Consider the following 144179-nt stretch of genomic DNA (forward strand, 5'->3'; position numbering starts at 1 on the left):
TCTATTCTTCGAAACTTTCTTGTAGTCTTAGACTTTATGCACTTAGTTTTTTCGTCATTTTTCATTTTACATAATTTAACAAGATACTTTAATATAATAAAAATCCCCTATTATTAGTAAAGCGGTAGTATTCAACCAAATTTTATTTTGTACTTGTATTTGTGTTCTTTCATAAAGTCGAAAAACTTAAAAAATGCAAAATGCAGAGCATGTTCCTAAAATTAGAATTTTTTGTTGAAAACGAAAAAAAAACACTTTTTTGATTGTTACTCTCCCATCTTCAATCATAGTGCAATAAAGTACATCAGTTGTATGTTACAGCATATTAGAAAAAAAATATAAGCCCTTCTGGAGAAAATTGATATTTTCAAGATATAAGGAAAAGTTGTTTTTTCTCTGTGTATACATTTTCCACACAGGTTTAATCATTATTTGAAACATTAGTTAAAGCTCCTAATCAATCACGAAATGAATAAAAATACACAAGTTAATTTATTAAAAAAAAATTGGTCATTTTCTAGTCCATAGCGAACATGTCACTTTTAGGTGGATCGAATATTTTTTCATACGTTATCAAGATGGAAATATATTCAAATACCTCAAATTATTAAAAAAATCATCCAGCTGACGTTTATCGACGTATTTATGATTTTTGAACTTTTGTATGGAAAGGCATCACTGTGCGCTGTTTCTTTCCGTTTGTTAGATTTCGTTTAATTGGTTTAATCGAAATAGAGAATGAGATAGTAAGTATAGGTTTAACTACGTTCAAAACTGTTCCAATTTGTAAGTCATATTTGTTGGTAGCAAATGAACCAACTTCGGCTATTCCGTTCATCTGAATCCAGTTTCGGAAGAATTGGAAATAGTGATTAAAAACTGCAAAAAGGATCTCACTTACTTTTCTTGGAGATGGCCAAATCGGCTTTCACAAACTTATAGGTTCAAAAGAAAGGTCTTACAGTTTCATACGGAATTCCTTAATTTGTTGTGGATACTACTTTCGGTTCCGGAACTACAGGGTAAACAGGTTTTATAGAGTTTGTGAGATTAGATCTGAACAAATTATCCTATTTTTATTCAATAAACAGTTGTTTTTGCGAAATTTATGATGTAATGAGTAATATGAGAAAGGCATCATTACACCACTAGGTGGATTAAAATAGGTTTTTTCTCAATATTCCTCCTTACTAAAAATCGGGCTAGACTAAACTCCGTCGATTATTCGGGGATATATTTCTTCGGGTTAAACGCTAAGCTTAAGACGCGCGCGTGAGGTTCATAACCGTGCAGATATTTCTTACCACCGTGCTTAACAAGGTTGTATGTAAATAAAGTTTAGACAGCGAGGAGGATCCATTTGGTATTTTATTATTTTGGTTAGCGAGTAGGTATCGACAGTACTTCGCATCGCGGTAGGCGTTGTTGTTCGATTGATGATGTTCGAGTGATATCTTGCCAATATGACGGCAATGTATTGAAAAAAAAAAAAAACAGAACACAATGAATTAAATGTATGAATTGATATCGAACCTCCTGACAGTCGGAGTTTTACGAGTTTCAGAAGAAATTTCGTATTTTAGTAGGAAGAACATATTAATGCAAAACTCGATAAAATTGCATCGTATTCTCGGTAGCCGGCTACCCAGAGTAATAAACACATGATAATATTATTCGAAAATTTACTATCAAACAACTCCTTCCTGTGATGAATGTGGAAATGCAGGAGATTTCTCAGTTTTTAGTAGCAACATGCATTGAACTAACAATCCTTCCTTCCCAAGTAGATCTGAATTCGGACGTGGCCGGTGTCGGTATTGATCAGTATGCAGAGTTCAATGCAGTTTACACAATGTGAAACTATGTGCTATTCCCAAGCAAGTTGTTTCAGAAAAACGTCTCAAGCTTAATTGGTTTTCATCAATAACGGAGCAGCAACACACGGACGGTCTCTAATTGTAATGCTATAGTTATTTGAAATAAAATTAGTTAAAAGAAGTTTGACCTATGACTGAATATAACAAAGTGAAATACGTCAAATATTAAGGACAAACAGCATACATCGAACCCCTTGAAATACCTTCGGAACGATTCAATCTTGCCAATATCTGGAGAATTTCCGAACTAAACGGATATAATTAGTCGCGCCTTGGAAAGCCAGCCCAGTGGGCTCGCAGCCAGTTCGATTTTCCCACCCGTAAGAAGGTAAACGTGTGCCATCGGAACACTAATTGAGGAGGGTTCACACCGACAGTATAAATACTTTGGGTACAATGGGTAAAAACGTCCAGCTGCAGTGGAACTGTCGCGTTTTTATTACCGATGCACCAGTAAGTGAATTGCGTTTTCTCCCATTCTACTCTGGCAACCTTCGGTGAGCAGGAGGAGGTAAAGTAAATGTTTAAATTGCTCGATTTCTCACTCGCAGGGTAGCACACGGGTAATAGTGCGACATGCAATGGTCCAACTGGTGCGTTTTTTTTGCGTCCGTCGATGTTGACAATTCAAGAGGTAATCGAACGCATCAGATAGGATAGTGCAGCTGCACTAACCTTATTAGAAAGGTTTAGTATAGTAATGAAATGCTTCGATGGTTATGCTGTTGTAATTTCGAGCAGGCAACATTTCTTAAAACTTAGTAAGCCGTGAGGTACTGCCACAAATGCTCAGTGATCAATAAATCAGCAAATGCCAGATTGGAATATTTTCCTAATGGCTCATTTATCGACCTTCGCGTAGATCGGATTCATCTAGCTGAAAGCACACATGAAGCCCTTTCCAGCAAGTGGAACACCGGATTGGATGACGTTGGTAAAAGCTTGCTGCGATCGATCGCACTTACCCTTGCCACTAATCGGATCGTCGGAGCAGCGGCGGTAATCGTTGTAAAGAAAAATAAGACAGCTCTCTTTTCGTCTTTCTTGCCGGTGGTGACATTCCGCATTAGGATATTGCGATCTAGAACTAGAATTTTGCTTGTCACCGGTGGTCTGTTACTCGCGGATCCGCTACTCCTTCCACTCGGCGGAATTGGCGTTTTTTTTTTAGTACAGTTCCAAACCAAGCTAAGATCATCATCTAAACATTCAAAACGGAGGGTATAAAATGACATCGATCGCCGGTCAAATGGCAGTGAGTTTTCGTAGTTTTTTCAATCCGCACACAAAACTCGGCAGCTTGAATTCGATAGCTAGCGAGAGTTTTTTTTGAAACGGTTTATTGTCGCAATTCGGAGACTGCCAGCCGTGCGTGTTTTTTTCTTTTGGTTCAGTGCAATATTCGTTTAGTTTGGAGAAAAATGAAATTTTTGGTGAGTGCATTTGGACTTAAGCGCAAGTTAGTTTCGACTAGTGTTTAATGAGAATGTGTTATGTTTTTGAGAGGGATATGTGCCATATTTTCTTTGTATAAAACAAAGAAACAGAAAAAATACGATGAACTTTTATAAACACGGTTTAAAAAACGAGTTCAATTATTTGTATAATTTAATGTTTTGGTAAAATTTGTTATTTCAATGGTTACTGCTAATCGAGTAGTTGAGTTTGACTAAAGCTACGGCCTAACTCGAAATATGACTAATGTGAAGTTATTTTGATTTATTTTGCTATGAGTAAATAGTATAATAATTGCAATACAGAGAACGTAAGAAGAACTTCGAGAATAATTAACATCGTTTGAAAATATAAAAAGAAACTAAACACCCGTAATTTTACTAAATATCGGAAACTTGCACTTTTTTATAAGATTTTCTTCAGTTCCGGAAAACAACTATCGAACGATAAAAACAGCCATGCTCTTGAGCAAACTCTTACCAGCCACTACCTAATTTTGGGTCGAAACCTACCCAAAATCAACTAAAGTGCATCTCCCAATTTTTAGGTAACGCGAGAATTTAGGTAAATATAAGTTTGCCCAAGGTGTTGTCATGGCCACTTCGGCAATGCTCGCTACCCATTTTTTACGATCAAGTCAAATTTTGAGAAGATAACGACCTAATTTTGGGTAGCTTATAGAAGAGCTCGACAATGAGTTGTTTCTTCTCAAACAAAAAGTAATAACTCGATTTTCAGTGCAGGTTTTAACTAAAAACTAAAAATGATTCGCAGCCTAAGGCTATGAACCACTTCGCGAATCAGTTAAACTTTTAGTTAAAATATAAAAGTCGAGCGGTTATTTGGATGTTGTCCAAAATTACCCTGCTCGAAAGCTCGAACCCTGCTTTTTACCGATGGTTATTTTCCGACACTGAAAAAAATCTTGAAGGAAAGTTCTAATTTCAGACCTGTAGTAAAAATTTCTTGTGCGTGATTTCTTTTAATACTTTCATTCAGAAAATGCCCCTATAAAAAGTTTCAATATATTTTCAAACGAAGTAAGCTTATCTCAAAGTTTTTCTTAGGTTCGTTGTATTGCAATTAATAAAACACTTGATATAAATTTGGTTTTCAGTGCAAAATAAGTCCAAACAACTTTCCATTCGTCAAACTTTGTTTAGTTTTAGTTAAATTTAACTACTCTGTAGGAAATAACTCCTCAACTGTCGGCCGTGTACCATCTAGCGAAATTTTTTTAACTTTTAGTTAAAATTTGACAGTCGATCAGTTGTTTTGTCATTGTCAAAAATTGTTCGATTACCAGCACCCTTTTATTTTAAGCTCATAACGTCTGACTAAGTGCACATTTTGCGGACATCAATGGAAAGCTGAAGTCCCTAGCTAACAACTGATTAAGAAACTAAGTTGATTCATTTGAGTGAAAAAAATTTATTGTCAATTTAGTAAAGTGATAAATTTTGGCAATTTCAAAAAAGGTGGAATATATAAGTAAAGAATGCAATTATTTAAAGGAAAACCGGAATTTATTCTTTTAGGAGGCGTTTTGGACAAAAGTCTTCATTGTCTGATGGTGACTTTGCCTTGGCTCTCTTGTCCGATGATTTGGATGGTGGCGCCTTTGGTGTTGACTTGGCCGATCTTCCACGTTTTATTCTTAGCCGGAGCATGAGCAGCTAGAATTTTGATAGCATCCGGTATTAAATTACGAAATAGATCGATTTCACCTCATAAATATTCAATCCACTCACCCTTCCGATTGATGCTCTTCAATTTATGATACTATAAAAAAGTCATAAAAAAACTTTTGTGTTGATTTTCACGCAATTAAAATTTGTTTTGAACGCTGCAAAAAGTACAAGCGTCTGTTTGCTTCGGTATTCGACACATGAAATTTGTCGGAATGACGCTATCTGCTTTCTGTCAAAAATTACGGTGGGGTACCGGCAACCGAACACCTTCCCCTACTCCAATAAAAAATTCCAATACATTATCAAACGAAGTGAGATTATTTCGAAGTTCTTCTTACGTTCGCAGTATTGCAATTATTATATCACTTGATATAATTTGATTTTCAGTGCAAAATAAACCCAAATAACTTTCCATCCGTCAATCTTTGAAATGATCGGAAATATTAGTTAAATTTAACTACTCGATCAAAAATAACACGGCCTAAGTTGGCCATGCTTTACTTCATATTTCGATGATTAGTTGAACGCGTTGCAGTGACATATTGTTTAGCTAAGACTACATAGCAAGAAAATAATTGTAACAAGTTCGATGTGAAAAAAATTTAGACGAACTGAACCAAGCGCGTTTTTATGTCTATTCGTCCTTTTTTCAGAAAGTAATCAATGATCAAGCTCAAATTAATTATTGCTGATACTTTTGGTATCTCTTTGGAATGTCGTCGTATATTCGACAACAGTCACGCTTTTCTGAACTAACTGAAACAATCTAAATAAATTTGAATAAAAATCGGGTCAAATTCGTGTAAAAAATTATCCTGGCGATAAAATATATTTTAATGACAATAGAAAGGCATTATCACACCACTATACGGAGAACCCGAAGATTACAATATTGCAATTGTTGTTTCACGTCCTGATTGTTTCAACTAATATGTTGTTGATATAATTAACATATCTGTTGATTTTGTTATAACCATTAATTTAAACGAAATTGCTGTATTCAAATGCTGTCACTTGGCGGACAACGAAGACAGCAAAGTGCAGAACAGAAATCCTCTTCATTTCACCAGAAACATTTCATATTGAAAATTTTCAATGCCAAATGAACGTCATTTATGTCAGTTACGTAGTGACCGTTTCATGTAAGTGAAAGTATGAAGAAGAATATAAAAGTTAATTGTAAAACAAGTTTTTCATATATTAAATAGATATTCTTAGGGCATATTCAGTAGTGTTTTAGTTCTAGATGCATAATTTATGCCAGTTTCAAAATTTAAATCTGGATTTTAAAAGAAGAACAACTGGCAGCTCCATCAGTGTTTTACTCGTGTTTCAAATATACAAAAAATAAGAACGGCATCGTAGACCAGTTTTAAATTTGACAGAAGAACTGGTCGAATAAATAAAACTAGAACGGCTTGCTGGGGATACGTTTGTTTCAGTTTCATATATATTATAGACCACCCATATGAATCTTGCAGCTGCTGAATTTGCTCTTACAGTTTAAATGTTTTAATTTCTACAGCGAGTAATGTATTTATGGACAGTTCATGTCAATGTAATTGAGACCGCTTAACGCTTAAAAATTTGCTACTGTAGTAAGTGGTACTATTTGTTTTGAAAGTGCATCTGTACCATTATGCTTACCAGCAACATTCTTGAAAACGGAATCAAAAAAGCTCTTTCAGCGAGCCATTCTGCAAGTGGAGGTAAAATTCCTTAATGCTCTGTGAAAATTGTGCTCGTGAATTGTCTCTTGGGAATTTTAAACTTTTGTGAACGATTAGCTGTCCACCGAAGAGACTTGCAGTAAAAACATATTTATTGTAATGACGTCATGAGTTCAAATAACTGAATTATTGGTTAAACAACAGAGATATTTTTGTCGTGAATACGACTTACTTTACTATGGGGCGCCTTTTCAAAATTAGTCATATGGAAGAATGGGCAGAACTTAATCGTAAATATCTCGACTTGTATTATTGGCAGCAAGATAATTCTTTCACTATTTCATCAAAAATATGATCAGGAATTTAGGATAATATTTTGAACAGTGTGAAATAACCACAAACAACTCAAAAATTAAGTTTTCTGAAAATTTTAAAACAACGCGGAAAACTCTTTACTTTTGCTTGGGTTTTTCGCGCAAGGACGACAATTTTGAGGTAGTCAGGCACATATCTTCAACTGAACGTTATAAAAGGGGAATCGTGGTCGAAAATCGATCATTTCTTCTTGTGCGTTGGATGGAAGCAGACGTCGGGACGAGAAGACGTATTCAAACAGCGGCATCGGAGAGCGCACCTTCTGCGTGGTTAAAAACCTCAAACGCTCAGGTCGTAGTTCTCATTTGCCTTCCGGTCGTCAAGGCGAGAAGACGCATTAAATCAGCTTCGCATCATTTGACACTACGAGCGGATGTGTCGGTTTGTACGCAAAGCCAGTTTCAATTCAAGCGAGAACGATTGCATCAGCTGCTGGTGGTTTGCATTGGAGAGAAAGAAAACAAAAAACGAAAAGTGGACAACATTATATAAAATCAGTCGTTTTTAGGGCTCTAAATGTTATCTAAATTAAGATTACTTCTTTGCAAATCGAAGGTCGAAATCATCAGTTTAGTGAAAATCCAAAATAATTTGATTTGCTTCGTGCACTTGTCGCTGTGCGAAAATCGTTCGAGATAAATGTTCCGAACTGTGCTAAATATCGTAGAATATTCCACAATTTGGTCCTTCTAAAAGGCAGAAATGAATCCTGTACAGCATCTTGATAGTTTCTTTCAATGAAATATGCTAATCCGAAATGAGATAATCGACGTCAAAAATCGTTGAAAATTTTAGTATTTAAAAGGGGGGAAGTTTCGCAATTCACACAATCGATCAACTATCAATTCGAATTCGAAAGTGTAAAGAAATCGTGTCAGTTTGATTCATATTCACGACATCCAGCTATGTCTCTGACATTACACACCCGTACTTTTTTGCTTCCATGCATACAGGTAACTTTGCTAGGATTGTGTCATTGCTCAGATGCACGAGGTACACCTCATTGAAACGTTTCATTTTTCACTTAGGGTGTGTGTCATTGCTCAACCGTAACGTTTCATTACTCGTTTGGGGTGAGTGTCTTTGCTGGGTGTCATTACTAAGATGCAAGCACGATAAATCAAACCAGACAGTATCAAATTTTAACCAATCAAATTCAGGAAAACAACTAATATTTTAGTTGTTCTGCGATTGCTGGCTTTTCTGTGTAGTATTATATACCATTCTACTCAATCACAATCACTGTGAAAACCGACTTTTGAACCGAGGCCCGGAGGGCCGAATGTCATACACCATTCGACTTAGCTCGATGAACTGTGTGTTTGTATGTATGTATGTATGAGTGTATGTGACAAATAATCTCACTCGATTTTCTCCGAGATGACTGAACCGCTCAGATTCAAATGGTTCCATAGATCGCTATTGAATGTTATCCCGATCCGACTTCCGGTTCCGGTGCTACAGGGTGAAACCAATGAAAAAAAATATCACTCACTTTTCTCAGAATTGGCGTGACCGATTTTCATGAACTTAGATTCAAACGAAAGGTTCTATAGTCTCATAGATTGTTATTGTATTTTATCTTTATCCGATTTCTGTTTCCTTGTAATTCGGCAGTATGTGCAAATCTATGAGAAAATGCACATTCAATTTTCTCGGAAATTTCTCAACCGATTTTTCACAAACTAAGATGCAAATGAAAGGTCTTAAAATTCTTTAAACAGTCCCGGAAAAGTTGATCTAAATCCGACTTCCAGTTCCGGTATTACAGTGCGATTAGTAAGAATATCCAATTTCATGAATGTTTTATCCCTAGCGATGGCCAAACAAGGTGCACATTTTTATAAAATTCACTAGTAAATTCATTTATTTTGAAGACCTTGTTAGTTGATGGATATATAGATCTACTTTGGAACTACTAGTGCCCGGTTTCCGCTTCCGAACGCACCGGTAATGGCGAAGAAAAACTTAAAAACGAAACTCACTTTGATTTCTCAGCAACGTTTAAACCGGTTTTCACAAATCATTATTCAAATTAAAGCTCTCAGTGTCTTAAAAGATACTGTGCAATTTCATCCAGAACCGAAATTCCGAAATTATAGGGCGTTGAGTATCCAAACTTTCAAACTGTCACACAAAATTATGCAAACCCGGTACGTGCTGGTACGAAAGAAGTAAACACCACCGTTCAGCACACAGCGTGCTTTGTTTAGTTTTGTATAGCGTGCAGGGTTTCCACATTTAAATGTATATCAACTTGACATAACTGTTTACAAATTGAAAATGTGATGGTTGTTTATACCAAAGTAAATTTTTGATTTTATTCAAGTTCGAAAAACAAAAATCTTTACAGAATTTTCTAGTGATGTTTTTGAAACCTTTAGTAATATTAGGAAGGCATCATTACACCACTAGGTGGATTACAAAAGGTTTTCAAAGCTCAAGTCATAATTATCTCAGAACTCAATGAAACTCAGTTTGTGAGAAGATATTGTCTAATATAACAATTCAATAATTCAATTGGCGGAAAATGGATAAAATTTCATGTTTTAACCAAAAAGTCAGGCTTTTCAATTGTTTGGAAATAAGTTATTGGAAAAATAGAATGTTTAATGTTTAGATGTGCACGCAACTTTGATTAAGCACTTTGAACTGAACATTTAAATTTGGCAGAGTTAATAGGTGCACCACCGATTGCATCACAGGAGTGTTGGTGTCCCATGCTGCAATCAGAGATTCCAGATATTTCCATGAAAAATCTGTATTGCTCTGGATAACAAATCTGTATTTATCTGTAATCACTAATAAAACAAAATTTCTACAATAAAATGATGTGGATTGTGGAATAACACCAAAAGAATATGATTATAGAATGGTAGATTCAATGAGCATTTTTTCTTCTTATCTTCGTATTTCATTGCCAACGAAGAATAAACAACGACGAAATTTAACAGAATTGTTTTATCGACAGCAATAAAATTTCAATTCCATATATGAATGAAAATTAATTTGAAAATGTTGACTCAAAAGTTGGTATGGAATTCCAACGCTTAATATGCAACCTTAAGTTAGATTATACAACTCTCAGTTTGACGATAAAGTTTCATGGTGCTATGGCTTATTTTAATATCAGTTTAAATTAGTTTCAAATTATAATATTACTGTATTTCAGTGTGGATTTACATTTTAGTTTTTTATTTGTCCGTTGATTAAAAATCTTTTATCTCAACACTTCAATTACTTACACTAATAGGTAACTCAGACGGAAATGTATGCACATGTGAAAATCTGTAGAATACAGATAAATCTGTACAAATAGCATTTCTGGGTGCTATGGAAAATAAAGTATCACCACTAAGTCACCACTGAATTATCAAGACGGTACGACCCCTTTGTTGTAGTTTATTAAAAAGATAGCTTGATGGTTGGCTTGATGTGCGGAGGTAGTGACTGTTGTAGAGTAGCCGTTCCCGTTTTTTACCATTTTCAATGTTCCAATCCACTTGACGAAAAATATTTGTTGTTGTTTTGCCCTGAAGATGAAGGGATATTCCTTCGAAACGTCGGCCTTCAATAAGCCACTAAAGTTATCAGCTGGTTACTGCACCTTAATTATAAATGTATTCTGAACGCTTTTCTTCAGGTGTAAGATTAAACATGAATCTGTTCTGTCATATTTATTACAATCTTTCAAGTTTTAGGGATACAGTGAACTGCATATAGTATAAAACGGGAACGATCTGATCTGATTATAATCCATTTGACTGTAGTCCTTCTCCGCAAGAGACACTTGCTACCTTTTCTTTTGTAAAAATATTCTCACGATCATCTCTGAATTGCAAGAAATATTTGTGCTCGTCGAAAAATATAGATTCTCGCAAAACTCCAAACATATTGCCTCAGACTCCCCTTATTAAAAACACTTATTACACCTTCTCCCCTTATGGAAAACTATGAACAGCGCAAAGTACTAGTGGCAAGTTTGATGGCAATCTTATGAGTTGTTTCGGAATTTTTTTTCGATCAAACTAACAATTTGAAATAATTTGAACTGAAATCACGAGTTATTATCTGATTACCACTCTACTCGGAAGCTTCCACGTGTACTTAAAAATATATCTCACTGAAAACAATCTAATCGAAGCCATCTCTCCTTCTCCCACAGATCGCCCTGTTCGTCTGCTTTGCGTTGGCAGTTGCCGCTCCGGAGTACTACGGTAGCCATGGTTACGAAGACCATGGTTACTCCTATGACTACGCACCGGCTGCTCCGGTGGTGAAATATGCCGCCGCTCCTGCTCCGGTGGTGCAGGTGGTTCACGCTGCCCCGGCAATTCATGCCGTGGCTCCGGCTCCGACCATCGTCAAGGCAGCCTTACCGGCGGCTACCAGCTATTCGACCATCCACCAGGTACACGCTGCCCCAGTGGTTCATGCCGCTCCGGCCGTTGTCAAGTATGCCGCTCCGGCTCCGGTTGTATCGTACGTACAGGCACCGGCACCGGTGGTGAAGTATGCCGCTCCCGCTCCTGTGGTCTCGTATGTCCAAGCACCTGCTCCGGTAGTGAAGTACGCCGCTGCTCCGGCTTACGTGCATGCTGCTGCTCCGTCCTATGTACATGCTGCATCGGCGCCATATGTTAAATACGGAGGATTCCACGGATGGTAGGACGCTCGTTCTGTCGCTCGTGGAACTGCCAAAGCTTCTTGTATAAACCACCAGAAACAGAGAACACCACCGCCAGTGCTCAGACTACAGAAGAACCTTCGCTCTAAGTGTAACAATACAGTAGGGAAAACAGAACGCTGTTTGTTTACTTTCGTATTGCTTACGAGTTTATCAATATTCAAACAGTTTGACAAGCTTTCTTGAAGTTGTGATTTGTTATTCAAGAAACGTGAAAGAAATAAAACTTGTTGTTAATCGCAAATCTTATTTATTTATTGAAGAAACTGCTTGTTGAAGTTTATTATTAGAGTTTAATCTGTGGTACTCGAGTTCATTAGAGATTACTCCGTGGTACTGTTCTACAATCAAGCTAGACTGGAACGTGACATGCATACTCGAAAAAGCAAGGCGCTTTTTGATTTTTTCAAGGGTGGCTCAATGGTAGAGCAGTTCAACGAACTGAGAATCTATGTTTTTCTTGAAAACGATGGCCTATTGTATAGTGAAATGGAAAAGAAAACATGCGTAAAATTCATACGGTAGAATGCTTAACAAATGGTAAGAATCTAGGAAAACAATCTTCTCGTTAGACGTTACCATCCACGTTGTTGCAGTAGTAAGTAAGGAAAATCTGTCATTTTCTTTTAGGTTAATTCGAAATGTTCACGCCGTTTTAAAATGCCTTTGGCTGTGATTTAACATCCGGTGCTGAAAGCGCACTAACAAAACTTGTATATTCAATTTCATTTTCAGATAACATTGAAGCCTAGTGTAGATAGCAGCATTGTCCTAAAATATTCCATGAAAGGTGCCATCCAAAGCACCTATTTACGCGAAGGTTATCAATTTTATCGTATCAGTAAGCAGCTGAATGTTCCAGAAACGAGCTTGGAGCTGTTCAAATATTCAAATAAGAGCGAATTTCTCAGAACTCATACTGATAGACGACGGAACATATGTAAAAAATCAGTTTTAATCCATCTAAGGAGTGTATCGAAAATAAGCTATCTACATACATTTGTGTTGTACGCATGTATTTGTGATGTTTTTTTTATGCTCAGATCGCAGCACGCTTTTGCGTTTTGCTTTTGGCGTTTGGTTTCTGCGGTTGAAATTCTGCGTTTTCAAAATGTCGCGTATTAAAAAGGAAGTGGAAATTAAAGTTCTGGACACATGGCTAAGTGAGAAGGGTATTACTATGCAAAAACGGGCAAAGCGGTTTGGAATGCATCATGCCAGTCTTAAAAACATAATTAATAAGTTTGGGAAACATTAGTCTTAGGATGAGCTACCAGGAAGAGGCAGAAAACCCGATTCTTCCAATCCGAAACTGGACCAGAAAGTGGTATCTCTAATCATGAAGAATAAATCAATGTCAATTCGTGATTTGGCCAAAACAGCAGGAACGAGTGTCAGAATGGTCCAGCGTATCAAGAGGCGAAATAACCTAAAGACCTACAAGAAACAGAAAATCTCAGAACAAAGTGTAAAACAGAAGAAGCAAGCAGCAACAAGGGCCCGGAAATTGTATTCGCGTCTTTGCAGGGTCCGGATGCATGCGTTTTGATGGATGATGAGACTTATGTAAAAGAGGACTCAAAACCCTTCCAGGTCCACAATACTTTACTGTCGTCGTTGGGGAGGATGTGAGCGATGCGGACAGGTCGATTCAAGTGGATAAACTCGGTGGAAAGGTACTGGTATGGCAAGCAATATGTTCCTGTGGTTTGAAGTCAACCATTTTTTTACACTACCGGAACTATAAATGCAAAAATCTATCGATCTGAGTGTCTCCACAAGAGATTGCTGCCTTTATATAAGAAGCATAGTACACCTCCACTGTTTTGGCTGGATTTGGCGTCGGCTCACTATGCCAAAATCACTCTCAATTGGCTTGCGGAAAAGGGTATAAATTTCGTTTAGAAAAATATCAATCCACCAAATTGCCCTCAGCTTCGACCCAGCGAACGTTACTGGGCAATCGTGAAGAGGGTCTTCAAGAAGACTGGTTAGGCAGCTGGGAACATGCAGGAGTTCAAAAAAATTTTTGCTCAAGCGTCCAAAAAATGCGATGCAACACTTGTCCGGAACTTGATGAAGAGCATTCGATCAAAAGTTCGAAAACTCGTGAAGGAATAACTTAAATTTCATCCGGTTTTCATTATGCTCAAGTTTAACCTCGTACAATAAAGGATCAATTTTTAGTTTGAATAAAATATCGTTTTTTATCATAATTTGAAAGTAAAATTTGTGGATAGCTTATTTTCGATACACTCCTTACTATAATATACTAGCTGACCCGTCGAACTTCGAACTTTTTAAATTTATATCTTCGGACGGCAGAATGGTCAAACGTCTAATGTCGTTAGCGTTTCTCTCCATTATGCGACCTACTACTAGGCCTACTATGAACGGTTGTAACAAATTCAAAGACAACACAATATTCTACAAACCAACTTCGAATGCATTGAACATAGAAAGCAGATCTCTTTCCAACTAATGGTTTCGACATATGAGATTAAGGGTACGATTACCCTAATTTAAATTGATTCCGTAAGTTTCCCGAGGTCTCGCGACTTGCTTGTTGTTACTAGTGCAGGCTGAATTATAGACTGAACACGTTTAAAATCCTTAGAGACTATCGGAAGGTTTTTTTTTCTTGAGATCGATTGTCAAAAAAATTCTTTTATCTCTAGTCTGATGATTCTACATGGTCATTTTTAATGAGAAGAATTGCAATCACAAAAAATTTCTTTTACATTCAATGGTTAAAAGGATCATTTTATCCATGTAGTGTCCATCAACTTGTACAAGAACACTGAATTCGTCAAATAATCATATCAATAGTCATATCATTAGTTGAGCCGCTACATCATTTTGCTGAGTACTCCATCTGCAATTAGGGAATGGCTATAAGTTAGCTTCTGAGAATGAATATAAGTATAAAATATATGAAAATGTGCAATACTTCTGTTATAGCGAGGCGAATATGTGATGTGAATATAAGAGTTGTCGTCTTTCCTTTGAGCCAATGCATTAAACAGGGACAGTAGATCTCACAACTAATAATTTCAATGTACCATGTTTTCTTTTTCTTTTCTTTATTTCTGGAGCAGGTAAAAGCCTATTGGAGATAAGTTATTATCAAACTATCACTATGTCTCATGTAGGCATAAAACCTCCTCATCTTTTCTACCAACAGATTACAGATGATACATTTCATGTTATTAACTATTATAACTCTGTAATCATCTCATCCAGATATGATATTTACGATCTGCATTTGCTAATTGATCAAGTAACCCAAAGTTCGGAAAGAGGGAATGATTTATATTAAGCTACTTTCAAAGGTAATGAAAAGTATCCTAAACCGTCCGTTTTCAAGTAATTATCCATAGTTTAAAATTTACTCAACGCCAATAAACGAACTTTAGCTCAGCACAGCAAGAAAATTAGCTTAAAACTTGTTCTGTACCTTCAAGTTGTCAAAAATTTCTCGTCTACTTTAAAGCAACAACAAAGTGGTTGTTTTCATATACTGTAAAACTTTTGCTTGCTTTGAGAGACTCCGCTATAATTTTTATTTGATCTTTATCTTACCAATTTGAGAATACAAGAAGTAAGCTACATAAATTACTAACATAAATCTACAGTCTGTTACATAAGAGCGTGGTCACGATTACACGCGATCGGTAAAGTGGAATGGTGTGATATGTTTTTTTTTTAACACAGAAGGCAGTAGTGTCCTTGATGCAATGCGAGAGTGAATTAGTTGGCTATTGGTTACAATTTCATTTTAGCATTTTTCCAAAATGAGTACCGCGTGCGATACACGGATAAAAGTCTTTTCCCGGAACCATGATTAAAAACCATGAAATCATGAATCATGTCTATCATGAATAAAAAGTCATGATTTCATGATCAAAACGATTGACATCGTGAACAATAACACATCTTTCTTAAAAATGTTCATGATATGAAACGTTTTGTTCATGAAGACATGGTTCATGATTAAAAAATCATGGTACTGGCAATAGATTTTTACCCGTGTACGCGCTTCGAAGCAGTTTTTTTGTGCTCGCACCCGCAAGGTCCCAAAACGTTCCAGCTGCCGCGGTGAAATACATGAAAAAGTCGAAACAGTTTGTGAGTAAGTGGGTGAATCGTTTTAAAAAGGTGAAAAATGTCGACAATTTTCCGAATCACGGCTCTGTCGGTGTATTGTCGGAAAAAGACGAAAAAGTGATTTGTGACCTGTTTGTGAAGAATCCGACATTAACTTTACGCTTCAAAATTTACCAAAAAAGGTTTAAATATATCGTACGGAACTGTTCGCAGACATTTGATCGCAAATAAATTAAAATTTCGTAGTACTTTGCAAGAACCGATGTTGAGTGAAAAACATGTGCAAAAACGTTTTGAATGGGCAAAGGAGCAAAATGGTGCCGTGACCTTGGATTGGCCCTCTCAGTCGGCCGATGCCAATCCAATTGAGAAGCTGTTTTGGCTCAAATGAAGGTGAAGCTTGGGGAAAATCGACCACACAATTGGAAACAGCTTGTTCGCCGAATTCACAAATTTGGAGGTCGATTTCAGAAGAATACGCGCAAAATCTCGCTCAGAGTATGCTTCGAAAGTGTCAAGCTATTATTAACACTGAAGGTGATTGGACTTGCTGTTAATTAATTTTTTTATTGGCATGCAAGTTTTTGATCTAATAAAACAATATTCAAAAGTATTTTTATGTTGAGTCTTCTCATTTTCTTACAACAATGACCACGCTCTTATGTTACAGACTGCATAACACTAACAATCACCTAACCATTGGCATTCAATTATCATTTATTATCTACGCCTATCTAAATCAATTGTAGGCTAAATGTTAGGAACATTTCTTTGTTTGTTCTCATTGTTTCAACAGCAGAATCATCTTATTGATTTGTTCAATAATTTCATTCGTTTAACTCATGACCAATATTATTCCTCTAACTGATTTAATGGCACACATTTTATCTAGTATTGGTAAACGAAATCAGAACTTTTGCTTACGGTATTGCTTAAATAGTATATAAATTTATAAATTTAAAAATAAAATCACATTATAAATTTAAAAATTAAATCACAGAAGTGTTCGCTCACTAGCACGCACCAATGGTCACTTGGGTGTTTTTAGGCGAGAGCGATTCATGCGAAGAGAATGTGTTTCACTCGCGACGGCTGCTTTAACCACAAGCACACACACTCAAATTCTGTCTATTCGACACTGAAAAGAAGTGCGCTTTACTTTTTGTGTGATGTTCGCTTCTTGCATCCCCTGTGTAGACAAGAATCTTACGCCAGCGTGTATCATTTTGGTGAAATGCCATCACTGCGTACAAGATCATGCAAATGAATTTATCAGACCCCAATGAACAATATGAAATACCATATATTTTTAGTTTGTTGACATTTGAAAGTCCCAGAAAGTCGAATTAAATAAACAGTTTTTTAAGTGACACTATATCTCGTTTCAAGTAATTCTAACACCTTTGGCATCAAAAACAAATTTTCGATTTCGGAAATCTCATATACTCGCCCCCATGGTAATTTTTCAAGATATAAAATTCTCAAATTTTGCATGGGGACTTTTTTCGAGGTACTTGAACTTTTGAGCACTAACGTTTTACGATATTAGAGGTGATCCCAAAATATTGGCACCCTTATGTATATATATTAGAGCGGTAAAAAACAACGTGTTTTGTCGGTTACGTCACTTATACGATCGTATCTCCGGAACCAAAAGTCACAGCTATTTGATTTTCGAACTTGATCAATGGCCTAACAAAACTGTACATTTTAGCATTTATTAAAGGCTGAGGCCAGTGTGTTTCAGAGCGTTTTAGAGGGCTATTTTCACGATTCAAATCTGATTTTTTCAGAAATGGTGACGAATATAAAAAAACCAAACTGACAATCTCTTAGAAAATTAGTTTAGATTATTCTGTGAAAATTTCAGAATGATTCATAGAATAGCATAGCTGAAAACGACGTCTTTCAACTTGTTAATGGAAAATCTCGCCTTCAAAAGCGTGGATCAAAAATCTATCCTGACAATGTCTAGATAATTTAATGTAGATGCCATTAGTGCATAAAACATAGGTGTTGTCGCGGTAAAAATGAAGTGAATGTTATTTTTGTGAAGGTAAGTCGATTTCTATGCACCCGCCATTTTTTCTGTTCCAGTTTCCTGGTAACGTTACGAAACATGAGAAAGACATAAAATCGGCTAAGCAAGGCTGCCAAACAAGTGGTAGCTTTATTGGATTTCATGTGATGTAGTCAAATTTGTAACTGAAAATATCAACACTTTCTTGGCCACTCGGCTACATCGAGAGTCATTTGGCACATTTGCAAGAGAGCATGGAGGGAAATGAAATACGCATAGCGAGCCACGTGGTTATACGCGACCTACTGGCCTCAGTCCTTAAAGTACACGAAAGTCCTGAAATAGGTTTAGCCAGATTTGACTAGCTGTCTCTGCAGTCGAGAGACACATCAGTGATACTTCTTCAGGCAGGGCCGTTGCTAGCAGAGCTCCCGACGAGAAAGGGTCCCTTGTCAACTACTTTGTTGATCCCGAAAGAGCCCATGAAAATATCTCAAATTGAACAATTTTCTATACACAATCCTAGGTGTACTTTGAAATTTGAAAACAGGGTTTCGTATGGGGGGCTCCAAATTTACTTATTCTAGCTACGGCCCTGACTGCAGGGTGAATTTCTTCGAAGGTAACCTATCCAAATGCTTTCCACCTTTGCGAAATGTTGGTTGGTTGTCAAGCGGAAGCAAGAACAAACAAATAACGAGTCTCGGGAGGTTTCATAGATGGCCATTTCTTTCACAACCAAAACGAAAAAAGATTATAGATTTTAACAAAACCTTATTTTAATTGTATAATTGTTTCATTTCACGAAAGCAGTTCCGAGTTAGAGTTTCTTACGTTCTGATGTTGAGTGAATTCGAACTTCCATCATCCCAACAATTTACATTAGTTTTAGGCTAACCCGTAATGTTTGCGACAATTATTTTTTATTCTTAAATTTACATTTCGTCTTCGACTCATTAGTGCATTAGCAGTATTTGTAAGGGGATCCCAGATAGATATTATTTCCACAACTTCATATAAAATTTGAATTAGTAGTCTAATTTTGAGTAACTTTGAACCATTGCCATCAAGTTTTGTTCCGTTCAGTGTTGCGAAAATATCAAATAATCAAATCTCACCGCTGCAGAAAATCATGCGCGATTTTCGACAGCGATTATCACTATCTACAATATCAATGATAATTGTGATCACTCGAAGTGAGTATGGAAAATATCACACCCCGTCCAATATCACCATTGTGATGTTTCGTAAACTCACACATGATTATAAATTATCATCATTGAAAATCATTCTCACAATTATCAGCCATGCAAAGATTTTCACTATCACATGGTGATATTCAATGAGGTGAGTGAGGTTTTGAAAATCAATTTCAACCAAATCTTATCATGCAGTATGATTATTTTTGGAATGGGTGGTGTCGAATCTCGATGTCTGAAGTCTTTTGAAATTGTTGATAGTGAAATTCGGTTCGTAAAAATTCATCTAAACCCATGGCAATATGGATATTTTTGAAACGGGTATGATGAGTAGATGTTAAATATCGATGTCTGGAGTCATTTTGAAATCCAAGATGGCGGCTCTCGGATCATGAAAATTCATCTAAACCCATGCAATATGGGTATTTTTGGAACGGGTATGATGAGTAGATGTTGAATATCGATGTCTGGAGTCATTTTGAAATCCAAGATGGCGACTCTCGGATCATGAAAATTCATCTAAACCCATGCAATATGGGTATTTTTGGAACGGGTGTGATGAGTAGATGTTGAATATCGATGTCTGGAGTAATTTAGAAATCCAAGATGGCGGCTTTCGGATCATGAAAATTTATCTGAAACCATGCAATATGGGTATTTTTGGAACGGGTATGATGAGTAGATGTTGAATATTGGTGTCTGGAGCCATTTTGAAATCCAAGATGGCGGCTTTCGGTTCATGAAAATTCATCTAAACCCATGCAATATGGGTATTTTTGGAACGGGTATGATGAGTAGATGTTGAATATCGATGTCTGGAGTCATTTTGAAATCCAAGATGGCGGCTCTCGGTTCATGAAAATTTAACTAAACCCATGCAATATGGGTATTTTTGGAACGGGTGTGATGAGTAGATGTTGAATATCGATGTCTGGAGTAATTTAGAAATCCAAGATGGCGGCTTTCGGATCATGAAAATTTATCTGAAACCATGCAATATGGGTATTTTTGGAACGGGTATGATGAGTAGATGTTGAATATTGGTGTCTGGAGCCATTTTGAAATCCAAGATGGCGGCTTTCGGTTCATGAAAATTCATCTAAACCCATGCAATATGGGTATTTTTGGAACGGGTATGATGAGTAGATGTTGAATATCGATGTCTGGAGTCATTTTGAAATCCAAGATGGCGGCTTTCGGTTCTTGAAAATTCATCTAAACTCATGCAATATGGGTATTTTTGGAACGGGTATGATAAGTAGGTGTTGAATATTGATGTCTGGAGTCATTTTGAAATCCAAGATGGCGGCTCTCGGTTCATGAAAATTCAACTAAACCCATGCAATACGGGTATTTTTGGATCGGGTATGATGAGTAGGTGTCGATTATCGATGTCTGGAGTCATTTTGATATCCAAAATGTGAACTTCTAGTTTATGAAAATTTTTCGAAAAATTTGAACTTAGTTTGTGTAGAACGCTCGTCGCGTGCGATTGTATTTCTTTGTTGCTCTGCGTTGTTTCGCTGTGTTTCGGTCGGATTTTTCTGCAGGTTCCAGTGTTGCATTCAATATTTTTGTTGTTAAAAACGGAGAAATGATGAATTTGAAAGAGGAAAGAAACTACAACTGATACCAGAAGGGTGGACAGTGCATGGAAGTTCTTTTTTGGTGTTGGTATTTTATTCTCGTGAATGCAATCTATCACCGTATTTTGCCCACCAAAATTGAAGTGAAAACCACGGAGTTTTAACTTTTTCGGGAGTTGAGTGTCATCTAGCGGCAAGTAACACTCATCAATTAACCATTTATTATATATTAAAAGGCATTAAGTGTGAATTGAAAATATTAAACGTCACCGTGATTGGTAGTATCTGCTACACAACCTTGTAATTTTGTCGCTATAATCTGCATCTCTAAATTCTATTCTCATAAGCTTGTAGGTCTACTAGAAGACAACTGCCCAAGTAACAATTTGAATGCCTTATGGTTTTGATTATAATTTATAGGAGTTTTGTGATTGATTGTTCAATCAATACTTGTTTTATAACAACTATAATAAGTGTCGCTTTTGACAAGTAATATCATAGTTTTTAAAGCTTCTATAAAACCTTTTACCTAGACTAACAAGTGGACTAAAAATAAATCAATTTGTACTAGAATAAAACCATGCAAACGCTCTTAATATTGCTTTAGAAAATTTTCTTTAAAACATTATTGTCAGTAAAATTCTTTCATAAATCTAGATTTGTGTGTGTGCGTGTTCATTGAATGACAGTTTCACTCAGAGCAAATTTGAGGGTTCTAAAGTACATTTATGACATATTTGTTGTAGGCTATTTGATTTATTGCTTCTTAGATTAAGTGTAATTTGCATTAAAGAAAATTTCATGGCCGCCATTATAATGTTCTTTGCCGTAGCCTTTATTGACATCAAATAAACTTCGAAATGCAAAAACGAGGAAGTATGATGGACTTTTATGATTCATTTTCAAAACGTATGCACAAGTTTTATCGCCACGAAATAGTTTTATACAAAAAAGACGATAAATCACAGAAAATAATTTTCATAAATCATGGAGACTTTCGCAAAAACCGTATTTATTTCAAGGCGATTAGTTATAATTCTTATTTTATCCATACATTCACGATGAAAATAAAAGCGCATGAAGTTTCTACGTTCGGTAAAAGCCTCAAACTTGTAAATAAAATCCAATAAATTGTTACTGATTGCATTCAAAGCAGATATGACACACATATAATCAAGAAAAATATTACCAAAACGACAGTTTATTGGAATTTATTCCATCCAAATAAATTTAATGTTGATCGTAAAGCTGGTTTCAAAATTTCCTTGAATTTGAAGATTTAACGCAGCTTTATGATGATTCTTCACTTTGCTTTATAAACCTTATGAAGAATGGTCCACTTGGCAGGAACATGCTCTTATAGAGGTTTCCAGTAGGCTTTCGTGGAGTTTAAAGTTTTAATGCAAGATTTATTATGTAGCATTGAAGATAGCTACAAGTATTTATTAATATTAAAAATGTTACTTGGGTGTGCAGGCTATTGCGCATCAACGTCGATTTTGCAGTAATGTTTCCGACATTACTTACCGTTTGTTTATAGAGGTAATTTTTTTCAAATTTCGGATAAAAACGGACAATTTTCTTTGAATAATTATTGCAACACTTCGAGACGGTATTGTAGATTTGAATTCATTGTGCGAAAGCAGACATTTATTTAAGAATCACTATCAAAAATTCATCATCGACAGTTCTGCAAATATAGCACTTGAACCAATACTACTGTTCTAAAGCTTGGGAAAAGTAAGGAACTCGTTTGTTGAGCATTCTGGTAGTCAAATTGTTGACATCAAATTGGTTGCTGTCAACCAAATGTTTGGCGATTGAAAACTAACACAATCCAATTATACATATTTTCGAAGATTTGCTATGTTTAATCTATCACTTCAAACAATTTTCTTACTTTCGTAGTATATTTTTATTGCTGATATATATATATATATATATATATATATATATATATATATATATATATATATATATATATATATATATATATATATATATATATATATATATATATATATATATATATATATATATATATATATATATATATACATATTTGCTTTATAAATTAAACGAAAAAAACAATGCAAATCACAACTGCAGACATGAAAAATTACAGAAGGATCATCGTTTTCATAAGTGTTACAGCTGGTAATCAAATGTGTGGTAAAATGCCAATAAGCCAAGTAAAATATTCACCCATGAAAGATGCTTTTTAATTCAATTGATAGGCATATATCTGAATTCAAGGCATCGAATGACAGATTGTGCGTTCTAATTTAAAGTGGATCGAATGTACTATTCATTCAGTGCGTGAACGAGAGATGCGTGTATGATGACTGAGAAACTTTTAACTGCTGGCTGTTTGGCTGTATCGATTCAAATTCATTTGAAATGAAATGTTACTAAACTGCTTGCCACCCGGCCTCCTGGCGGGAGGCCATGTTACTGTGGTCTGCATCTTTCGGCAAAAATCAAAACAATAAAGAAGAGTGGCTTACACAAAACTTTTATATGACTAAGTAAACTGAGCAATTATTTATTCAGTCCTGTTAATGAGACTCCTTCACAGATTACCTTTCCGAATTTATTCGCCATGATACCGAATTTCAGATTGTTGCTCATCTTTTCGTGCTCGATTGTTTGTTTACTATATTTTGAGCGCTCTGATTGACCACCGATCGCCCGAGATGTTGGGTACAAAAAACTTGCTGGAGTTGCCATCGGGCTTATTGAGAGACAGTGATGCTAAAAGTTAAAAATATTAAGCTTTTAGTGAAAGAATAATTCTGAAAATCTCTCATGTATTAATAATGAAAGTTCCATTTTCGACCTGCATTAGGAGTTCGAATTGATGTGTTAAAGTAGCATATCTGTGCATCTTAAAGTGCAACATAGACTTAAAGTTTAACACTAATTGAGTGGTATTTATAAAGTAGCGACGTTACACTCTGTAATCACTGACATCTCAAACGGAAATTGAAAATATTCCCTGTATTCTTTGTTATTTTAAGTTGGTAAATCAACGACTCTAAAAGCGATTTATTGAACATTAAATTGATAAAACAAGCCCGGCAACGCTGTTGATCGGCTATGTATATTCGTGTGCTTTCCCATTTGATCTCGGCAAATTTCGCTTTCATCATTTCTACGTAGTTCTATATTGTAGTTGTGTGAAACAAGCGCAAACAATTTGTTATGATTGTTTTTACCATTAGGAAGTTTTCGAACTAGACAGTTATTGTTGGATTGTTAAATAAAAATGAGTAAATTACAAGATAAAATCATGAAGGCAATTGAATCGACCACGGATGGTAAATTTAAATGTATCGCGAGCCGAGGATGTACTTATTCACAAGAAAAACTAGTCCATGGCAATTTTATTCGGCATGTAAGAACTCTACATGCGGATAAGTTAGAGCTTTTAGGAATACCTCCAGCAGCTAAAAAGAATAAAGTGGAACTATCATCATCCAATACTGATGCGACTCCCACGAAAAAGGTGAAGCGTGGCAATATTGTTTCCGTTGATATCAGTAGGAGTACTGTTATAGAAGGAACCCTTCAGTTAGCAACAGTGAATTCATTACCCTTGTATTATCCTGAGTGGATCGGATTTCGAACCTTAATCCATCCTCTGTGGAATTCCGTCGGTCTGACCATGAACCGCAAAAACCTTGGGGAGTTAATTGAACAAGGCGCGTCCATTGCTAGGCAAATGATAACTGAAGAACTGAAAAATAAAATGATTAGTTTGAAAGTGGACAGTGCGTCGCGACGAAATCATCATTCATTCGGAGTAAATGCACAATTCAACATTGATGGACAAATTGTGTGTCGGAACTTGAGTAAAAATGATTCTGACAGCTAATGTTTATAATTTAAATCGTTTTCATATTTCAGCCATAAAAGAAATGGTGACTAGTCAGACAGCCAAAAATTTGCAAGAGACTATTACCAGTGAAGCACTAGAAGCGTATGGATTGCAAGCGGAGCAAATATACACTATTGCTCACGATAACGGAAGCAATATGGTTGCATCGGTATCTCGATTGCGTGATGCATTATCCCATATGTCGAACGAAAATGCAATCTTAAGGGTTGAAAAACATGCCGTCGATAAAATTTTTGATACTGTTCCCAATCATCGGATGGTTGATTTGGTCTCAACCGATGAAGCCTTAGAAGAAGACGATGAGAACCAATCCGAATCACTCAGCGATGCCAATTCAGATTCATCGGATAATGAATCAACAGAAACAGAAAACACATCATTTGACAGAAACAGAAAACACATCATTCAACTTCTATCAATCAGCGGTACGCGTTGCGCTGCTCATACGTGCCAGCTAGCTGTATGGGATGCAATTCGTCAATATACTGGTAAAATTAATAAAATTAAAACGTTGGTCAAGACGTCACGACAAGGGAAGTATAAACAACTATACATAGAAAATAAAGCTCATTATTCGCCTCTGTCGAATGCTACCAGATGGAATGCAGTTTATATGATGCTCAAATCATTAATGGACCAGAAGGCGTTCTATCTAGTCTTAGAAAACAAATTCAAGGAAATGAGTACGTTTTGTTATACTAATTATACACCATTTCGAAATTTTATCAACAGCCAATGGAAACATAATTTTTATGCTGTAAGATAATGTCATGTAACCAAGTTCTCTATTTAGCCTTTTCGAAACATTGGACTTTCGTTGAAAAGTTTTGTGACGCCTTGAAGCCAGTATTTCTTTTAACATTAAGTCTTCAACGAGAACATGTTCCGTTATCAGAGTTCTACACGGAATGGCTAATTTGTCAAGCGCAGCTGAGCACGCTGAAAATAAATACGCTAGCAGTCAAACTAATAAAATCCATGGATAAGCGTTTACAAAATTTGACAAATACCATGCAATTCAAGGCTTCTTTGTACATGGATCCTAGATACAATTATATCGGATCGAATCGAATCACGGCAGCAGATAAAGCTGGCATTCAGGTATTATTTTTTTACAAATAAAGTGTAAGAAATTTTAAATTGCATATTATACATTTATAGTGCTACCTACTCGAACTGTGGAAACGGCTCGAACAATTGAACAATCATACAGAGATAAAATATGATCAAGAATATCCACTTCCTAAGACAAGTTTTATTGATGAGTATTTAAACGAATACTTTCAAAAAGATTCAACAAATTTTGAAGTTCCGGAGCTTAAGTCAGAAAATGACAAAATATTCCAACTAATCAAAGAATTGGAATTCCGTCCAAAGGTTCCGATTGCAATTCCGAGTATTTACCATCATCAGTGCACTAATGAACCTTCGTCCTCGTCAACAATCCAGTGTTATGATGCGCTTCAACATAAAGAAATTTTCAATGTATTGCACTTTTGGGTCGGTGAAAAGCTCAGAAGACCAGAGATGTATCTTTTGGCGATGGTGGTTCTCTCCGCCCCATCTACTCAGGTAACAGTAGAACGCGCGTTCAGTGCATTAAAACTTGTACTTACCGATCATCGCCAACGCTTGGGAGACAAAAAAATACAAGATTTGATGGTGTTGAAGTTGAACTCAGATCTTATACCAAAAATAGCTTTAGAACTGAAAGATTTTAATATGTAAATGCATACATATTTATTGTGAAATGTGTCATAAAAGTTAAAATATTTTTTACTACATTTACTAAAACTATAATTTTTTTCGTGAGCCTGACCGTTGTGTTGTTTAATTAAAACGTTAATAAAAAGTTATTTCATATGCCTTTTGTACTAAATATCTCATTGGCGATTTTATAAATTAAATTTCCGATTATTTTCCATATTTTCTAATGCATTTAAACAGCAACATCTACCATCTTGAACTCTAGACATCGATATTCAACATCTACTCATCATACCCGTTCCAAAAATACCCATATTGCATGGGTTTAGATGAATTTTCATGAACCGAAAGCCGCCATCTTGGATTTCAAAATCACTTCAGACACCAATATTCAACATCTACTCATCATACCCGTTCCAAAAATACCCATATTGCATGGTTTCAGATGAATTTTCATGAACCGAAAGCCGCCATCTTGGATTTCAAAATGACTTCAGACACCAATATTCAACATCTACTCATCACACCCGTTCCAAAAATACCCATATTGCATGGGTTTAGTTGAATTTTCATGAACCGAGAGCCGCCATGTTGGATTTCAAAATGACTCCAGACATCGATATTCAACATCTACTCATCACACCCGTTCCAAAAATACCCATATTGCATGGGTTTAGATGAATTTTCATGAACCGAAAGCCGCCATCTTGGATTTCAAAATCACTTCAGACACCAATATTCAACATCTACTCATCATACCCGTTCCAAAAATACCCATATTGCATGGTTTCAGATGAATTTTCATGAACCGAAAGCCGCCATCTTGGATTTCAAAATGACTTCAGACACCAATATTCAACATCTACTCATCATACCCGTTCCAAAAATACCCATATTGCATGGGTTTAGTTGAATTTTCATGAACCGAGAGCCGCCATGTTGGATTTCAAAATGACTCCAGACATCGATATTCAACATCTACTCATCACACCCGTTCCAAAAATACCCATATTGCATGGGTTTAGATGAATTTTCATGAACCGAAAGCCGCCATCTTGGATTTCAAAATCACTTCAGACACCAATATTCAACATCTACTCATCATACCCGTTCCAAAAATACCCATATTGCATGGTTTCAGATGAATTTTCATGAACCGAAAGCCGCCATCTTGGATTTCAAAATGACTCCAGACATCGATATTCAACATCTACTCATCACACCCGTTCCAAAAATACCCATATTGCATGGGTTTAGATGAATTTTCATGAACCGAAAGCCGCCATCTTGGATTTCAAAATCACTTCAGACACCAATATTCAACATCTACTCATCACACCCGTTCCAAAAATACCCATATTGCATGGGTTTAGTTGAATTTTCATGAACCGAGAGCCGCCATGTTGGATTTCAAAATGACTCCAGACATCGATATTCAACATCTACTCATCACACCCGTTCCAAAAATACCCATATTGCATGGGTTTAGTTGAATTTTCATGAACCGAGAGCCGCCATGTTGGATTTCAAAATGACTCCAGACATCGATATTCAACATCTACTCATCATACCCGTTCCAAAAATACCCATATTGCATGGTTTCAGATGAATTTTCATGAACCGAAAGCCGCCATCTTGGATTTCAAAATGACTCCAGACATCGATATTCAACATCTACTCATCACACCCGTTCCAAAAATACCCATATTGCATGGGTTTAGATGAATTTTCATGAACCGAAAGCCGCCATCTTGGATTTCAAAATCACTTCAGACACCAATATTCAACATCTACTCATCATACCCGTTCCAAAAATACCCATATTGCATGGTTTCAGATGAATTTTCATGAACCGAAAGCCGCCATCTTGGATTTCAAAATGACTCCAGACATCAATATTCAACACCTACTTATCATACCCATTCCAAAAATACCCATATTGCATGGGTTTTGATAAAATTTTACGAACCGAAATTCACTATCATCAATTTCAAATAACTTCAGACAACGATTTTCGACACCACCCGTTCCAAAAATAATCATACTGCATGTTAAGATTTGGTTGAAATTGATTTTCAATACCACACTCACCTCACGGAATATCACCATGTGGTAGTGAAAATCGCGCATGGGTGATAATCGTGATAATGCTTTTGAATGATAATCATGTGTGAGTTTACGAAACATCGCTAAAGTGAGATTGAACGGGTGATGATTTCCCCCATACTCAGCGGTGATATTTGATGTTTTGAAAATTTCGCACACCGATATTAAGTGATAATCGTTTTCTAATATCATTCTCAGAATATCAAATGATTTTCTTCATGATGTTCGGCGATGATTTTGTAAGTGATAATCACCAACAATTATTATCGGCGATAATAACTGATTTTTGATATTTTGAGAATGATAATGCCAACACTGGTTCCGTTACTGTCGAAAAGTACCCATTCACGTAAACCTGGACAGGTTTTCGTCAATCTGAGTCGAAATGGAATTGTACCCATTTGATTAGTTTAAAATTTTGGACCATTCTTAGGTGGAATCGAATTAAACAGCAACAACCATTTCTAGTCATAATCGAAATAATCCAGTTAGAAATCGCAAAAACACAAAAAGCAAAATCATCCAAGAGAGAGAGAGAGTTCTATTCAATGAGCTGAATATAAATAAACCTCATTGAACCAGAGGTGGAATTAAGCCTATTTCGCGCATGAAAACGTGAATCAATATTTCCGATTGTGAATAAAAAAACCGAACACAGTGAATAAAAAAAAACTAAAATTGCGATTATGTTTTTAAATTGTGGAGAATGAAATTGAAGACCTTTTTAAATTCTAAGTAAAACCAAAATTTATCTTATAAAAAATCATTCATTTCAAAATTCATTATAATTTCTACAATAAATATGTGATATGAAAAGATAATACTGAATATTTTTATTTACTGTGAATCAAAAAAATTGCTTATTCCACCCCTGCATTGAACCTAAAATTTAACAAATGAAACCCAACATTTGGGTAAATGTATTGAGAGTACAAATCAATTCGGTGTCAAAAATGCATTTATTTCAAAATAAAAAGTATTTAAAGATTATTCAAAGTATCGTTCACCGCTAGTTACCACTTTGTCCCACCTCTCAGGCAATTCTGCGAAAGAAGTGAATCGATCGTGCTACATCCTTCGAAACAATCAGTAATCAGAAGGAACAATGTCGGGAGAATACAGCGGGTGCGACAAATGTCCCACTTGAGCGTTTCCAATTTTTTTTTCACGATTTTTGCAACATGATACCGAACGTTGTCATGCAGGAGAATAACTTTATCATGCCTTCGCTCATGTTCCGGCCGTTCTTCTCATAATGCATGGCTCAAACGCATCAATTGCAGTCTATACCGATTGCTCGTGTCGTAACCAAAGTAGTAAAGTACCAAAATTAGAAGTACGCTTGGATCGCAGAATGAAACGAATTCTTGTTTTCATCGTATCGACAAATCCTTAAAATGTTCGTATCCATATCAACGAAGTGAAATTGTTTACCATGGAAAAAAGGTCTCCAAAGTTACGCTAACTTTGATTTTCAGTGGTACTAGTTTCATCAGAACAAACTACCACTTCGATAGTATAGAATTTATAAAATATATTTTATTATTTCAACTATCCAAACTTTAGAGCATGATAGCATGAATATTCGCCTTTGGTGTTGAGGTTGAGGTTGAGGTCGATGGTAACAATTGAACGGGCATAGCGTAGTATTTTTTTCTTCTTGAGATTATCATACAATATCCATTTTTCATTCCCAGTAACAATTCGATGTAAAAAATCGTTTATTTGTTGCCTTTGAATCAGCTGTTCATAAGTGAAAAATCGCCTTTCAATGTTTCTCGGTTTCATTTCATAAGGCACCCAACTGCCTTACTTTTGAATCATTCCCATGGATTTTAATCGTACAGAAACTGCTTGTCAAGTCACTTCTAATGATTCCGTAAGCTCCTCTTGCATTTGACTTAGATCTTCATCGAGTAATGCCTGTCTTCCATTTTTTTTTAAGAGGGGGGGGGGGGTGTAGGGTCTAAACGATGAAAAAAATTATCGTTTTTGCGATTTTTTTCCAGAATTATCGTTCAACAAACGTTCAACATTTGAATAGTTTTTTTTCATGATAAAAAGCATCATTCGAACATCATTTTGTAATTTTTTTATGGGAAAATATTGAGAAATTAGTCGGTGAAGAGATATTTTTGAGGACGCTTCTTAAAAATCATGTTTTGCGGTGTCCACTGTATCTCAGCGCAAACTAATCAGAAGTGAACAAACCAAAGCAGCATAGTTAGAGAAGAAGTTTTTCTAGACCCCAACGTTTCTGTTTGTTTTTTTTTTAAATTTTTGGTGGTTGCTTTAAGGGAAAACTATGATATTTCACGAAAACATTCGCCATTTCGTAGCTGTTAAACCTCCCCAAAGTAACAAACAACGAAAAGGAAAACGTTGGGGTCTGGTTTTTGATATGTAGAAAATGTGTGCAAAATTTGAAAAAAAATGGTGCAGTAGTTTTTGAATGACGATGGACACGGACTTTCAAAACATGCTTTCGAGAAAAATGCGTTTAAAGTTTTTTCTCTATAAAATTAATGATAATAATTAATTACTTCAGGGAGCCCATAGGCTGTAAAATTTCCAAAAAAACATTTTTTCTTTTATGTTTTATTATAATGGAACATTTCAAGAATGTTTTGTCAAGTTTTACAGTCAATCGAAGTAGAAATCTTGGGCCTGTGCGACGAGCTCTTGCTTCTTCGCAGAATGAGATAGCCATTGATAAAAGTCCATAACTTCCAGAGTTTCGTTCCAATAGGCTTGAAAATTTCACAGAATGTTCTTGAAATGTTTTACTATAAGACAATATAAAGAGAATAATAAATGATTTTTCAAAAGTGTTAGACCCTACCCTCCCCTTAGTTGTCCAGAGCGAGGCTTGTTTTCAACGCTGAAATCTTCATTCTTGAAATGTCAAAACCATTCTCTGCATGATTTATCAGTTGGAACATTATTACCATAAACATTCACAAGCATTTGATGTGCTTCAACTGCGCTTTTCTTTCAATCAAAACAGAAGACAAAAACTTCCCGCAAATGCTCCCTAGTTAACTGAAATTGCTCATAATTAACGCAGTGAAAAACAAGGTTTTTTGAGAAACTCGAAGCAATATGAACTGAATATTAATGGCATATGTCTAACCTCTTGAAACTATCGACATCCGCTGTTACTGTTCAATATTCATAACAGCCAGAGCCATCTTTTGAAAACGGATCGAACTAATTGGTACTCCCAATACCTTACTATTGAGTATAAATAACTTAGCTTTCAGTATATATTTGCATCGGTTTTATGACTACTTGGAATCTTTTTGGCAAAAACTTGGGTAATAGTACTCAAAATAAGGTATAAATAAGATTTCGTTCATAATTTGTAGTATTTTTTGTACATTAACAGTTCGGCTGAAATGTTCGTATCGTTTAATAGAAACACACATTTTTTTTGCCAAAATTCGTTTTTATTATTCAACATAATTGCCATCAGAGGCGATACAGCGATTATAGCGATCTTCCAACTTTTCGATACCATTTTTGTAGTATGATTTGTCTTTTGCCTCAAAATAGGCCTCAGTTTCAGCGATTACCTCTTCATTGCTTCTAAATTTTTTTACCAGCGAGCATTCTTTTGAGGTCTGAGAACAGGAAAAAGTCAATGGGGGCCAAATCTGGAGAATACGGTGGATGAGGGAGCAATTCGAAGCGCAATTCGTTCAATTTCAGCATGGTTTTCATCGACTTGTGACACGGTGCATTGTCTTGATGAAACAAAACTTTTTTCTTCTTCAAATGAGGCCGTTTTTTTGAAATTTCGTCCTTCAAACGCTCTAATAACGCTATATAATAGTCACTGTTGATGGTTTTTCCCTTTTCAAGGTAATCGATGAAAATTATACCATGCGAATCCCAAAATACAGACGCTATAACCTTACCGGCCGATTGTTAAGTCTTTCCACGCTTTGGGTTCGGTTCATCGCGTGCAGTCCACTCAGCTGACTGTCGATTGGACTCCGGAGTGAAGTGATGGAGCCATGTTTCGTCCATTGTTATATAACAGCTCCAAACACTGCTCAGAATCATCAATTCGTTGTTGTTTTTGATCGATTGTGAGCTCATGCGGCACCCATTTTGCACAAAGCTTTCTCATATCCAAATATTCGTGAATAACATGTCCAACACGTTCCTTTGATATCTTTAGGGTGTCAGCTATCTCGATCAACTTCACTTTACGGTCATTGAAAATCATTTTGTGGATTTTTTTCACGTTTTCATCGGTAACAGCCTCTTTTGGACGTCCACTGCGTTCATCGTCTTCGGTGCTCATATGACCAGTACGAAATTTTGCAAACCACTTACGAATTGTTGCTTCGCCCGGTGCAGAGTCTGGATAACACTCATCAAGCCATTTTTTGGTATCGGCGGCACTTTTTTTCATCAAAAAGTAGTGTTTCATCAACACACGAAATTCCTTTTTTTCCATTTTTTTCACAACAACAAAAGTAGCTTCACTCAAAATGCAATATCTCACAAACTAATAATCAGGCAGCTGTCAAATTTATACACGTATCTTTTGAAGGTTGGTACTAACTGAAAATGGTATGGATTTAATTCTAGTGGCGCCCTCTCAGAGAAACGATACGAACTTTTCAGCCGATCTGTTATTTGTATCAGTGATTGCAATGCTACCTTATTTCGACTATTCGCGATCGAAGTTTGAATTTTAAGATTTGTTTGTGATATTCTACTAGTTGAAATGAGACAAAGTCATCCTGAAAATAATAAACTAGAGATTTAGGTTCTAGAATTTATTGAAAGTAATCATACATGCGTCTTACACTAGTTACTTATTAACATTGTTGATTTGTGTACATTCATAAGAATTCCCCTAGAGCTATTTTATAAGTATTACAGTTTTCATAAAATACAAATCACAATCACTTTTTGTTCGCTTTTTGTTTGCTTGCTTTGGCAAACGCACTATTTCTGGCATTGATAATCTGGAGTGATTCGTATGAGTTATTCATAGTTGTACTATTTGTTTTTATTTTTTACAAGTTATCGCAAGATGAAATCGACCCGACTAGTTCGGGTTTTCTCACAATTTATTCCCTTCCCGTTGTCCTTTCCATTCGATTAATAACAGTCTTATGCGAATAACATAAATATTTACATGGGCCGAGTAGGCAAAGTAGTTAGGGCCTAGCGGTTTTTTTTGTAAATATGAAATCTAAACAGTAACACTGATTATTCGGTAAGCTCATGTTGAATCACTGCGCAATTCTCCTAGAGTTTTCGAGAAAACTACCATCATAAGAGCTACTGGTGGAGTTTTCCCCGTCGGAAAGCGGGCTCTGTCTTTCCGTGAGATTTTCTCGTGTTTAGTGGCTGGTTGATGTGAGAACGAATCCAGTTAAGGCTGGTATGCAGCTTACAAAACAGACATATCGTTTTTTTTGGGAGGAAAAGATAGCGGCATGATCAGTCACGAAAATAATGTTGCGACAATCGATGCAAAAGATTATGTAAATACGAAAGAAGTTATGCTAGTTTATTCACAAATAATCTTTCTAGATCATATTCAAGATACAAAGAAATTTGATTTCAAGTTTTTCAGATCGCACTTGAATTCAAAAATTTGACTAATTTTGTGATCTTCTCCGTTGTGTGAAGCCTCATTTAGACTGGATTCTGGGACTGAACTCTAAAACTGATTTTTGGAACGAAATTAAGTACCTGGACTTTAGTCCCCCTGAATTCTGAACTTAATTTGAAGTTCCGAATTTTAGTTCACGAACTCAGTTTCAGAATTTAGTTCCAGAACTCAGGTTAAAAAGTTAAAACAAAGACTTCGGAGTTTGAAACCTAATTCTAGATTCTTGAACTAGAATTTGAAAACTGGTTTCTTGACTAAATTTTGGGAATTGAATTCAGTGCTTTAATTCAAGTTTGGAATAATTTTGCTCTAGAGTTCACTTAATTTTGGAGTGGGCTCGCAAAAAAAAATTACGTAAATCGTGAAATAAGACCTCGAAAATGGAAGTTTGTATGTACCGATATCACTAATCCGAACGATTATTGAATTTGATTCGGAAGTGAGAAAGAAGCATGTGAGTTTTATTCGTATTCACGTTCTTCAGTTATGTCTCTGACATTACCCAGCCCCCTTGTTTTGGCTCACGAAAATAATCCCGTTCAACAAAGTTCCTATGGGATATAAACACAAATTGTCCGAAGACTGAGTTTTGCGACGAACACGGATTATTGAAAAATAAAATGACCTGGCATTCTGAATCAAAGGGCCTATAACAACCGGGGAGCAACTTTACACATTAGCTGAGTTTCGCGTAACCACTTTGAATCGCGCCTGAAACTTTTGTTTACTTATAAAATGGAACGTCCGTTGAACACCCTACTTTGTATCTTTGTATGAAAAATCTTGCATTCGTTTCGTATTTCGTGGAATCGAACATTCGTTCATGAGTGCAACATTTGAAAAGGGTATATTAACAAAATAAATTATTTGAAATTAAAGCATTATGTTCGGTAATACCTTGGGATTTACCTTTGTATTTTCAATTACACGACTACATTTCTATTCAGGCCAGTTTGTTACGATTTTACATTATACTATATAATAAAACTGTGCTAGAGAGCGAGAGCAGAATCTATAATGAATGTGTCGATCGCAAATTATTCTCGGTAATACTTGTTTATAAGTCAACATTATATGATGATGATTTTGTTTTCAACCATGATATATAGTATACAGTAGTACACGCCAAAAAAAAATTATTACAAAAAATCAAATTCGAAGATTGCCTATTCGAAATCATCAACGGTACCAAAAACATGGGAACTCGCAGGAATAGCATCAATCTGCAAAATAACGGAAATGGAATTAAAAATTTTATGCATCACAAAGGCAGCTTCAACATCGGTGACTTCTACGATTTTTTGTCGTGAATACGACTTACTTTACTAGGGGGTGCCTTTTCAAAATTTACCCTCTGAGAGAGTGATAAGTTTTTGATCGTGAATATCTCTTGTTGTATCTAACGAATCAACATATTTTTTGCTACATGCCATCGGAAATATGATCACAATTTTATGATAAAATATTCAGTTGTGTGACATAATCTCAAATAATTCAAAATTAAACTTTTCTGAAATGTTTGGTATGAACGAGTATCAAAGAGGATAATTCATAAGGCGCGTTTGCCTTTCTCGTATTTTTAAAGCTCATAGCTCAATGATCTGTGAAAGGATTTATATAATCTAACTACCAATAGAATCGAAATTTCTCATTTTAAGCGAGTATAGAAAAAGCATTGAAGTATTTCAATAGTACACTATTGAAAAACCTGTCTCATTTGACCCATGTCAACACCAGCCAATCAGAACGCGTTCTGAGGAAGAGAACAAAATATCTGCTGCTGTACAACAAATCGTTCGAGAAAATGTTCCGAGCAGTGTTTTATATCGTAGTGAGTTCCACAATTTGGTCCTTCTGAAAGGCAGGAATGAATCCCGTGCAGCATCCGGATAGTTTTTTTTCAATGGAATGCAAATCCGAGATGAAATAATTGAAATTAAAATTCTATATGCTGCTATTTTTTATAGCCGTTAGGACCGCCCATTAGTGAAAGAGCTACAGACGAAATCAGGTAAAAACAAATCTCTCAACAAAAATTGGATCAGTTTGGATTTTATCGCCACGCCACGCCAGTGGTTCAAAAGCCCAATTTCACGCTCCTAATTGATAACTCATTAAAAACGTGGTTTTCGAGGTACAGTGTATTCAGCAAAGTTGCTCATGTTGATAAACGCCATCTTTTGGCAAATTTCATTTTTGTTTTTAATCCCCCTAAAAGTGAGATAAAAATATTATTTTTGCTCAGGGTCAACATAGGTGCTAAGTTACTTCGACAAAGTTGTTTAAAAAGTCATTTCAAACAAATTTGCTGAAGGTACTATTTCCGTAACTTGATTGTAATTCATGATATAATGTATTTTATGAAAAGGGTGTTCTGAAACCAGTTTTTGTAAGAAAACATATAAATTTTCAATTTATATGAGTTTTTCATGTTCTACAAAGCTTTTTATCATTAAAAACTACACAACTTGTTCAAACATGTTATGCTGCTATCATTTTAGTTCAATGAAATAGAGCCATTTTTCATGATTATTTTACAATATTTTAACTTGTCTATCATCAACAGGCGCAGAAAAGTGCAGATGAGACTACTTACATATTAAACTACTTGAAAAGAGCTTTCATACCGTGGTTGAATTACTCGTCTGCGATCGTCTGCAGGCGAGATATGTTCTTTTCAAATATCCTTGTCCTTGACATTTGCAATGACTAGGTTAATTTTATTTCAGATCAAATTTCAGTATATATTCATTACCATGGTACTTGTCACAAAATATGATTTTTTTGCACATTGAAGTCTATAAATGGAATAGTTTAGTAGCTGTTTTGTCACGACTTTCGAAAAAAATCAATCATCAAATTGAATTAAGTTATGTCGTCTTCTGGTAGACAAAAGTATTATCACAACTCATTTTCTAGTTATTTGTATTTATTTTATGATAGCTGACAATGTTCTCAACCAGCTAAAAGACTGTTAGCATCGTCCGACAGATTCTTTTTGGACTGTTTTGGTCATTGACGAATATTTGTCAACAAAGAATCCGATGAAACTAATAACCAATTCACGGGATCCCGATTCGTAAGTGATCTGAATTGCTCGCATGTATAATATTCTCGAAATCTGTTTGAAAGAAACTTCTCAATCATTGTGAACAGTACAATATAGCAAGCGTTTATCGATCTCCACTTTAATTGATGAATAGAGGATATTTATCCGCAGAGCTTTTCAATAGAAAAACCTACCAAAAAATGACATAACGTAATTCGACATGATGATTGCTTTTTTCAAAGTCGTGGCTTCTTACCTCACTTTCAAAAAATGTCTGACAGTTACTTTCAAAAAACGGTTGTAATGATTACTATACTGTTCTATTTGTAGAATTCGATGTCTATAAAAATCATTTATTGTGAGAGTTACCATGGTAACGAATATATACTGAAATCTGATCTGATATGCAATGAACCTTATCATTGCAAATGTCCAGAACAAGGATATTTGAAAAGAACATATCTCACCTGCAGACGATCGCAGACGAGTAATTTAACCACATAATGAAAGCTCTTTTGAAGTGGTTTAATGTGTAAGTAGTCTCATCTGCGCATTTCTGCGCCTTTTGATGATAGACAAAATGAAATTTTGTAAAAAAAAAACATCATGAAAAGTGGCTCTATTTCATTGAACTGAAATGATATCAGCATAACATGTTTGAACAAGTTGTGTAGTTTTTAATGATAAAGAGCTTTGTAGAAAATGAAAAACTCATATAAATGAAAAATATATGTGTTTTTGTACAAAAACTGGGTTTAAGACACCCTTTTCATGAAATACATTGTATCATGAATTACACTCAAGTTACAGAAATAGTACCTTCAGCAAATTTGTTTGAAATGACTTTCTGAACAACTTTGTCGAAGTAACTTAGCCCCTATGTTGGTCCTGAGCAAAAATAATATTTTTATCTCACTTTTAAGGGGATTAATCACATAAACAAAATTTGCCAAAAATATGGCGTCTATCATTCTGAGCAACTTTGCTGAAAATACTGTACCTCAAAAACCACGGTTCTATGAGTTATCAATTAAGAGCCTGAAATTGCGCTTTTGAACCACTGTGCGTTGTTTCATTCGCAATAAAATGAATACTACACGGAACGACCGAAATTAGCTCTGCGCCTAATTCGTATTACTGTTTTTGAATTAGTTGATTTTAACTACAAAATTTCGAAAATGACTATAAAATTAGTTAAAATTGAGAATTTACTTTGCTGAAAAAAACTCTTAGTTTTAGAGAATGTGTTTAGTTGGCGAATATCCTGGACACAAACCAGCAATATTTCAATCCAACACGAAATTTTCATTGACAACTAATTTTGTTATTAAAATCACAGCACACAGCACAAAGAAAACAAAAATGAAATGGGTTTTATTAACAAGTTTATTAGTCAAAAACTCATGAAAAGTGTCAAAGCAAAACAATCTATTAAAAAGTTTAAAAGGACAGTCTTATTGAAACTGCTGGCAAATTGTTTAGATGTTTTTCACATGTGTTACGATATATCCATATATAAATTTATAAACCGATTTGTAAAACTGACGTAAACTCTTAGTGGAAAGTGTATTCATTCAGAATTTGTGCGCATTTGAAGCGATTGTGCGTAATAATGTTTTTACGCGGAACGGTGAAGTGAGTCTCGAATGTTGCGCTCAAATTGTATATGTATTCGGTTTATGTTTTCCGAGTGCTTAAAGTTTTCAGTGAGAGAGTCGATCTCGCGAAGTCGAATGAAGAAAAAATCGATTTAGAAGAAAAATTTTCAAAAAGAAATTTATGTTTCGTTTATGTCTTTTTCTCCAATACAACATCCTATTTATACCTGCCAGTATAGAAAAGACAACCGCGACTGAAATTTTCTTCGGTAATAGTGTGCCATCTAGTGGCTAGTAGTCATTACGGTGTTAATATTTTCTCGGTAACAGAGCAACAACGTTTTATTTCTCTAATTCAACTAAAAAAAGAGTTGAATGGATATGAAGTTTGCCTTATCTAAGAAATGACAGCACATTTAATTGGTGAATTCAACTAAAAAAATAGCCATTTCAACAACTATTTTATTATTATTTAGGGAATTAGAATTAAAAAATCTAAATTAGCAAAAGTAAGATTTTTTTAGTTGTCTCAAAAAATAACTAATTAAAATCAGAAAATCAACTAATTTTTTTGCCAAAATGCTGATTTCGGTCTTTCCGTGTAGATTAAGAGAAATAAATGCTAGATGAAAATTTCATGAAAATAATAATATATTGTTAATTTGACAGCATTCTCTACGCAATAGCAATTCTCCATGCAAAATTAGTTTAGAAATATATTTTACACCAAATAGTGATTAGAGCGACAAAAGACTTTGTTTTTCTTCTAGCTGGTTGATGCTGATGATGGTGTTTATGATGATGCACTATTTTGATTAAACTCAATAAAACGCTTTTTGACATGAATTTAATTTATGGAAGTGACAGGAGCACAGGGTTTGACCACGCAGCAGGCGCTCCGTTTGAAAGGCGCGTTTGAATTGCCCCGCGTTCTGAGGAAGAGAACAAAATATCTGCTGCTGTACAACAAACCGTTCGAGAAAAATGTTCCGAAAAGTGTTGAATATCGTAGTGAGTTCCTCAATTTGGTTCTTCTGAATGCTAGAAACGAATCCCTACAGCATATTAATAGTTTCTTTCAATAAATTATGCAAATCCTAAATGAAATAATCGACATTAAAATTCTGTATGCGGCTATTTTTATAGCCGTTAGGAACGCCAATTAGTGAAAAAGCTACAAACGAAATCAGGTAAAAACAAGCCTCTCAACAAAAATTAGATCAGTTTGGATTCTATCGCCACTGCGAGCAGATGTATTTTGTGTCGTTTGCAAAGCTAGTTTCGCTTCCGACAAGAGCGATTACGTCACAGCTGCCAGTCATTTGCATTGGTAAAAAAGCAACGGTGGAGAGCATTTTGTAATCAGCCGTTCTAATGGCTCTAAAAGTTTTCTAAAGAACTAAAATAGGATTTGTTGGTCGCAAATCGAAAGGAAATATCCTCAATTTAGTGCAAATCTAGAACAGTTTGGTTAGATTTGTGCACTTTTCGCTGTGTGAAATTCACATTAATCCAGATCAAGTGAAGCCTTCTTTGTTTTTTGCGAAAAATGTGGAAAAGGGGAATGCTTGCATAATTCATACAATTGATCAACTAATTGATACTCGGAAGTGTTAAGGAACATGTCAGTTATTTTTGTATTCACGACATCCAGTTATGTCTCTGACACTACCCACCCGCCTTTTTTTCTTTTAAAATCTGTTATAATGAAACATTTCAAGAAAGTTTTGTCAAGTTTTTAAGTCAATCGAAGCGGAAATCTTGGACCTGTGTGCCGAGCTCTTACATCTTCGCAGTATAAGATAAGCAAAGATAAAGGTCCATAACTTGCTGACTTCTGTTTCGATAGGCTTGAAAATTTTCCAGAATATTCTTGAAATGTTTTACTATGAGAAAGTACAAAGAAAATAATAAATGATTTTTCAATAGTGTTAAACCCTACCCGCCCCTTAACGAAAACGAGCATGCAGGACTGTTTTTATGTTAGATGGACTCTGATTTTTAATGCAAACACAGGGTTTTGGAAAAATGACCTACACGGAAAAGCCAGCGATCGCAAAACAACTAAAATATTAGTTGTTTTTCTGATTTTGATTGGTTAAAATTTGGTACAACTAATCGACTGTTGTTTTAACTAATCTGTCATTTTTTATTTATCGTGCTGGCAGCTTAGCAACGACACCCAACAAGTAATGAAACGTTTCAGTTGAGCAATGCCAAACACCCTGAGCGAACAATGAAACGTTTCAATGAGATGTCACTCGTGCAATTGAGCAAAGACACAATCCCAGCAAAGTTACTTGTATGCATGAAAGCAAAACAATGTCTCAGTTGTTTCAACCAATTATTCAGTTATTTAAACATAAGACGCCAATTGCAATAAATATTTTTTACTGTTAGCCTCTTCGGGGGCAGCTAATCGTTCACTGCTTGAACAACGAAATTTTACCTAATTAACTGCTTATATCTTTATCACTAAACTCACAAAGGATATGGAAATGAACCAAAAGATTACAATTCTAAAAAGGGAACTCACCAGAAAAAATGGTCACAGGGAATTAGGAAATTTTTCCATCACTTGCAGAATGGCTCGCTGGTAAACCTAATGCTACAGATACACTTTCAAGAAAATACAAATAGTACCACTTCACTTTAGCAGCAAATTTTAAAACGTTAAGCGGTTTTAATAACATTGACATGAACTGTCCTAGAATACATTACTCTCAGATGAAATAAAATCCTAAAAAAAATACTGTAGGAATATCTATTTAACACATGGAAAACTTGTTTTATAATTAACTGATATATTCTTCTGCATACTTTCACTTACATAAAACGACCACTACGTAACTAACATAAATGACGTTCATTTACCATTGAAAATTTTCAATATGAAACGCTTCTGGTGAAATGAAGAGGTTTTTTGTTCTGCGTTTTGCTGTCTTCGTTCTCCGCCAAGTGACAGCATTTGAATACAACAATTTCGGTTACCTGTCATAACCATGACAAAATCAACAGATATGCTAGTTAAAACAACAACATTTTAGTTGAAACAACCAGGGCGTGAAACAACAATTGCAATATTGTAATTTTGTGATCTGCGGGTTCTCCGTGTAGCATCCCTGATTTGAATCAGCATGCAAACTGAAACGTTTGGTCTTGAATGTTCAAAAACTGGTGGGGAATGTGAGGATTAACCATTGTTTCAAAATATTTGATCGTTTTCCGATTTTCTATCGATGATATGTCTGTTTCGTATGTGCAAAAAAATCTCAAAAAATATATTTTTTCTGTATGACTGAGCATGTTCTAAAATAGTTTTAAGTGTTCAATTCAATATGTTTACTTTCGTATCAACTGAATATGTATGTCAGTTATTTCTTAGTTTACTTGTGCCTATCAATTCCCGTTCCATCGTTGCATCCTATTTATTCTACAGCTACACCAGATGAGTCCGGAAGGTGTTTGATTGGATTAAAATCGATTTGCTACTTCTGATCACAGATAGTTCATAGTCCGACCGCATCAACTGACGGGCGCAGTCAGCCGATCGCGACTCGTCAATTGCATTCAGTGCGTTCCGCACGCAGCCGGCTTTGTCCGGCCGCGGATTGTTCCCTTCCGAATGTCGGAAGTTGTTGTTGTTGTGATGGCCGCCGCCAGCGTGATTTGTTTTCAGTCTCGGTTTCCTGTGACAAAAATCAACACTACACTCGACAAGATCGTTGCTGCTTTTGGTAATCTTCGTTGGTTGGTTCACGGTGGTGTTATTGTGTATGGATTCGTTGTTCCGTACCCGACTGAAGGCTGCCCGGTACTGGGTGTTCATACCGACGTAGATGATCGGATTGTAGCAGATGCTGGATTTGGCGATCAGCGCCGGCAGCACACCCAGCGCCGGACTGATGACATCCGGAGGGCCAAACTGTTCGATTAGTGCAAACACGGCGTAAGGCGTCCAGGCTATCATGAAGGCAATCACCATCACTGCCACCATCCACGTAACGCGTGCCTCGGCCCGGTTGATACGGCCGACACGGGCAGAGTTCTACGAAAGGATATACAGATGTCGAAACTAGATTAGTAACAAGTTTGCACAAGTTCGATCGTCACCGCACTTACCCGTCGCATCACGATAATGATGTTGGTGTAGCTGTAGATGATTACCGCCAACGGAACGACCAAACCGAAGACGAACAGAAATATAATGTATGTTGTGGCATTTGTTGTCTGTGATTCCCAATTCACGGAACAGCTGAAACGAAAAAGATAGAATATTATTACTCATCTGTTATCGGAATAACCATACCCCGAAGGAAAGGGGTTGGAAGGATTATCCCCGCTGGTGCTGAGGGATTAAATTGCACAATTGGTAGTGCATCGGTTCGTTCCACGCGAAATGCCATGTGTTGTTTACCCTGCACTATACTATTCTGTATCCTGAAGCAGCAGAACGAACAAACACCGGGCCGGTCACGTCCTTCCGAGTGCCATATTTCCCCACAAGTTCTACTTTTTACTGATCGATGTCGCCTCTGAAGCTTAGCAACAAATTTATCTCCTAGCCAAACACATGCAGATATGGCGACTGCGGCCGGAACGAAATGTTTAACATACGTGCCAGGTTGCTGCGATTTTAGTTTGGTAAAAAATGTTTTCGAAAATTTGATGGTCAATTACCAAAAAACATCCAATGGAATGGCTAGAGTGTGGGAAAACTTTGCGATTAGAAGTTTGAATTGATCAACTTTCGGTGCAAGCACTTCGTTTAATGTGATTTCAACTTTTGGCATGGCTTATGGTCGTCATGAGACTGAACCGAAATTTAAAAAAAAACATAAGGCTCACGATGCTATTTTACATAAAAATGTGACGGTGTTTTCATAGGTCTCTACAGAAAAGGTGAATTGAATTACCATGAAAACGTGAGAATCCCGAATTAATTCCATAAATTGTCTGAAATGTCACAATCGATCTATTTAGTATGCATATTTTCATAATAATTTGTCAGTAAACGAGATAATTTACTGATCATTTTTTTGCAATCGTTTTCCGTATGCATAATTTATTTCATTATTCAATATGGCGTAAGAGTGAAAATTTTAATAATGCGTTTCGCGAACTCCAATCCTCCGAAAGGTGTGCATCGAAGGAATGTGGAAGTTGCAACGATGAAAAAGAATGACTAGATACTTCGAAACCTCCATTGGTAAATCGAATTAGTTTGCAAAAAAATCTAGGAGAAGATGATGCCAGCGACATAACCGCGAGATTGACGTAGCACTGCATTCGAGACGACGACACGACCAGGCACTCCGAAGAAAAATCAGCATTAAAACTGTTCGCTAACGATTCACCGCCAGTTACCACAAATCTAGCGACCCCTTGTAAATGATAAAAATAATCTTCTCGAGCAACACTGTTTAAGTTGCTATGGACTAGTTACCAAGGAACCCCAAAACAAATAAACATGTTTTGAAAGCGGTGGAATAGTTCTATTAGTGTCCAAATTAAGCAGAAATGCATTTAAATGAACTCGATATTCGGAATTTAATCGAAACTATGGATGAAACCAACGACCTTGTTGGCCACTATTCGAGGATTACTAGTGGAATTCCACAAAGAAATCATTTTACCGTACGTTATGCAGGTACCGCAGAGCACTAGCCTCGCTCAGCTCGTTGTCGGTCATTTCCATGTCTTCCTTCTCACACAACGGTTTCAAGTCAAGACCTGAATTTTGAACTTGGTTTTATAAAAGACATTATTCATACTCCTCAATTTTTACATTACGCTCGAATCAGGTAAATCCATTAAAATGTTCCGTAATATAATAACCGATCTGAAATTTATTTTGTTTACATTCATCTTGCCTTCGATATGCAGTAACCAAGGTTATGGTGATTGTTATTCAAAATCAATAAATATATCAACTTGTGCTGCCAGTTTAAAAAAATTCACTAGCGTTTTCGATTTGACATTTCCAGTTACTGAGGGGTAGTTATATTTACGATACAGTTTTGATAGACGAGTGGCAGGTCGTGTCGTCGTTCGAGATGTGCATACACACTTCGAAAAAAACATGTAATTTTACATCTTATTAGATGTACATAACTGGTGCAGTTCACGCAAATATCTAAAATTCCATGATATGAAACTCATTGAAATAAAAAATGAATGTGAATCGACTGAGGCACAGAAGCACACATCTGCTAGGCTGGTAAAAGGTGCATTTAAATTCATAGAGTAGGTTTAGTGGAAGTAAATTTGTTCAGTAAATAACCATCAAAAATTTGCAAACTAGAAGGGTTTAGTGAATGGTTTTAATGTAATCTATTCTATTCAAATTGATGGTTTTAACACTCATGACTATGGTATTCCAAATCGAGAAGTCGAATCTGGACAAAATTTACTATAATCTTTTGGGTGACGGGTTAGTTGATGCCTTTCACGCAGCCCACCTGGGTTCGATTCCCAACCTCGCACCTAGGGTTAGAGAGCTTTTCTGGTCCAAAAAGAAGGTTAAAACCTCTACAATTGAAACCAAGAGAAAATATAATCTATTACCTTTCAACACTAAGAGATTTTTGCTCCAATCCCTCACAGTATCATAAAAATTTGAGCAACCATATGTCAGGAACAACTTGATAATTTTACATAAAATTTACACTGTATCAATTTCTTATAAAAAATAATAACAACTTAAAACTCGAATATTAGGCAACCCATAACTGATACTTCAGAATCTACAAAGTTATTCTAAGCGTACCGAGAATTAGAAGCATAAGCAGGATCATCAGTAAGATAGTTTGTTTTGGGCCCCTTCCGAAACGAAATCCTGGGTACGGGCCCGCTCATCTTCCAGAATTCCAGCGATCGCAACAATAGACTTTTTGTGTAGGAAAATGTTTGGAATACGACCATTTTAATAAAACATTTCCGTTTTTTTTTGTTGTGAACTGAGAGAAGGTTTTTCAATTTATAGGGTAAGGGCTCCCTATTTCATCTCATTTGTAAGAACGTTACCTTAAAAACCTGATTTATCCACTAAAATCACTATCATTTTTTCATATTTCTGCTTAATTCGCCTTGCTTCACATGGAGAATTGATTCACATCTCTTGGAAATTAAAATAATGTTCAAAAAATCAGCTAAAAACATTTCTGATATGTTCATTACTCTGCTCAAAGGATTTTTATTCATCCGATCTTTGGTCCTTTATTCATCCTATTAATTAGTAATGGCGACAGCAATCAAATCAAAACATTGCACTATTACACTCTCAGGCTCAAAATGTCCGAATTTTTCTTAAAAATGGACTGATGCCAACTATAAGACATCACACGATATGTTTAGAACCAGTTTTGAATCATTTCGACGTTTAAAAATTGTTGGGTCGTTTTCGTTACCTTTCGTTTTAAATTTAAAATTTTACTGTAAAGTTAATTTGGTAAATTTAACAACAAAACAATAAAGAAATTGTTTTAATTTAGGCATTATCCCTTCTAAAAACAAAATGCAAAGCCAGAGAAGCCATTTATACAGATGTATCTGTATTGTATAGATTTTTGAGTTGATTTAAATCAGAGTACAGATTTTATACAGATTTCCTAAATGTAATACAGATTTGTACAGGTTCATAAAAAGTGAGAAGTAAAAAATTAAAATACAAAGTAATACATATTTTCTTTGAAAATATCTCTGTGCACACTTAACAGCGACATGACATATAGCGGAAAGAAACCAGTGCTACTAGATTTGCCACAATGGCTATTTCATTAGTATTTAATACGTAATTTAATAATTTCTGGTAATATTCGAAGCCGAAATAGTTTTTTTGAAATATAAATATCAATAATATAAATCAACTAATGTCACGGATACCAAAAAAAAAAATACTTGTTGATGGTAATTTGAAGAAGAAAAACAATTTGTTTTGTAACATTATGAGAAAACCTGGCAACTTTGCGAAACCGAATGAGATGAAAACAAAGCGTAGTCAAGTGAACTAAGTGAAAAACTTTCATCTCATATTTTTTGAAGACTTTTATTGCTTGTCGGGTAGTTTTTGAAGTTTTTTATCATTAATTAAACAAGTGGCAAGTGAACATTACTAATTAAGAAGTCATCCAGCATTCAATAGTAGTGTAATTGTGCGAAACAGTGATCATGTTTTGAGACGAATCGTTTAGTAGATATTTAGAAACATGACGAACTGTAAATATTGAGACGAAAATGTGTCGTAAATCGAAAAGTGAGTTTGTTTCAAATGAAAAAAAAACAATCACCGAAGAATTTAAAAAAAAATTTTCCAGTGGACAAGTGTGACAATAGCTTAAATATTCATTTTTAAACATTTCACAGTTTGGTTCAGGTACGTTGTAAGATATTATTCATTTTCAAAGTAATGAAGTGAAGGGATGAGATGGAAATAGGAGCTCAGATGACATAGGGAGCCCTTACCCTATTATGACCCGATTCAGATTGTGCAACCGGTATGATTCTGCGGTCCAGTATCAAGGAGAAGTCAACTAAAATTTACATGGATTTTAAACGACAAACTTTCGTCAATGCACTTTGGTGTTATAGCCAAAAGTGTCTTGCAAATAGCATTAACTTTACGTCTACTCTGCGGCTTTTTTATTGAACCTCTGAGTCTAGTTAGCTATGAACTCGAAAGCGAAACATAAAAACAAATCGAACTGGTTGAGGTCACGTTGCATAAATTTTGGAATTATTTTCAACCATTCCAATTACCAATTTAAAATTGCTTGTCTCTTTCCTTTCTTTTGCGCATCTTTAAACCATCTATTACCGAGTAATAATAATTTCGCAATCTTGAAACGTTATCAAAAATCAATCAAACGTTTTTACCGGATGTACGATAGAAAAGAAGCTGTGTTTCTCTTGGAGAGTGATGCAAATGAACAATTTAACGGGCTGAAGAAAGCTTGCCGGTTCGAGTTCATCCTCTAAGATGTTTTTTTTTGTTTTTTTGTTTAATCTGTCTTTCGTTGGGTAGAATTAAGCTGATTGCTTTTCTGGTTGGGTTGGTTGAATTTCGAGAACAAATTTCTTCTAAAATTGGTAAACAAACATTAATAAACTCATCACGACTTTACGCTAAACATAATAAATTAATTCCTTAGAACAATGGTGATTTGATTCGTCGTTGATTTTCGCCTTTCATTTATCAGTAAATTTCTCGTCGGGTGCTGATAGAATGTAAAGTGTTTCAATGGTTTGTAAACTATTTCAGCGAACCCTGTATTTATATTCAATTCCATTTACCCCCACTCCACAACCCTCAATTACGACATTTCACCCATGCCAAACCAACCCAAGTCAAGAAAGTCATTTGGCATTCTACATTGCGTTGCTACTGTCCGCTGGCATAGCAACAGAAACAACTGTGTTTCTGTTTGGATCACCTTGCCAAATTTACCCGCGTCAGTGTTCGTTTTCCACCTGGACCTTGTTAAGTTCAAGTAATCTTGAAGCAATTAAAATATTTATTTAAATTTAGTCTTGACAAGTATGTGAAAGATTTTTTTCCGGAAAAGTAAATTCATTAAAGCTAAATCCTTAAAAGTCTTATTTAGTGTCAGACTTTTTGGAACTCAATAATACGAATCGGAAGATAACTGTTTTTTCTAAGAGTGTAGCATTTCGTTACGGTGTTTGGTGATTACGAAATTGCGTTCATCACGGCACGTGATTAGATGCGGTTGGTGTTCGGGTACTGAAATTGGTTAATGTTTCAAAATTTTCGTGCAAAATATACAATCATCACGTTGCTCGTTGCTTTTCACATTTAGTTTAGCTGAATAATGGTATTTGCACATATCGTTGTCGAATTTGCATTCCAATCCCACGCTACTAGCTGAGAATTTTCGAGGAAATAAGAGAGAAATTAATAGGAATCTTTTACATCATAACTTCCTCAACTCATGACTGGAACAGTACTATTGACAGCTCTTAGATATAACCCCAATTTCCAGTTCGAATTACTCAGAATGTACTGAATAGGGATCCTACTATTGCTACCAATTGTTTGATTAAGGTTTGAACGATTTGACGATTTAACGATGTAACGATGTAACGATGTAACGATGTAACGATGTAACGATGTAACGATGTAACGATGTAACGATGTAACGATGTAACGATGTAACGATGTAACGATGTAACGATGTAACGGTGTAACGATGTAACGATGTAACGATTTAACGATTTAACGATTTAACGATTTAACGATTTAACAATTTAACGATTTAACGATTTAACGATTTAACGATTTAACGATTTAACGATTTAACGATTTAACGATTTAACGATTTGACGATTTGACTATTTGACGATTTGACGATTTGACGATTTGACGATTTGACGATTTGACGATTTGACGATTTGACGATTTGACGATTTGACGATTTGACGATTTGACGATTTGACGATTTGACGATTTGACGATTTGACGATTTGACGATTTGACGATTTGACGATTTGACGATTTGACGATTTGACGATTTGACGATTTGACGATTTGACGATTTGACGATTTGACGATTTGACGATTTGACGATTTGACGATTTGACGATTTGACGATTTGACGATTTGACGATTTGACGATTTGACGATTTGACGATTTGACGATTTGACGATTTGACGATTTGACGATTTGACGATTTGACGATTTGACGATTTGACGATTTGACGATTTGACGATTTGACGATTTGACGATTTGACGATTTGACGATTTGACGATTTGACGATTTGACGATTTGACGATTTGACGATTTGACGATTTGACGATTTGACGATTTGACGATTTGACGATTTGACGATTTGACGATTTGACGATTTGACGATTTGACGATTTGACGATTTGACAATTTGACGATTTGACGATTTGACGATTTGACGATTTGTCGATTTGACGATTTAACGATTTAACGATTTAACGATTTAACGATTTAACTTCAAACACAATTTAACACTTCCACGACTTCCACGACTTCCACGACTTCCACGACTTCCACGACTTCTACGACTTCCACGACTTCCACGACTTCCACGACTTCCACGACTTTCACGTTTTTCACGACTTTAATGACTTCATAGACTTCCACAATTTAAACGACTTTTACGTTTTTCGTAACTTCCACGACTTTCACGTTTCAGGTGTATGACTTTTTGTACAAGAATTAACATTCGCGATCCAAATGTACTCAGATCTCTCTTCATTTGTCAAATTCGCGATCCACACCACATTTTTAATAAAAGATAAAGTTCTATCGTCGTTGCTACTGGCGGTGAAAAGTTTGATTTCCAGAGAGTAATAAAATGAAACAATCGGTTCAGATTTGTAGCTCCGTGCAATGGAAATTTCCGGAATCCAAGCATTTTCCATAAATTTAATCACTTCTAATCACATCGGACGTATGAATTTGACAGTTCTAAGCCGAAACGCAGTTAGAATTCAATGAAATATCGTTGGAATTCATTCTCAGTAGGCGTTGGAAAATTGTTGTTTTTTTCCACATGTTTCGGAATTTGATGTGGTTAGTGGAAGCGAGCTGGCAGGTTTTTCATGTTGTGTTGGGGTGCGTTTTTCGAAACATTTTCTACCCGGGTGAAATTTTTCAACTTGAACTGAAAAAGAACGGGTTAAAACAGAAAACATTCCGAAGGTGTGACGTTATCAGTGAAATTTCCTGCCTTGTCAGAATACTTGCATCAACAAAGCCTAATCAATGCGGATGCCGCTTTCTAGGAATGGAAAGTCGTTTCATTTGGTGTGTCAGCAATACGAACTTGTTATCAGCAAAAAACTTTAATCGTGAGCTTGCTAAGGAATGTAACGTCAGGAAAATATGAGCAGAAACGATTCAATTACAGCGGAGCGGGAAAAAAATCCGAAGAGCTTCACCGGATGTTCGCCTCATGATGTATTTTAATTAAACAATGGAATTTGATTATCAGGCAGGGGGAAGAAAAGTCTAATAATATTCCTATCCGAAATGGTACTTCAATCGCGGATAACAACGGATTAAATGGAATTCTGTCTCGACAGCAGCTTTAGTCGGGAACAATTTCGTCTGAATTGTTCGCAAGTAATAAATGGAGCAGAAACGGATGGAGATTGGAGAATCATACGTTAAACGAATCGGATTTGTTCGAATATATGATAAATATGTGAAAAATCTCGGGGGACGATTTGCTGTGCTTGACAGTCTAACAATTGAAGCAGGGAAACGATGGATTTCGTCTTGCTTTGCACACGCCCTAGGATTGTGATTTGACGGGTGACTTGTCAAAGTCGAAATGTTGCGTACCATGATGACAGTGGAATCGTAATTCAATAAAAATGCAAATGATAAGATGACGAATGTTAATGTGACAGAAAGTTTAAGTGTGGGTTTCTTCACAGATAACTGTTATTTTCAGGTCACATTGCAATTTTATCAACATTCAGTTCCATCATTCAACCAATTTGAGTTCACAATTAACTTTTCAATTTCAATAAAAAATAGTCTAGAGTGTAATGTTTACATTCTAAAATTTCGTTTCAATCTGTCAAGAGGTTTTTGAGATGGCGTGCGGTACTGGATGTTCCAAACCAGCCTCACAGTTGGAAATCGACAATTCGATCATGTCATCAGAATCAGAGCTAAAAAATTGTCACACATTCTCAGTGAATGAAACCAATCCAACAGCCTCATTTTCAATATTTTACTGTCTCATTCGTAAATGACCGACACCAGAGCAAACGAAGAGAGATGAAGCTTATTCGTTTCTCATTGAAATAAAGAGAGAGTATAATTGCCAACGTCACTCTTTCCTCTACGACAAGACGAAACCAAACTAACGTCTGCAGGTAGCATCAGCAGAATTTCAATTCTCATTCTTTCATCGATGCATTGAAAATCTGTGATGCTTGGCTATAAAGAGTGACTAAAATATGACAAATCGAAGTAATTACACTCCAGAACCTCTTTGGAAACCAAAACTACTACAAATTGGAACACCAACAGAAAAAAGTCATTGTGAAACCTTTCTCTGACATTTTCGATTTTCAAGGCTTCGATCGAATACCGACACTACATAGTATGGGATTTTCTCTGAAAACCGCAAATGACTGAAAGGACAAATGAAAGAGAGAACACTGTTCCGCTTATGTCATTGACTGGACATGGATATCGTTCTCATAGTTTGCAAGCGAAGCTGAGAGTGACATTGATTTCTCATCATTTCCGTCTATTTTGAGTCAATGAAAATGACTTTTATTAGCTCTGATCAGAATACGATGGCTAAATCCTGCGCCAGGAAGTTGCACCAAATACAAATAATAATATCCCTAAGTCCCATACAAACGAACCGCCAATGTTTGGTTCACAGCCTGAACAAGCAAGCCTAGCAAATTACTCCCTTTCATTGCGATAGTTTGAAAATGTGGAAGAAGATCGTTTCTGGCAACGCTTTATGCTAGTTGCTACGGTGCAAAACAAACTTGTTTGTTTATGTTTATCGTTGCTGTATTAAACTGCAACAATCAGTCTAAATATCACCGGCACTAGCACAAAAGATGAAAAATGAACACAAACACTCACGAATCTACAAATATCAATACAGCTAGTAGTATATTCATGGTGGCTTAACCATTCTAGATTATTGTTTAACTTACATTTCGCTTGTGATCTAGATTATCAGATAAAAACGGTTTGTTTATTTATTTTTCACTATAATAAACAGTAACTATGGTGAACTTGTTCTTACCCTTCAGTGTTGCTAGTTTTATAGAAAACTCGTTAAAGTACATTGTCACTCTGACAGTGTATCATAACAGTGTACCGCACGATGCAAAATGTGTCCTTGAGAATTTGTCGAAGTATTCCGTATTGTAATTTGTATTTGGTTGCACCACGTGTGGTCGGGGCAGCCGAAGCTCAAAGCATTATTTTCGAGTACAGCCGGTATTGTAGGAAGCAGTGCACCAATCTGAGTTTAATTTGACGCGAAATTATTGCTACTTTCCCAGAAAAGAAAACTTACTGCTACTAGCGATTATAGAAATACTAAACTAAATACGAAAGAAAGATTGGAAAACAATCGAAGTAATGTGATTTGAATTAAAAGTTATTTTATTCATAAATTCAAAAAAAAAATTCTCTTTTGATACCATCACCACCACTGCATCTAACAGGTTGAGGGGTCAATCAATGGTTGTTCACGATCAATTACCAATCAGTTTCCACTGGTTTATACGCCACCACTTGAGTTTATCTTTGTCCGAACAACAAATTTCCTTCAAGCATTCCTTGTTATCCCAATTGAGTTTTATTAGGCTGATGAAGGCCGAGCCACGTCTGTTCATTAATCTTTTCTTACTTCAATTGAGAGAAGGAGAGAGAGAGAGAGAGAAAACTACCAGATTGCCCCGTAACCTTTTGAAGCTGGAAATTAACAAAGAAAACGGAATTGAAATAGGAGACGGTTGAGATTCTTTAGTGGGTCGTCTTTCAAGCCCCCGTGTAAAGTTACCGTCTGTTATTCGAATGTAGCCTCCCATCCTAAGTAGGATGTGTAGGTTTTTTCACAAAATTACTATTACTTTTTTCAAAACAACAACCTTTGCAAAAATAAAAAGAGTTGTCATTTTTCTTTTATACCTTATGATAAAAAAAGAACCGGAATTTTCATTTTAAAATTCCCGCGCTTATCCAATTGGTAAACTTTTATTCTCTTAACGTTGGCAACACTTTTATACACATTCTGTCAAATTTTGACGCATATCGTACGATTAGTTTTTGTTTGGCGTCTATACAAAGAAGTTGAAAAATTTTCGTGTGGCGATTTTTATAATGGATGAAAATTTAGAACAACGTGCGTGCATCAAATTTTGTGTTGCAAATGGATTTAAGTGTTCCGAAACGTTGAAAATGTTAGAAAAGGCTTTTGGTGAATCGGAAAAACACAAAGGTGGTCGTACAAGCTTGGACCATGATGAGATCCCTGGCCGCCCAACAACATCTGTTACTGAAGAAAACATTGAATCGGCGAAGCAAATCGTGTTGCAAAATCGTTCTGTACCGATTAGAGAGATTGCATCTTATATGGATCAGCCGAACACATTTTAACTGATGTTTTGGGTTTGAAATGCGTCGCTTCTCGGCTGGTGCCAAAAAAGCCGAATTTCATTCAAAAACAGCATCGTGTTGTGTCGCAGTTTTTGGCCAAAAACTCAACCAATATCATCAACCAAGCACCGTACTCTCGCGGACCCACACGGACCGAAGAATGCGGCCAACATGAACATTCACCAACGCCATATGGAAGACTCTCATGAAATATTCAATTCACCGGCCACTGCCGATCACCAGCTGAAGGCTGGATCTGCCAAAGTCAACCATTGCGACCCAAATATGACATTACTCAATGATACAACCCTAGTTTTAAGTTAGTCGTAAATTAAAATTAGTAAAAGCCCTTGGCATCTTAGAGCTTAAGCAGTGTGCCTTAAACATTATATTCTTGAATAAAAAAAAAAAAAGCACCGTACTCTCCAGATATGGCCCCGTGTGACTTTTTCTTCTTCCCCAGACTCAAATTGCCATTGCGGGGAACGCGTTTTGAGACCATAGAGACCATAACAGAGATATCGCTGCGTGAACTAAAGGCCATACCTTCGGCGGCCTATAAAACTTGTATGGAAAATTGGATCAAGCGTTGGCATACATGTATTGTCGCAGGATGAGAGTACTTTGAAGGCGATAATAAAGAAATTTATTAAAAATTGAAATTTTGCGTTTTACCTATTTTTATATATATAAAATATAGGTATAGAATTCGCTCAAACTTTCGAAAATTTTTCCGAGGCCCGGAGGGCCGAATGACATATACCAATCGATTCAGCTCGACGAACTGAGCAAATGTCTGTGTGTGTGTATGTGTGTGTGTCCGTATGTGTGTTGTCAACTAAGAGGTCGAGATCTCAGAGATGGCTGGACCGATTTTCATCAAACTAGTCGCAAATGAAAGGTCTCCCCGTCACCCAAAACGCTATTGAATGGTTTTGAGATCGGATGTTTACTTTTTGAGTTATACAAAGTTTTATGTCAAAATTTTCAGTTTTTTGACAGTATCTGTCACAATTGACCTTGAAAACAGAATATGTTTTCAGACTTAGATTCCGCACGGTAATACCTATCCAACAAGCCATAGATTGTTAAAATCCGTCCATTTTTAACGGAGATATCGAAATTTTTGTGTAAACGACTTTTCCCCCTATTCCAGCAGTAGAAGTTTTGAGCGCTGTCTGGCAAAGAAATGCTTGGGAGCAACTGAAAACACGATTTTTTATACTGTTACATACAATTGTTTCTAAGAACCAAAAGGATTGTGTACAGCATTCTTTTTCATGACATTTAGCCTCGGACCGATTTTGGCACGGCTCGTTTTTGGCAACATAATCGTTCGAATATGACATATATAAACCAGATGATGGCAGAATTTTTTTTAATTATTTTGTTTTAAACTACTTACAGCAATAAATGCTGGAACAACATAACATCCATATACCATTCGAATCAGTTCGTCGAGATCAGCAAATGCGTGTGTGACAAATAACTTCAATTAATTTTCTCGGAAAATTTCTTTTCTACAAATTCAGATTCATACGAAAAGTCGTATGCTCCCAAACAAAGTTCCTGCATTATGTTTGGTTCCGACCTCTGGTTTCGGAACTACAGGATGATATGTGAAACGAAATCAAAATTGTGTAACTCATTTTTCTTGAAGATGGCTGAACCGATCTAAGATGCAAATGAAATCTAAGAATCATCTAAGATTCAAATGAAAAGTTTCAAAGTTCTATAAAACATCTTGCTTTTCAGTCAGATCCAACTTCCGGTTTCGGGGATTGTATAAAAATGTCTATTCCACATAATTTAATCAGGTTTATCGGGTTAGCAGATTTGGATAGTCGATAAAAAAATTAACTTTTTTCAGTTTTAGTGGTATTCAGTTGTCGATCAGAAGGCACCTAAAAATTTAATTCGTGCTATGATCTCTCAAAGATGTCTTAACTGATTTTCAAATGTTTTGAAACAAATGTAAAGTGTACAGCTACTCAGGTGAATTTATTTGACTTCGGCCATACCGCTTTTAGAATTCCGGTTCCAGTATAAAATCGTTTCTCAAAGCTCAATCGTTTTCTCAAAAAAAGCCTAATCAAATTTCAGAAACAAAAATTTTAATTAAAACAAACTTATATACAAAAATTAATTATTTTATCCAATTATGACTTCCGGTTCTCGAATTACATGATGATGAATTTTTAAAATTCAAACCGATATAGAAGATGACAATCCCGAAAAGCTTCAAAGTTGAACTCAAAACTGTTGTAATTTATTCGTCATATGGCCATACGAATCGGTTTGGGTTATGCTGGTTCCTGAATACCGGCTCTGGAAGTACCTTAAATTACCGTAAACTCTAGAGTGGAACTTACATATCATGGCATGTTTAATCGATTATCACACTTCTAGATTCAAATTCGATCCGATTTGCAGTTTCGACATTACAGAGTAATGAGTGATTAAAATCTCAAATTGTCGCTTAAAACGAGGGTCATTAAAATAATGTCATGAAAACTTAAACACCGAAGAATATTCATGCAAAAAACACATGCGGATTGATAAAAATAGGTATCATCTCACTGTTAGGTGGATTAAACACGTTTTTAAATAAAATTCCGGTTCTTTTTTTTATCATAAGGTACACTAATATAAACACGAAGAGAAGGACATATGAACTGAACTGCGATCGCGGCAATACAACAGCAAAGATAAACTCAAGATGGAATGGACTATGATTATTCATCTATCATTCGAATAGGACCCCTCGATGAACTCGGTTCACCGTCGCATTTGCAGTTCAACGATTAGTTGAATCGAAACAGTACACGTCTTTTAGAGTGCCTATAACCAGAGTGACGACAGCTATTCGTTTGAAATAACAGCTTTATTCCACACATCCAAGCGACCAACAGTGGGGAAAAAAATACGACCGTAAACAGTGCAATCGCCGGCTTCAGGAGAAACAGAATAAAAAAAATGACAACGTCAACTTCAACACAAACTATAAGAGCAACAGTAACAAAACCAAAAATAATATCAATAACATCACCTGCAACAATAATAAAATTAGTCAACCTTCGCCATCGGTTATCCAAAATGCCTTACCTTCGGACAAGGAATTACTGGCAGCAGCGCGTATTCAATTTTCTGGCCAACGAAGTACAAATGTCAGTATTACCTCAACATTTGTAAACTTCAAAAAGGGCGAAACAATCAACCCTTATCGGAAAACCCCAGCTGAAGGCAGCAACAATAAATCTACAGTCCACCACCCAGAAAACAACATCGCCGAACCGTCATCAGTCGGAGTCAACTGCACTGGCGCAATTTCGTTCGATAGTACGAATGACAGTCAATTTGAATTGGACCCCATGCGGCCACCTATTGTGCGACTGATTGAACAGTCTTCAAATGGCGACGGTCGGTTTTTGAAAGCTAGACTTCGCGACCCAAAAATTTTCAACATCGTGCGACTATATCCCTCTTAGAAAAAAACGTTCAACGGTGGTCCTTCATTGGTCCAACACGTTGGATCATTGGTCCAATGAAAGTCTAATCAATCGTTCAACGGGAGGCCAACACGGGACTTTCGTTTGCCGATTTAGAAACAGACCGTTGAACCGAATGCCATTTTTTTCGTTCAACAAACCCGGCAGACAGAGGTCCATTGTTGAACCATTTTTAACATGAATAGTTGGAGCCCCGTTGGACTAGTTTTACTGCAGAATTTCTGAAGTTTTTTCCACTTAGTTGTTTAAACTAACAATACATTCCTGCACAATACTTCTACTTCACGTAGAATAACAACAAATTTTCTTTCTATGTAAAGGTAACACTTAATTTTCACACTATTTTCGCAAGAGAAAAAACAACAACAAACCGTTCCAGCAAACTGAACGAAAATTTCGTGCAATATGTCGTTCAACAAGCGCTCAAAGACCAACAAAATAGAACGGCCTGCTGAGAGGGATCTAGCATACATGAAGGACCAATCATCCAACGTGTGCATCGACGGACAAACTCCAACTAGTATAAAAATGCTGCTCGTCTCCGAAGGACTTCCAGTATCTGGTGAACATCTCCTGCGCATCTTCACTAAAGCACATCAAGAATATGGACTTAAGGCAATCGTCCAAGTACCATGCGCGCGGGTGGTTTTAGGAAATTTTCGATGAAAATTTCGAAAAATTTGCCAAAACCAAAAACATACAGACCTTTGAAATACATTTATCTTTCTACAGGGTGAAAATGGCTGGAAAATTCGGAGGATTTTCCGAGTCTTATCAAAAATAGCTCTGAAAAATGAGTGTTTTTGTGATCTTTCACAATTATCTGGAAAAATAAAGCGATGACATAAACTCTTTTTTCAAATAAACTTTATTATGGATACACAGATTACATTCGGACACATTTTTGGAAAACCTTTTCACGCTTTTCATAGAAAATAGAAAAATTCATAGAAAAATTTCCAGGAAATCGGTTATATGAAATTCGTTGATTTTCCATGAAAAGCGTGAAAAGGTTTTCCAAAAATGTGTCCGAATGTGATCCTTGTTGCCAGCATGAGGTTTTTTTTGAAAAAATAATTTCATTCCATCGAATTATTTTTTCAAATAATTGTGAAAAATTACAAAAAAGCTCATTTTTTCAGCGCTATTTTTGATAAGACTCGTAAAATCCTCCGAATTTTCCAGTCATTGTCACCCTGTAGATAGATAAAAGTATTTCAAAGGTCTGTATGTTTTTGGTTTTGTCAAATTTTTCGAAATTTCCATCGAAAATTTCCTAAAACCACCCGCGCGCATGGTACTTGGACGATGGCCTGAAGCCGGACGAAGCCGTAGCAGACCTCGACGCATGTCGAAACTATCTGTCCAGTGAGCAGACCCGTCGCTTACAACAAATACGTGAAAATACGAACAAATTTTACCAGCCAAATTTTCGGAAAAAAAAATGACGCTCTTTGACGAAGTATTAGTAATTAGTAATTAGTAATGTAAGTATAACAGCACGCTACCCATTTTTTACGATCAAGTCAAAGATTGAGTAGATAACACATGGATCAATAAGTCCCGAGACTAACAATGGAAACAACATTTTTTTGCAAAATTTTTTTTTATTCATCAACATAATCACCTTTTAGGGTGATACAATGGTTCCAAGGTTCGATAAACTGCTTTCTGAATCATCGACTCGTTGCTGTTTTTGTTCCATCGAAAGCAATCGCGGCACCCACTTGGAAAAAACATTTTTCATGCTCAATTTTTCATGAAGGGTAGTAAATACACTTCCATATGATATCTGTGTCATCTCAGCAATCTCACGGAGCTTCACTTTACGATCTTTCATTCTAATTTTTGTCACTTCACTCACATTTTCCGGAGTAACGGCTTCCACGGCTTCAAAAATCTTCATTTATTTTTCCAAGTCTTGTCTTGTCCCTAAAACACGTGTGCTAACGTTTTTTTTTCAATCCTCGAAACAGTTGTTAAAGTCAATTTCCGGAATAGTCATCAATGCACGTAGCGATTCACATTTGATGTCTTCAAGTGACTCAAAACGGTTTCCCCGGAACGGTCGTTTGCTGAATAGCCAGAAGGCAAACGGAGCTAAATCAGGCGAATACGGTGGTTGCGGAACGATATTGGTTGAATTTTTTTGCGAAAAAATCACGAACCGCTTTTCACGAATAGCTTTTCGCAAATCATGCATAACACTCAAATAATATTCTTTCTTGACATTTTTATCCGGTCGGAAGGAATTCGGAGTGCACCACACCTTGATAATCAAAGAACACTGTCAACATTACCTTAAGGGGCGGGTAGGGTTTAACACTTTTGAAAAATCATTTATTATTTTCTTCATTTTTTCTTATAGTAAAACATTTCAAGAATATTCTGTGAAATTTTCAAGCCTATTGGAACGAAACTCTGGAAGTTATGAACCTTTATCTATGGATATCTCTCATTCTGCGGAGAAAAAGAGCTCGGCGGACAAGCCCAAGATTTCTACCTTGATTGACTTCAAAACTTGACAAAACAATCTTGAAATATTTAGGGGTTTTTTTTTTGTTTTGTGCAAAAAAGCACATATTTAGTTTCAACTTTCTTTGCGTTTCGCCTTCGGCTCGTCAGTGCTTAAAGCAGTTCAAATTGAACTGCCATCTCGTGCCTAGCAGTTCAACTTAAACCGCTAAGCTGTTCAAACTCTGCGGCGACCAGTAGCCAGTCGTCATTCGTTTACGCCCGAGACGTCAGATAGGATATGGCACCTAGTGTTATATCCTTAAAGGGTCACATAAGTAGTGTGGACCTTGCGTCTGCTTAGCGGTTTAAGTTGAACTGCTAGGCACGAGATGGCAGTTCAATTTGAACTGCTTTAAGCACTGACGAGCCGAAGGCGAAACGCAAAGAAAGTTGAATCTTGAAATGTTTCATTATAATAAATTATGAAAGAAAAAATGTGATTTTTTGAAAATGTTGGACCTTACGGGCTGCCTGTAGTAATAAATTGTTTCCATTGATTTTATAGACAAAAAACTTCAAACGCCTTTTTCTCGGAAGCAGGATTTGAAAGTACGTGTCCATCGTCATTCAAAAACTACTGAACCAATTTTTTTTCAAATTTTGCGCACACTTCCTACAGATAAAAAATCAGACCCCAACGATTTCCTTTTCGTTGTTTGTTATTTTGGGGAGGTTTAACAGCTACAAAATGGAGGATTTTTCAGTGAAAAATCGTAGTTTTCACTTTGAGCAACCACCAAAAATTAAAAGAATGGTAAAAAAAATCAAACAGAAACGTTGAGGTTTAGAAAAACATCTACTCTATCTATGCTGCTTTGATTTGTTGACTTCTTATCAGTCTGCGCTGAAATACAGTGGACACCGCAAATCATGATTTTTAAGAAGCGTTCTCAAAAATACCTCTTCACCGACTTATTTCCCAATATTTTACCACGAAAAATTACAAAATGTTGTTCGAATGATGCTTTTTATCATGCAAAAAATTTTAATTTATTTTGTTGCACGATAACTCCGAAAAAAATTATCAAAAATGATGATATTTTTCATCATTCAGACCCTACCTTCCCTTAATATAGAATTTAGTAACAATTACATGAACATATTGTAACTATTACATAAAATTCTGGTAAAAAGTAAGTTCAGATGAAAGTAAATTTACAGTACAATTTAAATGAACTTCGTGTAAATTTCACAAAATTATTCTATAGAATCTACAAAAAGAGTCACGTAGGGATTACGTGATACAAATGTGGAATTGAAGTGAAGATTTTTCTGAGTGCACTTATGTAAAGCAGGAATCAAAAACCCTTCCAGGCCCACAATACTTTACTGTCGTCGTTGGGGAGGATGTGAGCGATGCAGACAGGTCGATTCAAGTGGAGAAATTCGGTCGAAAGGTACTGGTATGGCAAGCAATATGTTCCTGTGGTTTGAAGTCAACCATTTTTTACACTACCGGAACTATAAATGCAGAAATTTATCGATCTGAGTGTCTTCAGAAGAGATTGCTTCCTTTATATAAGAAGCATAGTACACCTCCACTGTTTTGGCTGGATTTAACGTCGGCTCACTATGCCAAAACCACTCTCAATTGGCTTGCGGAAAAGGGTATAAATTTCGTTGGGAAAAATATAAATCCACCAAATTGCCCTCAGCTTCGACCCATCGAACGTTACTGGGCAATCGTGAAGAGAGTCTTCAAAAAGACTGATAAGGCAGCTGGGAACATGCAAGAGTTCAAAAAAATTTGGGCTCAATCGCAAAAAAATGCGATGTAACACTTGCCCGGAACTTGATGAAGAGCGTTCGATCAAAAGTTCGAAAATTCGTGAAGGAATAACTTAAATTTCATCCGGTTTTCATTATGCTCAAGTTTAACCTCGTACAATAAAGGATCTATTTTTAATTTGAATAAAATATCGTTTTTTATCATAATTTGAAAGAAAAATTTGTGGATATCTTATTTTCGATACACTCCTTAGGCACAAATTTTGCGAACGGTATTGAAAAAACTCCCTAAAAAAATAATTCAATTGGCTTTACGCCCGCAGGAACCATCCTATTGGATCAGTGTTCCCCAGAGCTTCTGCGGTTTATTTGAAGTATTTGATTATCTCGAACGATCATTCCCCGGCACGCAATGGATTGATTTACTTCGTACTGAACAACTGAATCACGGTGGGGTGTTTACTCGAGAGAATTGAAAAGCTTGTTTCGAACAACGATACTTCCGGTGATAGAAGAATACGACGGGCCGTTTCGGTTTTTGTTTTTCATCGTTGAGCAAACGCATCAGCGGATTGGATCGGGCAACAGTTGATGTGTTTTTTTGGGTCCCAATCCTAATTTAGGTGCATGAAGTGAAATATTGATTCTCATGCTCTCATGCCAAAAGCAATTTCAATTATTTTGCCAATAGGTCACAGTGTCTCGTTTGAATCGTGACATGTCACCTGAATACCTATTTTAATGAATTTTAGTAAATCGAAACACAGAAGCATGAAAGGGAAAAATTTCCTTTTTAAAGGTTATCTGGTAAATTCCATTCGCAATATAGCATTTATATGGATTCCGTGAGGAACAGCCAGAAGTTTTGATTTGAGTTTTAATGATGTTTAGGAAAACATTCAACATTTCTGCCAATCTGCAAACGTAGCCTCGAGTTCTACGATGCTCTATTATTTTCTTTTAATTAACAATTGTTCATTGTTTATCTGAAATTATTTCTCTCGAAAGGAAAGATCTTTCAAATGGAATTTCTATTTATTATGACAGAGAATGAGTTCACAGACGGGTTAATGTGCGTTACAAAACACACTAGTACTGAGTCAACTGGGGAACAACTTGACATATTTTAGCTGAGTTCGTGTACCCTCTTCCAAACTGTAGATGTCGCTTGAGAAATTCATGTTTACTTGTCAGATGGTTCATCAATTGAAAATGCATTTCTTAGTGAAAATCCTGCATTCTGTGGTGGATATGAAGATCGTAGCGTAAAAATCAAATATATGTTTCAAATGAGCACTTCAGTCAGTTTCATGTATTGTTTATCACACTAACACTAGCAATAAATAAAACTGATTTAAGCCACAAAATTTGACTCTACCTATCTGTCACCATCACTGCTGAAAGACAGCATAAAGAAAACAAAATTGAATTAGGTTTTATTAACAAGTTTATTAGCCAAAAACTCGTGAGAAGTGCGAAGCAAAACAGTGTTTTAACGTTGAACGGTGAAGTGAGTTTCGAATGTTGCACTCTTATTCTATACACAGAAAGAAATAATGAAATTTACACGACATGTAAATCAATAGCAACATGGAACAGACATGGGAAATTGGATTGCATTGAATTTTCAATGAATAGAACTGAATCTTTCAATTGACGCTTAGTTTTGCGATTGAATTATCTGGAAACGAACAGAATTGTAAAGTAACTTTATGTTTAATTGTCTGCTCCAAATATGTGCATGAAAATAGATGTAAATTCACAAAATATTTTTATCTGTGTATGTCAAACGAAGTTCGTTGTATCTTCCAACCTATATTGCAACTGGTTGTAGTTTTTTCAGGTGAAGGCTACATCGAAACAAAAAGAAAGGTAGGTTTATATTTGTTCAAAACATAGTTTTGGTTGAAGAAAATAAAATCCTTGACAGTTTGTGTAGAATACTCGTAGTAGGCGGTTGCTCTTCTCTGTGGCTTCTTGTTATTCCATGGCAGCATTGCCAGACACTCAAACCAACCAGATTTTTTACCAGATTTTCCAAATTTTTCAAGATTTTGTCAGATCTCGCTAGATCTTTACGGTTTTGGCCTCTATAAGATAGAAGACATGGACGTGCTTATAAATATTTTTAAAACATGTGGTTCGTTCCCGGTACCTTCTGAAATGACCGCACTCACCGCTTGGTGGAGCGCGAGATTAATTGCATTGTTATCATTTCAACAAAAGTGTGCCATAAAATCTCAATATATACAAATGAGCTACCGAATCGAAAGGGTTCTCACGGTTTGACATTTGCATTATGAATGTATGATGGGAACTCAGCAGTGCAACCAATTTATCACCATTGGTGCCAGTTTCACAGAGGACCGTAGATGTGCGCCAAAAAAAGATTCGGAAGCTCATTTGTATATATTGAGATTTTATGGCACACTTTTGTTGAAATGATAACAATGCAATTAATCTCGCGCTCCAGCAAGCGATGAGTGCGGTCATTTGAGAAAGTACCGGAAACGAACCAGATTTGTTTTAAATATTTGTAAGCACATACATGTCTCTATTATTTATCTTTGATTTAATGTCGCTGTTCGGTAATTTTTTGCCGAAAACCTTCGGTAAATAGAAAAAGAACAATCAGTTGATCACACGTTGTTTTAAAGAACTTTTACAATACTTTTAAAGTTGTACAGTAAATCTAAATAACCAGCGAGTACGGAACGAAATGTATAATCAAATAACAATTACCGAACGTCTGTATATTTGATAATCAACTGTAAAACTGCGACCACTTTGTGAATACTCTAGCCGCGTAAATATGTAAAATCTGCCCCCAAAGATCAAATTGTTATACCACATTTGAACAAGTTTGAATTGGGGACAATTTTCCCAAAACTTCAACCCAGTTCAAGTTCTTTCAAAATTCGAACCTATCATATTGATGGAGCCAGGGTGGTTCTATTGGATTTCATTTTATTTGAATTTTAAAGCGTCAAAAAATTAAAAAAAAATTCAGGGATGTTTTGAACATTGTCGGGAACAACAACTTCTTCTTGAACCTAATTTTTATCCTTCTTTTAAAATGCATACGATTAATTTACGTAAGGGTGTGCCAATGTATGAGCATGTTATTTTACTTGCGAACACAAGTCAGATAGTTTTGTAATTTAAACTTTTTAACAAGAAAATTTTAATGATCATATCCGTTTGCTATGTCTAGTACTTGTGCCAAACGTACTTTGCTAGACGATGAAATTAATCTAATTGATGCTTCGTCACAACGTCGGAAATATGCAGCATCTCAAAAGGTTCAATATAACAAGAAAAAAGATTGGATAAAGAAGCAATTAAAAACCAAGGTAATGAAATATTACTCACACTGCCAGTGAGTTAATTATTTTTTGTTCAGTCAGATTGGGACGTTTTTTTTCCTGCAATCAGAAATTATCGGCATTAGAAAATGTACACTTCTAGAAAAAAGGGTAACGGCTCCCTATTTCATCTGAGCTCCTATTTCCATCTCATCCCTTCACTTCATTACTTCGAACATGAATAATATCTTACAACGTACCTAAACCAAACTGTAGAATGTTTTAAAATGATTATTGAAGCTATTGTCACACTTTCTCAATGGAACAAATGGTTTTAAATTCTTCGGTGATCGGTGATCGTTTTTTTTGCATTTAAAACAAACTCACTTTCTAATTTAGGACACACTTTCGTCTCAAGATTTACAGTTCGTCATGTTTCTGAATATCTACTAATCGATTCGTCTCAAAACATGATCACTATTTCGCACAATTACACTACCATTGAATGCTGGATGACTTCATAATCAGTAATGTTCTCTTGCCACTGGTTTAATTAACGATTAAAAACTTCAAAAACTACCCGACAAGCAATAAAAGTCTTCAAGAATATGAGATGAAAATTTTTCACTTAGTTCACTTGAATGTGCTTTGTTTTCATCTCATTTCGTTTCGCAAAGTTGCCAAGTTTTCTCATAATGTTACAAACAAAAAATGTTTTCCTTCTTCAAATCATCATCAACAAGTATTTTTTTGGTATCCGTGGCATTAGTTTAATTATATTGTTGATATTTATAATATTTCAATAAAACTGATTCGGTTCCGAATATTATTAGAAAGAGCGTGTTAAATACTAATGAAATAATCGTTGTGGCAAATCTAGTTGCACTGGTTTCTTTCCGCTATACGTCACCATAACACTGTTAAGTGTGTGTGTGTGTTTCATGGGCTGTGTACAGATATTTTCATAGAAAATATGTATAGAACAGATACATATAGAACAGCTATCTGTTTTCACTAATAAAATGAATCAGTTCATATTGATTAAAAAATTTAATTTTTCAGTGTTCATCATCAAATATTTACACAAAAGATTTCCATTTTCACATGTGATTTGTCCGTTGATTAATAAACTTTCAAAGAAGTACTGCAATCAAATATTAACAGATTCTCAGAGAGAAATGTCTAAATTTTTACTTCTCACTTTTTATGAACCTTTACAAATCTGTATAAAATTTAGAAAATCTGTATAAAATCTGTAATCTGATTTAAATCAGTATGCGAACGCAAAAATCCATACAATACAGATAAATCTGTATAAATGGCATCTCTGGTTCTGCATTTTGTTTTTAGGAGGGCTGATGCCAAAATAGTAACAATTCTTTTTTTTTTGTTCGTTTTCAAGTTCTCCAAATTAGCTGCACAGTAACATTTTAAATTGAAAACGAAAGGTAACGAAAACAATTCAAAAAAATTTAAATGTCGAAATGATTTCGAACTGTTTCTAAAAATATCGTGTGTTGTCTCATAGTTGGCATTAGGCCCTTTTTAAGGAAAATTCTGATATTTTGAACCGAAGAGTGTAATAGTGTAATATTTTGGTTATGATGCCAATTTATGGGATGAATAAAGGACCAACGATAGGATGAGTATAACACCTTTGTGATGAAATTAGGAGCGCAGCAGTGAACATTTCGGGTTCGGAAGAATTGACATTATTTTAATTTCCAAGGAATGTGAATCAATTCCCAATGTGGAGCAAGGCGAATCAAGCAGAAATATGAAAAAAACGTGGTGATTTTAGTAGCTAAATCAGGTTTTCAAGACAAGGATACATTTTATAATATTACCATTTAATTCTGTTATATACTTATAACGTCACTATACAAATTCACTATGTATCTCACAACACTATAAATCATGTATAATAAACGTCACATCACATATACGTATTTCGAATACAATTTATATTCTTCTTCAGTGTGTTAGGTTTGTTTAATTATTCATCAATACATAAGTGTTGTGAGCAGAGATGTCTATCTCCTCTGTGTGACGAAGAGCAAGCAAAATTTCTCCCCTCGCACTGACAACTTCAACGAGAGCTCTTCTCTTTCACATTTATACACCACTGTTGTGTAAAGTGTACACGCATCATGAGTGCGTTTGTTTATTTCCTTTTACCTATTCCACTGAATCGCACCAAAGTGCTAGAGCATTAGCTAATAAATTCTCCGAGGTGGATGCAGATACTTTCACAGAGGTGTACACGCCGGTGAGCACTCTGCTGTATGGTTTTCGTAGATGAAGCGTGGATACGCAAAATCAGCAAAATAAAACAATTTATCGTAAAATTTTCGGTTTTCCTTGCAAATTTTTCATAGCAAGGCCAGATCTACTCTCTAATTATTGAAGTTCACAGAAGTGTTCGCTCTCCATCACGCGCCAGTGGTCACTTGGGTGTATTTAGACGAGAGCGCGTGTGAGCGATTCATGCGAAGAGAATGTGTTTCACTCGCGCCAGCTGCTTTAACCACAAGCACACACTCAAATGCTGTCTATTCGACACTGAGAAGAAGTGCGCTTTCCTCTTTGTGCGGTGATTCGTTTTTTGCATCCTCGGTGTGGCAAAAATCTGACTCTAGCGTGTATAACTCTGGTGAAATGCCATCTCTGGTAGTGAACATATCAGAAGTGTTTTAGCTGATTTTTCAGATATTATTTTAATTTCCCAATGTGGAGCAAGGCGAATTAAGCAGAAATATGAAAAAACTTGGTAATTTTAGTGGCTAAATCAGGTTTTTAAGGTAACGTCCTTACAAATGAGATGAAATAGGGAGCCCTTACCATAGACGTCAAACCTTTTGGGTAAAATTGAGCGTTCAAAGGGTAATATACTTTCCGGCGCGAGCAAGCAAGCCCATATATATTTTATTGATTTGTCGATTTCGTCACTTATGCGTTTTTATCTCCAAAACCTGACATATCAGCCATATGCTCTGCGAAATCGACCCACAGTCCAATTTAAGTATCAAACGAGCATATAGTTATTGTTGTCAGTTAATCCATATCCAAGTAAATTGAGCGGTAATGAGTTTTGACGTTTACGTCACTTATACCATTATATCACCGGAACCGTAAAATGACAGCCATTTGCACTTCAAACCGGTTTAATGAACCAATATTAGTTTCCAAACGAGCACAACTTTGTTGAAATCGATTAAGCCATCTACTAGAAAATTGAGCGTAGAGAAAGAACTATAATGTGGCATATGAGACGTAAACGACAAAGTTTAATTTTCTATTACCGCACGATTGTCTCGGAGATGGCTGAATCGATATTAACTAGTTTAGGCATATTTGAAAGCTAGATTGAACTGCAATGCCTTATGGTTCTGGTGACATTATGGTATAAGTGACGTAAACGACAAAACTCTTTGCTCGTCGGTGTTTGTCTATTGGATTATTCCATAAGCTTTCATGGCTCACTGTGAATACTTTCGGTTCCAGAGATGTAATCGTATAAGTGACGTAACCGACTTGTCAGGTGCATTAGGATTAGATTTTTGTGTATTATACCATATGAGTAGCTCTTAAGGGGGGCGTAGAGTCAAAACGATGAAAAAAATCATCATTTTTGTGATTTTTTTCCAGAATTCTCGTTCAACAAAATAAATTCAAATGTTCTGCATGATAAAAAGCATCATTCGAACAACGTTTTGTAATTTTTTCGTGGAAAAGTATTGAGAAATAAGTCGGTGAAGAGGTATTTTTGAAGACGTTTCTTAAAAATCATGATTTGCGGTGTCCTCTGTATCTCAGCGCAGACTAATCAGAAGTGAACAAATGAACGCAGCATAGTTAGAGTAGAAGTTTTTCTAGACCCCAACGTTTCTGTTTGATTTTTTTAAATTTTTGGTGGTTGTTCAAAGTGAAAACTAAGATTTTTCACGAAAAAATCCGCCATTTTGTAGCTGTAAGAAAAAAAAAGCCGCAATTTTGTAGCTGTAAGTAACAAACAACGAAAAGGAAAGCGTTGGGATCTGGTTTTTTTATATGTAAAAAGTGTGTGCAAAGTTTGAAAAAAAATTGGTGCAGTAGTTTTTGAATAACGATGGACACGGACTTTCAAAACCTGTTTTCGAGAAAAACGCGTTTAAAGTATTTTGTCTATACAATCAATGGAAACAATTTATTACTCCAGGGAGCCCGTAGGACCTAACACTTTCAAAAAATCATATTTTTTCATTTATAATTTATTATAATGAAACATTTCAAGAATGTTTTGTCAATGTTTGAAGTCAATCGAAGTAGAAATCTTGGGCCTGTGCGCCGAGTTCTTGCTTCTTCGCAGAATGAGATAGCCATAGATAAAGATCCATAACTTCCAGAGTTTCGTTCTAATAGGCTTGAAAATTTCACAGAATGTTCTTAAAATGTTTTACTATAAGAAAATATAAAGAAAATAATGATTTTAAAAAAGTGTTAGACCCTACCCGCCCCTTAAATACGAAAAAAGATTTAAAACCGAGGAAAGCTTTAGATCTCCCGCAATTATATTATAACGAAATGTGAAAGTGAAAGAACGAATTGCAGTTTTCCATGCACCCGAAAAGGGCTTCAATTCGCTAGCCGAGGATTAAATTCTGATTCTGGTGGAGGCCTTCTGGCAAAACCATTTTGCAGATTATGTTTCTCTTACTAATAGGATACTTGCGTGAATGAATCAGTTTTCTCCTGGAATAATAAACAAAGAGAATGTTTATGTTGGATAGTATTTTCTATCCGTTTTCGTTTGCATTACTTCAATGAATAAGAATTGGTAATTGTAATGGGAATTGGTAGGGGCATGTGTTTGATTGATAATCACAGCCTGCTGATGGAAGCCAAAACCTAGGATAGCAATCGCTAGCCTACTGCCATCGTTTATTGACTTATTTCCGAGAGAGAGCTATGTTAGTTTATCTAATTTCTGTGGAATTCATTATGTCGGTTTTGCGAACCGGTTGATCAGTTACCGAGTAGCATTTCATCTGCCAAGCCATGCGGGGCCTGCTTGGATGCACAAATTCGTAGTTGGAAATAAGTTTGCCATTTTCTCGCTTACCTGATGTTAGCTGCCTCGTTGACGTAGGCACCCCATCCGAACAGGGGTGGCGAGGTTAAGGCAAACGAGTAGCACCATATGAAGAACACGGCAAACATGGCACCCCGGCGGGACAGGTTCCGCGTGGAAAAAGGCAAACTGATCAGACAGTAGCGCTCGTACGACAGCACCGTCAGCGTCGTGATGGAGGTAATTCCTGCGAAAATAGTAACAACAACCAAAAAAAAAGAATGAAAACTTTATGTCAAATGTTTTTGCAGTGTAAACTTAAATTATGCACGATATTTCAAAAACTCAACATTTTTCAGCAAGAGAATCGTAAATTTATTCCAGTAGAAATTTCCGGTCAAATATGTCCATCACGATTTTCCCAAACCGACGCTTAAATAGATAAACTCATTTACCATTTTATTCACATGTTGAAGGACGACATCGGAAATGCGGGGCAGGGGGACAGACAGACGCTTCTAATGCCACAGTATCTGCAAACACATCGGTTTCGTCCAGTCGGATCCGTTGATCCCATCGAACGATACGGGAACGGATAATGATGATTCCGGTCACGTCCCAGAAGGAACAGAGTGTTAACAAACTTGCGCGCTGCATACCTGCGTTGTTTAATTAGTGGTCGATTTTCCGGCGCTTGTTTCGATCTTTCGGGGCGGGGATGATTGATGGTTCCATTTTTGAGCATATCTAGTTTTAAAGTTTGGTCATCTGCAGGTTTGCTGGACGCAGAAACATGACTGATATGTCGAATTTATTATTTCAATTGCTTCTGCTTTAAATGTAACTAAATGTGAAATCTGGGATCAAAACAGACAGCCATCATCCTAAATGAATTAGAGTGCGAGACATTCCACGGGTCGATTTTTTTCATTTTTTCCATAACTCAAATAATTTCTCCTGATTTTTTTTGCTAAAATTACCTATGGCAAGTGCAACCGTGTCGGAAGGTCATCAATTGGTGCTTCCAAAGCATTATCAACCGTTTATCGTCGCGATTCATTTGCGTTATCGGTTGTTTATCAGCTTGTACCCATCCTACCTCTGAATATCCTTGCGCTACCGGCTACACATTCGTCGTCGTACACCTAAAATGGCATAGGCTGGAACCGCATACTGCTGCCGATGTGACGTTCTGAGCGCCTTCGATATTTGCATATTCATGAGCCTAAATGTAATCCAATATTTTTTTTCGATTTCGATGTCACTGCTCTACATTGTCTCCTTCGCTATTTGATGTTAGTTAGTTAAGATTAGTGATAAGAAAAAATATGCGAAAAACGGTGTCACCTTCAATCGTTGCCTACTGAGATGATTATTTGATTGAATTAAATTGTTTTGAATTGTACCGAAACTGAAAAATTGTTTTTGCATCGCAGTAAACGGGTGATCTAAAAAATACCACTTGGCAGGGCCAGCTGTAAAACATTTTAAGCCCAGGTGGGTAATTTTTCGTACCGAGGAGGAACGATCCAAGATTTTCAATTACTCCTGAATTCTAATGAAAATGTTATTTAGCCCTTAGAAGTGGAAGGAATGTGAATGTCGTCGAGACTTACTTTACTATGGGCGCCTTTTCAAAATTTACCCTGTACAATAATGGGCAGAACTTCATCGCGAATATCTCTTGATGTACTCAACCCAACAACATAGTTTTTTCTACAAGCTATCGAAAATATGATCAGGAATTTGTGATTAAATTTTCAACAGCGTGAGATAACCATAAATAGAAAACTTTCGGAAATAATTCATCACGCTTGCTTGCTTTTTTTCGCACCCGGACGACGGTTTTGAGTTAGCCAAGTACATATCAGTTCCGATTATCTACTGGACGAATATAAAGGGTAAACTTCAATTGAAAATCGTTCATTTCTTCTAGTTCTTCAGACGGAACTGGATGTCGAGGTGAGGTTTTCCCACTAACATCAGTGATAACATACCAAGTATAAAGCGTGAAACGCTCAGGTCGTGCTCTCATTTGGACTTCATTTGGACAATGAAAGCAGACTTTCTGCGTGGTATAAAGTCTCAAACGCTCAGGTCACAGAGTAAGTTTCCCTTCGTAGAACATCGATCGCGTCATCATGCTGCTGGTCGTTTGCATTTAAGCAAAATGCAACGAAAAATGGACAACAATTGGACACATTATACAAAATCAGCCCTTCTGATGGCTCCAATTGTTATCTAAAGAACTATAACGATTGCTTCTTTGCAAATCGGAAATTAGAACCCTCAGTGTAGTGCAAATCTGGGATAATTTGATTAGCTTTGTGCAATTTTCGCAGTGCAAAATTCGCGACAGTGTTTAATATCTTAGAGAATTATATAATTTGACATTTCTGAATGCCAGAAATTAGTACAGCCTTTTGACAGTTTCTTTCACTGAAATATTCAAATCCAAAGTGAAGTAAACGACACCAAAGTTATTTGTGTTGCTATTTAGAACCATAACTAGACTGGTTATTTCGTAATATTTGATTGTATGTCAGAATGTTTAATGTAACTAATCTGTACTTTAGTTTAGCTGTATCGTTTCGAATTCAAGTAGTGAAAAAAGGATAGCTTGCACAATTCACTCAGCTAATTGATATTCTGAAGTATAAAGAAGGAGTGCCAGTTTTATTCGTATTCACGACATCCAGCTATGTCTGTGACATAACACGCCCGTATTTTGTCAAAATGATATTTTGTTTCGATATAACTTTGCATAGAACGCGTAAGTACGAAGTTTGATGCGTTTTCGGTTTTTATTTTCATTTAGGGGTGTCTATGACTCATCAGTGCATTGCAGTTCAAATCGAACTGCTTAGTGTTAGCTCGGCAGTTCAATTTGAACTGCTTAGCAGTTTTTATTTTGTTATGTCTCGTGCGCAGTACAGTAAAATTTCATTCAATTCAATTGAAACTGAATGTGAAACATATTGACGATCTCTCCACTGCAGTAAACTTCAATCTCTGACACACACAATGTTTGCTGACGGCCCGAACGAGCAGCATTTAGTTCATCACTCGTTTCTCTTCAATCGAGGCTCAGTTTAACCACCGTCAGTTGATCTCTTGAAGTAACAAAATATTTCTTTCAGTAGTGTGAAAGCGGCCTTCAAATGAGGTTCATGTAAACATTCGAATTGGTTCAAGATAATAGATGAAAGACTAATCAGATAGATGAAATATTAATCACAGAATACACATAAATTAATTGTTTCCTCCTTCAGTTTTCATTTTTAATACTTTACTCCATTTATAATTCTATTCGTTCGAATCTGCTTACTACCAAGAGCGAAGACAATGAAGCAGCTATACTACTTGGCACTTGAAACTGAGCAAGCAAAACTTCAAATGACTAGGTACGACTATTCAACTGACGATGAATTCTGGGAGCTTCACTTGAAAATGGCAACAAAAGTCAAATGAATTAGTAGGGATACGCTGACGGTCAGCGGCCATAAATTTCATTTTCATCTTATATTATTCGATTGAAAATGAAATTTTACCGCACTGCTCGTGCGTATCGAACGGCGGGGAAAACAAATCCAAAGGAAAAAACCAAATCACTTTAACGAATCCAATACAAATCAAAAAAGACATCACAGTAACACCATCTCGTGACGAAAAGGGCTAGTAGTTCCGTCATGTTTAATAGATTGCGTTTAGCGTGCACCTAGAAGTGATGTCAAAAAAGTCAAAATGTCAAAAATAATTGAGCATGATGCATGATTCGTATTTAAGTATGTTTTTTTTTGACGAAAGTAAATATCGCCTATAAATAATATAGGATTACGCTTTTTTAGACCTACCGTCTTCACTTTCAAGAACCTAAACCTGTTTTGATCCTCCTTGTGGTGTAATAATGCCTTTCTTATATCAATCATACTATCATATATAATACTGTAATACTGCGGCATTCTGCAAAATAATTTTCATCGATTTTTGAAAGAATTGGCGTAATCGGTTTGTTTGGCCGGCTCCTGTTAATGACTACGGATTGGAGTAGTTTTGAGGCCGATTTAGCATTTTTTTTACGTTTTTTGTTTCGCCCCTTTAAGTTTTGTTATATAATTTTTAACACACTTTCCCCTATAATTCCGGAGCCGGAGATTGTAAAATAATTTGACAAAATTGGTCACGCTGTTTCTGAGAAAAGTTATTTTCCTTTTTTTTGCACATTTTATCCCATAACTCTGGAACCAGAAGTCAGATCCAGCGTAACAGTAAGCGACTTTTCGCCTTATTCCAGTAGTAGGAGTTTTACGCACTTGATGATAAAGCGATGTTTCGGAGCAAAAAGAAACACGATTTTCAATACTGTTTTATGCTTTTGTTTCTGAGCACCTAAAAGACCATGCACAGCACCCTTTTTCATGATGTTTCGATTTGAGCACGGTTCGTTTTTGGCAACATAATCGTTCGAACATAACATATATATCAGAAAGATGGCAGTATTGCCAAATTTAAAACATTTTCAAATTTATATTGATATATACTGTTTGCAGCAATAATTGCTGAACGAACACAACTTTGTACTCCCTTATACCTTACGCTTATTATTATAGCTGCTCGGCCATCCATGGAAGTTGACCATCAATGTTAACTTCCCTCTCTGAGCAGCCTAGATAGCCGTGTAGTGTCGGTAGCGGTTTCCCAACTGCTAAGAATAACGCTACGGTCCACCTGTACCGGTGGTATAAGTCCACCAAACAGGTAAGCCGTGTGGCATCCGGCGGAATTATTTTTTACCAAGAATTGATCCACTGGTTTCCTATTCCATGTCGTAAAAGGCCACAAAAATAGGAACTCCTAAGTCAAGGTGTATTTCCGTGCCGATGGCTGAATGGCTGCAGGAGGTTAAACATTGCAGTCGTGAACGGAATATCTTGGGTTTTTCCCTTACTGGATACACGCAATGCTTAGCAATCAATTTCTTTGATCATCGCTTCGGCAGGCCAGAGATTAGAAAGCTGAGTGTCTGTGGGTGTCCTCAAGGTGGTGTACTATCCCCACTTTTATGGAACCTAGTCGCTGATGGTTTGTTAAGGAAACTTAATAACCTTGGATTTCCGACTTATGGTTTTGCCGACGATTATCATATATTGATGACCGGTATAAGCATTAACACTCTCTTTGATTTAATGCAGCAAGCCCTGCGATCTGTTGAACAATGGTGTTGTCAGGTTGGATTGTCTGTAAATCCGGGCAAAACATCAATGGTGCTTTTCACTCATCGTAGGATAATCACAGGAGCTCGTCCGTTACAGTTCTTCGGTTCAGAGGTCACTGTGGTCGATCAAGTTAAATACGTCGGGGTTATTCTTGACTCAAAACTGAATTGGTCTGCTCACATTGATTTCAGGATTAAAAGAGCTTGCATGGCTTTCGGCCAATGCAGACGAGCTTTTGGAAAATCATGGGGACTCAAACCCAGATATATTCATTGGATCTACACAACTATCGTTAGACCAATTTTAGCATATGGATGTCTTGTATGGTGGCAGAAAGGAGAAGTCGCGACAGTTCAGTCAAAGCTAAATCATCTCCAAAGGATGGTCCTAATGGCGATGACAGGAGCATTCACGACAACTCCTACTGCTGCTCTAGAGGCGCTACTGTGCATTAAACCACTACATGTGTTCCTGAAACAGGAAGCATTGTCTTGTGCATGCCGTCTTAAGGTTACAGGGCTTTGGAACAGTAACCCATTAGAATATGCTACCAGTCACACTCGCTTGTGGTCTCAAATGGTTCCGTGGGATGAGTATTTACTCGCTCCTAGTGACCTAACTCTCACATGCAGTTTTCCTTTTAAAACATTCAATGTGAGCTATCCTCTTCGTTAGGAATGATTGTCTGGTTGTCTGGAACGACAACTTGATGAACACATAGTTTGTTTTACGGACGGTTCTCTGTTGAATGGTCGTGCTGGTGCTGGTGTCTACTGTCGTGAAATAGGCTGGAGCAGTCTCATTCACTTGGTAGATACTGTACTGTGTTCCAAGCAGAAATCTACGCAATTCTGTGTGGAGTACAATCGGCACTTCAGCAGAGGATCTGTGGTAGACGTATTTGTTTTTGTTCCGACAGTCAGGCAGCCTTAAAAGCACTCAGTTCGAATGACTCACGGTCGAATCTAGTGATCGCATGTCGAACTCAAATTGAAGACCTCAGCATTTCAAATGCTGTTTACTTCTTATGGGTACCCGGCCATTCTGGTATTACTGGAAATGAATGGGCTGATGAGTTGGCTAGAGCTGGTGCAACGAATGATTTCGTTGGTCCTGAACCAGCTTTACCACTTTCAACTAGTTAGATAAAGCACAAGATACGTTCTTGGGCTGCATCCAAACATGCCAGCTACTGGCGCAGCTTGCAAACTTGCGCTCAGACAAAAGCATTTCTACCAGATTTAGATCTGAAAATGTCAAAGTGTCTACTGCATTTCTCCAAGTATCATTGAAGTGTTCTGGTCAGAGCTCTGACTGGACATTGCAAACTCAATTATCACATGGCTACTATTCAACGTGCTGAGTATTATTCGTGTGATTTGTGTGAATGCTATTATGGTACTTCATATCATCTGATATGTAACTGTCCCGCATTGACGCAGCTACGTATCCGGGTTTTTGGTTCTCCATACATGGTTGAGTCTGTGTATGCGGAGCTAAAATTGAAGGATATTCTCTCGTTTCTCACCCAATGTGGTAAGGAGCTATAGTCAGAAGGGTTCATCGTTCTTCCTGGAGTGAATGAATCCCTTCTGTATTCACCTTAAATAGGGTTTGGCAGATTGTTTGGCATCCTCTGGGGGGTGCCGAATTTACTTCTGCTCGTACATACTGCGAGTCGTTCTGCATTCTTCCGGGAGTGCAGAATGGTGTCGCTTTTGTAAGATCTCTAAATCCTCTCGGGGGTTGGAGGTTTTATAAACAGCAGACTGTTCGGGACCTCGTAGAGGTTCAGAATTTCCTTCTGCTTCCACTGAATGTGATCCTCAGCAGATTGTTCGGCATCCCTTAGGGGTGCAGAATTTACTTCTGCTTTTATGTGTTTTTGTGTCGTCAATTTTTCCCATCCTCCTAGTCCAACCCTTACCATTTCCTTTCAATCCTTCCCTCTTATATATCGGGAAAATGATGCTAAAAACATATTGATGGCAAGGCACAAATCTCCAAATATCAAGGGGAACGTGCCATTTGAGCCAATTTGTTCTGATTCCTGATTCCTGATTGCAGCAATAATTGCTGAACGAACACAACTTTGTACTCCCTTATACCTTACGCTTATTATTATAGTTCTCTGCTTCCATATAAAGTTTCTGAATTTCATTTGGATCCGACTTCTGGTTCCGGAACTACAGGATGTTATATGCAATGAAATTAAAATAATGTCACTCATTTTGCTCGTAGTTGGCTGAAGCGATTCCGTCTATCTAACATTCAAATAAAAGGTCTTGAGGTCCCATAAAGACTGTTTGTTTTTTAATCAGATCCGACTTCCGGTTCAGGAGACACAGGGTGATTAGTGTAAATATTTCACATAAATTTATCGGGTTTAAAGATTTTGAATGTCGATGACCAAATAAACTTCAGTTTGACCGGAATTCGGTTTTCGATCCTGGAAGGTATCGATAAATTTTATATGGAATGCACTACGATTTCTCTAAGATGGCTACCCTGATTATTAAAAATTTCGAATCTAATGATCTTCGGCTACACCGATTTCCGAATTCCGTTTCCTAAAGTATCGGAAATAGAGGAGCTAGAAGAAGGCCAAAATGAATTTAATAAACAAACATTCAAATTAAAATAAACTTATGGTCTTATACAAAATTGGTGAATTTTATACGATTCCGACATTCAATTTAGAAAAATTACAGGGTGATGAGTTTTAAAATTCAAAACAGCATAGAAGATGACGGTACCAAAAAATCTTCAAAGTTGGGCTCAAAACTATTTCAATTTATTCGTCATACTAGTTCATAGACATACGAACCATTTTGGATTATGGTGGTCTCTGAATACCGTTTCTGAAAGTACCATAAATAATAACAAAAGCTTCTACATCTCATGGAATGCTTAATCGATTGTCACACGTTTAGATTAAAAGGAATAATTTTAAGATAGCATACAATTTCTATCTTCGATTCGTCTTGCAGTTCCAAAATTTCATCAAAACTACAAACATCGAAGAATATTCAAGCAAAAAACACATGCGGATTGATGAAACATGGTATCATCTCACTGCTAGGTGGATTAAGCACGTTTTTAAAACACAAAAACATGTTTGAAACCTCAAAACGTATATGATTATCGCAGAGAGCCTAAAATACTGACCTGATCGTTTAGACTGCTAATGAAAAAATAATATGAAGCTGAAATAGTACGATAATAGAAGTTTCGTATAGATCTATGTCGGATTAATAGATAAGACTGAATAACCCATTGTTCGATTGGATCTCGATTCAATAAAATCTCAGAGAAAATTTAGTGCGTATTATTTCCATTTTTTGAACATATAAAACAGTAAATCCGATCCGTAGTAAACAATATTTCTTTAGTAATGTCGCAATCAAAAATAAACCCGAAAGTTTGAAACGTCAGTGCATTGGTGGTTTATGTTGAACTGGTAAGCCGCTAAGTAGATGTACTTGTAAATTGTAAAAATCAATCGTGAAATGTACAGATACTTGTAATCATTTCACGATTTGATTTTGATTTTTGCGGCAAATTTTACAATTCGATAGTGGAATTTAATTTATACTGACAGATGGAAAGTTCTTTGAATTATTTCGCACTGAAAACAAATTGAAAACAGTTGGAATAATCATTGCAATATAGAGATAATAAAGCTCAAGAGCCAAAGAGCCCAAGAGCCCAAGAGCCCAAGAGCTCAAGAGCCCAAGAGCCCAAGAGCCCAAGAGCCCAAGAGCCCAAGAGCCCAAGAGCTCAAGAGCCCAAGAGCCCAAGAGCCCAAGAGCCCAAGAGCCCAAGAGCCCAAGAGCTCAAGAGCCCAAGAGCCCAAGAGCCCAAGAGCCCAAGAGCCCAAGAGCCCAAGAGCCCAAGAGCCCAAGAGCCCAAGAGCCCAAGAGCCCAAGAGCCCAAGAGCCCAAAAGCCCAAGAGCCCAAGAGCCCAGAGCTTCGCTCAATGGAGAAATACTGGGCTCTAGTTGAGCGGGAATTCTTCGAAACCACGCATACCTTATTGCGGTATGCCACAAAAAAGAACTTTACAGAAGGAATGATGTCCAGCCAGCGACTGGCACTAGTAGACAAGGTGACAAGCGATTGTAAATATACTCTTCTACTCAGTGCTTAAGCGGAAAATAGGAATAGAGCGAGAAGACTAGTTTTGATGAATACCGGTCGGGTACCATACATCCAAACATCTTCTCTCGGCCAGGATGTAGACCATGTTCGACGTACATTCTACCATGTCTAACCGTGTTTTAGAGTTGTGTCTATCACAAGGTTCAGAGTGGCGAAATGGTAGCGCGTATGCACGGAATACATCAGAACGAAGGTTCGAGTCCTGTCTCTGAGCGTATCTTTTTCGTTAAGTAAGTAGTTCCGGTCGAAAGTCTAAGAGTTTCGTTTCTACCGACACTATCAAAAGGTATGTGTACTAGAAAGACTGCCTGCGAAAGCGGTTGCTACCATTTATCAGAAGCCACGACTCTCAAGCTCTTTTTTGGTTTGATTTGGTCTCTTGTCACTGTGTGAAATTTGTCATGGAATGATATAAAATATCAAGTTCATGCCAAAAACAATCAATTCACAAAACTGCCCAGAGCTTCGCTCAATACAGGAATACTAGTTAAGCGGAAACTCTTCGAAACCACGAAACCTAATGGCGGTAGGCCAAAAAAAGATAAATTTAACAGAAAGAATGATCAACATTTTGATCAATTATTCTGAAATAAACAACCGGTTTTGTTGGTTGTATTATTTTGTAGTCCGAAATTTTACGTGACTTTCAGAAACCACGAAATATCTTTTGTTAGCCCAAATTCTCCAGCGAGTGCGATTTTTCCTCACAAGTAAGTGTTATAATCCGACATTTTGGTTTTGACTTCTACAAATTTACAAAATTTTCGAATAAAGTTAGTATGTTAGTTAGTTAGAAAATCTAGTTGAAAGCGCTAGCAGAGATTTGAAATTTCATCTCAGAGAAATTTTACTGGTCACAAGGAAAGGACGAAATCCTGAACCACGTACAACCACGTACAACAAACAATTTTCACATTTATTGAAATATTTGACACGACCTTTTCTGATGACATTGTCTTTCGAATATTGACACGGTCTGGACAAATGAGCCTCACAATTTATAATGGAACATTGAGTAAAAATGTAAACAAAATTACTTAAATCATTTGACTAAGGACTGTCCTAGAAAGTATGGACGCACTTTGATTCCGATGTAAATAATTCACAAGTGCTAGATATTCTAATTTTATTCGATATACTGATAATATCAGACTACAACAACAGAATATTATTCTCAACATTTGCTACTTAGCCATTGTAGACTAGCTGGCGCACCTTCTTGCGAACGTTCCTCATTAAATTCCGTACAGACTTCTTGGCGACAAGTTTTGACACTTTTTTTCAATCTTTTTCGAACTGTTGAATGGTTTCGGCTGCCGAGACATGTTTCCTAAGATGTGCCTTCGTTAATGCCCAAAATTCCTCAATTGGTCGAAGTTGTGGGCAATTTGGTGGATTCATGTCTTTTGGGACGAAAGTGACATTTTTGGTAGTATACCATTCTACCGTTGATTTCGAGTAGTGGCAAGAAGCAAGATCTGGCCAGAAGACAACAAGATCCTTGTGGCTTCGTATCATGGGTAGAAGTCGTTTTTGTACACATTCCTTGACGTATATTTCGCTGTTCATTGAAGCAGTGGTGATGAAGGGTTTCGAAATTTTACCGCAGCTACAAATTGCTTGCCAGACCATACTTTCTTACCAAATTTTTCGACTTCAATCGATGTCTCGGACTGGTTTACCACTTGCCCTTCTCGCACCGTATAATATTGTGGTCCCGGCAAGGATTTGTAATCGAGTTTCACGTAAATTTCGTCGTCCATGATTATGCAGTTCAAATTTCCAGCGAGAATCGTATTGTACAGCTTTCGAACCGTCGGCCTGCTTCTTGTTTCGGACTACGTTTTGGTTGTTTCTGCCTCTTATAGATTCGAAGATTCAAACGTTCTTTAGCACGAAGAACATTTGACTTCGAAGTGCCCATTTTTTTGGCCACATCCCGAACTGAAACCTCCTTCTTTTGCTCGAACGCCTTCAGTATATCCAACTGTGTTTATCCTCAAAGGTGTTATCCTCACCGAACTTCCTGATTGCATTTCGCACGGCTTTTTCACTTACTCCTTCCATTTTTGCTATCTTTCTCAGTGACAGTCCGAGTTCTGTGCACCATTTGTACACAATTTTTCGACGTTGTTCTGCTGAAAGTCCACGCATTTTGAAACAAACTAATGAAAACGATTAAACAACTGCACAAGTGGTTAGAGAAGAGTGTAAACAAAAGGACGCAGCCATAAAAATTGACAGATTCTGAACCATTGCGAAATGGCAGCGGTTTTTGGTTGCGTCCATACTTTCTGCGACAGTCTTTAACCGTGAATTTATACGCGAGCTTGAAACATTTTTCGATTGACAAATTAGAATACATCTTATTATTATTATTTTTATTGTGTTATTAGGTCTCCTGGATAATCGATGTGGCGCAGCTACATTATCCCGGGTTGGCGGTTCAATGCATAGGGCGCTTTTCTCATAAACCAGTTGTCGTATGTTCGAGCACCGACCTGGAAGGATTCGTAGTGTCAGTAGAATCGTATCACTAGCCATGCAATGGTTCTGTACACTCTGAATCGGCTGCGAAGTCTGTTGAAACAGAAGGTCAAATTCCACTACAGAAATGTAATACCAAGGCTTTGCTTTGCAGCGACATAACGGAAGCCAACGCTATCATCTTTCATTTGTCTTTATTTTTAATCAATTATCAAACGGTATGAAATAAAACTGCAGGATTCGGTGCAACGGCTTTCGGTGAAATGACCCTGACCCGTTGAGTACACCCAAACGTATGGCAAAACTCGCAAATCTTCACGGTAAACTATTTCAAACAAAAATAAATCTAGGTTGCCTGAGCAACAAAACAAACAATCTTTTGTAACAAACTTACCCAGTAGGGACATGAAGAATCCATAGGCAGCGCAAATCCTCCTACCGAACAACCAGTGGTGCGAAATGGCCGACGACAGCGTGAACGGGTTGCCGATGATCGAAACGGAAAAATCCGAACAGACCACATTGAACAGGATGATATTCATTGGGGTCCAGAGCTGCGGTAAAAGTTTCAATCAAAAAGAGAGCATTGGTATTGTTTTGGTCCCTTTGGTGATGGAAACCGATAACTTAATAAGTTATCCAATTTCCACAACATGGAAGAAATTGATTGAAAGTTTGTTTTTTTCCCGCGGTTGGAGCTGTTGCAAACACTCACCTGAACATCCTTGCACATCAGTGCGATCACGAACAGATTCAGAAAGAACCCGAAAAACCCAATGAAAAACAGAGTCACTGCGGCTGCCACGTAAGCCCACGGTTCCATTAGCTCCGCCGGTCGGCCGTCGTCTTTGGCGAACCAGGCGAAATCGTCGCCGGTGCCAGAACCATTGCCGCTGCCACTGGTGGTTTTGGTGCTGACGGAGGTTGAAACCACTGTGGATACGATGTACTTGCTGATGTTTGCGACATTGGCGATATCGATGCCGTTCATCGTTTCCGGTGCCCGTGCCGATGAAACTGCCGGGAGCAGAACATTTTCTTCCGGGTGTTGCCGAATGCCGGAACGGGCGGTGAACTGTTCTACGCCATAAAGCGTTCACTTGTGCAGTTGGTTGTGCAATTTGTTGTAAAATATTACTTATCCTAACATAGTATTACGGAGGTAATCCTTTATTCCTACCGTTCACCCGAACCGTCCGAACGAAGCTCGTGTGTGAGTGTGTACCAACTACTAAATGGATGTCACTGCTAAATTGAATCTTGAAGATCCTATGATGGTTTATTCACAGTGGAGCAAGGGGTCTATCTTGGGTGCATCATTCGCTATTCGAGCACTGAAGCTATTAGACAACCTACTGAAAACTTCACCGGGGAGATAAAAACCATTGGAAAAATGATACGTTGGAATTATTCGATGGAACACATACACTAGAACAGCACACAGATTGGTTGGGATCAATTTATTCGTTAAATTCCGTACTCCTGTCGGTTGATTTGGTTGACCGGATTTCTGCAAAGAGGGAGAATAAACGGGAATTATTACTTGAGCTTTTGACATTTCGTCATAAATTTGAAATTTACGTCGTGAAAGTGTTTTTTAAAGTGATGTTTATGAAATTTGGTAGATTTAAATATAATCTTCTTGAGTAACGACTCGGATCGGTTCGGAACTAATTGTTTTGCCACTGTATCGGAATCCATTTGAAAATCATACTGAATTGCTAGTCAATTTCCAGATGAGTTGAAAGGGGTCGAAGAATCGGTAGATGGGATGGGATCTGTAATGTTTACTGTCCTTGATATTCTCTTTCATGTCAATTTCATTTACTTTTTAGAATTAACACAAAATGCGAGTAATGGCTTTACTTCGTGGAAAAAAAACAGTACCAGTATTTAATATATTTTAACTCGTTCATTGCTCAAGTTTTCATTCATGCTATCGAAAAAATTGTATTTCTGGGCAAAAATCTTTTTTTTTTCATCTAACGATATTTCAATATAGTACGTGAAATTTTCGAGATATGATTTTTTGAAGTTTCGCGATTACAAAAAAGAGCCTTTTTTCAACAGCCTATACTGCAAAATCTAATATAGATACAAAAATTCGTCCAAGACATGAAATGTGTGGCTTGTCCTTAGCCTTCAAATAAGCGATTCCATAAAAAAAACCTTTATAGTTTATTTAATAAAACGATTTATAAATAATAAGTAAAAAAAGGCGGGTGGGTAATGTCAGAGACATAACTGGATGTCGTGAATACGAAAACAACTGACATGTTCCTTAACACTTCCGAATATCAATTAGTTGATCAATTGTATGAATTATGCAAGCGTTCCCCTTTTTCACATTTTTCGCAAAAAAAGAAGGCTTCACTTGATCTCGATTACTGTGAATTTCACACAGCGAAAAGTGCACAAATATAACCAAACTGTTCTTGATTTGCACTAAACTGAGGATAATTACCTTCGATTTGCGAACAACAAATCCTAATAGTTCTTTAGAAAACTTTTAGAGCCATTAGAACGGCTGATTTTGTGTAATGCTCTCCATCGTTGCTTTTTCACCAATCCAAATGACTGGTAGCTGTGACGTAATCGGCTCTTGTCGGAGGCGAAACTAGCTTTGCAAACGACACAAAATACATATGCTCGCAGTGGCGATAGAATCCAAACTGATTCAACTTTTGTTAAGAGGTTTCTTTTTATGTGATTTCGTTTGTAGCTTTTTCACTAATGGGCGGTCCTAACGGCTATAAAAATAGCCGCATACAGAATTTTAAAGTCGATTATTTCATTTCGGATTTGCATTTCATTGAAAGAAACTATCAGGGTGCTGTGCGGGATTCATTCCTGCCTTTCAGAAGGACCAAACAGTGGAACGCATAGTCGATCACTATATCAGAAATGTTAGTTTGGGCCTGCATCCGCTACATGGAATGCAACATGCTTACCAGCGTGGAAAGTCCACTACAACCCTGTTACATGATGTTGTGTACAACATTGAAAAAGCTTTCTCACAAAAGCAATATTGCTTGGGAGTTTTCCTAGATATTGAAGGTGCCTTTGATAACGTGTCTTTCAATTCAATTCTGGAAGCAGCCCGTGGTCATGGCATACCTTCAAGTATCACAAATTGGATACACGCAATGCTTAGCAATCGACTTCTTTGTTCATCGCTTCGGCAAGCAGAGATTAGAAAGCTGAGTGTCTGTGGGTGTCCTCAAGGTGGTGTACTATCCCCACTTTTATGGAACCTAGTCGCTGATGGTTTGTTAAGGAAACTTAATAACCTTGGATTTCCGACTTATGGTTTTGCCGACGATTATCATATATTGATGACCGGTATAAGCATTAACACTCTCTTTGATTTAATGCAGCAAGCCCTGCGATCTGTTGAACAATGGTGTTGTCAGGTTGGATTATCTGTAAATCCGGGCAAAACATCAATGGTGCTTTTCACTCATCGTAGGATAATCACAGGAGCTCGTCCGTTGCAGTTCTTTGGTTCAGAGGTCACTGTGGTCGAACAAGTTAAATACGTCGGGGTTATTCTTGACTCAAAACTGAATTGATCTGCTCACATTGACTTCAGAATTAAAAGAGCTTGCATGGCTTTCGGCCAATGTAGACGAGCTTTTGGAAAATCATGGGGACTCAAACCCAGATATATTCATTGGATCTACACAACTATTGTTAGACCAATTTTAGCATATGGATGTCTTGTATGGTGGCAGAAAGGAGAAGTCGCGACAGTTCAGTCAAAGCTAAATCATCTCCAAAGGATGGTCCTAATGGCGATGACAGGAGCATTCACGACAACTCCTACTGCTGCTCTAGAGGCGCTACTGTGCATTAAACCACTACATGTGTTCCTAAAACAAGAAGCATTATCTTGTGCATATCGTCTTAAGGTTACAGGGCTTTGGAACAGTAACCCATTAGATTATGCTACCAGCCACACTCGCTTGTGGTCTCAAATGGTTACGTGGGATGAGTATTTACTCGCTCCTAGTGACCTAACTCTCACATGCAGTTTTCCTTTCAAAACATTCAATGTGAGCTATCCTCTTCGTGAGAAATGGTTGCCTGGTTGTCTGGAACGACAACTTGATGAACACATAGTTTGTTATACGGACGGTTCTCTGTTGAATGGTCGTGCTGGTGCTGGTGTCTACTGTCGTGAAATGAGGCTAAAGCAGTATCATTCACTTGGTAGATACTGTACTGTGTTCGAAGCAGAAATCTACGCGATTCTGTGTGGAGTACAATCGGCACTTCAGCAGAGGATCTGTGGTAAACGAATTTATTTTTGTTCCGACAGTCAGGCAGCCTTAAAAGCACTCAGTTCGAATGACTCACGGTCGAATCTAGTGATCGCATGTCGAACTCAAATTGAAGACCTCAGCATTTCAAATGCTGTTTACTTCTTATGGGTACCCGGCCATTCTGGTATTACTGGAAATGAATGGGCTGATGAGTTGGCTAGAGCTGGTGCAACGAATGATTTCGTTGGTCCTGAACCAGCTTCACCACTTTCAACTAGTTGGATAAAGCACAAGATTCGTTCTTGGGCTGTATCCAAACATGCCAGCTACTGGCGCAGCTTGCAAACTTGCGCTCAGACAAAAGCATTTCTACCAGATTTAAATCTGAAAATGTCAAAGTGTCTACTGCATTTCTCCAAGCATCATTGCAGTATTCTGGTCAGAGCTCTTACTGGACATTGCAAACTCAATTATCACATGGCTACTATTCAACGTGCTGAGTATTATTCGTGTGATTTGTGTGAATGCGATTATGGTACTTCATATCATCTGATATGTAACTGTCCCGCATTGACGCAGCTACGTATCCGGGTTTTTGGTTCTCCATACATGGTTGAGTCTGTGTATGCGGAGCTAAAATTGAAGGATATTCTCTCGTTTCTTACCCAATGTGGTAAGGAGCTATAGTCAGAAGGGTTCATCGTTCTTCCTGGAGTGAATGAATCCCTTCTGTATTTACCTTAAATAGGGTTTAGCAGATTGTTTGGCATCTTTTAGGGGGTGCCGAATTTACTTCTGCTCGTACATACTGCGAATCGTTCTGCATTCTTCCGGGAGTGCAGAATGGTGTCGCTTTTGTAAGATCTTCAAATCCTCTCGGGGGTTGGAGGTTTTATTAACAGCGGACTGTTCGGGACCTCGTAGAGGTTCAGAATTTACTTCTGCTTCCACTAAATGTGATCCTCAGCAGATTGTTCGGCATCCCTTAGGGGTGCAGAATTCACTTCTGCTTTTATGTGTTTTTGTGTCGTCAATTTTTCCCATCCTCCTAGTCCAACCCTTACCATTTCCTTTCAATCCTTCCCTCTTATATATCGGGAAAATGATGCTAAAAACAAATTGATGGCAAGGCACAAATCTCCAAATATCAAGGGGAACGTGCCATTTGAGCCAATTTGTTCTGATTCCTGATAGTCAATTTCCAGATGAGTTGAAAGGGGTCGAAGAATCGGTAGATGGGATGGGATCTGTAATGTTTACTGTCCTTGATATTCTCTTTCATGTCAATTTCATTTACTTTTTAGAATTAACACAAAATGCGAGTAATGGCTTTACTTCGTGGAAAAAAAAACAGTACCAGTATTTAATATATTTTAACTCGTTCATTGCTCAAGTTTTCATTCATGCTATCGAAAGAATTGTATTTCTGGGCAAAAATCTTTTTTTTTCATCTAACGATATTTCAATATAGTACGTGAAATTTTCGAGATATGATTTTCTGAAGTTTCGCGATTACAAAAAAGAGCCTTTTTTCAACAGCCTATACTGCAAAATCTAATATAGATACAAAAATTCGTCCAAGACATGAAATGTGTGGCTTGTCCTTAGCCTTCAAATAAGCGATTCCATAAAAAAAACCTTTATAGTTTATTTAATAAAACGATTTATAAATAATAAGTAAAAAAAGGCGGGTGGGTAATGTCAGAGACATAACTGGATGTCGTGAATACGAAAACAACTGACATGTTCCTTAACACTTCCGAATATCAATTAGTTGATCAATTGTATGAATTATGCAAGCGTTCCCCTTTTTCACATTTTTCGCAAAAAAAGAAGGCTTCACTTGATCTCGATTACTGTGAATTTCACACAGCGAAAAGTGCACAAATATAACCAAACTGTTCTTGATTTGCACTAAACTGAGGATAATTACCTTCGATTTGCGAACAACAAATCCTAATAGTTCTTTAGAAAACTTTTAGAGCCATTAGAACGGCTGATTTTGTGTAATGCTCTCCATCGTTGCTTTTTCACCAATCCAAATGACTGGTAGCTGTGACGTAATCGGCTCTTGTCGGAGGCGAAACTAGCTTTGCAAACGACACAAAATACATATGCTCGCAGTGGCGATAGAATCCAAACTGATTCAACTTTTGTTAAGAGGTTTCTTTTTATGTGATTTCGTTTGTAGCTTTTTCACTAATGGGCGGTCCTAACGGCTATAAAAATAGCCGCATACAGAATTTTAAAGTCGATTATTTCATTTCGGATTTGCATTTCATTGAAAGAAACTATCAGGGTGCTGTGCGGGATTCATTCCTGCCTTTCAGAAGGACCAAATTATGGAACTCACTACGATATTAAACACTGTTCGGAACATTTTTCTCGAACGATTTGTTGTACAGCAGCAGATGTTTTGTTCTCTTCCCAGAACGCGTTCTAATTGGCTGGTGTTGACATGGGTCAAATGAGACAGGTTTTTTCAATAGCGTACTATTGAAATACTTCAATGCTTCTGCTATACACGTTTAAGTTGAAAAATTTCGATTCTATTGGTAGTTAGATTATATAAATCCTTTCACAGATCACTGAGCTATGAGCTTTCAAAATACGAGCAAGGCAAACGCGCCTTATGAATTATCCTCTTTGATTGATTTCCTTTAAAGGATTTGGATTTTTTTAAATATTTTCACTGAATTAACAAAAAACAACATTGAAAGAAGAAGATGCAAATACCATTGAAGATAAAAATTATTTATTTAACAAAAATAAAAATATATTTGTTCCCATTTAAATTTGGTTTATTTTCGCTTACGTGTTATTATAATTATAATAATAACAGTTCGGCTGAAAAGTTCGTATCGTTTAATAGAAACACACATTTTTTGCCAAATTCGTTTTTATTATTCAACATAATTGCCATCAGAGACGATACAGCGATTATAGCGATTTTCCAACTTTTCGATACCATTTTTGTAGTACGATTTGTCCTTTTCCCCAAAATAGGCCTCAGTTTCAGCGATTACCTCTTCATTGCTTCTAAATTTGTTACCAGCGAGCATTCTCTTGAGGTCTGAGAACAGGAAAAAGTCACTGGGGGCCAAATCTGGAGAATACGGTGGATGAGGGAGCAATTCGAAGACCAATTCGTTCAATTTCAGCATGGTTTTCATCGACTTGTGACACGGTTCATTGTCTTGATGAAACAAAACTTTTTTCTTCTTCAAATAAGGCCGTTGTTTTGAAATTTCGTCCTTCAAACGCTCTAATAACGCTATATAATAGTCACTGTTGATGATTTTTCCCTTTTCAAGGTAGTCGATGAAAATTATACCATGCGAATCCCAAAATACAGACGCCATAACCTTACCGGCCGATTGTTGAGTCTTTCCACGCTTTGGGTTCGGTTCATCGCGTGCAGTCCACTCAGCTGACTGTCGATTGGACTCCGGAGTGAAGTGATGGAGCCATGTTTCGTCCATTGTTATATATCGACGAAAAAAATCGGTTTTATTTCGATATAACAGCTCCAAACACTGCTCAGAATCATCAATTCGTTGTTGTTTTTGATTAATTGTGAGCTCACGCGGCACCAATTTTGCACAAAGCTTTCTCATATCCAAATATTCGTGAATAATATGTCCAACACGTTCCTTTGATATCTTTAGGGTGTCAGCTATCTCGATCAATTTCACTTTACGGTCATTGAAAATCATTTTGTGGATTTTTTTCACGTTTTCATCAGTAACAGCCTCTTTTGGACGTCCACTGCGTTCATCGTCTTCGGTGCTCATATGACCAGTACGAAATTTTGCAAACCACTTACGAATTGTTGCTTCGCCCGGTGCAGAGTCTGGATAACACTCATCAAGCCATTTTTTGGTATCGGCGGCACTTTTTTTCATCAAAAAGTAGTGTTTCATCAACACACGAAATTCCTTTTTTTCCATTTTTTTACAATAACAAAAGTAGCTTCACTCAATATGCAATATCTCATAAACTAATAATCAGACAGCTGTCAAATTTATACACGTATCTTTTGAAGGTTGGTACTAACTGAAAATGGTATGGATTTAATTCTAGTGGCGCCCTCTCATAGAAACGATACGAACTTTTCAGCCGATCTGTTATATTTAAAACCGATCCGCACTATCACCCGAATCATCTGGAAGGCTTTGCTTCTAACCATTACGACGACAGTTTTTTCAAGTTTTGATCTGCTTTTCGAAGTTGGTCGTATTTTAGCTATTGATAAAACGGTTCATAATAATCGAATGATTTATTGCCAAATTTATCTAAATCCATTTACACTGATTGCACCAGAAATTACCGAGCGTGCTATTTTTCTTTGAAATAAATTCCGAACTGTAAAACATATCGCAACATTGGTCGTATGTATGCGGATCAAAGATAGTTTCTACGAGCTTCATGCCCTAGACTAAAATAACTGAAAGACAATTGGTTAAATAGATGATAATGTCTCAAGAAACCTACCTTCCCACATGGTAGTTATAATAATATATTTAATAAGGCACTCTGCTTTAGTTTTAAGATGCCGAGAGCCAGGTTTTCACATATACCACTTAGACACCTGAGACAATGTTGCAGAGAAACCATAAAATTTATTGTTACATATTCATTAAAACTTTTCCATTGAACATAAGTAGACATTTCAATATTCTGTATGAACTATGCTGGATTCGGTTGAGTTATCGTACTAATTTGCGGCAGTGTATTCAATGAATTGTACACAAACTTTTTACAATGAAGTGTGTAGGTTGTTAAGTATCGTAACAAATAAAAGCTTAATTTTTCCCCTCAACAATTTTTCGGAAAAGAATCAAGTGTACAGTTTGAATATATTCACCATTTAGCAGCAGAAACCAACATAAGAAAAACATATTGCACAGTGAAAAATATATTTTGTCATCAAAATACAATAAATTGTATTTAACCGAATAGTTCCGATCGAGAATCACTTATTTCCGCTGTGGAATTGGTTGATCAAATGAAGAACACAATGGTTTATTATTATAAGAAAATGTAAGAAAACTTTAAAGTTGAAAGTATCAATTTTATATAAAATATCGTTTGCTGTGAGATACACGACTTTTTCTTATCCATTCAAATGCAAATTATATTACTGTTGAAAACCTTTATAACCTTTCCAAACGATTCCACAATAAATTCATTTAAACAGCCAGAAAAGTTAAATTTGGATAAAGTAAAAAGTCCAGCGCTTCGATTTATTTTTGTTATTTATTATCTGTAAAAGTAATGATTTTTAATAAATTTCCACGATTATTTAAAATAATATTCTTATTTACAATAAAATTGATTGATAGTAAGAACATGATTGACTTGTACACTAAAAATCTGCAGCAAAGTATGCAGATGATCAAGTTCTGCATTGCAATATAGTTACAGAGATTTGTTGGTTTCCATCTCGATAGCAATCCTGGAAAAAGACGCTTGTAAAAAGAATAAACTCAGATTTGATCCATTTCAAGAGAATGCAGTAGATCCATAGTAAAGGGTGATTTTTTAAGAGCTTGAGAACTTTTTTAAACAATAAAACGCATAAAATTTGCAAAATCTCATCGGTTCTTTATTTTAAACGTTAGATTGGTACATGACATTTACTTTTTGAAGATAATTTCATTTAAATGTTGACCGCGGCTGCGTCTTAGGTGGTCCATTCGGAAAGTCCAATTTTGGGCAACTTTTTCGAGCATTTCGGCCGGAATAGCCCGAATTTCTTCGGAAATGTTGTCTTCCAAAGCTGGAATAGTTACTGGCTTATTTCTGTAGACTTTAGACTTGACGTAGCCCCACAAAAAATAGTCTAAAGGCGTCAAATCGCATGATCTTGGTGGCCAACTTACCGGTCCATTTCTTGAGATGAATTGTTCTCCGAAGTTTTCCCTCAAAATGGCCATAGAATCGCGAGCTGTGTGGCATGTAGCGCCATCTTGTTGAAACCACATGTCAACCAAGTTCAGTTCTTCCATTTTTGGCAACAAAAAGTTTGTTAGCATCGAACGATAGCGATCGCCATTCACTGTAACGTTGCGTCCAACAGCATCTTTGAAAAAATACGGTCCAATGATTCCACCAGCGTACAAACCACACCAAACAGTGCATTTTTCGGGATGCATGGGCAGTTCTTGAACGGCTTCTGGTTGCTCTTCACTCCAAATGCGGCAATTTTGCTTATTTACGTAGCCATTCAACCAGAAATGAGCCTCATCGCTGAACAAAATTTGTCGATAAAAAAGCGGATTTTCCGAATGGACCACCTAAGACGCAGCCGCGGTCAACATTTAAATGAAATTATTTTCAAAAAGTAAATGTCATGTACCAATCTAACGTTTAAAATAAAGAACCGATGAGATTTTGCAAATTTTATGCGTTTTATTGTTTAAAAAAGTTCTCAAGCTCTTAAAAAATCACCCTTTAGAATGAAAACTTTCTTGTCAAATTTTGATCATGTTTCATTCTACTGATTAAATCCGAGTTTTTTTTCTTCAAAAAGCGTCGTCATTCATTTCAATTCAGTTCTTTGGCTCGATTTTCTATTAAACATAAGGGTCGGAGGTCGGAGCAAGTCTCCTCTTATCTAACTGATTGTTTAAGATAGTAAGATTCAAAAAGGTTTTGAATTTATTAAATCAGGAGGGCAATATACAATCCTAAAAAATAGAATTGCCCACAATATTTGTTTGTCTAAAGCAGAAATTGCCCTTACATTACGTGAATTCTAAGTCTACTACAGACTCTTACTTAACTCACTCACCAAAGTACTCTGACACCAGGTTTTCCAATATTTCCATCGAGCACCATTTCAATCACTGATTTCGTATCACCACCACAATATGTATTAAATAGAAACCTTAAACGTATAACTTCGGTTAAAAAACGCGTTTTGTTTACATTCTGTCATTGATTTTTCTGACAAGTTATCCAAAAATATTTTAACAATTGGAGGAAACGCACTGATAATTAATAATAAAATCATGCTATGTTATTATTCCTTCAACATTGCGAATCATCAAAGTTTCATTTAAATTTCGAAAGAAGAAATTCTTCTGTGTTCGATTGTATGAAACACTGCAAAATGAAAATAATACACGCATGGAATGATTTTTGTTACGGGAATATCATATAACAAATTCATTTCGAATTTACATACAATTGTAATACAATTCCATATATTTATGCCAATCATATAAATGATGGAAGAAAATCAGAAGAAATGAGTATGAAACTCATTTTTCGCTCATCATCAAAATATTCGAACTGTTCTATAACTCATTATTAGGAATAAACTCTTCTCAGGGATTAAATGACAATGGGTAACATACATTCAGTCTGATTCATGATGATTAACACACAGCTCACTAACATTTCAAACGTAACTGACAGTCATATAATATATGAATGGTAATCACACATATAAGAAGTAAAACTCACTGAATATTGATCATATGATCATACAGATTGTTCTATCATTCAATAGTCGGAATTCTCAGTTATTTATCGCATTGAATGAAGTTTCATTCAAAATGCGGCAGGCGTTTTCTTTCAGTGTAGTTTGCGAATTATTATTATGACATATTTGAGAATATCTGCAAAAGTGGCATCCCTGAGTGTACCTTAGCCTACTGAGTGAGAGGTAAGATTTCTTATTGACAACGGCTCATTCAATCTGTTAAAGAAGGATAGATACACATTTGGAAAAACGAACAAAAGCTCATGCACACATTTCTTCTCATTTATAACTTGCTCTTCAAGAGCCGAAAATCCGTTCAGCTTGTAGCTTGTTTCCACCTTACCAGCAGGGATGCGAGGTCATTTTTTAAAAAATCTGTGAGCAAGCCAAAAACCTGTCTGTGCAAAATCTGTGCACGTTTCCCCGTTTCCATAATATCTAATCGGAATCATTTTGGTAAGCAAAAAAAAGGTCTCACTGTTTCCTAACGCTCTGTAATTTTTGGTGCTAAACTGTGATCAATTTCAAAAATCTGTGATCGATTTCAGAATCTGTGTAAATCTGTGACCATTTTCAGAAATCTGTGAAAATCTGTGCCATTTTTTAAATCTGTGCAAAAGGTTGAAAATCTGTAAAACACAGATTAATCTGTGAACCTGGCATCCCTGCTTACCAGTGCGGTGAACTGGTGAGCTGCGGTTCTTTTAAAAAGAGCTGTGAGCTATCAGCTCGTTTTAAAGATTCGATTCACTGGAATAGCTCAGGAGCGAATTGCCCATCTCTACGCTCACGGCAAAAAAAAGTTACAGAAATAGCAGACGCGTGACGCCCTCCGTTTCTTAACCATTCATGGTTTCAGCATGGCCACGAATCACACGAATAGTACTCAAGATATTCTCCTTAGAAAATAAATTGGATTAGGAATATATTTTTCTATAACTATTGTAAAAGTTTGCTGCATTAAGTTGCATATTTCGCTTCAGTACAAGGTTCCCTAGGTAAAAATAGGTAAAATGATGTGTAAATTTTCCAGAAAAGAATGAACCTATGCATTACCTTCTACAAAATTATAAGATTTCATATTTTCTACAATTATTTTAAACAAAGTATGTGTAAAAGCATAACTTGAAACAAGTTATGATTAGAAAACTAGTTTTAAGGGGGTTGTCATAATTCAATAACTAAAATTAACTTCGGAATGGCCTAAAAAAAAAGTTCCATCGAGTTCCACTTAGAATTTTTTTTATAGTATTGGGCATATCTTTTCCTATAAATTTTATAAAAATCAGCTGCATAAACTTGCATATTTCGCTTCGGTGTATTATAGGTAAAAAAGGTAAAATGTTGTATAGCTTTGCCGGGAAACAACAAACCTATGCACTACCTTCAAAAAAATATGGGATTTTTTATTTTCTTCAATTATTCCAAACAAAGTATGCATAAAAAATAACTTGAAACAAGTTATGTATAAAAAATTGATTTTAAGGGGGTTGCCACAAAAACGCTTTGTATATCCGAAATATCAAAAGGGTAGGATATTGTTCGTGAGAATTACTACGCATCAAATTACCCCTCGGCAGCGCAGTAGTGTCAGAAGAGAAAGAGAGTTAGTTGAAATAAATGCTTTGAACTGAACGCATGTATTTTGTGCAATTTGATTCGCGGAACCCGTCCCATTAACCAATTCCTGAGCTATCTGGTGAACAAAGTGGTCCTTCGAACCGGATTCAATTCCGTAGTGATGGTTATTGTGCTGGTTTTGCGCGAAAAACAGTGAAACTTGAACATTTTCGAACAACGTGCACCAAGTGCAAAAAAGACGCCATCTTGGCAATACCGCGTTTCGCGAAGTGAAAGCGAACCTGTTGAATCGTGTGTTTAAACGAATTTGCTAACGTATTGAAAACGATTAGTGAAAAAATAAAAATATCGTGTTCATGCGAGAAAACGTTGAAAGGGAAACCCCAAAAGTGCCGCGAAACATAACCCCGAAGAATCTACTAGACGCGTTGACTGGTGTGAGAACGCACTCCACCCCAACGAGTACGGTAGCGCTTCAAAAGGCGGAACAAGTGAAACGAGAGCACGACAGAAGAATGGCGCAGAGATTGGAGAATGTTGTGGATCGGCGCGATTTGCTAATACAAAAACTTCTGAGAATTCACGAAGGAGTTAATGAAAATAATGTGAATGTACATTGGTTGAACCTGCAATTAGAAACTATACGGCGTTGCAATGAAGATTCAGAGAAAATTTACTTGGAGATCTGCAATCTAACACCACGGGATCACAGAGATGAACATACTGCTGAGTATTTACGCTGTGAAGAGCTTTTTAGTTCTTTGTATGTCTCAATTCAAACAAAATTGGAGGAAAAGAAGAATGCCGAGGCAAATCAAGCGCGAATGACCACCAATGTAGCTTCATTGAATCCAGCAATTGTAGCTAACTCGTCCGCACCACACTTGCAGGTGCCACTGCCAACTTTCGACGGAAATCTTGAGAATTGGTATTCTTTTAAGTGCATGTTTCAGACAATCATGCGAAGATACCCGAATGAATCACCAGCGATCAAGTTGTATCATCTCAAAAATTCCCTCATTGGAAACGCAGCGGGTAAAATTGACCAGGATGTGATAAACAATAACAATTACGAAGCGGCATGGAAAATGTTGGAAGACACGTACGAGGATGAGCGGGTCATAATTGACACACACATCGAGGCGTTACTCAATTTGCCGAAATTGACGTGTGAATCAGGCGAAGAGCTGCGAAAGTTGATCGACACATGTTCAAAGAACGTCGACGCACTTAACAACCGTAATCTACCTGTCAATGGCTTGGCAGAGATGATGCTGGTGAATTTAGTCGCAAAACGATTGGACAAGGAAACACGAAAATTGTGGGAATCCCAGCTGCCTAAGGAAGAATTGCCATCATTTTTGTTAATGATCGACTTCCTACGTGAAAGATGCCGTGTACTGCAAAAAGTACAAAACTATTCTGAATCGCGATCGTCTACTGGAGCATCAAAACAGCGAGGCAAAACGGAGCAGAAATCCATTACAGCAAAGAATTTTGTGCAAACATCGAAAGAATCATGTTTTAATTGCAGTGGGGAGCACTCGATCTACAAATGTGATGCTTTCAAAGACCTTGGAGTGGCTGAACGTTACAATAAAGTAAAACAATCAGGACTCTGCTTTAATTGTTTGCGGCGTGGTCATCGTACAGTCGACTGTAAATCTGAACAGTCCTGTAAGGTTTGTAGAAGAAAACATCACAGTCTTCTCCACGAAGAAAAAGCACCTATACCGAAGCAATCAGAAGTTTCCGTGGTAGACCAACCCACATCGGACTCCAAAGGTACACAAGAAAGTTCCACTAAAGAAACGCGTTTAGTAAACTGCACTCAATCAAAACCGATTATGAGACAAGTTATGCTATCGACTGCTGAAGTTCTAGTATCCGGATTCGGAAACTCTTACTGGCCTTGCAGAGCACTTTTAGATTCAGGATCTGACTCGAATATAATCTCCGAAGTTTTTGCAAAAAAGTTAAATATTCCAATGGATAGAATCAATCTTCCGATCAGTGGTTTGAATAATGCTCAAACAATGGTGAAACACATGATTCACACGAAGATCCGATCAAGAGATAGTAATTTCGGTGCAGCGTTAGATTTTCTTGTGGTGCCAAAAATAACGCATCTGCCAATAATGGAATGTAATATTCAAAGTTGGCCCATTTCGACTGATATACATTTAGCGGATCCATTCTTCAACGTACCTAACGAAATCCAGATGATTATCGGAGCTGAATTGTTTTTCGATTTAATTAAAGAAGGCCGTATTCGACTGGGCAATCAAATGCCAACACTTATTGAAACTCGTCTTGGATGGGTTGTTAGTGGATGCGTACCTAATGTCATTTCGAATTCATCGCAGAAAAACTGTCATATGAATGTAAGTAACGAGGAACTGAATCGCAGTTTGACTAAGTTTTGGGAACTTGAAAAATGTGTGGAGGCGTCACCATTGACAGCTGCCGAAATAGCTGTAGAAGATTACTTTGTACGTACAGTTCAGCGAAGCGATAGTGGTCGTTACATCGTCAGATTACCGTTCAATAAAGCGAAGGGTCAACTTGGTGACTCAAAAGCAGCTGCGCAATATCGTTTCAATAAACTGTTGCGAACATTTGTCAACAACGATAAAAGAACTCGCTACACAGCGTTTATGGCGGAGTATTTTGCTCTTGGTCATATGATCGAATTGAAAGATAATCCAGACGAAGGTTATTTTCTCCCGCATCATGCTATCTACAAAGAATCAAGCAGCACTACCAAAATAAGAGTTGTCTTTGATGCCTCAGCGAAAACTACTACAGGTGTCTCGTTAAATGACGCTCTAGAGGTTGGTCCAACTGTCCAAAGCGATCTAATATCCATTATAATGCGATTTTGCAGTCATCAAATAGTGCTCACAGCTGACATACCGAAGATGTACCGGCAAGTACAAATTCACGAAGATGACCGAAAATATCAACGGGTATTATGGCTCAATGAAGAGCACAAGCAAACAGTATTTGAGCTATCAACTGTAACATACGGATGTTCTAGTGCACCATATTTGGCAACGCGTGTGCTTGTGCAATTGGCCACCGATGAGGCAAATGATTTTCCGATAGCATCGAACGTCATCAAATATGATAGTTATATAGATGACTTTCTCACTGGAGGCAGCACATCAAACGAAGTGATAGAAATCTACGAACAACTTTCCGGGATACTGCAGCGAGGTGGCTTCGGAGTGCACAAATTCTGCTCTAACAGTGATATCGTTCGTAATCATATTCCAAGCGAGCTGCAGGAAACGCAGATGAATTTCGAGGATGCGGATATTAACAATACTATTAAAACGCTGGGTTTGATATGGAATCCAATGGATGATTATTTCACATTTCACGTAAAATCATTTGAGTCGATAAATGCTGCATGTTTCACGAAAAGAAGCGTGCTGGCTGATATGAGCCGTTTGTTCGATCCACTAGGATTTCTGGGACCAATAATAACGCTGGCGAAAATACAAATGCAAGATCTCTGGCGGTTGGGTCTAGCCTGGGATGAAAATCTTCCACCAGAACCATTGAAAAATTGGACCTCATTTAGGAAACAATTACCGTTGGTGAACCTAATGAAAAAGAACAGATGTGTAATTTCCAATAATGCCAAATTTGTTGAACTCCACGGATATTCTGATGCTTCCAAGGCTGCATACGGTGCAGTTGTTTATGCTAGATCTGTATCTTTCGACGAAACTATCAATGTTCAATTAATCTGTAGCAAGTCACGTGTCGCTCCATTGAAGCCTACAACTATTCCAAGGTTGGAATTATGTGGCGCTTTACTGCTGGCTCAGCTCGTAAGGAAAACCATAAATGCAATGAAGTTTTCGTTTCACCGGGTGACACTTTGGTGTGATTCTCAAGTTGTGTTGGGATGGTTAAAGAAATCGCCACTTGCTATGAATCAATTTGTGTCCAACCGTGTTGCTGCTATCATCGAGTTGGTTCCAGAATATCGCTGGCAGTACATTCCATCAGAATTGAATCCGGCGGACATAATCTCACGTGGGGCGATGCCCGAAGAACTTATTCAATGTACATTGTGGTGGGAAGGACCTAAAACACTGTGGGAAAAGGACAGTAATAAATGTGAAAATTTAATTGAAATTGACGATTCCGAGTTACCCGAAATGAAGACAATGGTGGTTTGTGCCATTATTCAAAGGCCACCAATTGCCTTGAATCGATTAAGTAGTTTTCGACGACTGCAACGAGCTTGGGCATACGTATTGCGTTTCATTAAAAACGTTCGAACCAAGGTTAGAGATGTGTCTCCCATCTGTGCAGAAGAAATGTCCACTTCACTTCACACAATTGTCAAACTGATTCAGCAAGAATCATTCGGCAGTCTCATCAAGATGTTAGCTCGCGGCTCCAACAAACGGCATGAATTCAGTGGATTAACACCAATAATCGATGAAAGAGGTCTAATTCGAGTTGGAGGGCGATTGAAATACTCATCAATACCGTACGAAGGAAAACATCAGTTGTTGTTACCGGGAAAGCATCACGTCACACAAATCCTTATTCGACAGTTGCACGAGGATAATCTCCACGTCGGGCAGCGAGGTTTGTTGTCAATCGTTCGCGAACGTTTTTGGCCTGTACAAGCGAAGCAGCTGATCAAACGAATTGTCAATGGTTGCTATGTCTGTTACCGACAGAATCCACGACCAGTTAATCAAATAATGGGGAACTTACCGGATTACCGTGTCACTCCTTCGCCAGTGTTTTCGAATACCGGAGTGGATTATGCTGGACCTTTTTTACTTAAAAACGAAGGCAGAAAAACTGTTCCATATAAAGCCTATATAGCAATATTTGTGTGCATGACAACTAAGGCCATCCATATCGAACTTGTGTCAAATTTAACAACTGCCAATTTTATTGCTGCATTGAAGCGTTTTATAAGCAGACGTGGCATGGTAAGTCACATGTATTCCGACAATGGAACAACTTTTGTGGGAGCGAATCATGAACTAGCTGCTTTGCGGAAACTGTTTGAAGAACAAACCCACCAAACTGAGTTAAATGATTTTTGTATTGCGAAGGGAATACAGTGGCATTTCATTCCTCCAAGAAGTCCTCACTTCGGAGGTATATGGGAGGCAAGTGTAAAATCGGTAAAACATCATATTAAGCGCGTGGTAGGTGAGACTAAATTGACGTATGAAGAAATGAACACTTTTTTAGCACAAATCGAAGCCATTTTAAACAGTCGTCCACTTATGCCACTCTCAGATGACCCTAACGACCTTGAGGCGTTGACTCCGTCGCATTTTTTGTACGGTAGATCTGCACTCAGTATTCCGGAACCGTCATACTCTCACGAAAAGGTGGGACGATTGGATCGTTGGCAGCATATCCAGTTAATGAATGAACATTTCTGGAAACGTTGGTCAGCTGAGTATTTGCATAGTTTACAATCTCGTCCTAAATGGAATAGGGGAACAACAAAAATCAAAGTAGGCGCACTCGTAATTTTGAAGGAAGATAACGTGCCACCCCATCGATGGCAAATCGGACGAATTATTGCCATTCATCCAGGAGACAAAGGCATCGTGCGTGTTGTGACGGTCAAAACAACATCTGGTGAATATCAAAGGGCAACAACGAAGATTTGTTTATTTCCTTCAGTTGATCCAGAGGAATCAACGGGGGGAGAATGTTCGTGAGAATTACTACGCATCAAATTACCCCTCGGCAGCGCAGTAGTGTCAGAAGAGAAAGAGAGTTAGTTGAAATAAATGCTTTGAACTGAACGCATGTATTTTGTGCAATTTGATTCGCGGAACCCGTCCCATTAACCAATTCCTGAGCTATCTGGTGAACAGATATATTTGACAAAGTAAATTATTTTTAATAGTTCTAAAAGTTTGTCGAAGAAAAAAATTATCTATCCCTTCAGAAAAAAAAGTTATAGTTATATTTTTTGTCAAAGTAAGCCATGAACAATTGGAGATAGAATCAAATTACGCGGTATATAATTGTAAATAATTTCTTAAAAGCAACTATATGCATTAAAAGAACGGTTTGGCAGCTACTGATTTATGTCCATGTTTTTATTGATTCGAACCACTGTGCGACGGGTAGAAATGATATTTAGAATCTGCTTAAAACTTATCGTAAATTTTTAAAATCAGACTATTGTTAATTTTCCATTTTTTGAATTTGAACCTCTATACAAATATAGAAAATAAAGACGAACACTTATAAAAACCATTTGAAAATTACACATGCCGTATTTTTGGGAGCGATGACTTGGTATCACATCAATTAACATTTAAACCGAAATCTGCGTTGATATCAAATTCGGGTCAATTAGCTGTGAAATTAATGACATCACATGGTTTTACATCTTTTGCGTTATGTACATCTGTCGAGACGTAAATTTATATGATTTTTTTGTGCTGTTTAGTCCTACGTCAAAAGCAGAACCCAGTATTTTTTGTTAATTATTACATTTGTACTTATGGAACTTACACATATATTTGTAAAACTCATTCCAATCTTTTGTCTTCAATTGAATCAATACTTCCACTTTTGAGCTATGGAACAAGTAATGTACCGCACTACTAGTCTGTTCTCGAAATCTGACTAAACTAGTGTCTCAGCAGCTATTCTGCTGGTAATCGTCGAACGTCGCGTGTTTGATCCATTATATCCATATCGTCCGATCTTTACAATTTCTAATTTGAATGGCATCATTTAGTTCGTCGCTTAATAGTACAAGGTATGATAGGCGTTCCGGTTCATTTTCATGCCGGGATTTTCTGTAGTAACAGATTTGGTTAAACTCGGATCGTCGGTCGTGTCAATTCAATGTGAATAGAGCAAAAAAAGAGTCATGATTTGTTTCATAATTACGATAATGGATTTCTATTCGCATATACCAAAAGCTTCTCTATCCAGTCATTGATTTATTGCCCGAGAGTGATATCGATTGCCGAAACCACATTATTTTAATCAACCTAATGTTTGAATAGTTTCGGTTGGTCGCGCTGTAGTTCTTCTTGGGTTGTGAATTTTACCGTAGGTATTAAAAAAAGGGTAGCAAGTTCTGGCTGCGGGTATAATGTTTGCATCTTTTCTACAACCGTTCCGGATTTAGTTGAACCTTCCCCAATGCCGTCATAACTTTATTATAGGTTTTCCGTTTCTAGCCGTGTATTTTGCTCTACTTTTCAGAGATTTTTTTTAAATATGTTCTACGGTGTGTATTTTGCTAGCCAAGCGCACCGGCACTGACTGGGGCACTGTTTTGTTTAAATTAGTTGTTCCACGATGCTCTCAAATACACACATATGGGTATGCAGTTTCACCGACGGATGTGGCCGGTTCCCGTGCAAAACTGGAAAATGAAACCGTTGCATGGAATTTTACCGGCTCACAGCTTGAATGGAATTATATATGTTTTCATGTTTTCGTTTTGTTCGTGATGGAAACGATTTTAAACTCGCGGTACGACGAAACTTGGGAAATAAAGCTCGTTCCGTTGGGGTACAATTTATTATGAAAATATTGCGAGCTGAATACTTAGTTTTGTTTTCTTTTGATTTTCCATTTCTATAAGAATAATAAAACTCAAACAATGCAATCGTTTCCAACAGCTGATTGAATCCGGAGCTGGAATGAATTATAAAATCCAAACAATGATGTTTTGATTCTTTGTTGGCACTGGAGTCAAATGGCACTGGGTTCGCCACATTCCGTCGGGTGCATTTCGCATAATTTCTGGCTAATAGCTGTCTGAAATTTCGCTAGTCACTCTTATCGATGTTTCTGAGTCCTCCGTATTTCGATTTCTCCCCTATTCAGTCTTTATGACTATCGACGAACATTCTTCGAACGTTTCTGTTGTGTTGATTAAAGTTGATTAGGTCATATCTAACAATTTGGTGCACGAGTAGATCGGATTTTGCCGATGCGCGAGCTGAATTTAGACGCATTGCTTCAATACAATTTTCGCAACTGAAGAGCAAATGTCAAAATTAAACGGAAGGCATGGTACTACATACCTGTTTAAAATGATTGAAAATTCTTTTGGAACCGACAAAAATTTCCAATATATAAAAAACGGGGGTATAAAAAATGTCATATTGGTCATATAACGAGAATCATGGTTAGAAGCGAGAAGCTTCCTGAAATCGTATAAGTGTAACAACTCTTAATGCCCAATGGCATTCGTAAAGTAAGGAAAAATCAAACGACAGTCAACTCATGACTGTGAGAGAAGAGATCAAATTGGAGAAGGCTTAGAGAGAACCAAACGTAACAAGTTCTTTACGTGTATGGTGCCATACGTTAACCCTTAAATGCATAATATTTTATCTTCCTGTGAAAAATCATTTTTGAAGTATGCTTGCCTCTCTCTATAGAAAGGTATTAGAATTGCTGGAAAGCCGACTTTCGAACGAAGCCTCGGAGACGCATAGTGTTATATACCATTCGACTCAGTTCGACGAGATCGAAAAATGCCTGTGTGTGTATGTGTGTGCACTTTTCGAAAATATTTATGCGCGCTCAATTTTCTCAGAGATGGCTGAACCGATTTTAACAAACTTATGCTCGTTGCTACTGTTGGGCCATTAATTCAGTTCGAAGATCAAATGGCCGTGACTTTTGGTTCAGAAGATATGATGGTATAAATGACGTAACCGACAAAACGTGTAGTTTTTTACCGCGCAGACAGCTGAACCGATTTTAACAAGTCTAGGCCCGTTTGAGAGCTGCTGTTAGGTCATTGATCAAGTTCGAAAATCAAATGATTGCGACTTTTGGTTCCGGAGATATAATGGTATAAGCGACGTAACCGACAAAACACGTTATTTTTTATCGCTCTAATGTATAAAAGGGTGCCAATATTTTGGGATCACCTCTAATTCCGTTAAGCGCAATTGTTCAAAAGCTTAAGCACCTCGAAAAAAGTTGCCATCCCAAATTTGAGCTAAATCGGACATAGGTAAGGGGTGCTAGCCGGCGTTGAAGGTTTGAAAATTTTTGATCTTGAGATTTCCGAAATCTTATTTGAAATTTCAAGATTCCCAGAAAGTCGATTTTTCGAAAAAAAATTTTGATGTGGAACACATCATTATTTTCTATATAGTGGTGCAAATCAGAAACTCAAGAAAAACTACACGTAGAAATGTGGTCAGGTTTTAAACACTTACAGCTCAGGCTATGTTGTATCAATTATTAATATTATTTCATCATTTGATAGGAAATATTTCTATGTTTTGACTGTATCAGCCAACATTCAATATACTGTTCTTTAACTTGACAATGAACAATGAATTCATTGAAATATACTCTCACGCAAACAAAGGCTATAGCAGTATAAGCATGTGAAATCTGCCCCCAAAGGGAATTCATATTGTTATACCACATTCGAAAGGTCATAGACTGGAAACAATTTTCTCAAAGTTTCAACCCTTTAACTGCCATATTGACGGAGCTAGGGTGGTTCTGTTGATTTTTATTTTATTTGATTTTTTAAGAAATTGCTCTTCCGAAAAATTTGAAAAAAATCAGGTATGTTTAAGGTATTATGGGGATGCTTTACAATTTTTTTCAAAATTTTTGAATATGTGTTACTTTCATTAAAAAATACTAGAAAATTTTGAAACATATTTTTTCCCTCTTCCAATTTTTGCACCACCCTGGATTTTTTAGTGATTAATAAAGAATTTTTGGACATGTTAAAATGGTATGTTTTCATATTTTTTAAAAATGTGGACGACCAAAATATTTGATTTTTTCTAAAAAATCAATAACAGTCGACCATGCGTACCCATCAAATTCTGAGAAAAGGAAACGCATGGTGCTTTATCTTAGCAGTTTCTAGTAGTAGTCGACCATGCGTTCCCATAAAGTTCTCTTAAAACGGAAACGCATGGTGCTTTGTTCTAGTAGTTTATGATGCAACTCAAGCGCAGGGCTTAGAAATCAAAGTAACGAAAAGAAGGAAATGAGTATCAACCTTTGCATAATACATACACGATCATACTTCGGGTACAACCTAGAAAGCTACAAAGCGAGAACTTACTGGTATGTGGTTCATATATGAATGGTAGTAACAAGCCCGTACCCAGGATTTCATTTCGGGAGGGGCCCAAAGATAAAAAAATAATGTTACTGAAGATTGTATATGTACCTAATTCTTGGTGTACCTTTTACGGCTGTTTTTAACATACATACACTTGAAACTTTTCCACTGGAACTGATATTGTATTACATTACATTAGCTTTACTGTCTTGTTATTTCTGTAACACATGTCTGAGACGTTCTAAATAATTATATGTTTTTGATTTCGGGAGGGGCCAGGGCCCCTCGGGCCCCCCCTCTGGGTACGTGACTGGGTAGTAATACATGAACGTCGCGAGTATCACACATATGCAGTTCGGTTATGGCAGTCAAGAACTAGAGCGAGTGACTGTATATAATTCGATGATTCGATAGTGTTTCATGAAATGGTCAAATCGTTTTGCACTGTTGGGTCTCGTACAACGCGGTTTTCTTTTTGCCAGCTCTGTACATTTCACTAAATACATAGCGAGTGGAAACAGCAGTGAATTTAAATTTTTCTTTTTTATATTGGTGTCAAACAAAAGTGGCCACTGATGAAGGTTGGAATCGATTTCTTAGAATTGTTTTTCCATAAATACGTTTATTTCTTAAGGCAATTTACATAAGTTGTTCTTCGCCGTAGCATCACTTTTACATAGAATTCTTATCCTAATGTAATACTAATATTGTCACATCAATTTGAGTTTAATAAAGCATATTCCTCTTATTTTTTAAATATCATATTATTTAAACCAAACGATGAACTGCTATAAATTTTAAAATAAGCTGAAATTTTTATACATTTTGTGGTTGATTTCATAACCCACTTGGAGTTTTTTTTATCAGCACATCAGTTTTAAAAAAATTTTGCTATTGGATGAACTAATGGACGCAGTAGGAGTCAGAACTAAGACTCAAAAGGGTCAATTATTAAATTGAAACTTCAATTGTCTTTATGAAATGATTAAGAAGTTTCATGTAAGAAAGGTCACGAAAAAATTTCTGAAAATTATTGACTGTATTTTTCATTTAAATAGGAAATGGGATAAAAATGTTATAAAAATACATTGCTGTTTCAATGCACACATTTTCTCTCTGATTCTTTTCGTTTATTCTATAGAATTGTCATCGTCACTTGGTAGCTGTTCTGATTTAAGCATTTCTGACAATATTTTCGCCGGTCTCACAATTCTGGATAAAAACCGAGCATAAGGAAAGGTAGTGAATAATGGCGGCCTCGTGTGAACAGCAACCAACAGTTCTATTGCCAATAACGCATTCACAGCAACGGCGCTGGATTCCCAAATATCCAGTCGAATTTGTAGTGTACTCGATATAGTACTTGTAAGCTTTTAAAAATGAGACTTATTACCGGCCCGAATAGCTTTTTTGTGATCTGTGTGTCTCAATTGGGTCATCTCGTGATAAAGCTTTAAATCCAAAATTACTTGGCAGAACATCCTTTTCAAAAGCTTCTGTTCCAGAGCTACTATATTCCGATACTTGTTGCACTCGTTCCAATCCAAGGATTGATAATATTATCTTATTAGAACTTCCCGTTCGCAATTTGAACAAAAATACGAATAAATCTTTCTCATTTACACCAGCATATCACGAAGCTCAATGATATTTGACCATATTAAACCTGTAAAAACCTGGGAGCGTTCCTCTGAGAGTGAAAATCACTTACTGAGTTAATTATGTATTCTCAGATATTCTCTGGCAAATATGGAGCTTTCTACACAATATATCCAAAAATTAAAGAGATCGATTCAGCGAATCAAGTTTTTTAATAGACATGGTCGATAAATGCTTGATTTGAAATTATGCAAAGGTTATAACTCAAAAATGAAAAATAACGCATCACTATTTTTTTATATCTGTTGTTGTTTCAAATTTTAGAATAAATAAAAAATATACAGCGCTCTCAGTCTACAAACCATGAAAACCATCATAAAGATATTCGATTGACGTTTTCAAACACAAAACTCCAACTTTATCTTTATTATACATTTTTCCAGAAAACTGTACACATCCCTCGATAACATATCTTTGGGATAACTTTTGACACTGTAATGAAATTTTCATTCTTTCTTTCATTATTCTTTCTTTACATCCATCAGCAACACGTAAAAAACTGACACTCGCTCTAGTTCTTGACTGCCATATCCGAATTTCATATGTGTGATACTCGCGACGTTCATGTATTACTACCATTCATATATGAACCACATACCACTAAGTTCTCGCTTTGTAGCTTTCTAGGTTGTACCCGAAGTATGATCGTGTATGTATTATGCAAAGGTTGATACTCATTTCCTTCTTTTCGTTACTTTATTTCTAAGCCTTGCGCTTGAGTTGCATCATAAACTACTAGAACAAAGCACCATGCGTTTCCGTTTTAAGAGAACTTTATGGGAACGCATGGTCGACTACTACTAGAAACTGCTAAGATAAAGCACCATGCGTTTCCTTTTCTCAGAATTCGATGGGGACGCATGGTCGACTGTTATTATTTTTTTAGAAAAAATCAAATATTTTGGTCGTCCACATTTTTAAAAAATATGGAAACATACCACTTTAACATGTCCAAAAATTCTTTTTTTATCACTAAAAAATCCAGGATGGTGCAAAAATTGGAAGAGGGAAAAAATATGTTTCAAAATTTTCTAGTATTTTTTAATAAAAAAAATACATCTTCAAAAATTTTGAAAAAAATTGTAAAGCATCCCCATAATGCCTTAAACATGCCTGATTTTTTTCAATTTTTTCGGAGAAGCAGTTTCTTCAAAAATCAAATAAAATAAAAATCAATAGAACCACCCTAGTTCCGTCTATATGGCAGTTAAAGGGTTGAAACTTTGAGAAAATAGTTTCCAGTCTAAAAAATTCCATTGTCCATACAAAACAACTTTATGGATTTTTCCCACTTTTCCGGCAAGTTTTCCAAATTTTTTTGATGTACGAACCCGGTGGGGGTAAAAACTGATCAAACAAAAAAAGAATCATGAAAATCCGTCCATCCGTTCTTACGGGCATCTTCATACATTTTTCGTTGCGACCGTTATTATCGTTACTGTGTGATTTTTTGACGTGAAAACGTCTTACTTTACTATGCCTATGGCATCTTTTTCAAATTCGTGGTAGAATGGGATGAACTTAATCGTGAATACCTTATGATCAAAAAAGAACCGGAATTTTCATTTTAAAATTCCCGCGCTTGTCCAATCGGTAAGTTTTTATTCTCTCAACGTTGGCAACACTTTTATACACATTCTGTCAAATTTTGACGCATATCGTACGATTAGTTTTTGTTTGGCGTCTATACAAAGAAGTTGAAAAATTTTCGTGTGGCGATTTTTATAATGGATGAAAATTTAGAACAACGGCTCGCCTTCGAAGCGCCATTCGGTCGATTGTTGTGCGGTTTCGACATCATAGATCCCCACATCATCACCAGTTATGATGCATTCGATGAATGTGGGGTCACTATCTGCGTTGGAAATCATCTCTTTGGCCACATCAACACGACGCTGTTTTAGAATGAAATTCAGCTTTTTTGGCACCAGCCGAGAAGCGACGCGTTTCAAACCCAAAACATCAGTTAAAATGTGTTCGGCTGATCCATAAGAGATGCCCAACAACATAACAATCTCTCTAATTGGTACAGAACGATTTTGCAACACGATTTGCTTCGCCGATTCAATGTTTTCTTCAGTAACAGATGTTGTTGGGCGGCCAGGGATCTCATCATGATCCAAGCTTGTACGACCACCTTTGAAGCGTTTATACCACTCGTATGCCTGTGTTTTTCCTAGACACGATTCACCAAAGGCCTTTTCTAACATTTTCAACGTTTCGGAACACTTAAATCCTTTTGCAACACAAAATTTGATGCACGCACGTTGTTCTAAATTTTCATCCAACTTCTTTGTATAGACGCCAAATAAAAACTAATCGTACGATATGCGTCAAAATTTGACAGAATGTGTTTAAAAGTGTTGCCAACGTTGAGAGAATAAAAGTTTACCGATTGGACAAGGGCGGGAATTTTAAAATGAAAATTCCGGTTCTTTTTTAATCATAAGGTTGTTTCTTGAAATTCTCTGTGTGAAAGCTAAGGAAAAGATACACATTTAATGACTTGAATGAATTTTTATATCTTTATTAGATTTTTCAATATAGGTTTCTGAAAAAAGGTACTTCTTGTGAACGCGAAGCTTCAAAAAATAATTTCTCGAAAATGTAAGTAAAAGGGCACGTATCGAATATTTTTGAACTCTAAACCAACAACAAAAAAACAGTTAGATGGAAAAATACATTTTAGTGGCTGATTTTGTGTGGAATGCCTCATATATATCCTTTCTAGAGAACAAAGGAAAAATTTTTCGTGCAGCTGCAGGCTAGGAGAAAATTTCCAGGAATCTGCTCTTGTGCAAAAAACGAACAACGAACTGTTCAACGTCTACTGAGCGAGCAACTGTTTTTGATTTGTGTTATTTGGTTGAGAGAAGTTCTATAGCTCTACCGTTCGGAACTATTGAATAGCTTTTCTTTGAATGCAGTACTGAATGAACTACTTAGATATTGAATCCTTATAAATGGGAAAAAGAAAGGAATGTTTGGGTTCGAAAGAGAAAAAAAAAAGAATTGTTCATAATTTCCGCATCAAAAAAATCGTTTACTTGTTCAGAGGCGTGTTTTAATCAATTTAATTAGTTTCATTAATAAATTTCCGCACGAGTTAGCCCAATGAGGAAAAACTTTCTTCAATCACGCCAGCGATGGCGGCCCTTGCAGCTAGCTTTAGATCACCAAACTTGGCCGGTGTTGGGCCGCCGTAAACTGTCTTGGGTGAAACCCTTTCGTTAGATGAAATACGCTGTTGCAAGCAAACGGCTGATACAAAAAGAACTTTTTGCCCACTTATAAACTGTTCACTAAACTGTGCTTCCAGTCGAAGGGGGTGATTCTAGGATTTTTTTTATATAAACTTTTTGTATCGCCGTCGTCTGCAGTGAGCATAAAGTTGGAGGCGAAATTACTTGACGCAGCACGTAGTTCTTGATAAACTTCACAAGTAATAAAAAAGTAATGATGCCACCGGCGTCATACGGTGTAGCGACTAAACGGACTTCACGATCGGACGACGAGAATTTTTCCGATGCTATTTATTACATGTTAGAAATTAATATCGATGCCATTGATGGGGCGTAACTAGCTGTCACGAAAATAAACACTGGATTGATGTTGCAACTCTGTTTCTTTTTTTTTGTTCATGGGACATAATGACGTGGAAAATAATTGGAAAACATACATCAAAAATAAACCACTCACCTGTAATATTCACTGTTCACCACAGGGCTGTCGGTGATATATATCTAATTAAAATACACATTTCAATTTTGATAGTTTCAATTATCCGACGAAATGACGTCGACACCATTGACACAGGAATCGTACAGAACAAAGACCACCGTGGAACACAAAAATGGCACAATGATTTTTGAACCTCAATAGCGAACAGTAAATTCAATTACCCAATCACCGAAATTGACAGTTATTTCGTTTTCAACCAAACAACCAAACAAACACACAGCAAGCCGATATGCGTTTTCAAAGCATCGAACCTAACGGCGTTCGGGATTCCTGTGCCAGTTCTCTCTCTCTCTCTCACTCGACTTCCGGCAGTAGGATTCCCGCAACGCAGCGACGATATTCACTTGTTCACTGCTTCGGAACTATCATTCAGGCACTCGCGATCGGATCCAACAACGCGGGTGCCGTACATGTGGAAAAAGTACAGGAAAATTTTTTCTGCAATGTGGTTACGAATAACACCCGGAACCAACAGCAGGAAACGCGCCGAGCCACAGTCGTAACCGAAAGCCGTTATCCTACTTCACCGACAAACTGTTGCTCACTCACTCACTCACTCTGGCTTCCTGTTTCCGATGGATGGCTATATCCGCTTTAAGAAATTTCCAACATCAACACTGGCACCACGAGCGGAACAAGCTTTAAGCACTCCCGAACTGCGAATGCGATTCTTCTGACACTTTACTACGATTCCAGTACCGTCCGTACGGAAGATTTCGCTAGTCATCTGTTCACCGCAGCATCCGACCGTCAACTGATCCGTACGGATGCCACCGGTCCCGAATATATAGCAACCGGGACCACCTGTTGATGATGTAATGGATGTGAGCATCTCTGAGGAAAAAACCCGAACGGACAATCAACAAACAAGGAATCCTGACGGTGACGGCGGAGACTTATCTGGAGCACGTTTTCGGTCGAACGACACGAGAGCCGAACGGCTTCGGGTCCGGGAGTTCACATACCTACCGGTGAGTGACTACACAGCTGATCCCGACGAAGAATCGGGCGAGAGAGGTTGGGTGATCCTGGGATGGCATGCAGAAAAAGAAAAGTGTACGAGGGTAAGCACTTAAACTGGCATTTGCTGGCGATGAAACAGTAGGCTTGGTGGTAGGTAGGCAAGTACTTGGCAGGCATTCAACTTTTTTTCTTCTCTCTCTCTCTCTCTCTCTCTCTCTCTCTCTCTTTATAAGTTGAACATGAGTTTTTAATGCGAAGGCTCTGAAAGGCTACAAACTTGTTGCTTACTCTGGAACATAAAAAAATTATGGGATGGTCTGTTAAATTGTTTGGTACGACAGTTTTGCGGATGAGGGATCTTATTTTTCGATACTTCTCTGAAAGGAGAAATTGTTGGAATCTGGGAATTTAAGATCTATTCAGTGATCCCAAATGTTTCCTGTAAACAAATTGCGAGAAGTCGATTATGAGAAAAAGATTCGTACTGACGGAAATGATTCAAGTGGCTCCATTGGCATCGGAATTATCAATCAGTACATGACGCAAAATTTGCTATGGTTTGCATTGGTATCGTCGATATTTGCCGGTAAATTATCCTATTCTGAAAATACGAAAGTCTGTGCAGCACAAACATTTTCACTATTTAAAGAAAGGTAATACTTAGTGCGACAGCTTAGATTGTTTAATGAATAGCCTATAGACACCGAAACGAAACCAAACTTCTACAGTCGGTGTTGAACAGTCGTTCGCACCGCACGCGTATAGCTCTTGGCTCCTGGAATTTTTTTTCTGGCTACCTAGAGTTTCATTGATTCAAGGCTTCAGTCTTTTTCAAGACTACCTGAATCACTAACTAAGTGACTAAGTGATACAAAGAGTGATATTAGAGTGACTAAGTGATACAAAGAGTGATATACGAGTGACTAAGAAATTAATCAGCCTTTTTTAAGGCTAGCTAGGAGTCTAATCGAAGACTAATTTAGCCTAGTTAATTTAATTTAAAATTTCATTTATTTCAAAAATGCCTGCGTCCAACCGGAAAGGCAACAAGCCTAAGGCTAAAAATAATTCAATACGGAATAAATCACAATCCGTTATTCAACATTTTTCTAATAACATTCACGATATTATAGAATCTGAATGTAAAAATAAAAGACAACGGACGGATTTCCCTTCCGCTGATCCTATGCCGTCTAACAATATTTACGAGATTCTTCCTGAATCCGATTGTAGCGACATAGAAGAAAATTCTTCAAAAATTCCCAAAATGGACGCTTGTCGTTCTGGGAAGAAACAACAATCTATGCCACCAGTGACGGTGATGATTTCCGACTTCAAAGCATTCCGTACTGAGCTTTCTACTTTTCTCCCGGAAGTAAAAGCCTCATTTCAAATCGGACGAAGAGGAGAATGTCGAGTCTTGGTGGATGGATTGGAAGATTACGAACGTCTTATTCGATATTTGACCGAGAAACTTCATAAATTTTATTCATATGATATAAAATCAGACAGACACTTCAAGGCTGTCTTGAAAGGATTATCAAATGATCAAAGTATTGATGAAATTAAAAATGAACTAAAAGAATTGCTTGGTTTTGCCCCTTCCCAAGTAATACTTATGAAAAAAAGAGCGAATGGTACTTCTAAACCACGCTCTGGAATTTCGCATGAACTTTACCTAATACACTTCAATCGAAGTGATGTAAACAATTTGAAAACTTTAGAAAAAGTACGTTTCATTTCCCACATTAAAATTCATTGGGAACATTATAAACGGCATAATCGTATTGCAAACTTAACGCAATGTCGTCGTTGCCAAGGCTTCGGTCATGGAACCAAAAATTGTCATATGGATATACGGTGTTTGAATTGTGGTAAATCGCATTCGAAAGACGTTTGTCCAATGAATGAAACCACTGATAAATTTTCATGTTCAAATTGCAATGGAAATCATAAATCCAATTATTTGAAATGTCCTGTCAGGGAAAAAATTTTAAACGCTCGTTCGCTTAGACAACAAGTCAAATCAACGACCTTAAATTTACAGAACATACCTGAAAATCAAAAGGCCGTTACAAATGCCACGCCTAATTTTTCTAAGGCACCTATTTCTTCGAATTTAAAACAAAAAACAGGTACGCCTGCCAATTCGTCTTCTAACGAAAACAATTTATTGACAGGTAGATGGACCTCGTCATCATCTTCTTCTAATGTCAGTTATGCTGGTATATTAGGTAGAAAACTACCACCTATTTCTTCTAATGTAAATAATTCTAACGAAAACAATTTATTAATAGGTAGACCGGCCAAATCACCTTCTTCTAATGGCAGTCTACCTACCAATATTCCTTCAATGCCATTCGCTTCTTTAAATGAAGTCGATTTAGGCGATATAACTGAAAATAAAATGATCTACCTACAAGATCAACTTTTTCAAATGATCATCCAAATGAATTCGACTTCATCTCTTTTTGAAGCATTTCATGCATCGGATGGCAATTTGCAAATAATATTATAATGAATTTAAAATTTAACAGTGATGTTAAATAAATATTTGAATATTTTAAATTGGAATGCTCGATCTTTGAAATCGAGTGAAGATGAATTTTATAATTTTCTCGAAGTTCACAAAATCCATATTGCCATTGTGACAGAAACTTTTCTTAAACCAAATGTCAAATTGAAAAGTAATCCACATTATGTGGTTCATCGATTTGACAGGTTTGCTGGAATGGGTGGTGGAGTTGCCATTTTTGTCCATCGGCAAATTAAACATCGAATTTTACCTTCTTTCAATACTAAAGTTATTGAAAGCTTGGGAATCGAAGTTGAAACCATTCATGGAATTTATATCATCGCTGAAGCATATTTGCCATTCCAATGCACCGGCGAACAATTAAATTTCTTTAAAGGCGATTTGCAAAAACTCACAAGATATCGACCGAAAGTTTTCGTAATAGGGGACTTAAATGCTAAGCATGTCCAGTGGAATTGTAGGCAAAATAACAGTAATGGTAAAATACTTCATAATCAACTCTCAGCTGGTTACTGCACAGTTCTTTATCCCAGTAATCCGACTTGTTTCTCTTCAGTGAAAAACCCGTCTACAATTGATCTGGTTCTAACAGATCAAAGTCACATTTGTAGTGAACCGATTACACATGCTGACTTTGACTCAGATCATCTTCCAGTAACATTCAGACTTTCCAACGAAGCTATAATTAATCCAATTAGTTCTATTTTCAACTATCATAGAGCTAATTGGTTGGATTACAGATCTCACATTGAAAATCATGTGGATCATGAAACTATTTTAGAAAATTCTGCGGACATCGACACAGCAATTGATAATTTGAATCATTATATTATCGAAGCTAGAAATCTTTCAGTTCCCAAAGCTCAAACTAAATTAAATTCTCCTATCATCGATGACAATCTTCAACTGCTCATTCGGTTTAAGAATGTTCGTCGCCGACAATATCAACGATCCTGCTATGAAAAACATAGTTAAGGATTTACAAAAAGAAATTAAACATAGATTTACTCTTTTGCGAAATGAAAATTTCGCTTGTCAGATACTCAGTTTGGCTTCCGTAGAAATAAAGGGACGAATGATTGCCTTGCATTACTTTCGTCTGACATCCAAATTGCCTTCGCTCAAAAGCAACAAATGGCATCTGTATTTTTAGACATTAAAGGAGCATTTGATTCAGTTTCCATTGATGTTCTTTCAGACAAGCTCCACCAACATGGACTCCCAGCGGTTATAAATAATTATTTGCACAACCTTTTGTCAGAGAAACGCATGCATTTTTCACATGGCGATTTGGCAACAATCAGAATTAGCTACATGGGTCTCCCGCAAGGCTCATGCCTCAGTCCGCTCCTCTATAATTTTTACGTGAATGACATTGACAGCTGTCTAGTAACCCCATGTACACTAAGACAATTGGCAGATGATGGCGTGGTTTCAGTTACTGGATCCAAAGCTATTGATCTGCAAAAACCATTGCAAGATACCTTAGATAAATTGTCCGTTTGGGCTGTTCATCTTGGTATCGAATTCTCTGCGGAGAAAACAGAGCTGGTCGTCTTTTCAAAAAAGCATGATCCCGCGCAACTTCAGCTTCATATGATGGGAAGAATAATCGAACAGGTTTTGACTTTCAAATACCTCGGGGTGTGGTTTGATTCCAAATGCACGTGGGGAGGACACATTAGGTATCTGATAACGAAATGCCAACAAAGAGTAAATTTTCTTCGAACAATAACAGGGTCTTGGTGGGGTGCTCATCCGCAAGATCTAATAAAATTGTATCAGACAACGATACTTTCAGTGATGGAATATGGATGCGTTTGCTTTCGTTCCGCTGCAAACTCTCATATTATCAAACTGGAGCGAATTCAGTATCGTTGTTTGCGAATTGCTTTAGGGTGCATGCATTCGACACATACAATGAGTCTTGAAGTTCTGGCGGGAGTTCTTCCATTAAAAGATCGATTTTGGGAGCTTTCATCACGCCTGCTAATAAGATGTGATGTGCTGAATCCCATGGTAATTAATAATTTCGAACGACTAGTCGAGCTTCGATCTCAAACAAAATTCATGACAGTATATTTTAACCATATGTCACAGGAAATCAACCCTTCAAGATATATTCCTATCCGTGTCAGCCTCCTAAATGTACCTGACTCAACTTTATTTTTCGACACATCCATGCAGCGCGAAGTGCGTGGAATCCCGGACCACCTACGCTCTATGGAAATCCCAAAAATATTTTCAAGTAAGTTCAGGCATATTAACTCTGAGAAAATGTTTTACACGGACGGATCGCGAATGGAAGAAGCGACAGGGTTTGGTATGTTCAACAATAATGTTTCGGCCTCATTCAAGCTTCAAGAACCTGCATCTGTTTATATAGCAGAGTTAGCAGCAGTTCATTATAGCTTGAATGTAATCGTCACATTATCTCCAAACCATTATTTCCTCTTCACAGATAGTCTGAGTGCAATTGAAGCCATTCGCTCAAACGCTGCTGGCAAAAATGAACCGTTTTTCTTGGGTAAAATAAAACAGTGTCTGAACGACATATTGAATAATAATTATCTAATCACAATAGTTTGGGTTCCGGCTCATTGCTCCATTCCAGGCAATGAAAGAGCCGATATTTTAGCCAAACGTGGTGCTATTGAGGGTGAAATTTATGAGAGACCGATTGCTTTCAACGAATTCTATAGCGCGTCTCGCCAAAGAACACTTGCCAGCTGGCAAGCTTCTTGGGATAAAGATGATCTGGGTCGGTGGATGCACTCAATTATTCCTAAAATATCGACAAAGGCATGGTTCAGGGGACTGGATGTGAGTAGAGATTTCATTCGTGTGATGTCCAGACTCATGTCCAATCACTACACGTTAGATGCACATCTCCTTCGAATTGGACTTTCCGAGACTAATCATTGTGCTTGCGGAGAAGGTTATCGGGATATTGATCATGTCGTTTGGACATGCGTGGAGTTTCGTGATGTCAGATCTCAACTAATAAATTCCTTGCGTACCCAAGGTAGACTATCCAATGTCCCAGTTCGCGACATTCTTGCTTGTCGTGACCTTCCATACATGAAACTTCTTTATCATTTCATTAAATCCATTGGAGTTCCAATTTAAATTTTATTTTATGTTAAACTGTTTTCTCTTCCATGAGTTCAACCAATAGCCAACTATAGGATATTGAATATAAGTGGTGAACTGATACAAACAATCCTGAAATAGTTATAAGATCATGTACAAAATAAATGTATTTTATTTAATGTAATTTAAAATAGCAACTCGCTTGATAAAAACAGTGTTTAGATTAACTAATGAGTACCAACATACTAATATGATATTCGAAATGTATTAGGTTTAAACTACTATGTATTGTGGATGCCACGGCGAAGAAAAACTTATGTATATTGCCTATGAAATAAACGTATTTATGAAAAAAAAAAAAAAAAATTTCGCTAAAGAAGTTGAACAAATTAAACCATATTGTAAACCTTTCTGGAAACTTTCTAAGGTTCTTAAGAAACCTCAGAAACCAATTCCTGCTCTCAAGGAAGGAAATCAAATACTTCTTACAAATGGCGAAAAAGCTCAAAAACTTGCTCAGCAGTTCGAGAGTGTCCACAATTTCAATTTGAACGTTATGAGTCCTATTGAAAATGAAGTCTCACTGAAATATGATCATATTTCAACCCAAGTGTTATCACACGATGACATTATTGAGACGAATTTTGATGAAATTAAATCAATTATTAGGAAACTCAAAAACATGAAGGCTCCTGGTAATGATGGAATTTTTAATATTCTTATTAAAAATCTTCCCGATGTTGCCTTGAGACTCCTGGTTAAAATTTTCAACAAGTGTTTTTCATTAGCTTACTTCCCAAAAAGATGGAAAAACGCTAAAATAATTCCTATCCTGAAACCTGATAAAAACCCAGCAGAAACATCAAGTTATCGACCAATTAGCTTACTTTCTTCTATCAGTAAACTTTTTGAAAAAATTATCTTGTTGAGAATGATGACTCATATAAATGAGAATTCAATTTTTTTACCAGAGCAGTTTGGATTTCGTCATGAACATTCAACTACTCATCAACTTGTCAGAGTAACGAACATGATAAAAGCAAATATATCTTCTGGGTTATCCACTGGAGTGTCTCTTCTGGACATAGAAAAAGCATTCGACAGTGTTTGGCACAAAAGTTTAATAGCAAAAATGTCTGATTTCCAGTTTCCTATTTATTTGATCAAAATGATTCAAAATTATTTAACTGATCGTACTCTTCAGGTTAGCTATCAGAATTGTAAATCTGAATTGCTACCCGTACGAGCCGGTGTTCCGCAGGGTTCGAGTGTAGCTCCAATCTTGTATAATATTTTCACTTCTGATCTTCCAAATCTACCCGTTGGTTGTCAGAAATCGCTATTTTGTGACGACACAAGTCTGTTAGCCACAGGTAGAAATCTAAGAGTGATCTGCAGTCGCCTACAAAGAAGTTTAAATATTTTCAGTGATTATCTGTCAAAATGGAAAATTAAACCAAATGCAGCAAAAACGCAATTAATTATCTTTCCTCATAAGCCAAGAGCTTTATTTCTCAAACCAAACAATAATCACATTCTAAAATTGAATGGGTTGGAATTGACATGGTCTGATCAAGCTAAATACTTAGGTTTAACGTATGACAAAAAACTCACTTTCAAGGATCACATTGAAGGAATCCAGGCAAAGTGTAATAAATATATTAAATGTTTATATCCTCTTATAAACAGAAATTCTAAGCTCTGTCTAAAAAACAAATTGTTAATTTATAAACAAATTTTCAGACCAGCCATGCTTTATGCGGTACCAATTTGGTCAAGCTGTTGTTCCACCAGGAAGAAAACGCTTCAAAGGATTCAGAATAAAATTCTGAAAATGATTTTGAAGCGTCCTCCCTGGTTTAGTACAAATGAGTTACACAGACTCACAAATATAGAACCATTAGATGTAATGTCACATAATATTATAAGCAAATTGCGACAAAAATCGATGCAATCTTCAATTGAATCGATTCGCTCTCTGTATTAGTTAGTAAGTTAGTATATAAGTTCCTTTTCCCCATTACACAATACAAGTAGGTTTAGAATTTTCCCTACACAAAAATCTCAGAATTGCGGAAGCAAATAATGTCCTCATGGTAATAACCAAATCATATATATATAATAGGGCTGAAAAGTCACCACTTGTGGCTGAACACCCAATTTGAATCTTAATAATTTAATTTTAACTCATATTCCAATAAATAATTATTTAAAAAAAAAATAAAAAAAAAAGCCCAAACTTCTACAGTAGTGTAGTATTCCAGTTTACGTGTTTACTGTAAGTGAAAGCCTGTCTCTGACCGCACGAATTGTAGATTTCTAGAAACCAATCTTGGGTCCACCATCCTCCAGTCCCTTGGCAATCCCGCTGCATGCACATCATAATTTTAACTTACACAGTTCTTGCGAGGTCTACCTTGCAATCGACTACCTCTACCTGGTTCTCTACCTCAATTTATCTTGTGGCGTTCTTACTACACGTCCAGTGCACTGTGCACACTTTACATTTCACTTGTGTATGTAATACATTGGGTTACTTTACATTTACGTAAGCTGTAATTCATACCATCAGGTGCGCCAAAAAAAAGGGGGGGGGGGTTAGGGGTTTCTAACCCCATCCGAAACTAGAGTATGCTATGAAAACTTGATTTGTTGTCCCAAAAAGTCACTTTCCATATCCATATCAATCGATATATATATATATATATATATATATATATATATATATATATATATATATATATATATATATATATATATATATATATATATATATATATATATATATATATATATATATATATATATATATATATATATATATACATATATATATATATATATATATATATATATATAAATGCAGAGATCATTCTTTGTAATCGCATCACGTAAGAACGGATGGACGGATTGAGATGCTTTTTTTTTTGTTTGATCAGTTTTTACCCCCACCGGGTTCGTACATCAAAAAAATTAGGAAAACTTACCGGAAAAGTGGGAAAAACCAATAAAGTTATTTTGTATGGACAATGGAATTTTCCACTGAAAAAGTCGCCAATGATTGCTAGATCATCGATAGGTGTTTGGCGCATAAGGAGTTGCATAAGTGTTTGGCCGTCGAAGAAAGGAATACTAGATCGTTGAAAGAATCTTTTGGCGCGCAACGAGTAGTTTTGTGTAAAATTTGCACATGCATATTTGATTCATGTGGTTCCGAGCCACGTGCTCAATTGGGTATCAACATTATTGCTTGCCAAATGATTTAATTTCTAGCTATACCGTAAACAGATTCAAAACTTCTGATATTGTTTACCAGAAGAAGCGTTGTGTGCAATGTAATCAGTTAGATGATTAATGTTGGCCATTGTAGGCGTGAGTTGAACAAATCACATTATAGAACCATTTTTGTACGAATCAATGATATGATTCTCCTGTTTAAATAATGAGATCAAACAAAGAGGTTTGTCTTGCATTTAGCTTGCTGAAGTTCGTTCGTGTCGGATAAATTCTGGTGGATTGAGAACAATTAGTTGTGAGATTTTATGCATTGACTCGAACGATAAGCTGAATACTGATACAATCACTCCTCATGTTCACTCCGCTATAACAGAAGAATTGCACATTATTTTCATATAAAACTTTCTGATATAGATTCTCAGTACCGAACTCCACCATTCGTTAATCGTAGGTAGGGTACTAAACAAAATGATGTGGTGTCGACTAATGAGACGACTATTGATAAAATTATTACACGAATTCAGTGTCCATGTAAAAGTTAATGGAAACAATATTTAGAGGAATGTTAACTTGAACTTTCGTATGTCCAATAATTACTCATTTTATCTTCGTCATCTTTACACACTTTTAAAAAATCACCTATTTTTTCTTTGCATTTGCTGATAGTAAAACTTTTCAAGAATATTCTGTGAAATTTTCAAGCCTATCGGAACAAATCTCAGCAAGTTATGGGCTTTCATCTTTGTTCATCTTATACTGCGAAGAAGTAAAAGCTCGGCACACAGGCTTAAGATTTCTGCTTCGATTTACTTAAAAACTTGACAAAATATTGAATATGAAAAGTTTCATTATAACAAATTGAAGAGAAAAATATATGATTTTTTGAAAATGTCAGTCCCTTGAGTAATAAATTGTTTCCATTGATTTTATAGACAAAAATCTTTGAAAGCGTTTTCCTCTAAAACAGGCTTGGAAAGTCCGTGTCCATCGTCATTCAAAAACTACTGCACCATTTTTTTCAAATTTTGCACGCACTTTCTACATATAAAAAACCAGACCCCAACGTTTTGCTTTTCGTTGTTTGGTACTTTGGGGAGGTTTTATAACTACAAAACGGCGAATTTTTCATGAAAAAGTCGTAGTTTTCACTTTGAACAACCACCAAAAATTAAAAAAATTAAAAAAAATACAAACAGAGACGTTGGGGTCTAGAAAAACTTCTACTCTAACTACGCTGCTTTGATTTGTTCACTTCTGATTAGTCTGCGCTGAAATACAGTGAACACCGCAAATCATGATTTTTAGGAAGCGTCCTAAAAATACCTCTTCACCGACTTATTTCTCAATATTTTTCCACGAAAAAATTACAAAATGTTGTTTGAATGATGCTTTTCATCATGCGAAACATTTGAATTTTTTTTTGTTGAACGATAATTCTGAAAAAAATCGCAAATATGATGATATTTTTCATCATTTAGACCCTACCCCCCCTTAAGTAAGGAGAAGGTTTTTCGCATCTGAACTTTTACCTTCTACCAGAGGAGTCGAACTTAGCGATGCGAAACATCCGAGTCTCTGATATGTCAAAAATTTACTAAATAATTATTGACTGACCAGAAGTCCTAAATTAAAAGTAAAAATAAAGTTTTATCGCTAAATTGTTAATCAAAATTGTCACGCTACGAACATTCATCAAACGCGATTAAATAATATCACCAGACTAGCGAGAAGTGACGAACTACAAGTCACGAGGGCAGCTTTTGTAAATTTGTGGAATCAATTTAAAGTAGTCATCTTAGTTATTTTTACTTCACTTTTTATTCCATATGTCGAAACCATAGTTTGAGAGAGATCAACAATCGCAATTCGATCCACTGATTTAAAAGATGATATGGTGTATTCGCTTAATTTTTGCGTTCCAAAAGCTTTTATCAGTAAAGTAATGGAAAGATACATTAACAGCATAAGAGGTTTTACAATTCTACTGTCCGAGAACATAAATTCAAAAAAAAAATCGGGCGAGACGAAGTTCGACGGGTCAGCTAGTATATATATAAATATATATATATATATATATATATATATATATATATATATATATATATATATATATATATATATATATATATATATATATATATATATATATATATATATATATATATATATATATATATATATAAGTTAACGAAACGCGCTCACCATTTACTTATCTCAACTTTGTCCGGCAATAGACATAACAAATACAATAAAGTACACCAGTAGCAACGCCAGCTTACAGCATCGGATACCAGCTCAGCAGTTTACAATGTTTATAAAATATATATATATATATATATATATATATATATATATATATATATATATATATATATATATATATATATATATATATATATATATATATATATATATATATATATATATACAGGGTGATTTTTTAAGAGCTTGAGAACTTTTTTAAACAATAAAACGCATAAAATTTGCAAAATCTCATCGGTTCTTTATTTTAAACGTTAGATTGGTACATGACATTTACTTTTTGAAGATAATTTCATTTAAATGTTGACCGCGGCTGCGTCTTAGGTGGTCCATTCGGAAAGTCCAATTTTGGGCAACTTTTTCGAGCATTTCGGCCGGAATAGCCCGAATTTCTTCGGAAATGTTGTCTTCCAAAGCTGGAATAGTTACTGGCTTATTTCTGTAGACTTTAGACTTGACGTAGCCCCACAAAAAATAGTCTAAAGGCGTCAAATCGCATGATCTTGGTGGCCAACTTACCGGTCTATTTCTTGAGATGAATTGTTCTCCGAAGTTTTCCCTCAAAATGGCCATAGAATCGCGAGCTGTGTGGCATGTAGCGCCATCTTGTTGAAACCACATGTCAACCAAGTTCAGTTCTTCCAGTTTTGGCAACAAAAAGTTTGTTAGCATCGAACGATAGCGATCGCCATTCACTGTAACGTTGCGTCCAACAGCATCTTTGAAAAAATACGGTCCAATGATTCCACCAGCGTACAAACCACACCAAACAGTGCATTTTTCGGGATGCATGGGCAGTTCTTGAACGGCTTCTGGTTGCTCTTCACTCCAAATGCGGCAATTTTGCTTATTTACGTAGCCATTCAACCAGAAATGAGCCTCATCGCTGAACAAAATTTGTCGATAAAAAAGCGGATTTTCTGCCAACTTTTCTAGGGCCCATTCACTGATATGCAAGCGTTGCTCGTTAGTAAGTCTATTCATGATGAAATGTCAGAGCATACTGAGCAAATAATAATGCATGAAAATCATAACCTCAAAAAATCTGAGCAAATACTAATGCATGAAAATCCTAACCTCAAAAAAATCACCTTTTATATATCGATCTTCAAATGATTTTTTTTGTTCGAAAGGTGACGTTTATGCGGAGGTTTTAGGCTATAGTACATAAGGAAAATCCTTCGGGAAAGTAGAGAAAAACTAGAAAATTGGTTCGTTTAGAAATGGAGATTTTCCACTCAATGCATGCTAGATCTTCAATGATTGTTTGGCGCATATCAAGTTGTGTAATGCTTGCCCACTGGAGAGTAAAATATGAATACTAGATTATTAATAAATCCGTTTGGCGCCACGCGAGCTGATTTGTGCAAAAATTTCACTGAGCCTACTTGATTCACATGTTTCTCAATTTCGAATCACATGTTCAATTGAGTAAGGGCGCCAAATGAACAGCATACAGGTTTCCTTTTTCCGATATATAAATGTGGGTTCAAAACCGTGAAGTCAAATTATAAAGCGACTATAAGAAATGAAAGTAATTAACGTTTTTTTTATGATTCGTTGTTTTCCTAACATTCCAGAAATGTGAATTGTATCTTCTTGATAGATATAATTATTGCTTTCACAATGCACTGAGACAACAGGATTGAGGTGTGCTGCACTTCAAATTAAGACCGTTAACTCAAACACCAAAACTTTTCGGCTCTCTACTTTTTGGAACAATTCCATTCGAATTAGAAAGAAATTTTCTCGGCTTAAATTTTTTATAAGCATTTCCCATGCTACAGCTTTGAAGGATTTATTGGACGAGATTTTGTGTAAATTTTTCTCGAAACGACCTCCAAATTTCGTCAATTGCTTCAAATTGCCAAACGTAATTCGAATTATATCAACCCAGAGTACTTCGAAAATCCCGTTTGCCTCCTGGTTTTAGATTACATCGATTGAACCGAGATTTGGGAACTCATCGACATGTTTTACCTATTCGAATGATTCACTCTCTTGCTCATAAACCGTCAAACTAATTTTGTTGTAATTTGCTTGAATCATTTGGGACTTTTAAGAGCAGGAAGAAACTGGTTTAAAGTGCGAAGTATACGTGTGTACCTGAACTGGAGAAAAATGTTGAGATCGAATCAAAAACAATTGTCAGATGATTTATTTATACAGAACACTCTACCATTCTACTTCACTAATCTCGAGCAATCATGAGGGTCGTTCGATTATTCTAATTTAAAACGTATTCGAAATAAATTCCATCCAAAGATAATTTTTGAGCTGTGAGAAATTCACAGGGACAGCTACAGGTACAGAAATAAAAGGAACAAGTACATAAGCTAAGTTCAGAAAAAAATAAAGAAGGTACAGGCACAAGTGCAGAAAGTGCAAAACCAAGTGCAGAAGTAAATGAAGTACTGGAACAATTGAGTGCAGAAAAAGGTACCGAATGAACAGATGGTACAGATATAAGTACAAAAGTTACATGACCAAATACAGAAAATACTGGATCAGGTATAGAACGTACAGGAAGAAATGCTTAAACAAGCACAGAAAGTACAGGAAAAAACACACCAATTACAGAAACAAGCACACAAAGTACAAAATGAAGTGCAGACAATAGAGGAACAAGTACAGAAAAAAGGTTTAAAAGTTCAAAAGTTAATCGCAAATGTTGTCGAGACAACAATTTTGAATGGCAAATTATAAGAAAAAAAAGTTTTCATTCCACGCATTCCAATGATGCCCACTGCTATGCCATTTCAATTTGAACGTCATTTTCTCATCCGTTTAATTTTTCTATTACCGTCAATAATCGCTATGAGTCTGTAGCGTGAATTTAGAGTTTTTTTCGGATGCTAAATTGTACGCTGCCTGTTTGCGTTTCGGCAAACCATCAGTTTTATACGAGGTCTGTTCAAAAAGTACCCGGAATTCTCATTTTTCTAAAAAAATATTTATTTATTCGTCTACATCTATATGGTCCCCTTCAAAGTAATCCCCCCTAGATATAATACACTTATGCCAGCGTTTTTTCCAGTCTTCGAAACACCCCTGATAGTCACTTTTTGTAATGCTCTGTAGCACTCTCAGCGATTCTGCCTTTATCTCTCTCTTCCACGTGGACGATTTTGCTTTTGTTTCGACATCATAACCGTACACCCATGTTTCATCACCAGTTATGACCCTTTCAAGTAAATTTGGATCGTCGTTGACGTCGTTTAACAGCTCCTGAGCGATGGTAATGCGTTTGTTTTTTTGATCAAAATTCAGCAGTTTTGGAACGAATTTTGCTGCCACTCGTTTCATGCCCAAAACATTTGAAAAAATATGATGGAATGAGCCAACTGATATGCCAACTTCATCAGCAACATCTCTAATAGTGATTCGGCGATCTTCCATAATCATTTTTTCCACTTTTCCCACATTTTCATCGATTATTGACGTGCTGGGTCGACCGGAGCGTTCGTCGTCTTCAACGTCTTCGCGGCCATCTTGGAAACGCTTATACCACTCGTAAACACTTGTTTTTTTCATAGCAGACTCACCGTAGGCTCTCTGTAACATTTCGCACATTTGGTTACACTTTATTTCATTTTTCACGCAAAATTTAATACAAATTCTTTGACTCTTCAATTCAAAAATCGCCGAGCTCAAAAAAACACTTCTACACCAGCCGCTACAAGACAGAATGAATACAGCTGAAAATTTCACCATACATTAGGGACATATGTACCAACACAATAAAAAAAAATTTTGACCACCGGACTCTCCAGCCGCGCGCAATTAAAAAATTCCGGGAACTTTTTGAACAGACCTCGTATATTTTTTCCTGTTGTCCGCGATATAAAAAGGTTGAGGCCACTATCATAGAGCATTATAATGATATTTTGATTAATTGATAAGTAGTTTTGATTTTCTACATCTAATCTAATATTATTGCGCTACGAAGTGTGCAGGGGTTCGCTAGTATATACAAAGATAAATAATAAAGACATGTACGTGCTTATAAATATTTTTAAAAAATGTGGTTCGTTCCCGGTACCTTCTGAAATGACCGCACTCACCGCTTGGTGGAGCGCGAGGTTAATTGCATTGTTATCATTTCAACCAAAGTGTGCCATAAAATCTCAATATATACAAATGAGCTACCGAATCGAAAGGGTTCTCACGGTTTGACATTTGCATTATGGATGTATAATGGGAACTCAGCAGTGCAACCAATTTATCACCATTGGTGCCAGTTTCACGGAGGACCGTAGATGTGCGCCAAAAAAAGATCGTGACTGTCATGTCTGGAAATTAGTTTGTGGTATATATATATATATATATATATATATATATATATATATATATATATATATATATATATATATATATATATATATATATATATATATATATATATATATATATATATATATATATATATGTATATATATATATATATATATATATATATATATATATATATATATATATATATATATATATATATATATATATATATATATATATATATATATATATATATATATATATATAGGTATTTAATTCGCTCAAACTTTAGAAGCCGAGTGTAGTATACCAATCGATTCAGCTAGACGAACTGAGCAAATGTCCGTGTGTGTGTATGTGTGTGTCTGTATGTGTGTTGTCAACAAAGAGGTCAAGATCTCAGAGATGACTGGACCGATTTTGATCAAACTAGTCGAAAATGAAGTGAAGGTCTCCCCGTCACCCTGAACGCTATTGAATGGTTTTGAGATCGGATGTTTACTTCTTGAGTTATACTAAGTTTTATGTCAAAATTTTCAGTCTTTTGACAGTATCTGTCACACTTGACCTTGAAAACAGAATATGTTTTCAGACTTAGATTCCACACAGTAATAGCTATCCAACAAGCCATAGATTGTTAAAATCCGTCCATTTTCAACGGAGATATCGAAATTTTTGTGTAAGCGACTTTTCCCACCTATTCCAGCAGTAGGAGTTTTGAGCGTTGTCTGGCAAAGAAATGCTTCGGAGCAACGGAAAACACGATTTTTATACTGTTACATACGATTGCTTCTAAGTACCAAAAAGACTGTGTACAGCATCCTTTTTCATGACATTTTGTCTCGGGCCGATTTTAGCACGGTTCGTTTTTGGCAACATAATCGTTCGAATATGACATATGTAAATCAGATGATGGCCAAGATGGCAGCATTTTCGAGTTAAAAATAATTGCATAATTACATTGATTTAAACTACTGACAGTAATGAATGCTGGAAGAACATAACACCCATATACCATTCGAATCAGTTCGTCGAGATCAGCAAACACGAGTGTGACAAATAATTTCACTCAATTTTTCTAGAAGATGACTCAACCGTTTTCTACAAACTCACATTCATATGAAAAGTCGTATGCTCCCAAATAAGGTTCCTGAATTATGTTTGGATCTGACTTCTGGTTCCAGAACTACAGGATGATATGTGAAACGAAATTAAAATTGTGTATCTTATTTTCTCGTAGATTGCTGAATCAATTTAAGATTCAAACGAAATCTAAGAACCATAGTCGATAACCAAATAAACTTATTTCAGTTTTAGTGGTATACAGTTTTCAATTCGGAAAGTACCCAAATATTTCATTCGCACTATTTCTCAAATATGTCTACACTGATTTTGAAACATACTGAAACAAATGTATACCATAGAGCTACTCTGGTGAATTTATCTGATTCCGGTTCCAGTACCGAATCGTTTCTCAATGCTCAATCTTTTTCTCAAAAAAGCCAATTCGAATTTAAAAAACAAAATTCAAATTAAAATAAATTTATGGTCCCATACAAAATTAATGAATTTTATACGAATCTGACCTCCGATTCTGGAATTACAGGATGATGAAATTTTAAAATTCAAACCGACATAGAAAATGACAATCCCAAAAAGCTTCAAAGTTGGACTCAAAATTATTGCAATTTATTCGTCATAATTGTTTATGGTCATACGAATCGGGTTGGGTTATGCTGGTTATGAATTTACTTCGACATCTCATGGAATGTTCATTCGATTGTCAAATTCGATCCGATTTACCGTTTCGAAATTCCGGAACCGAAAGTAGTATCCACAATAAATTAAGGAATTCCGTATGAAAACTGTAAAACTTTTCTTTTCAACCTATAAATTTGTGAAAATCGATTTGGCCATCTCCAAGAAAAGTAAGTATTTTTCAATTTTTAATCACTATTTCCAATTCTTCCGAAACCGCATTAAGATGAATGGAATAGCCGAAGTTGGTTCGTTTGCTACCAACAAATATGACCTACAAATTGGAACAGTTTTGAACGTAGTTAAACCTGTACTTACTATCTCATGCTCTATTTCGATTAAATCAATCAAACGTAATCTAACAAACGAAACGAACCTGCGTTTCTGTTACTTCTGCATATGTAAGTCAAGCTAAACAGCATAAAACATGTAATAGGATTATTATTATTATTATTATTATTATTATTATTATTATTATTATTATTATTATTGACATCACTACACAACGTGTACGAAATAGACGAAATTTGTGTTTTCTTCTTCTTTCGGCGTTATTCATATTGTCACTCTATATGGCGATTTGAAAACTTTGACATTCATCGCCCTGCAACTGCGGAACCGGAAGTCGGATCCGGATGAAATTTCACAGTATGTTTAAAGACAGTATGAACTTTAATTCAAATCAAGATTTTTGAAAATCGGTTCAAGCATCGCAGAGAAATCGAAATGAATTTAGTTTTAGGAGTTTTTCCTCTTCCCTTTCGGTGCTTTCGGAACAGGAAAAGAGGGGACCAGTAGTGCCGAATTTAGTTTTCATGCGCACAAACTAACAAACGCTCTGCAAACTAGAAGAATTTATCGGACAGTTTTATGGGATTTGGGTCTGTTTTTAACCATCGTTCGTGGAAAAATACTAATAAAATTGGTAATTTTACACTTATCACGCTCTAGTTCCGGCACCAAAAGTCGGATCCAGATAAAATATTCTACAAATTTTCAGAATATTATAAGACGTTTCATTTAAATCTTAGTTGTTAGTAGTCGGTTGAGTTGTTCCAGAGATAATTGAGTGTGAACTTTTTCTCAAATTTTCACATATTAACATATAACTCCGAAACCGGAAATCACATTCAAATGACAATTCAATAGCAAGCTATGAAAACATAATACCTTTTATTTGAATCTTAGTTTGTGAAAATCGGGTCATCCATCTCTGAAAAAAGTGAGTACATATTTTTTTTTTATTTTTTGGTACATATCGTTCTATATCTCCGGAACCGAAAGTTGGATCGGATTCAATAGTAGGCTATGGGACTATAAGACCTTTCATTTGAATCTTTGTTTGTTCAGCCATCTCTGAGAAAAGTGAGTGAATATTTTTGTTACATACACATACACACACAGACATTTGCTCAGTTCGTCGAGCTGAGTCGAATAGTATATGACATTCGGCCCTCCGGGCCTCGGTTAAAAAATCGATTTTCACAGTGATTGCATAGCCTTTCTATATTGGAAAGGCAAAAAGGTATCATCTTACTGCTAGGTGGATTAGGCACGTTTTTTCAGTAAAATTAACATTTCATCACAGCGGTACCTCATGGTACTGCTGTCAGAAAATGTTTATTTTTGCTAATATATCAGTAGAATGAGAATGTTCGGTAGCTCGGCTGTTCTAAACTCGTCAAAAGATGAAAAAATAAACCTAATGAAGTTTAGTGTGTAGTTACACAGAAATTTCATTAAACTACACTGCCACTTTGACAGTGTACTTTGACAGTGCATAGCACAAAAAGTGTCCACTAGAATTCATCAGTGCATTCCTTATTATAATTTGTATTTGGTTGTAACATGACGAAGTGGCAGCGTAAAAATACTTCATTTTCCATTTCCAAAGAAATATTGAGATAAAACCAACGAACTGTGGATATTTGGCTCTTTCGACAGAAAAGGACCTTCTTGCAACTCGGCTAAAGCTTGCTTCATTTAGAATTGGAACAAACTTAAGCTCATATTGTGGCGCTCCTGGTGGACGGATTTGGAAGTTCTTGGCACCCACGTGTCGGGAATTTTGTCAGCTTCACGTATGATTTTTGACATTCCGCAAATCGACTGCACTTTGTAAACAATCAACATGGAAGCCGAAAGAAGGGAAAAAATTGTGCACAGTTATTTGCAAAATCCATTGTGGTCTGCATCTAGGCTAGATAAACAGCTGAAATTGTCCAGAAATACCGTATGGCGCGTTATCAAACGGTATAAGGAAACATTGACGACGATTCGGAAGCCTTAAGCCAATCGTCGGAGTGGAACTGTCGACCGGAAACTGCGTGGTAAGATTTTGAAGACGATCAAGAGGAATCCTAATCTGTCGGACCGTGATTTGACCAGAAAATTCGGTGCTGCCCATAGTATCGTGAGGAGAACTCGACTCCGGGAAGGAATCAAGTCGTATCGAGCTAGCAAACAGCCAAATCGGACCATAAAACGGAATAGTGTGGTCAAAATTCGTGCTCGGAAACTATCTGACCAGGTGCTGACCAAGTTCGACGGGTGTCTTCTGATGGACGATAAAACCTATGTCATGCCTGATTTCGGGCAAATCCCAGGTCAAAAATTTTACTTGGCAACGGCTCGGGGAGATGTTCCAGCCAAATTTAAATTTGTTTTTGCCGACAAATTTGCAAAAAAAAATGATTTGGCTGTGGCAAAAAAACGAAAGTTTTCGTTACAAATAAGACAATAACATCGAAACTATACGAAAAAGAGTGTCTCCAAAAACGAATTTTTCCGTTTAATTGAACCCACGACCATCCCGTAATGTTTTGGCCAGATTTGGCAAGCTGTCATTACAGCAAAGTCGTTCAAGAATGGTATGCAGAGAAAGGGGTCCAGTTTGTTCCGAAAATCCTCAATCCACCCAACTGCCCCCAGTTCCGCCCTATTGAGAAATACTTGTCAATCATGAAAAGGAGACTCAAGGCAAAGGGAAAGGATGTCAAAGACATCAATTAGATGACGACCTGGTGGAATAAGATAGTTAAAACGATGGACGAAGAAGGTGTGCGCCGTCTAATGAGCCGTGTTACAGGAAAAATTCGAGAATTCCTTCGAAACCGTGACGAATAATTTTATCCGTATTTTTTCTTGAAAGTATGAATAAAACGCTACATTTGTATAAAAAAAGATCTTGAATTCAATAATAAATAACTGAAATACAGGCAATTGTCTTTGTTCCAATTCTAAATGAAGCAAGCTTTAAAAAAAAACATCTGATTCTGCTGGACCAACCGTTCCGTCTGACAGTCGAAGCACCACCAACAGCTGATTGCACGTGACGCTAAGCGGTTTGCCGATAATTCAATAGCAGAGCGAATGAAGTGCACTCATTTTCCTTTTTGCCTTTCTCTATAGAAAGGTATTAGAATTGCTGGAAAAACCGACTTTCGAACGGAGCCTCGGAGACCCATAGTGTTATATACCATTCGACTCAGCTCGACGAGATCGGAAAATGTCTGTGTGTGTGTGTGTGTGTGTGTGTGTATGTGTGTATGTGTGTATGTGTGTGCACTTTTCGAAGATATTTGAACGCGCTCAATTTTCTCAGAGATGGCTCAACCGATTTTAACAAACTTGGGCTCGTTTGAAAGCTACTATCGGGGCATTGATCAAGTTCGAAGATAAAATGGCTGTGACTTTTGGTTCCGGAGATATGATTGTATAAGTGACGTAACCGACAAAAAGCGTTGTATTTGAACGCGCTCAATTTTCTCAGAGATGGCTGAACCGATTTGAACAAACTTGGACTCGTTTGAAAGCTACTGGCGGGCCATTGATCAAGTTCGAAGATCAAATGGTTGTGACTTTTGGTTCCGGAGATATGATTGTATAAGTGACGTAACCGACAAAAAGCGTTGTATTTGAACGCGCTCAATTTTCTCAGAGATGGCTGATCCGATTTTAACAAACTTGGGCTCGTTTGAAAGCTACTGTCGGGCCGTTGATCAAGTTCGAAGATCAAATGGTTGTGACTTTTGGTTCCAGATATATGATGGTATAAGTGACGTAACCGACAAAACACGTTGATTTTTACCGCTCTTGTATATATAAGGGTGCCAAAATTTTGGGATCAACTCTATTTTCGTAAAGTTCTAGTGCTCAAAAGTTTAAGCACCTCGAAAAAAGCCTTCATGCAAAATTTGACCTAAATCGGACATGCTTAAGGGGTGCTGCCCGGTGGTAAAGGTTTGACAATTATCGATCTTGAAAAAGCACCATAGGGGGGAGTACATGAAATTTCCAAAATCGAAAATTTTTTTTGATGCCAAAACTCTTAAAACTGCATAAAACATCGAAATTTAGTGTCATCTCAAAAAAAAATTTTTTTGAAAAAATCAACTTTCTGGGACTTAGAAAAATTTTCATATTTTTTCTAAGTCCCAAAAAGTCGATATTTTCAAAAAATTTTTTTTTCGAGATGACACTATATTTTGACGTTTCATGCAATTCTAAGCCGTTTGGCATCAAAAATTTTTTTTCGATTTCGAAAATTTCATGTACTCCCCCCTATGGTGATTTTTCAAGATATATGAAAATCCCACTAAGTGGACTAAGAAGGCTTTTTGCCTTTCTCTATAGAAAGGTATTAGAATTGCTGGAAAAACCGACTTTCGAACGGAGCCTCGGAGACCCATAGTGTTATATACCATTCGACTCAGCTCGACGAGATCGGAAAATGTCTGTGTGTGTGTGTGTGTGTGTGTGTGTATGTGTGTATGTGTGTATGTGTGTGCACTTTTCGAAGATATTTGAACGCGCTCAATTTTCTCAGAGATGGCTCAACCGATTTTAACAAACTTGGGCTCGTTTGAAAGCTACTATCGGGGCATTGATCAAGTTCGAAGATAAAATGGCTGTGACTTTTGGTTCCGGAGATATGATTGTATAAGTGACGTAACCGACAAAAAGCGTTGTATTTGAACGCGCTCAATTTTCTCAGAGATGGCTGAACCGATTTGAACAAACTTGGACTCGTTTGAAAGCTACTGGCGGGCCATTGATCAAGTTCGAAGATCAAATGGTTGTGACTTTTGGTTCCGGAGATATGATTGTATAAGTGACGTAACCGACAAAAAGCGTTGTATTTGAACGCGCTCAATTTTCTCAGAGATGGCTGATCCGATTTTAACAAACTTGGGCTCGTTTGAAAGCTACTGTCGGGCCGTTGATCAAGTTCGAAGATCAAATGGTTGTGACTTTTGGTTCCAGATATATGATGGTATAAGTGACGTAACCGACAAAACACGTTGATTTTTACCGCTCTTGTATATATAAGGGTGCCAAAATTTTGGGATCAACTCTATTTTCGTAAAGTTCTAGTGCTCAAAAGTTTAAGCACCTCGAAAAAAGCCTTCATGCAAAATTTGACCTAAATCGGACATGCTTAAGGGGTGCTGCCCGGTGGTAAAGGTTTGACAATTATCGATCTTGAAAAAGCACCATAGGGGGGAGTACATGAAATTTCCAAAATCGAAAATTTTTTTTGATGCCAAAACTCTTAAAACTGCATAAAACATCGAAATTTAGTGTCATCTCAAAAAAAAATTTTTTTGAAAAAATCAACTTTCTGGGACTTAGAAAAATTTTCATATTTTTTCTAAGTCCCAAAAAGTCGATATTTTCAAAAAATTTTTTTTTCGAGATGACACTATATTTTGACGTTTCATGCAATTCTAAGCCGTTTGGCATCAAAAATTTTTTTTCGATTTCGAAAATTTCATGTACTCCCCCCTATGGTGATTTTTCAAGATATATGAAAATCCCACTAAGTGGACTAAGAAGGCTTTTTGCCTTTCTCTATAGAAAGGTATTAGAATTGCTGGAAAAACCGACTTTCGAACGGAGCCTCGGAGACCCATAGTGTTATATACCATTCGACTCAGCTCGACGAGATCGGAAAATGTCTGTGTGTGTGTGTGTGTGTGTGTGTGTGTATGTGTGTATGTGTGTATGTGTGTGCACTTTTCGAAGATATTTGAACGCGCTCAATTTTCTCAGAGATGGCTCAACCGATTTTAACAAACTTGGGCTCGTTTGAAAGCTACTATCGGGGCATTGATCAAGTTCGAAGATAAAATGGCTGTGACTTTTGGTTCCGGAGATATGATTGTATAAGTGACGTAACCGACAAAAAGCGTTGTATTTGAACGCGCTCAATTTTCTCAGAGATGGCTGAACCGATTTGAACAAACTTGGACTCGTTTGAAAGCTACTGGCGGGCCATTGATCAAGTTCGAAGATCAAATGGTTGTGACTTTTGGTTCCGGAGATATGATTGTATAAGTGACGTAACCGACAAAAAGCGTTGTATTTGAACGCGCTCAATTTTCTCAGAGATGGCTGATCCGATTTTAACAAACTTGGGCTCGTTTGAAAGCTACTGTCGGGCCGTTGATCAAGTTCGAAGATCAAATGGTTGTGACTTTTGGTTCCAGATATATGATGGTATAAGTGACGTAACCGACAAAACACGTTGATTTTTACCGCTCTTGTATATATAAGGGTGCCAAAATTTTGGGATCAACTCTATTTTCGTAAAGTTCTAGTGCTCAAAAGTTTAAGCACCTCGAAAAAAGCCTTCATGCAAAATTTGACCTAAATCGGACATGCTTAAGGGGTGCTGCCCGGTGGTAAAGGTTTGACAATTATCGATCTTGAAAAAGCACCATAGGGGGGAGTACATGAAATTTCCAAAATCGAAAATTTTTTTTGATGCCAAAACTCTTAAAACTGCATAAAACATCGAAATTTAGTGTCATCTCAAAAAAAAATTTTTTTGAAAAAATCAACTTTCTGGGACTTAGAAAAATTTTCATATTTTTTCTAAGTCCCAAAAAGTCGATATTTTCAAAAAATTTTTTTTTCGAGATGACACTATATTTTGACGTTTCATGCAATTCTAAGCCGTTTGGCATCAAAAATTTTTTTTCGATTTCGAAAATTTCATGTACTCCCCCCTATGGTGATTTTTCAAGATATATGAAAATCCCACTAAGTGGACTAAGAAGGCTTTTTGCCTTTCTCTATAGAAAGGTATTAGAATTGCTGGAAAAACCGACTTTCGAACGGAGCCTCGGAGACCCATAGTGTTATATACCATTCGACTCAGCTCGACGAGATCGGAAAATGTCTGTGTGTGTGTGTGTGTGTGTGTGTATGTGTGTATGTGTGTATGTGTGTGCACTTTTCGAAGATATTTGAACGCGCTCAATTTTCTCAGAGATGGCTCAACCGATTTTAACAAACTTGGGCTCGTTTGAAAGCTACTATCGGGGCATTGATCAAGTTCGAAGATAAAATGGCTGTGACTTTTGGTTCCGGAGATATGATTGTATAAGTGACGTAACCGACAAAAAGCGTTGTATTTGAACGCGCTCAATTTTCTCAGAGATGGCTGAACCGATTTGAACAAACTTGGACTCGTTTGAAAGCTACTGGCGGGCCATTGATCAAGTTCGAAGATCAAATGGTTGTGACTTTTGGTTCCGGAGATATGATTGTATAAGTGACGTAACCGACAAAAAGCGTTGTATTTGAACGCGCTCAATTTTCTCAGAGATGGCTGATCCGATTTTAACAAACTTGGGCTCGTTTGAAAGCTACTGTCGGGCCGTTGATCAAGTTCGAAGATCAAATGGTTGTGACTTTTGGTTCCAGATATATGATGGTATAAGTGACGTAACCGACAAAACACGTTGATTTTTACCGCTCTTGTATATATAAGGGTGCCAAAATTTTGGGATCAACTCTATTTTCGTAAAGTTCTAGTGCTCAAAAGTTTAAGCACCTCGAAAAAAGCCTTCATGCAAAATTTGACCTAAATCGGACATGCTTAAGGGGTGCTGCCCGGTGGTAAAGGTTTGACAATTATCGATCTTGAAAAAGCACCATAGGGGGGAGTACATGAAATTTCCAAAATCGAAAATTTTTTTTGATGCCAAAACTCTTAAAACTGCATAAAACATCGAAATTTAGTGTCATCTCAAAAAAAAATTTTTTTGAAAAAATCAACTTTCTGGGACTTAGAAAAATTTTCATATTTTTTCTAAGTCCCAAAAAGTCGATATTTTCAAAAAATTTTTTTTTCGAGATGACACTATATTTTGACGTTTCATGCAATTCTAAGCCGTTTGGCATCAAAAATTTTTTTTCGATTTCGAAAATTTCATGTACTCCCCCCTATGGTGATTTTTCAAGATATATGAAAATCCCACTAAGTGGACTAAGAAGGCTTTTTGCCTTTCTCTATAGAAAGGTATTAGAATTGCTGGAAAAACCGACTTTCGAACGGAGCCTCGGAGACCCATAGTGTTATATACCATTCGACTCAGCTCGACGAGATCGGAAAATGTCTGTGTGTGTGTGTGTGTGTGTGTGTGTATGTGTGTATGTGTGTATGTGTGTGCACTTTTCGAAGATATTTGAACGCGCTCAATTTTCTCAGAGATGGCTCAACCGATTTTAACAAACTTGGGCTCGTTTGAAAGCTACTATCGGGGCATTGATCAAGTTCGAAGATAAAATGGCTGTGACTTTTGGTTCCGGAGATATGATTGTATAAGTGACGTAACCGACAAAAAGCGTTGTATTTGAACGCGCTCAATTTTCTCAGAGATGGCTGAACCGATTTGAACAAACTTGGACTCGTTTGAAAGCTACTGGCGGGCCATTGATCAAGTTCGAAGATCAAATGGTTGTGACTTTTGGTTCCGGAGATATGATTGTATAAGTGACGTAACCGACAAAAAGCGTTGTATTTGAACGCGCTCAATTTTCTCAGAGATGGCTGATCCGATTTTAACAAACTTGGGCTCGTTTGAAAGCTACTGTCGGGCCGTTGATCAAGTTCGAAGATCAAATGGTTGTGACTTTTGGTTCCAGATATATGATGGTATAAGTGACGTAACCGACAAAACACGTTGATTTTTACCGCTCTTGTATATATAAGGGTGCCAAAATTTTGGGATCAACTCTATTTTCGTAAAGTTCTAGTGCTCAAAAGTTTAAGCACCTCGAAAAAAGCCTTCATGCAAAATTTGACCTAAATCGGACATGCTTAAGGGGTGCTGCCCGGTGGTAAAGGTTTGACAATTATCGATCTTGAAAAAGCACCATAGGGGGGAGTACATGAAATTTCCAAAATCGAAAATTTTTTTTGATGCCAAAACTCTTAAAACTGCATAAAACATCGAAATTTAGTGTCATCTCAAAAAAAAATTTTTTTGAAAAAATCAACTTTCTGGGACTTAGAAAAATTTTCATATTTTTTCTAAGTCCCAAAAAGTCGATATTTTCAAAAAATTTTTTTTTCGAGATGACACTATATTTTGACGTTTCATGCAATTCTAAGCCGTTTGGCATCAAAAATTTTTTTTCGATTTCGAAAATTTCATGTACTCCCCCCTATGGTGATTTTTCAAGATATATGAAAATCCCACTAAGTGGACTAAGAAGGCTTTTTGCCTTTCTCTATAGAAAGGTATTAGAATTGCTGGAAAAACCGACTTTCGAACGGAGCCTCGGAGACCCATAGTGTTATATACCATTCGACTCAGCTCGACGAGATCGGAAAATGTCTGTGTGTGTGTGTGTGTGTGTGTGTGTGTGTGTGTATGTGTGTATGTGTGTATGTGTGTGCACTTTTCGAAGATATTTGAACGCGCTCAATTTTCTCAGAGATGGCTCAACCGATTTTAACAAACTTGGGCTCGTTTGAAAGCTACTATCGGGGCATTGATCAAGTTCGAAGATAAAATGGCTGTGACTTTTGGTTCCGGAGATATGATTGTATAAGTGACGTAACCGACAAAAAGCGTTGTATTTGAACGCGCTCAATTTTCTCAGAGATGGCTGAACCGATTTGAACAAACTTGGACTCGTTTGAAAGCTACTGGCGGGCCATTGATCAAGTTCGAAGATCAAATGGTTGTGACTTTTGGTTCCGGAGATATGATTGTATAAGTGACGTAACCGACAAAAAGCGTTGTATTTGAACGCGCTCAATTTTCTCAGAGATGGCTGATCCGATTTTAACAAACTTGGGCTCGTTTGAAAGCTACTGTCGGGCCGTTGATCAAGTTCGAAGATCAAATGGTTGTGACTTTTGGTTCCAGATATATGATGGTATAAGTGACGTAACCGACAAAACACGTTGATTTTTACCGCTCTTGTATATATAAGGGTGCCAAAATTTTGGGATCAACTCTATTTTCGTAAAGTTCTAGTGCTCAAAAGTTTAAGCACCTCGAAAAAAGCCTTCATGCAAAATTTGACCTAAATCGGACATGCTTAAGGGGTGCTGCCCGGTGGTAAAGGTTTGACAATTATCGATCTTGAAAAAGCACCATAGGGGGGAGTACATGAAATTTCCAAAATCGAAAATTTTTTTTGATGCCAAAACTCTTAAAACTGCATAAAACATCGAAATTTAGTGTCATCTCAAAAAAAAATTTTTTTGAAAAAATCAACTTTCTGGGACTTAGAAAAATTTTCATATTTTTTCTAAGTCCCAAAAAGTCGATATTTTCAAAAAATTTTTTTTTCGAGATGACACTATATTTTGACGTTTCATGCAATTCTAAGCCGTTTGGCATCAAAAATTTTTTTTCGATTTCGAAAATTTCATGTACTCCCCCCTATGGTGATTTTTCAAGATATATGAAAATCCCACTAAGTGGACTAAGAAGGCTTTTTGCCTTTCTCTATAGAAAGGTATTAGAATTGCTGGAAAAACCGACTTTCGAACGGAGCCTCGGAGACCCATAGTGTTATATACCATTCGACTCAGCTCGACGAGATCGGAAAATGTCTGTGTGTGTGTGTGTGTGTGTGTGTGTGTGTGTGTGTGTATGTGTGTATGTGTGTATGTGTGTGCACTTTTCGAAGATATTTGAACGCGCTCAATTTTCTCAGAGATGGCTCAACCGATTTTAACAAACTTGGGCTCGTTTGAAAGCTACTATCGGGGCATTGATCAAGTTCGAAGATAAAATGGCTGTGACTTTTGGTTCCGGAGATATGATTGTATAAGTGACGTAACCGACAAAAAGCGTTGTATTTGAACGCGCTCAATTTTCTCAGAGATGGCTGAACCGATTTGAACAAACTTGGACTCGTTTGAAAGCTACTGGCGGGCCATTGATCAAGTTCGAAGATCAAATGGTTGTGACTTTTGGTTCCGGAGATATGATTGTATAAGTGACGTAACCGACAAAAAGCGTTGTATTTGAACGCGCTCAATTTTCTCAGAGATGGCTGATCCGATTTTAACAAACTTGGGCTCGTTTGAAAGCTACTGTCGGGCCGTTGATCAAGTTCGAAGATCAAATGGTTGTGACTTTTGGTTCCAGATATATGATGGTATAAGTGACGTAACCGACAAAACACGTTGATTTTTACCGCTCTTGTATATATAAGGGTGCCAAAATTTTGGGATCAACTCTATTTTCGTAAAGTTCTAGTGCTCAAAAGTTTAAGCACCTCGAAAAAAGCCTTCATGCAAAATTTGACCTAAATCGGACATGCTTAAGGGGTGCTGCCCGGTGGTAAAGGTTTGACAATTATCGATCTTGAAAAAGCACCATAGGGGGGAGTACATGAAATTTCCAAAATCGAAAATTTTTTTTGATGCCAAAACTCTTAAAACTGCATAAAACATCGAAATTTAGTGTCATCTCAAAAAAAAATTTTTTTGAAAAAATCAACTTTCTGGGACTTAGAAAAATTTTCATATTTTTTCTAAGTCCCAAAAAGTCGATATTTTCAAAAAATTTTTTTTTCGAGATGACACTATATTTTGACGTTTCATGCAATTCTAAGCCGTTTGGCATCAAAAATTTTTTTTCGATTTCGAAAATTTCATGTACTCCCCCCTATGGTGATTTTTCAAGATATATGAAAATCCCACTAAGTGGACTAAGAAGGCTTTTTGCCTTTCTCTATAGAAAGGTATTAGAATTGCTGGAAAAACCGACTTTCGAACGGAGCCTCGGAGACCCATAGTGTTATATACCATTCGACTCAGCTCGACGAGATCGGAAAATGTCTGTGTGTGTGTGTGTGTGTGTGTGTGTATGTGTGTATGTGTGTATGTGTGTGCACTTTTCGAAGATATTTGAACGCGCTCAATTTTCTCAGAGATGGCTCAACCGATTTTAACAAACTTGGGCTCGTTTGAAAGCTACTATCGGGGCATTGATCAAGTTCGAAGATAAAATGGCTGTGACTTTTGGTTCCGGAGATATGATTGTATAAGTGACGTAACCGACAAAAAGCGTTGTATTTGAACGCGCTCAATTTTCTCAGAGATGGCTGAACCGATTTGAACAAACTTGGACTCGTTTGAAAGCTACTGGCGGGCCATTGATCAAGTTCGAAGATCAAATGGTTGTGACTTTTGGTTCCGGAGATATGATTGTATAAGTGACGTAACCGACAAAAAGCGTTGTATTTGAACGCGCTCAATTTTCTCAGAGATGGCTGATCCGATTTTAACAAACTTGGGCTCGTTTGAAAGCTACTGTCGGGCCGTTGATCAAGTTCGAAGATCAAATGGTTGTGACTTTTGGTTCCAGATATATGATGGTATAAGTGACGTAACCGACAAAACACGTTGATTTTTACCGCTCTTGTATATATAAGGGTGCCAAAATTTTGGGATCAACTCTATTTTCGTAAAGTTCTAGTGCTCAAAAGTTTAAGCACCTCGAAAAAAGCCTTCATGCAAAATTTGACCTAAATCGGACATGCTTAAGGGGTGCTGCCCGGTGGTAAAGGTTTGACAATTATCGATCTTGAAAAAGCACCATAGGGGGGAGTACATGAAATTTCCAAAATCGAAAATTTTTTTTGATGCCAAAACTCTTAAAACTGCATAAAACATCGAAATTTAGTGTCATCTCAAAAAAAAATTTTTTTGAAAAAATCAACTTTCTGGGACTTAGAAAAATTTTCATATTTTTTCTAAGTCCCAAAAAGTCGATATTTTCAAAAAATTTTTTTTTCGAGATGACACTATATTTTGACGTTTCATGCAATTCTAAGCCGTTTGGCATCAAAAATTTTTTTTCGATTTCGAAAATTTCATGTACTCCCCCCTATGGTGATTTTTCAAGATATATGAAAATCCCACTAAGTGGACTAAGAAGGCTTTTTGCCTTTCTCTATAGAAAGGTATTAGAATTGCTGGAAAAACCGACTTTCGAACGGAGCCTCGGAGACCCATAGTGTTATATACCATTCGACTCAGCTCGACGAGATCGGAAAATGTCTGTGTGTGTGTGTGTGTGTGTGTGTGTATGTGTGTATGTGTGTATGTGTGTGCACTTTTCGAAGATATTTGAACGCGCTCAATTTTCTCAGAGATGGCTCAACCGATTTTAACAAACTTGGGCTCGTTTGAAAGCTACTATCGGGGCATTGATCAAGTTCGAAGATAAAATGGCTGTGACTTTTGGTTCCGGAGATATGATTGTATAAGTGACGTAACCGACAAAAAGCGTTGTATTTGAACGCGCTCAATTTTCTCAGAGATGGCTGAACCGATTTGAACAAACTTGGACTCGTTTGAAAGCTACTGGCGGGCCATTGATCAAGTTCGAAGATCAAATGGTTGTGACTTTTGGTTCCGGAGATATGATTGTATAAGTGACGTAACCGACAAAAAGCGTTGTATTTGAACGCGCTCAATTTTCTCAGAGATGGCTGATCCGATTTTAACAAACTTGGGCTCGTTTGAAAGCTACTGTCGGGCCGTTGATCAAGTTCGAAGATCAAATGGTTGTGACTTTTGGTTCCAGATATATGATGGTATAAGTGACGTAACCGACAAAACACGTTGATTTTTACCGCTCTTGTATATATAAGGGTGCCAAAATTTTGGGATCAACTCTATTTTCGTAAAGTTCTAGTGCTCAAAAGTTTAAGCACCTCGAAAAAAGCCTTCATGCAAAATTTGACCTAAATCGGACATGCTTAAGGGGTGCTGCCCGGTGGTAAAGGTTTGACAATTATCGATCTTGAAAAAGCACCATAGGGGGGAGTACATGAAATTTCCAAAATCGAAAATTTTTTTTGATGCCAAAACTCTTAAAACTGCATAAAACATCGAAATTTAGTGTCATCTCAAAAAAAAATTTTTTTGAAAAAATCAACTTTCTGGGACTTAGAAAAATTTTCATATTTTTTCTAAGTCCCAAAAAGTCGATATTTTCAAAAAATTTTTTTTTCGAGATGACACTATATTTTGACGTTTCATGCAATTCTAAGCCGTTTGGCATCAAAAATTTTTTTTCGATTTCGAAAATTTCATGTACTCCCCCCTATGGTGATTTTTCAAGATATATGAAAATCCCACTAAGTGGACTAAGAAGGCTTTTTGCCTTTCTCTATAGAAAGGTATTAGAATTGCTGGAAAAACCGACTTTCGAACGGAGCCTCGGAGACCCATAGTGTTATATACCATTCGACTCAGCTCGACGAGATCGGAAAATGTCTGTGTGTGTGTGTGTGTGTGTGTGTGTGTGTGTGTATGTGTGTATGTGTGTATGTGTGTGCACTTTTCGAAGATATTTGAACGCGCTCAATTTTCTCAGAGATGGCTCAACCGATTTTAACAAACTTGGGCTCGTTTGAAAGCTACTATCGGGGCATTGATCAAGTTCGAAGATAAAATGGCTGTGACTTTTGGTTCCGGAGATATGATTGTATAAGTGACGTAACCGACAAAAAGCGTTGTATTTGAACGCGCTCAATTTTCTCAGAGATGGCTGAACCGATTTGAACAAACTTGGACTCGTTTGAAAGCTACTGGCGGGCCATTGATCAAGTTCGAAGATCAAATGGTTGTGACTTTTGGTTCCGGAGATATGATTGTATAAGTGACGTAACCGACAAAAAGCGTTGTATTTGAACGCGCTCAATTTTCTCAGAGATGGCTGATCCGATTTTAACAAACTTGGGCTCGTTTGAAAGCTACTGTCGGGCCGTTGATCAAGTTCGAAGATCAAATGGTTGTGACTTTTGGTTCCAGATATATGATGGTATAAGTGACGTAACCGACAAAACACGTTGATTTTTACCGCTCTTGTATATATAAGGGTGCCAAAATTTTGGGATCAACTCTATTTTCGTAAAGTTCTAGTGCTCAAAAGTTTAAGCACCTCGAAAAAAGCCTTCATGCAAAATTTGACCTAAATCGGACATGCTTAAGGGGTGCTGCCCGGTGGTAAAGGTTTGACAATTATCGATCTTGAAAAAGCACCATAGGGGGGAGTACATGAAATTTCCAAAATCGAAAATTTTTTTTGATGCCAAAACTCTTAAAACTGCATAAAACATCGAAATTTAGTGTCATCTCAAAAAAAAATTTTTTTGAAAAAATCAACTTT

At 36.7% G+C, this 144179-nt stretch overlaps 4 protein-coding genes across 5 annotated transcripts; 3 read left to right on the forward strand and 1 right to left on the reverse strand.

Annotated features, from left to right (window-relative positions):
• The first annotated feature begins 2994 nt into the window (after positions 1–2994).
• LOC131429946 (cuticle protein 16.5-like) lies at positions 2995–11999 on the forward strand. Its single transcript, XM_058594482.1, has 2 exons — positions 2995–3310; positions 11234–11999. Exons 1-2 carry the CDS (start codon positions 3299–3301, stop codon positions 11735–11737), a joined length of 516 nt encoding a protein of 171 aa, XP_058450465.1. The 5' UTR covers positions 2995–3298; the 3' UTR covers positions 11738–11999.
• Positions 12000–33159: 21160 nt separating this feature from the next.
• On the reverse strand, positions 33160–111355 carry LOC131427204 (vertebrate ancient opsin-like). 2 transcript variants are annotated; one of them, XM_058590191.1, is made up of 7 exons: positions 110571–111355; positions 83212–83294; positions 82500–83146; positions 82179–82338; positions 69972–70167; positions 42792–42924; positions 33160–42717 (listed from the first exon to the last, which is right to left on the reverse strand). In XM_058590191.1, exons 3-7 carry the CDS (start codon positions 82773–82775, stop codon positions 42109–42111), a joined length of 1374 nt encoding a protein of 457 aa, XP_058446174.1. In that variant the 5' UTR covers positions 82776–83146; positions 83212–83294; positions 110571–111355; the 3' UTR covers positions 33160–42108. The 2 variants fall into 2 exon arrangements, with proteins under 2 accessions (XP_058446174.1, XP_058446173.1); XM_058590190.1 differs by having other exon boundaries at positions 82500–83294.
• Positions 95638–99023, forward strand: LOC131427111 (uncharacterized). Its single transcript, XM_058590035.1, has 2 exons — positions 95638–98754; positions 98886–99023. Exons 1-2 carry the CDS (start codon positions 95638–95640, stop codon positions 99021–99023), a joined length of 3255 nt encoding a protein of 1084 aa, XP_058446018.1.
• LOC131427206 (uncharacterized) lies at positions 99461–100980 on the forward strand. Its single transcript, XM_058590192.1, has 2 exons — positions 99461–100314; positions 100409–100980. Exons 1-2 carry the CDS (start codon positions 99526–99528, stop codon positions 100433–100435), a joined length of 816 nt encoding a protein of 271 aa, XP_058446175.1. The 5' UTR covers positions 99461–99525; the 3' UTR covers positions 100436–100980.
• Positions 111356–144179: the final 32824 nt, after the last annotated feature.

The sequence above is a fragment of the Malaya genurostris genome, chromosome 2 (genome assembly GCF_030247185.1).
Source record: "Malaya genurostris strain Urasoe2022 chromosome 2, Malgen_1.1, whole genome shotgun sequence".
Classification (NCBI taxonomy): Eukaryota; Metazoa; Arthropoda; class Insecta; order Diptera; family Culicidae; genus Malaya; species Malaya genurostris.

What these genes read in the sequence shown, in the direction of transcription:
- LOC131427204 (XM_058590191.1), bottom strand. Translation starts at nt 82,775, where the DNA reads ATGAACGGCATCGATATCGCCAATGTCGCAAACATCAGCAAGTACATC. An exon ending in AACGAGGCAGCTAACATCAG is followed by an intron (nt 42,925 to 69,971) that starts GTAAGCGAGAAA and finishes TTTTCGTTTCAG; the next exon opens with CTGTTCCGTGAATTGGGAAT. An exon ending in TCATTATCGTGATGCGACGG is followed by an intron (nt 42,718 to 42,791) that starts GTAAGTGCGGTG and finishes ATCCTTTCGTAG; the next exon opens with AACTCTGCCCGTGTCGGCCG.
- LOC131427111 (XM_058590035.1), top strand. Translation starts at nt 95,638, where the DNA reads ATGGCGCAGAGATTGGAGAATGTTGTGGATCGGCGCGATTTGCTAATA. An exon ending in TAATGAAAAAGAACAGATGT is followed by an intron (nt 98,755 to 98,885) that starts GTAATTTCCAAT and finishes ATTAATCTGTAG; the next exon opens with CAAGTCACGTGTCGCTCCAT.
- LOC131427206 (XM_058590192.1), top strand. Translation starts at nt 99,526, where the DNA reads ATGTTAGCTCGCGGCTCCAACAAACGGCATGAATTCAGTGGATTAACA. An exon ending in AACATCATATTAAGCGCGTG is followed by an intron (nt 100,315 to 100,408) that starts GTAGGTGAGACT and finishes TGCCACTCTCAG; the next exon opens with ATGACCCTAACGACCTTGAG.